The sequence below is a fragment of the Aquarana catesbeiana genome, linkage group LG02, assembly GCF_042186555.1.
Source record: "Aquarana catesbeiana isolate 2022-GZ linkage group LG02, ASM4218655v1, whole genome shotgun sequence".
Classification (NCBI taxonomy): Eukaryota; Metazoa; Chordata; class Amphibia; order Anura; family Ranidae; genus Aquarana; species Aquarana catesbeiana.
The window spans coordinates 50,658,969-50,803,147 of record NC_133325.1 but is presented as its reverse complement, the minus strand read 5'-3'; the positions used below and the strand labels follow the sequence as shown (position 1 = coordinate 50,803,147).

General features: G+C 44.2%; 1 long non-coding RNA gene across 1 annotated transcript; it reads right to left on the bottom strand.

Annotated features, from left to right (window-relative positions):
• Positions 1-67,063: 67,063 nt before the first annotated feature.
• Positions 67,064-121,269, bottom strand: LOC141129765 (uncharacterized). Its single transcript, XR_012241858.1, has 3 exons — positions 121,143-121,269; positions 73,227-73,458; positions 67,064-67,835 (listed from the first exon to the last, which is right to left on the bottom strand). It is a non-coding gene; the product is annotated as an uncharacterized lncRNA (long non-coding RNA).
• Between the last annotated feature and the right edge of the window lie 22,910 nt (positions 121,270-144,179).

The following is a 144,179-nucleotide window of genomic DNA, read 5'->3' as shown; positions in this document are numbered from 1 at the left end:
GTCCGATCGGACCCCCCGCCCGCGGGAAGGCAATCACGTACCAGGTACGTGATTTTGCCTGCCCGTGCCGCTCTGCTCACGTATATATGCGTGAGGCGGTCGGCAAGTGGTTAAAAAAGAAAAACTGAAATATCACATGGTCCTAAGTATTCAGACCCTTTGCTCAGTATTTAGTAGAAGCACCCTTTTGATCTAATACAACCATGAGTCTTTTTTGGGAAAGATGCAACAAGTTTTTCACACCTGGATTTGGGGATCCTCTGCCATTCCTCCTTGCAGATCCTCTCCAGTTCTGTCAGGTTGGATGGTAAACGTTGGTGGACAGCCATTTTTAGGTCTCTCCAGAGATGCTCAATTGGGTTTAAGTCAGGGCTCTGACTGGGCCATTCAAGAACAGTCACGGAGTTGTTGTGAAGCCACTCCTTCATTATTTTAGCTGTGTGCTTAGGGTCATTGTCTTGTCAGAAGGTAAACCTTCGGCCCAGTCTGAGGTCCTGAGCACTCTGGAGAAGGTTTACGTCCAGGATATCCCTGTACTTGGCCGCATTCATCTTTCCCCTATTTGCAACCAGTCGTCCTGTCCCTGCAGCTGAAAAACACCCCCACAGCATGATGCTGCTACCACCATGCCTCACTGTTGGGACTGTATTGGACAGGTGATGAGCAGTGCCTGGTTTTCTCCACACATACCGCTTCGAATTAAGGCCAAAAAGTTCTATCTTGGTCTCATCAGACCAGAGAATCTTATTTCTCACCATCTTGGAGTCCTTCAGGTGTTTTTTAGCAAACTCCATGTGGGCTTTCATGTGTCTTGCACTGAGGAGAGGCTTCCGTCGGGCCACTCTGCCATAAAGCCCCGACTGGTGGAGGGCTGCAGTGATGGTTGACTTTCTACAACTTTCTCCCATCTCCCAACTGCATCTCTGGAGCTCAGCAACAGTGATCTTTGGGTTCTTCTTTACCTCTCTCACCAAGGCTCTTCTCCCCCAATAGCTCAGGTTGTCCAAACGGCCAGCTCTAGGAAGGATTCTGGGCGTCCCAAACGTCTTCCATTTAAGGATTATGGAGGCCACTGTGCTCTTAGGAACCTTAAGTGCAGCAGAATATTTTTTGTAACCTTGGCCAGATCTGTGCCTTGCCACAATTCTGTCTCTGAGCTCTTCAGGCAGTTCCTTTGACCTCATGATTCTCATTTGCTCTGACGTGCACTGTGAGCTGTTAAGGTCTTATATAGACAGGTGTGTGGCTTTACTAATCAAGTCCAATCAGTATAATCAAACACAGCTGGACTCAAATGAAGGTGTAGAACCATCTCAAGGATGATCAGAAGAAATGGACAGCACCTGAGGTAAATGTATGAGTATCACAGCAAAGGGTCTGAATACTTAGGACCATGTGATATTTCAGTTTTTCTTTTTTAATAAATCTGCAAAAATGTTAACAATTCTGTGTTCTTCTGTCAATATGGGGTGCTGTGTGTACATTAAGGAGGAAAAACATGAACTTAAATGATTTTAGCAAATGGCTGCAATATAACAAAGAGTGAAAACTTTAAGGGGGTCTGAATACTTTCTGTCCCCACTGTACAAGTACACATAAAATGAATAAAAAAAATATATTTTATAATAAAAAAATAACTCCTGTACCAAAAATGTCCATATTTTAATAAAGCCTTACCAGTAAACGTTAATTTTTAAATTATTTTAAGTGGAACTAGAGAAGGATTTCTGAGGTGAAGTGACTCACGTTGACTTCTGATTTAGACTTGCAGTGGAATGTGAATAATATATCAGGAGTGAGTGTCAGACGGAGCCTCCAGTGTGGGGGTCATGACACAGTAAGGAGCAGGGGAAAACAATTAGTTCACTTCCATAGAATGCTGCCAACTTTTAAACATTAACTGAGCAGGGCGCTTCCCCTCCTCTGCTGAAGATGAATTAGTTTGCAGATAAAAGGCCCGGATATCAGAATGTGTCCTACCATCAAGTAACAAACAGACTTAGTGGATAGTTATAGCCTAATCCATTTTAAAAGAATCTATAGTTAAATATATATATTTTTTAGATATGGACGGTATGTGAATGTGGTCATTATAAAGTAACTAATCTTACCGTCTGTACAGTATAAAACCAAAAAGGTGCAGGTGGTCTGCTCCAACATAGTAATGGGCGGGCAGCAATATAGACACAAGAGGCCGGCAATACAGAAATTGATCTCAATCCGTTTTTGTTTTATTAAGTGTTCCTTTTTGTTAAAGTGGTATTATGCACAAATAAAAACAAAAAAAAAAACCTAAATATATATATAGATATATGTATATCTACGTAGATATATAGCTAGATATATATCTATCTATATATCTATATAGATAGATATATATCTATATATATCAGATATCGCTGATAATAACCTTCTTAATCCCCTTCAGTCTGGATTTCGTCCTCAACACTCCACAGAAACTGCTCTCCTAAAACTAACAAACGATCTACTAACGGCCAAAACCAAACTACACTATTCTGTACTCCTACTCCTGGACCTGCTGCCTTTGATATGGTTGACCACCCCCTCCTCCTCAAAGAACTCCATGCCTTTGGTCTCCGTGACTGTACTCTTCGTTGGTTCTCTTCCTACTTATCCAACCACACCTTTAGCGTTTCTTACAACTCTACTTCCTCCTCTCCTCTTCCTTTCACTGTTGGGGTTCCCCAGGGTTCTGTTTTTGGACCTCTCCTATTTTCAATCTACACCGCCTCCCTGGGTCAACTAATAGCCTCCCATGGCTTCCAATACCACCTCTACGCTGACGACACCCAAATTTATTTCTCTACCCCTCAGCTCACTCCCTCTGTCTCCTCACATATCACTAATTTACTATCAGATATATCAGTCTGGATATCACACCACTTCCTCAAACTCAATCTATCCAAAACCGAACTTATAATTTTTCCTCCCCCATATGCCTCTTCCCCTGATCTCTCTGTCAAAATCACATGCCAACATGCCAAGGTTCTAGGTGTAGTCCTGGACCCTGAACTCTCCTTCAAGCAACACATCCAATCACTGTCCAAATCCTGCCGCCTCAACCTCCGTAACATCTCCAAAATACGCCCCTTTCTAACCAATGATGCAACAAAGCTCTTAATTCACTCGCTGGTCATCTCTCGCCTCGACTACTGCACCTCCCTTCTCATTGGCTTGCCTCTACATATTCTATCACCTCTTCAATCCATCATGAATGCTGCTGCCAGACTCATCCACCTTACCAATCACTCTGTGTCTGCCACTCCTCTCTGTCAATCACTCCACTGGCTTCCGCTTGGCCAAAGAATTAAATTCAAAATTCTAAAAACTACGTACAAAGCCATCCACAATTTCGTCCCCAGCTACATCACTAGCTTAGTCTCTAAATACCAACCTACTCGTTCTCTTCGTTCCTCTCAAGACCTCCTGCTCGCTAGCTCCCTTGTCACCTCCTCCCATGCTCGCCTCCAGGACTTTTCCAAAGCCTCTCTAATCCTATGGAATGCCCTACCCCAATCTGTCCACTTATCTCCTACTATATTAGCTGTTAGACGATCCCTGAAAACCCTTCTCTTCAGAGAAGCCTACCCTACCCACACCTAACAACTGTATTTTCATTTTTTCCATCAGCTCATCCCCCACAGTTATTACCTTTTTGTTTCTACTTGACCCTCCCTTCTAGATTGTAAGCTCTAATGAGCAGGGCCCTCTGATCCCTCCTGTATTGATTTGTATTGTAAGTGTACTGTCTGCCCTCATGTTGTAAAGCACTGTGCAACTGTTGGCGCTATATAAATCCTGTATAATAATAATAATATATATTGCAGTAGTATATATATATATATATATATATATACAGGGCTTTTTTTCAGCAGGAACTAGGGGGAACTCAGTTCCACCACCTCTGGCTCCCTGCTCAACACTATCACTTGGTAACACTGAAGTCCAGCGTCTGCGTTTACAAGTGGTAGCTTATCTCAGGTGCCCAGGGTTCAGTGCAGTCATGGGCAGGAGAGGGTGCGTGATTTGGAGGGTGCGTGGTAGGCTGCACCCTCTGTGGTCTCCATTTTTTCCCTGGTGACCAGTTGTTGATGCTTCTACTGCATGATCTGCCTTGCAAGTGACTGTAGTATAGTATAGCATGCTGGGAGGTACTACAGCCGAATAGGTGTTTCAGCTTATTATTGCAACAAAGGTAAGACATATGACAGATGGTGGAGCTTTTAATGAGGGGGGAGAAAATTAGGGCAGTGGAGGGAGGAGGTTGTATGCAGAGGGAAGAGCTACTATTTGATGCCATTGTGTGTGTGGCGGGCATGGTTGAGTTCCTGCACCTATTCTCTGAGAAAAAAAGCCCTGTATATATATATATATATATATATATATATATATACATATACATATAAATCAGTCCTGATGTACTGACAGCCTATGTCATTTCTCAAGGCCCAAAAACGCCTGTACAAATATCCCCCAAATTACCCATTTTTGGAAAGTAGACAGTGCAAGCTATTTATTTAGGCCTGGCAATTTTTTAGACGTTGTAATTTGTTGTCACAATTTTTTGCGAAATGAAGAAAATAGAGAAACGTGTTTTTTGCAATTGTTTTTTTTTTACCTATTGTCACCCGTGCGGTACTTTTTCCTTTTTTATGATTTCAAACTGTGATCAGAGAAATACAGTGTTACTCAGGGCTTTTTTTCTCAAACAATAGGTGCTGGAACTCAACCACGACCCCCCCAAAACCCCTCCCCCCACACACACCCTCCAAATCACATCAAATAGTGGGTGTGGTCAGATTTCACAAACAGTAGGAGGGTCTTAAAGGGGCATTAAATATCAGGATTGCATTACATACAGAGTGCAGAGTTCATGGGGGTTACACACAGAGTGCAGAGCTGTCACTTGTAAACACAGAAACCAGACTTCTGTGTTTACAAGTGATTGTGGTGAGCAGGCACCAAAGGGTCTGAGCCAGAGGTGGTGGAACTGAGTTCTACCAAGTTCCCCCTAAAAAAAAGCCCTGGTGTTACTATAGTAACAATGTACTATTCTGGGGAAGTGATCAGGATTTTTTTTTACACATTATGATTGCTTATACCAGTGAATGTCACTGTTATAAGCAACCATTTTTACTGAATAAAAGGGATTGATTCAGTGTTTATTATTGTGGTTAGCTATAACTGGCCACAGCTAATCATATGCTATAGATGGGCTGTGATTGGCCCTGCCTGTAACATATAATCACTGTGATCAATCACAGAGATCAACACAATAGTACACAATTAATGGCATGAATCATAGTTATTCATTGTGCACAATTGCAATGTGATCTGCTGTGATTGGTCACAGTGATCACATGGTATGGGAGTGGCTGACAGATCGCTTCGCAGTGCGGCCTATGGGGCACGCGTGAGACACGTTCCAGAAGGATGTCATATGATGTCCACCTGGAAGAATGAATATCCCACCTGGCTGTCATTTGACTATAGGCCAGGCAGGAACTGGTTAATTACACTAGCAGTCCCACATTTGTGATGCAAGTGACATGGCATGCATTAGATGCTGTGTAACCTGGAACTAGAAATTGCCTGTCCCTCTGGTGGATAGGGACAGGCTAGCTGCAATAATATATGGACATAGGGGAATCGATTAGTTATGCCCCTACAAACTGCAACCACAACATGTGAGACCATCATTACAATGTAAGGCAAACTCATGACACAGGAATATAACTACACTAATACTATAACCATGGAAGCATTTGAAAATGTAGAATGCCTTTAAATGTGGTAGCTGCATTTGTTTTTTTAAGGCATTTTTTCCTTTATTTTCACCTGGTCATCCTGCCAGTAACTGTAGCATTTGAGGGGCACAGTGGCAGCATTTGATGAGGCACAGTGGCAGCATTTGATGGGCATAGTGGCAGCATTTGATGGGCACAGTGGCAGCATTTGATGGGGCACAGTGGCGGCATTTTATGGCACAGTGGCAGCATTTGATGGGCACAGTGGCAATATTTGAAGGGCACAGTGGCTGCTTTTATTGGCACAGTGGCTGCATTTGATGGGCACAGTGGCTGCGTTTGATGGTACAGTGGCTGCTTTTATTGGTACAGTGGCTGCGTTTGATGGGCACAGTGGCTGCGTTTGATGGCACAGTGACTGTATTTAATGTGTGCAGTGGCTGCGTTTGATGGCACAGTGGCTGCAATTGATGGGCTCAGTGAAGCTGCAATTGATGTTTTTTTTTCAGAATTTTTCAGTTTGTTTGCGCCCCCCCAAAAATTTTGAGCACCAGCCGCCACTGCCCCTGACTAACACTTTTGCTGAGCAGCTTGGTCTAAAAAATAACAAACTTAATGGCTGCATTTGATGGGCACAGTGGCTGCTTTTAATGGCACAGTGGCTGCATTTGATGGCACAGTGGCTGTGTTTGATGGCACAGTGGCTGCTTTTAATGGCACAGTGGCTGCGTTTGATGGCACAGTGGCTGTGTTTGATGGCACAGTGGCTGCAATTGATGAGCTCAGTGAAGCTGCAATTGATGGGGTTTTTTTCCAGAATTTTTCCGTTTGTTTGCGCCCCCCAAAAATTTTTGAGCACCAGCCGTCGGTGCACTTGCAGGGCGGTCTAAAAAGTCCTGCAAGCTGCATCTTTGGAGCGCTGTAGGAGCGGTGTATTTACTGCTCCTAAAGAGCCCCTTCCCATTGAAAACAATGGGGGAGCGCTCCAAACCTTTTTTCGAATAGCGCCGCTAAAACTACAGTAAAGCACCGCTAAATATAGTGCCGCTTTACCGCCAGCGCCCGCAATGCCTCAGTGTGAAAGTAGCCTTAGCTTTGTTCCCACAATATTGCTTCAATCAGAAAAATCTTTCCTGTTAAAATACAAGCCTCTTCTCAGCCCTAAATGGGGCGCCAACATGGAACAATGTACTCATTATGCCAAATGTGTATACAATGTATAGACAAATTATAGGCACTATACATATTTGGGAATGTTATTAATAGCTTCTTTACATGTTGTGTTATAGATTTTGCTTTTCAACATGTCTACAGAGCGGTTGCCAAGATGTTGCAGCACTGCGAGGGTGAACTAATGTGCCACAGTGAGGAGTTCTAGGAGTAGGAGAGGAATAGGTCATGGATGCAGTAGAATGAGCTTCATTGAAGCTCCAGGCTGTAGGAGCCAGTATAGAGATTTATGTGGTGGTTTGGCAGGTGGAGAACAACCAGTGAGGTCATTGAGTCTGGCAGGAGAATGCGGCATGGATACAAGTTAGTAAAAGCAGGGTTGGTGGGGTGCCAACGATAAGGTGGTTACTGTATTAAAGGTGGGACATGATGAAAGAAGGGATTATGAGTTTATTGAGTAAGGGCTGGGTTCTAGAATGCTGTAGCAGATGGAATGGGCTGTCCTACCTCCATAATTGCCAACATTTTCAGGGGCTCTTGATTGCTGAAGTAGCGTACTTAAAGTAAACGTGTCCAAATGTTAAATGGAAATGCACTTTTATCATTTTAACACCCCACACAATGATGCTTTATAATATTTATCATTTAGAAAATATTTTAATTATGTTATATGTTATTTCAATTATTTTATAAATTAATGTAATTATTCTATGCATTATTTTAAAAGTAAGCTAGGTTTTCCAAGACGTTCCCCGCACTGCCAGCATGCTTTTTGACTGCCTCTCTGGACTGGACTAATTGAGACATCCCTTCTAGGACAGAGTGCTATTCAGATTCATGTTTAGCACAATAGTTGCAGGTAGTAAAACCTGAAAAGTCATACGTATTATTTGCTGATTGAAAAGAAAGATTGTTTATGCTCAACAAAATTGAAACTACACTACACATTAGAGGTTATGTATTAGTCTATTTTTTGAGGGTTAAAATAAAGAATTAATATTCAAACAGAACTAAAGTCTGCATATACTCATCTCTCCACCAACAGATTAACTCCACTGACTGGGGAGCTTGGGGGGGGGGGGAGATGAGGACAGCAATGGGGCGCCATGAGGGGGGGGCTGAGGATGGTAATGGGGTGCTGTGAGGGGAGAGCTGAGGACAGTAATAGGGTGCAGGGGGTGAGGGGAGCTGAGGACAGCAATGGGGCACCGGGGGAAGCTGTGGGCAGCAATGGAGCACTGGGGGGGACCCGAGGACAGTAATGTGGTCACTGAGGACATTAATGGGGGGGACTGAGGACAATGATGGGGTCACTGAGGACAGTAATGGGGGGGACTGAGGACATTATTGGGGGGGACTGAGGACAGTAATGGGGCCTGAGGACAAGAATTAGGGGCATGAGGACAGTATTTGGGTCACTGAGGATATTAATGGGGGGGGGGGGGGGGGGCTGAGAACAGTAATAGGGGCCTGAGGACAGTAATTTGGTCATTGAGGATATTAATAAGTGTGATAGACTCACCCGGGACAGAGGCTTTTGGAGGGGACTGAATGCTAGCCTCTTGCCTACCGACTATGGGCCCTGGCATTAAGGGAACACTACTCTTTGGAAGGTGTATGCCTGGGGGGAGCATTGGAGTAATGTTATTTTGGATTCAAGTCCATGTCTCCCCAAGACAAACAGACTCTGGGACTCTAGGCCCTGTGTCCCTGTTTAAGTCCTAATTACCTCATTAAAAATAGTGACTGCTTCACCATGTGAGACTAGCAGATGTTCATGTCATTAGCAAGCTACCTGTCGGAGGTCCCCTGCCATACAGGGTCATCTTTAAGGCAGGGCAAAAGGGGCAGCTGCCCTGGGCCCTGTCATTGTTGTGGGGCCCAAAGCAGCTACCTCATACTTGCCAACTTTCCCAGTTTAAATTCCCTCATCTCTTGAGGTTTTAGTCCCGTGCTGTGTCCTGATATCTCAGTGTGAAGTTCTGTTAGGCCCCTTTACACTGGGGCGGTTTGCAGGCGTTATTGCGCTAAAAATAGCGCCTGCAAATCGCCCCTAAACAGCCTCCGCTGTTTGTTCAGTGTGAAAGCCCGAGGGCTTTCACACTGAAGCGGTGCGCTGGCAGGAGAAGAAAAAATCTCCTGTCAGCTGCATCTTTGGAGCGGTGAAGGAGCGGTGTATTCACCGCTCCTAAACCGCTCCTGCCCATTGAAATCAATGGGACAGCGCGGCTATACCGCGGTAATACCGCAGCTATAGCCGCGCTATACGAGGGGTTTTAACCCTTTTTCGGCTGCCAGCGGGGGGTTAAAACCGCACCGCTAGCGGCCGAATACTGCGGTAAAACAGCGCTAAAAATAGCGCTGTTTTACTGCCAACGCCCCCTACCGCCCCAGTGTGAAAGGGGCCTTACTAATGCTGCCCAGCTCTGCCTTGTTGTTGTGTACAGATGACTCCCCTGCAGACCCTTTGTTTACATGTAAATACCGGCATTGATATGTAAATAGCAGCAACATTCTATGTAAACAGAGCTGGTATTCATATGTATAATGCCCCCCTGAGGTCATATCCACCATCACCTATACTGAATGCTGCCCACTGGGGAGATAAATGGGCATGCTTGAAAGACCTGCTTAAAACTGTGGTCATTAAGCCTACCATCAGCCTGTTCTGCAAAGGTAAGCAGATTAGTGTGTGTGGTGTGCAGAGTTAGGTAGAGAAGGAATTACAGTTTGGGGTGCACAGGTGAGCAAGGTCCAGTCCATCGTGTGCAGCCAGTGAGGAGATGATGTGCTGTAAAATCTAGCAACCAATCAGTAAGCAGTAATGATGTGCAGTAACCAATCAGTGAGCAGTATTGATGTACAGTAATCTCTAGCAACCAATCAACAAGCAGAAATCATGTGCTGTAACCTCTAGTAACTAATCAGTGAGCCGAAATGTTTGCTGTAACGTCTAGCAACCAGTTAGTGAGTGGTAATGATACACTGTAACCTCTGGAAACCAATCGCAATCACTGCTTGATCTGATTCAGTAAACTGATTTTGAGTCTAGCTGCTATTTATTGGATGTCTCAGAGCAGGTGGAGAGCAAAACTGCATGGGGGGGGCCAAGAAAAGTTTTGCCCAGGGTCCAATCATTATTAAAGACGGCCCTGCTGCCATAATGTGTTTATTGTAAGTAGATCTCCTGCTATTGTCTGGAAGTGTTCTGTCTTTATACTTATGATAATGTATATTGTACCTTGTGAGCTCGGTGACGGCAGTCTGACCTGTAGTGAGGTCCTGATTAATCAAAGCATTGTCTAGGCGTGAATTCCCATTCACCTTTTGTTTCTGTCTGGTGGGTAATTTGACTGAATTTTTAAGGATACTCTATGATGGGATTATCCATGAGTGTCAGGGATGGGCTCAGCCCTTCCTTCTCTGAGCTGGCCACTCAGCTGTCGGCTAATTGCCGCTCCTATCTCTGCACAGTTACTCAGCTGTTGAAGATATTCTGCTCGTCAGTCCTGCCTACTTAAGCCGTCCAGCTCAGAGGATCTCTGCCTTCGTGTTAATCAACATCACAGAGACGCTCTCCTGCATTCCTGTTAAAAGACTTGCTTGGCTGACATCCCTTCTGGCTCCAGATCCTGCTTGCTGTTTTACTACGCTCATCTCCGGCTCCCTGACGTTTGGCTTGTCTGACTATCCGTTCCAGTTCCTGAACTCTGGCTATGTTTTGACTACGTTTTGTTCTATTTAGTTTTATTATTAAACAAATGTGTCTTCACATTTGGTTGGCAGTGGTGGGATGCTTCCTGAAGTTTGGGACATCCAAACCTCCACCGAGATCCAAGATCGGGATAGCAGACTTCTGTCACCCCAGTGGAGATATGGACCTGGCATCAGAGTTCCCGGGGCTGCTGCGGATTGTCCTTTCAGCATACTCCAGGACTGTGTCTGTGGATGAATACCTGGAGCACAGGCAGCAGATTTGGGTAGGGCTCTGGATTGGAGCCCTCCAGGTCGCTAGTATACACCAGGGCAAGTGCTTTCCAACCCCAGAGCAATGGGCCAGTGACCAAGGGGATTTGCGGATGGCATTACTGGGAGAGCGACCCCCGGAGCAATGGGTGACTGAGTTAGACAGGCTGGTCCAGCAGGAAATAAAGCTGGTCAATCAATATCGGGCTCTGCAATGGAATGAAGAGCATAAATATTTAGGGTAGACAACAGAATGCTCTCTGAATGGATATGACTTTGGCAGCCCTGGATTGCTGCGGGAGAGCCTTGTTTTTGTGTTTGGCGATGAAGGGGATATTGAGGACCTGCAAGAATACAGAGAGGCTATGCTCTGTCTTGTAGGAGTCTTAGAGCTTAAACCTGATCTGGAATATTTGCTAAGGAAAAAACAACATCTGGAAAGGGAATACAGGGAACTGCTAGAACATGTTCAGCAGCATGCCCCAGAATCAGCAGTGGAAACTCCGGAGATTGCTGCCCCCAAAGCTGAAGCACTGACAACCGGACAGAGGGTCCAAGACCTCTGCCCCACAAAAATAAGGTAGTACTAAGTATTACCAAGAGGGCAGACTTTATAAGCCAGGAAACAATGAAGAAGAAACAAATTATAAACAATCAAATTTATTAAGGTTAACAATTACATAGAAAAAAATCAGATTTAAATAAAAAATTTAGCATATATGAATCTATATCTTGTGCAGAAAGCCCTTGTACGTCTACGCATTTCGCTGCTAGGCTTCTTCAGGACACGGCCAAGGTTCACAGACGGAACAGATAAGAGAATATGTTTCTCTATCTTGGTTTGGAGTACAATGTCATATATAGTCACGATAAGATGAATGATGCATTTAGAAGCTATAAATAGATTAAATACAGCTGAGTCTATGAGCAGGGGCAGATGAAAAATTAATTAATATTCCTGGTTTGGGAAAAAGGCGAAGAAAGGGGCCAGAAGGCGTCCAACAATAAGTCCTTAATTCAGTTTCAGCAGTGCTGGTGGCTGTATAGAGCCTGACAGCATATCGCTGTGTATTCAAGATTTAAGTAAAAGAATATGCCCCTGGGAGACAGCAATCCACTGCACCTCTGCCCCACACCCACAGCAGTTCCAAAGGCCCAGGGTGATAAGCTGGCGGTTCCTCCCCAGCAGCAGTTCAAAGAGAAGAGGTTGTCGTCTAAAACTCTAAATCTGGCGTTGCCTAGTTCTTGTGGTAACTATAGCCAGATTCACTGATCTCGTATTCCAGAGCTTGGGAAGCAGCTTCTTGGTGGAGATTCCCAACCAGGGTGTCTGGAGTTCATTACAATAAGGTCACTAAGGACATTATTGGGAGAGACTGAGCACATAATTGGTGGGACTAAGGACAGTAATAGAGGACTGAGGACAGTGATGGGGGCCTGAGGACAGTAATTGAGTCACTGAGGACAATATGGGGGGGGGGAGCCTCACTGATGCACTAGCCTGCTCAGCGCCCTACTGGGGGAGTGACACCATGTTTCACCGCATCGGGTGACACCAACCCTAGCCATGCCACTGAACACCAGTAGGCCTTTGGCCATCTTGATTGGTTGCCTGGCATGAGCATGATTTAATTAATCCCAGCACACAGGCACTGTGTAGGGAATGTAACCTTAGTTGTGCATCTGCAGCTCATTGCGCAGTCAAACGTAGGCTGTGAATGGGCAGGTCAGTTTGTTTTATTTCAGAAGAGACATATACTGCCTCTTCTTCAATAAAGTTTCTGCCTTTATGCTTTCTACCTTCAGTTCCGGTTACATTGAAACGGACTTTAAGTTTAGCTTCATACTTGTGTGGGTCATGAACGCTTGCAAAATTGCACATTTCCCAACTCACAGGCAAACAGCAATGCTCTTTGCAAACTCTGTGCACATCTCTATATGTTAATAATATGTTCTCATAACACTGATAGATTCTCTGGTCTTTAGTCTGTAGGCAAGTGCAGTTCATTTTCTCCACTACAGGTAGCGTCCAACCTCAGCGGCTCTGCAGTTGGAGAGGAAGTCAGGAGGAACCTGGTTCCTCTATGGCAGTGTTTCTCAACTCCAGACCTGAAGGCACCCCAACAGGTCATGTTTTCAGGATCTCCCTCAGATTAAACAGCTGTGGTAATTACTAAAGCAGTGAAACTGATCAAATCACATGTGCAAAATAATGGAAAGCCTGAAAACAAGACCTTCTCTGAGTGTTATGAGCACATATTATTAACATATAGTGATGTGCACAGATGGCAGGAGATTTATCAGATTTAGAGCTGGAAGACTTTCAATGCATACTATTTCCAGTGGATTTATTATTTGCAGAGAAGGAATATTTCACTATCACTTCATGCCCAACTTCGAGCAAAAAATAAAAAATAAAAAGTTTTCCCATGCAGTGGGGCTGTGCTACTGCTCGTTTTTGTCTAGGGGATTGGAGAACAGAGATATTCTTACCTAATCCTCTGATCCTTCCTGCACAAGGCTGGTCCCTATGGTTCCTGCCCCCTATGGTCTAGTGGTCTTGTCCAGTGGTGGACTGTTCCTGACGTCATAAGGACCATTAATCTGCTCTGGATGTGAGGACGTCAGGAACAGTCCACCACTGGTTTGTGGGGGAGAGCCGTTTGCTGTTGGAGCAGTGAATCAGGTGAGTATGAGCTTTCTCCAATCCCCTAGACCAGGGATCTCCAAACTACGGCCCTCCTGCGGAACTACACATCCCATGAGGCATTGTAAAACTCTGACATTCACAGACATGACTAGGCATGATGGGAATCGTAGTTCCTGAACAACTGGAGGGCCGTAGTTTGGAGACAAAAACGAGCAGTGTGGGCACAGACCCATTGCATGGGAAAACTTTTTTTTTTTTTTTGCCCAGAGTTGGGCATTTAGTTACTAAATGGCCCTTCTTTGCTGTATGTGGCTAATGTCATGTGAGCTATAGAAATAATCATTTGAGAAGATGTTCTTTGACACCTGAACATTATTTAAAGGGCTTGTCTGCAGTAAAAGTGTAGAGAAAGGCTAGTCTAATCACTGGGGAAGCGGAGACTAAGGAAATGTATCCTTCTGCCTGCAGGAGACTGATAACATCATCCGGCCTAGGTAAAGTCACTGGATTGGGGCTCAACAACAGCTTTTTTTTATGATAAAGGGTGGAGATGATGGAGTGAAAAATAATACTGTTGCTGTGTAATGTTACCTGTCAGGAATTTTTTTATGCATATTTGTAAAGTCCATTTTAACAATATAACTAAAAATTACCTTAGTATTGTAGATCTTTAAATAGGATCCTGATGTAGGATATAAATGTTTCTTTTAAATAAATACAAGTGTGCCACAACAGATCTCACCGACCCATCGTGATCCTTCCCCAGACACATCTGCTAATGAGATTCGTCGCTGGACCTGTCTTGCGTTTTATTGGCTACATTGAGAAGAGCTGGGAATTGATACCCCTAATGCACAAAGAATAGTTTTAAATCTGTCACATAATTGCTTCCTATGTCCTGCGTAATGCACGCTGCATATGGTATTGTTTAATCCTCTGCAATTATTCCCTATTTCAGGAAGAGAGATGACATTGTGAAAAGATCCATCACACATAAGGATAGACGCGAGGAGAAAGCACATCCAAGCGTCCTCATGTTTTATTAAACCCATATGTCCCCATATGGAGAGCCCAAATTTTCTTTTCAGAGTGTCTATAAAATTGAGGATTTGCAGGTAATTAAGGGCACATTGGCTATTATCTGCGGATAGTTTTTCAGCTGTTAAATAGCTTTATCTGGGCTGCAGTGTTTTCATTGTTCTACCCTCCAGGAATTCACCAAGCATAACCAAACTTTATATTTGTTACTGTAAGGAAAAGTCAATTTTTTTTAACAGTTATTTCAGTACACATGAACGTGACCAAATTTAAGTCTTTGGTGGAGAAAGAGGTCCTGTATGCCCTCAATAAGTGTTACTGGCATGTGAAGGGATCCTTCCATATGTGGGGTCCAGTGAAGTAGTTTGGCCTCCAGGCCATGAGGGAGGGCTGAACCCACATGTGTAACAGTGCAATACAATCAACATGCAGTTTTCCCATACTAACATGCAGGGCCGCCATTAGATATTACAGGACCCCATACAGCCTGCCAGACAGGGCTCACCCCCTCATAGAGACTGACTGATGGGACCAACCCCCCTTCTCTACCCCTCCACTTTACAACCCCACACAGAGAAATGACTTTATTTTGCATGCACTGTCATCCCCTCAGTCACAGCTCTCAGCAGTTAAATAAGTCCAGTTCAGCAATGGGCTTGGGGTCAGAGAGGGTACACTTTAAATATTATTGAGCGCATGCCCAGTAATCCCATGAGTCATGTCTCCCAGTGATTTAATAAAAGTTTGCCCCAGTAGAAGTCCTAATAGGACGAAACGCTTAGGGCTTTGTTTCATCGCTCCCCATATTGCTTTTTATCTGTGATCACATTTTATTTGTATGCCGGTTTTTATGATGAATAAAAAAATCACCTTTTTTGATCTGCACCGTTCTTAGTCCTCTTCTTTTTTGCATATCCTCCACATTGTGAGTTTGTTTGGGTCCTTCATCTGGTCATTCACGGCTCATGTCGGACTTACCCAGTTCGTAGTTTCCCTGATGCATTATCCGTTATTCTTCTCGATGAACCATCTGTGCTGACCTCCAATGTTGGCTATTGTCTTTTTTTTGTACCTGAATCCAGAGGACTACCCAATGTATCATGCATAGAATGCATGAAGGCAAAAAACCTTGTGCCTTGACAACCATTTTAAGTGCCACTGCACCAAATTAATAACACCCCAAACGCAGGGGTCCATTTTTTAAAGTAGCACATGCACTACTTTTGGTGCTGTCAGGTGCATTTTCAGCTCATTCAAATGAATGGGCTGAAATCGCACTGTACCCAAATTGCATGTGAATCCCACAGGAAAGTGCAGCACGGTCCTGTGCGATTCATGGTGTGAACCGGCCCTACAGAGAAATATTTATTTTTAGGTACCCGTTGAGTGCATGAAGAATAATACAGTGGCAGCTGCCTGTCACTGATATGGCTTTGTTTATCAACAAAGTTGCTGATCCCACATCACAATGTTTTTATTTATATATGAAAAGGGGGAAACCAGATAACAAATTCCCACGCAGGGGATATGGACATGAAACATAAGATAGAAGTTCACGTAAAAATACATAATAAAACATATTATGAGGGTATAGATTGTAAACTGACATCGACCTGCAAGCCGAGACCGGGGGTCACTGCATTATGCCCGAGCCTTGAGACCCAGGGGCTAAGGTAGACAAGGGGGAGTGGAGGTGTCCGCAGAATGGGGGAAGAAAAAAATAATAATAAAAAAAAAATATATAATGTAAAAAAATAAAAAGGGGGCACAAAAAAAACAAGACACGCACAACAGTGGAGGGGGGGGGTAGGCGTAGAACAGAGTGGCGGGCAAGAGGCCCAGAAGCGGGACGAGTAAGAAAGAAGGACAAAGAGGAGGTGGGACAGAGAAAGAAAGGTCCCCCAGGCTGGAGATGGGGTCAAATTAAATTTAGAGTCCTAGACTAGTCGGACGTAAAGTAGGGAATGCGTAGGACCACCATGGGGCCCACACCCTAAGAAATTTGGCATGGGAGTCGTGTAGGACACTGGACATTTTTTCATGAATCATAAGGGTCGTCAAGGTATTCTTTACCTCCGAAAATGAAACAGCCGGCTTTTTCCAGGCCCTTGCTATTGTTTGTTTGGCTGAGATAAATAGGTATGTGGCTAGTTTCTGCTTGTGAGAGAAAAGGCCGGGATCGGGCAACGGGATAATGCAAATTTGGAGTCCTTGTAGAAGGGTACGTGAAATAGGGAGGATAGTAGGCCAAAGACCCTTGACAAGAATCCTACAAGATGGGGGCAAAACCACCATGTGTGCAGTTCATCTCCTCGCTGGCCACAGCCCAGGAAGCATTCGTCATTGCATGTTGGGTTTGACTTGGCGATACGGGCTGGGACCCAGTACCAGCGCAGGAGAACCTTATAGGCTGCCTCCAAAGTGGCAGTGTTAAAAGAGCACTTTGCTATGCTGGATCAGGCCTTACTCCAGTCTGCAAGATCTATGGGGGACAGGTCACGTTCCCATTTAAGCACATAGGAAAGGGTAGTGGATGCGCCGCTGGCGGGTAGTAAGGATCATAGAATGATGCCGCAAGCGCCTGGGCAATGCTGGCAGGTTTGCTCAAAGGCAGTCATTTCATATGGAAAGAAGCCAAGACGCCAGAGGGAAGTTATCCAGTGTCGCAGCTGAATGTAACGGAAGAGTTCGACTGGAGGAGCTTCATGGGTCTCTTGGATTGAGGACCACGTGGGGAAAGCGCGGGTACCAAGAAAGTGACGAACCAGTGAAAACCCATAGGCAGGCAACCACGAGAAAATGTGGGCTTGTTCCGAGCCAGGTAGGAACATAGGGTTATTCAAGAGGGGAAGTAGAGGCAGGAGTGGGGACATGGTGTTTGCCTGAGTACCATATCGAGTCCCATAATTTCAGACTGTGTATCATGACTGTGTATCAACTGGCAGAAGGAGGTCGGATTTTAGGGGGTAGCCATAGTAAGGCAGAGATAGGGACCAGCGCGCAGTTGGGCAACTCCAGAAGAACCCATAGGGGGATGTCAGATGTCGCATGGAGCATAGCGAGTTGGGAAATTTGAACTGCCTGATAATATTTCACAATGTCCGGAACGCCCAGCCTGCCCCGTAACCTATGACCATAGAGAGTAGAGCGGAAACCCTGGGGCGCTTATGTGCCCAGATAAAAAGTTGAGAAGTGTGTTCTGGCGTAGCCGCAGATAGAAAGCAGGGAAAAAAGTAAAGAATCTTTGGGAAGATTGTCATCTTGACCGCGTGAATACGGCCGATCCAGGATAAGGTGGGGAATTACCAAGACGCCATGAGAGCACAGTGAGCAAAAGCGGGTAGTAGTTGGCGGAGAAAAGGGAAGCATAAGAGGAGGTCAACTTGATGCCCATGTAGTCCAGTGAGGAGCTTGCCCAGTGGTAGGGGAAGGAAGATTGGAGATGTGAGGCTAGGGAACCTGGGAGAGTAATGTTCAGGGCAGTTTTTTTGTGTGGGTTGATTTGGAGGCCTGAAATAGCAGCAAAGCGGGTTAGAAGGGCCTGGAGGTTTGGTAGGGTAACGATAGGATTGGTGAGGGTCAGGAGGGCATCATCTGCGAACATGTTAAGTTTATAGCAATCACCCGCATAGGGGATGCCCTTGATTTTAGGGTCTGCCATAAGAGCAATAGCCAGCGGTTCGAGGGCAAGAACAAAAAGGACCAGGGACAGAGGGCATCCTTGCCTCGTTCCCCTGAAGATGGGAAAGGAGGACGAAAGGCAACTAGCATAGCGGACTGAGGCAGAGGGGGTTGAGTAGAGGGCCATCAACCACTACAGAATCGAGTCTCCAAAACCCCAATGCTGTAGCACATATTGCAAATAGTCCCACGTGAGGGTATCAAAGGCTTTATATATATATCAAGCGAAAAGAGAAAACTGGGGATTTTGCATTGCTGCAGTAAGATGACAGTGTCCCCGCCTGATGGTCAGGTACGAAGCCAACCTGGTCTCTATGAACCAAGGAACGCAAGTACTTGTTAATGCGGAAGCACAGGATTTTCCCTAAAAGGGAATAGAAATAGGGAAATAGGGAGAAACGCCTGGGGTTCATAGGTCTCCTTGGTAGTCTTGGGAATCATAGAGACGTGAGCCCGTAATGAGTCTGGGGAGGGCAGCGAACCTTGTTTCATGTAGTTAAAGTAAGCTGTCAGGTGAGGAAGCAAGAGAGGAGAAAACTTGAGATAGTATAGTCTGGTGATGCCATCTGGGCCCGGAGCCTTCGAAACACAAATGCCCTTAATGGAGTGAGCCACCTCCAATTCGGTAATGTCACTATTGAGAGTCGCAGAGGCTGCCGAAGAAAGAGGAGGAAGATGAAGATCACGGAAGAAGTCATCCGCAAGATTAAGAGGGAAGGTGTAGGGTTTGCTATAAAACGAGGCCAGAAAGTCTGCCAGGGCCACAGAGACTTTGTTCGGATCCAAGGTGAGGTCCCCGTTGGCGGGAACGAAGGCGGATAGGTTTATGGCCACAAGATGCGGCATTGAGTTTCTTAGCAAGCATTGTTTATTTGCACAGGAATAAAATTTGTGCTTAGTTCACCGTAGGGCCCTCTCGGCTCGGACAGAGGCCAACAAGTCTAATTCAGCTGCAAAGGTGTCTCTAGCCTTCTTGTTCGCCGGCGAGGGGTGGGATTTCCACTCTGCATCGGCGGAAGCCAGAAGATCTGTAAGTTCCTGGGTCCGCTTTTCTATATGGCGTTTTTGGGAGGAAGTTAATTGTATAAAATGGCCTCGCATGGTAGCCTTATGGGCCTTCCAGAGAGAGATGGGCAATGACACATATGTTTTGTGACCCTCCAATGAATCCCTGAGCGCCTCCTGGTGCTCAGGGACTCGTTGGGGGCCATAAAAGATATTAATAAGCAAATTACCAGTGGGGCCATATGAAACCGTATCACGGGCCGCAATTGGCCCGCGGGTCGGACTTTGGACATGCCTGTTATAAAGGACTTATATAGTGCCAACAGTTTATAATGGCAGACAGTACGGTTACAATACAATTTAATACAGTAGAGCTTACAACCTAAGAGATTTTTCCCAGTCTGTGAAGGTATCGAAGTCAAAGACTGCCAGACATCCAGCATTTTAAGAAAGTCAGCAGTGGTCACTTAGAATTTCATCATACTAGCTGTTCACTTCATTAGTTCGGTATAGAAAAGTGCGTCAATAATTGACCTTATAGTGTGAAGTATCTACTGGAGGGTGTAGGGTTTGGTGTCAATCATTACAGATCTAATTATAAAATGCCTAATTATAAACCTGGCTCTGCATACACTCTTTAAAGCTGAATTCTGGCCAAACTGTTCAACTTCTTGCTCCCAACTCTTCTACCTTCTTCCTGCAGAGTAAAAAGGTCATTTTTCAAATCTCGATGACATGGACTTTTCCTAATGGCTGTTCAGTGGCAGGATCCTGTGAAGAATGCAGTGGCTCTTGACACCAGGAAAAGGTAACAGGTTCATTGCATTGGATCATTTAATTGTGAAGTGGCACTGGCAAGGGACATGGACGTTGCACTTAGTCACATTTTAGAAGCTTCTCAAGCTATTTATTTTACCAAATTTCTGTTGGATGAAAGGATGATAATTTTCATTCCTGGAGGTGGACTTTAAAAGGAATCATCAATAACCATTCATGGTATAGTGCAGTGTTTCTCAGCCTTTTTTTCAAGCAACCCCTGGCAAAAAGTCTGAGATTTAGGGAACCCCTTAAATAATTTTCATATCTACAGCAAATGGAACGTTGGTATGATCAGTGAGCTGTGGACATAACAACAATTTTTCTTAGAAATAGCATTAAACAATAGAATAAATATTAAAACGTAACTCCTTAATGTGAAACTTGTGCTTGCTTTTTTTGCACAGATGCTCAATTCTTGGTCAAGCCTGAGATAAGCAGTGTACAGGGGGTCAGCAGGGCACTTGGGATCCAGGAGGGAACAGCACAGGGAAGGGGGGGAGCATAGCACAGTACAGGGGGGCCAGGAGAGCACAGGACAGTACAGGGGGGCAGGAGAGCACAGCAAAGTACAGGAGGGTCAGTAGAGCACAGCAAAGTACAGGGGGCCAGCAGAACACAGCACAGTATAGAGGGCCCAGGAGGGAACAGTTCAGGGGGACCAGGAGGGAACAGTGCAGGATGGGGCAGGAGAGAACAGTACAGGAGGAGGGGTAGAGAACAGTACAGGGAGGCCAGGAGGGAACAGTATGGGGGGGGGGGGGCAGGAGAGAACAGTACAGGAGAGGGGGTAGAGAAAAGTACAGGGAGGCCAGGAGGGAACAGTAAAGGGGGGCCAGGAAGAAACTGTATAGGGGGTCGTGAGGGAACAGCACATAACAGGAGGGGCAGGAGGTAACAGTACAGGGGAGCCAGGAGAGAACAGTATAGGGGGGCCAGGAGGGAACAGTATAGTGGGCCAGGAGAAAACAGTATAGGGGAGCAAGGACGGAACAGTATAGTACAGGGGGGCCAGAAGGGAACAGTATAGTACAGGGGGGCAGAAGGGAAAAGTATAGTACATGGGGGCCAAGAGAGAAAAGTAAAGGGGGCAAGGAGAGAAATATATGGTACAAAGGGCCCATAAGAGAAGAGGATAGGTGGGGCCAGAAGGGAACAGTACAGGGGAGCCAGGAGAGAACAGTATAGGGGACCAGGAGAAAACAGTATAGGGGGCCAGCAAAATACAGTATAGGGGAGCCAGGAGGGAAAAGTATAGTACAGGGGGGCCAGGAGAGAAAAGTACAGGGAGGCCAGGAGAGAAAAGTATAGTACGGGGTGGGGGGGGGGGCAGTAGGAAACTCTATAGTACAGGGGGCCCAGAAGAGAAAACGAAAGGGGGTCAGAAGGGAACTATATAGTACTGGGGGGCAGAAGGAAACTGGAGGGAACAATACTGGGATCTGTAGTGGTTTACTACATGCAGAGTAGCTCAGGGAAGCTGCTGAATCACAATTGTGTCTTGCGCACTGATTACCGCCCTCCTCACCCGTCCTTCTCAAGTGATGTCTCAAACACAGGCTCCTGGCATGGACAGGAGAGGAAAGTCGTCCGGGATAGGAACAGGACAGTGATGTTAGTTGTTTTCCTCTGTGGTCTGCAGCCTGTCAGATCTTTGGGGAGGTGATCCACCGTTCACCTGCTTGTGATGAATGGTAGATTGTGTCCGAACCCCTGGGGACCCCTAGTCGAGAAACACTGGTATGGTGATTAGTTATCTTGAAGGCTCACACTCCCAACTTTCCCCACCACTTTGTTCCTATTTGTAAGCCATGGGTCTAATCACTGTGTAAGCTCCATGTCCTTCAGTGTCACAGCTTACATGCGGTCAATGTTCTGCTGTCCTACCCTTATGACAATGTTTGGGTCTGGCAGTTGGCAGCTCAGACCCGAAAACTGTATCCTAGGAGGAAGAGGAGGAGGTCACATGCTCCTTTATACTCAGAAGGACTGGGAATTTCCAAAGGCTCCAGTGAAGCATCACTGGTTGATACAGTTGATTATCAAGGTAACATGTCACTTTGCCTTGAATGCATTTTCTTTAAAGAACAGAGGCAACGTGCTAGCTCCAAAGGAAATTTCCGATAAACCTGACGCTAGGATTCAGGATTCAAAACCTGAGATCTTGGCTTTTCTAAAACACATTCTTTCTGTAGTTTGGAGACAGTTTCCAGTATGCAGAATCTGCCCTCATTAGCAGTTTTCTTGGTTTTATAAATAACTTGTCTTATGTTTCCTCAAGGCTCCTCCACCTTGTCCTCCACTCTTGATAGATACCAGACCAGACAATTACTTTGATAAATGGAAGCTCACTCAAACATCTTTAGCGTGCCTCTCTCAACATCCATTTTCCAGACTTTCTTTCTTCCCCCAGTGTTGCACCATGTATTTACATCGATGGCGTCGCTCCGTAAGATGGATTCCGCACTGGGGTGAACTTTGTACTTACAAAAGAATATCTACTCTGAAACTGAAAGGATAATGTATGGTTTATACTTTTTTTTTCTTTGACTCATCAGAAATGTTAATAGGGCCCTCAGAACATTTACGATTCTTGCTAGATTTTTCTTCTTTCAAGATAGAACACACTGGTATGTTCAAAGATAATGGTTAAAAAATTACAACAATGTTCTAGGAAGGGGTTGCAATTTTTTTTTATTTAACTTTGCTTGGCACCTTCTTATTTGCTGCATAAAATGTGGATAAACAGGAGATAAACCGGTACCAAAACACAAAAAGAGGAACATAATAGTATAGACCAGGGGTATCAAATTTAAATGAATCGTGAGCTACATCAGCATTATGGTTACCCTCAAAGGGACAGTTGTATCAGTAAGACTACCACAGCACCCCCCTAACTTGCATCAGTTGTCAAGAACCCCCCCACCATCAGAAGTCAAGAGTCCCGCAACCTCCCTTACATCACAGTGCACCCCCCCCCCCCCCCTTACACAGTGCAGCCCTGGGAAGTGGACTAGAGGAGGGCTGGAGTCAGCTGCAGGAGTCTGCTAAATGCTGAGACCAGGAGAGGCGGAGACAAGGGGGATTAAATGGGCAAAAAAAGAGATTGTGTGAGTGTGGCAGAGCTTTGGGATGCCATGAATTGAAGTTAGTTGCTGTTTTAATCAGATTTTTTTAAGGTCAATTTAAAAGACATGAAGGAGTCATGGCAGCCTTTTGGCATGTGGAAAGCAGTTCTAGAGAAAATGAGAAAAATAAGTCTTTTTTGGGTGTTTAATAAATAGTGAGTGAACAGTTGAGAAGTAAGAATTTTGTTAGAGGTTAAAAATTATGTATAGCATTTGGACCAATTAGCCTCCACCACCTGCTGTGTAGTTACACTGTAGCTGCCAACCAAGAGTGCTTAAATGGAATTCAGAACATTTAGTCAGTACCGGATTAATGATTAATTTCTTGCTACTTGTCATGCTACTTCATGCTTTCAGATTTCTCTACAGATTCTCTTTTTTTCCAACTGCCTGTCCCGACTCCCTTCAGCTTTCTCTTTCCCTGACCACACTTGTCTGCTCCCTAGCCTAACCTTCTGCCTGTGTGACTCCGTTCTGGCTTGAAGAATCTGTACTGTAGTTGGTTCTACCTGTAAATTCAATTTCACCCTCAAGTGACCCTCAAGCCTAGAAATGATGTCTAATGTTAGTAGTAGAACTTTAGATACCATCATGTGGACAATGAAGAGCAGATGCGGGAAACAAAAAACTTGAGCAAGAGAAGAGGTGCTTTAGCCAAGTAGAAACTTTGACAGATTAGAGAGAGTATGGTTTAAAGATCCCAAATTTTAAGGAGGGGGGGGGGGTTACTAAAACTGGTGCACACAGATTCTGGTGCAGTTGTACATGGTAACCAATCAGCTTCTAGGTTTAATTGTCAAATCTCAATTGAACAAGCTGAAGTTAGAATCTGATTGATTACTATGCACAGTTGTACCAGATTCTGTGTGCACCAATTTTAGTAAATCTCCCCCTAAGTGTAGCTAAAATTACAATAAACAAATCAGCACAAAATATATAAATTACAGTCAGTAGGATGTGTCCCTTGTGCTGATTCCTCTTCCTCCACTCCCAACCCATCTTCATCCCTCTTCCTTCCGGGGGCCGTGGACTCCGGCTCTGTGACTGTCAGAGACACCTGACGTCACTCCTGCGCATGACACCATCAGCGCACTACAAGGTAAATATCTCCTAAACGCCGCATGTTTAGGAGATATATACACTACCTATAGGTAAGCCTTATTATAGGCTTGCCTATAGGTACAACTTAGGCATTGGGGGTATACAACCACTTAAATATGTGCTCCTTGTAATCTCTCATATGGCTCTACATAAAGTGGGAGTGGGAGGAGCCAAAGCCATGAGCCAATTCAGCTCTACTACACTTCACAGTGCTGGTAATCTAAGGTTGGGAATTTGCTCACAGGTGGAAAGAATAGAGTAACTTCCCCAGTGCGGTATTGCTCCTTCACTGTCCAATCAGCAGGCTGGGGCTGGTTGGGGATCTAACTGCTCTGATAAACTTTAATGGGGGAAAAAAGAATAATTGACCTGACTGTACTGCCTATCAGAGTGTCTGATTCACAATATTAGCTGAACAGAATCACAAATCCTTTGAGATTCCTAAGAGATCCCACTCCATCTCAGACTTCCTGACACCAAGCTCACAACAAAGTACATTACACTTTATCATAAGTATAAACACAGAGATGAGCAGACAGACAGAAACAATAGGTGACTCAACACAATTACCAATGGGAATGCTCACCTAGGAGGCACAAAATGGGAGAGACACAAACTTGTGTATTTTGTCCGCTAAACAAGTCATCAGAAGACAAACAACCTTCCAGCAGTCTGATAAAGTGGAAATAATTTATCTTCATAGATTTCTTGAGGGATATTGTTGATAAATATTTATGTCCCAAGTGGAGGAGCCTCTCCAACCCAGTCTGCAGGAGGGCCACCATATTCCCTCTGACAATTAACCTGAACAAGATTAATATTACATCTTTCCATCCACTCCAGAAGGAAATCTTATCAGGAACCATGAATCAGACTGAGACAGAAGTATAGTTAAATCACACTTGTTTAATAATAATAAAAATAATAATAATAATAATAATAAGGTAAACAGAGTAAACATAGTCAAAACAAGCCAGAGTCCAGTAACCGGATCGGGTAGTCAGCCAAGCAAATGTCAGAGAGCCAGAGATAAACGTAGTAGTACAGCAAGCAGGATCAGGAGCCAGAAGGAACATCAGCCTAGCAAGTCTTCTACAGGAATGCAAGAGAAAGTCTCTGTGATGTTGATAAAGGCGAAGGCAGAGATCAAGTGAGCTGGACGGCTTTAAGTAGGCAAGACTGGCGAGCAGAATCAACAACAGCTGGGTAACTGTGGAGAGAGATGGGAGCTGGCAATTAGCCAACAGCTGAGCGGCCAGCTCAGAGAAAGAAGGGCTGAGTTTGAACAGATATAGTAAAGGGAAGAGGGCATATTTACTCACTGATTATGTAGGATGTATGGCTCATAGAAGCCTCATATAGTTCTCTCTATTTTTTTTTTGGGATATTAAGGTTGACGCTTAAGAGTGATTTGAATTGGCTTCGTAGCCTCCTAAACAGATTTTTTTTGTACAGGCTGTGGGTTTTTTTTTTCTCTATCACAAGGACGGAATGACTTTTCAATTTTGTGGATTTGGAAGGGAAGTGTGGAGCACAATGGAAACACTATATTTGGAGGAAGAGATGAGACGACTGTGGGAGGGAGCACTACTGGTGCAGGAGTGGGAGAAATAAGGAAGGGGGAAGGTCTTTAAACTTTATTGGGTTTTTTTTTGTGCTTGAAAGGGGGAAGAATTGTTAAGAATTGTTAATTGTTAGAATTGTTAATTGTTAAGATAAACGTGTCTATTTGGATAAACTTGAATATTGTAGATTCAAAGTATGAAGTAATGTATATAATGGAAAATAAATAAAAAATTTGATAATAAAAAAAAAAGGAAGGGCTGAGCCCAGCCCTGACAAATCTTTATTGTCCTTATTCACAGAATTAATCCAAACCTCACTTGCAGCATTCATCACATTGATGTCCACCATGGGAGAATGATCTGCTCTCTCCATGGGCCATAATTAGTGGGTAGGAGGCTTGCCCCTAGTCCTCTCCAAAAGCCCCTGTCCTGGTTGAGTCTGTCATTATAAAATAAATTATTAAAAACAAAAAAACACTGACACAATCCACTGACCTACTGACATTGTCCACTGCCCCCCCTCCCCCCCAAATCATTATCCCAAAAATAAATAAAAAAAAAAATGCAAAAAATAATGTAAAAATAAAATTGTAATAATAATAAAAATAAAGAACTACTGACTCCACCCACTGCCCCTGCTGACACCATCCTGCACATACTACCCACCACTGTACACTCCGCACTCCTCACCTGCACATATTACCCACTTCCATACACTCCACACTCCTCTCCTGCACATACTACCCACCATTGTAAATTCCACACTCCTCACCTCCACTTACTACCCACCGTCGTACACTTCGCACTGTACATTCCTTATTTAACATTACCACATTCTGCATTATGTAAGTAATCACATCCCCTTTGCCCAATATTTAGCACAATTTAAACCACACCCTTTAAGATCTTCTTTTACATTTCTTTTTTTAATATGTTGGTTTTCTTTGCCTATAAAGGTTATATTGACTTGGATAATTTAGCAGCAGACTTCTGCCCCCGTTTCCTGTAGCCTGTCTCCCCTCCCTCTTGCACAGCAGTAGGTGACTCGCTTGTATAGATTTCCGATATGTAGTGTAAAAAGTATGTTTAGAAAGTTCGGAACTTTGAAGGAGCAGCTTCTGTGCTGGACGCAGGCCAAATACGTTCCCCGCTGTTCTTTATTGACTGCAATGATGCAGTGCATTCCTGGTTCACTCTCGGAACTGTGAAAACACCAGTATGAATTATCAGTGTCTGCCAACTGGAAAACATGTGTGAGAACACTGCGACGGCCTTGTCTACGTGCGTCCGACTGAGGCCGAATCACTTTACAAGACAGGGTCAAATTCCCATCTCCTGAGCTGCCCCGGCTCTGCAAGTCTTTATAAGTCTTTTAGTGTATATAAAGCCGAATATTTTATTAATTTGGGATAGCGTATGGGATAATGGAATGAGCTATCAGGTTATTTAAGTCCCACTTTGGAGAGTCCCTATTACTTCCTTCCTAGAGTAATAGAAAATTAGAGAAAACCTTTCTAAAGGGAACTAAATCCCATATTAGAGAATTGTCATAGGAACCAACCTCCCAACTGGAGGAATTTTTTCCTTACTTCTTGATGACAACTCCAAAATCAGACATTTTGTGAATCTTGGTTTGTATGAATGAATTTTTGCAGCTTCCCCCAAGTTGCAACCATTCTTGTGACAGAATGTTGAGGTTGTAGTCACGTGTAGTGGGACGATCTAGAGCACCCTACCAGCTAGACATGTGCGCCGTCAATAAATTAGTTTCGTTTCATTCCGTTCCATATTGGAATTAATTCATATTTCGTAATTCGTGTCCGAAATTTCGTACGAAATACGAATTTTCGTTAGGTTTGTTAACTTTTCGTAACAATTATGAATGTTCGTTATGATGAATTTATCATTATGAGGGGCTCCCACCATCCCTGTACTGTGCTGACTTCCTGGTTTTTTAACTTTTAGGTTTGTTAAATTTTCGTAACAATTACGAACGTTCGTTATGATGAATTTATCATTATGAGGGGGCTCCCACCATCCCTGTACTGTGCTGACTTCCTGGGTTTTTAACTTTTAGATCCGTTAACTTTTCGTAACAATTACGAATGTTCATTAGGAATTTGGATACAAAATTTCGTATTTCGTATAAAATTCGGAAGCATAGCAATTTATATTTCAGATTCTCCCGAATGTACGAATTTACGGAAATTCGTATAAATTTTTAGATTCGTACAAAACTAATCTACTACCAGCCAGTCATCTTTCCTCTCTCTTCCTTGTATCCTCTATTTTATCCTTTTCTTTTATATTCCTCTTAATCCTTGCTTTTTGCTGCTTTGGCTTTGTTTTCCCACTTTTCCCTGTACCCACAGTGCAAGGTTGAAACACAGTTTAATGACAATATCATCACGGGGCTCATGCACCATTATCAGTATTGAAAATGATGCCATGTCCAACTGGCATAGAACTATGGGCACTGAAATGTACACTGTGCTTGGATTTCCCAACACCATACTGCTTCATGTAATAGGAGTGCAAATCTTGGATGGCTGTTTTCTTTACATACTGTAATCCTTTTTAGATGGTTTTGCACTGTGAATGGACTTGAATGATCTTTTGTGTATTGCTGAAAATTCAATAAACGTATATTCTACAAAAAATTGGATTTACCATGACAATGGCCACTAGGAGAAATAGAGGGGTGAATCTACCCAATGTTGACACGAAGAGCAGCTTCAAAAAGTTAAAAATGAAAACAAAATGAAAAATTGCATTTACTGTGTTTCCCCGAAAATAAGCCCGGGTCTTATAATAATTTTGGCAACCAAAAACACAGTAGGGCTTATTTTCGGGGTAGGGCTTGCCATTTAATGTGCTGTCTTATCGCCCCCTCTCCCTCCCTGCCTGGCACAAATCCCCAGTGTGAAGTAAAGTAAAAGTGGTTGAAAACTGCAAGAACCATCTCTATTATAGTAGTATATAATGAAAAAGGTGTGTGTTTCTGTAATCTATTGTGTCACATGCCTTCTTATAACGCTGCTCAAGGCTTCCATAGCCCGCCGGAGCTCTCTTCCATGATCAGAGCTTTGCAGATGGAAGGGGGCTAAGATCCCCCGCTGACAGGCAGGAGAAGAGGAAATAAGCTGAGTGCCCCTTGGCGCTTCCATAGCCCGCCGCGATCCAGCATTGCAGAGGGAGGGGCCTGAGATCCCCCACTGACAAGCAGGAGAAGAGAAACCTGCTGAGTGTTGCTTGGCGCTTCCATAGCCTGCCGCGATCAGAGCATTGCAGAGGGAGGGGGGGGGGGGGGCGAGATCCCCTGCTGACAGGCAGGAGAAGAGGAGGAGATTAGCCGAGTGGCGCTGTATACTGAAGGTATTTGGCTACAGATTCGATTACAGAAACGCACACACTAGGGCTTATTTTTGGGGTAGGGCTTATATTGTAGCCCTCTTGGAAATTCATGGTAGGTCTTATTTTCAGGGTAGGTCTTACTTTTGGGGAAACACGGTATATACATGCTAAAGCAACAAACTGCAAGGGATTGCACATATCTAAATGCACCCTTTAGGTTAGTTTACTTATTTGATTTAGGCCTTCTTCACACAGCCGATTACTGCAGGGCCGCAGTTGTGCACAGGTGTTGCTTACATCCCTGTGCTAGCAGTCCCATAGATGTTTATTGGACTTAGCTTCACATAACAGAAAGCCGAGGTAAGATATAAAAGCATATGTGAACAAATGGCCGACAATATTCACCCAAGAGTGGGACAGGCACTGCTCCCAACACACCCAAGAAGCGATACCACTGAGGGTAGCCAGATAGGGCCAGACCGACGAGACAAAACTCCTCAATAAGCTGCATAAAGAAAAATATATACAAAGGAAGTATGGTATGTGCTATAGGCTACGTAGAATCAGAGTAAAAAAGAAGGACATGTATTGGTAATCGTTGACAATGACTTACAGACAGGTGACGTTTATGCAGAGGGGTTTGAGCTTGTTAGGTATATCTGAGGGAGGGGGGCGCTGACTAATATAGCAGTCAGGCCACATATAATCAAATATGTCCAATCCCAAAAGCACTAGAAACAATAATATAGCAAAATGTGCATAGCACTCAAAATGCCAAAGACCAAAAAAAAACAAAAAAAAAACGATAGCTATTATAACTGCCAAAGTCAAAATAGTAGTAGAGATATTTACCAGGATCACTTCCAAAGTAACATGCAGCTCTAGCTGCTGGACAGCACTGAGGCGGAACAGGGCTTGTGTTTATTATAAGAGCAGTGAGGGCTCCAAAAGGAGGCAATCAAAAGGCAGGCTGGGAGGGCCACAGAGCAGTGGCAAATCGAGGCAGAGCTGAAAGGAGGGCCCAACCCCCCCCCCCCAATGGAGGGTGCGCCGCGCAGCCACTCCCAGAGGGGGTGGCGTTGCGCCGTGTCATCCGCCCACCGACTCACAAAGTGGCCGGGGGCAGCAACGAAAGCCCTGGCCCATGTGGGCGGCACAGTGGTGTAGTGGGTAGCACTCTTGCCTAGCAGTAAAAAGGGTCGCTGGTTCGACGACACTACCTGCCTGGAGTTTGCATGTTCTCCCTGTGCCTGCGTGGGTTTCCTCCGGGTACTCCGGTTTCCTCCCACACTCCAAGGACATGCTGGTAGGTAATTGGTTTCTTTCTAAATTGGCCCTAGTATATGAATGAATGTGAGTTAGGGACCTTAGATTGTAAGCTCCTTGAGGGTAGGGACCGATGTGAATGTACAATGTATATGTAAAGCGCTGCGTAAATTGACAGCGTTATATAAGTACCTTAAATAATAATAAATAATAATGACCAATCCCACAATGCGGGGAGACACGGCCAAGGAAGGAGAAAGGCCCGGAACCCGCACAGCCTAGGATGTCATCCATCCAATTAGAGCCAAAAAACAAGGCCGCCAACCATCCAAAGGGAAGGAGACACAGGCAACTTACGTGCACTGGGCGGCACCAAAAAAAGAGACCGAGGGAAACCAGCCAGTCCCATAGTTGGGGTGAACTGTATAGGGAAGGCAGTATACAAATATGTGAAACAAAAAACGATTATGCATAACCATTTATGTATATATTTTTTCATTAAAGGTGTGATTTTTACAAGACCCTTTTCCATGGTATGGGAATCTTTGCATGAACTCACCCCTGCTCACAAGCAAGTGGAGGTTGATATGGGCAGTCATCATGAGAAGTGATAATATTTTTTTGATAAATTGGTATGTATAATGTGATGAATATTTTGAATTTATGGGGTTTTTTTTGACACCATTGTATAGATACTATTTGTGTGTAGTGAAATATCTGCGCTGCCCCACAATTAGTAAAATGACAAAGAAAAATGAATTAATAAAGAAATTATTGTGATAAAAAAATGAAAAAAAATATGTATATAAAATATATGTAATATGGTGCTGCAACTAAAAAAGCCTGAATATCAGCTCATAGAGTATGGAAAAAATAATAAAATTGCGCTAGTAAACTCAGTGAAATGTGCAAATATTTAGTGTATAGCATAAACACAATATTAAATATTAAAGTTCACACAGTGCTCCTGATGATGAAACCGTGATATCGGACACTCTGGGTACTTCTGTTCGGAAGGTATAATAAACAGCGCCACTTACCAGATTGGGTGGATGTCAGATTATAGAGATCAAATTTCCCTCAAACAAGGATTACTCAGCAGGGAATACTCCTCCAAGGGCTCATCCAATGCAGGGATCCTCTCTATACAGCAGGCTCTTTGCCGGTATGATGTTCCTCACACTTACGGCAAAACTTCTCTCCCAGTAATCTCCAACAGTGGAACATATCACAGGATGAAAAGAAGAGGCTTCATGGTGCAGTACTCCAGTTTAAGAATGTATTAAAACTTCATAGGCACTGACATCCAGAGAATCGGGGAAACAAATTTTTTAAACCGCCGCGGCTCAAGACGTTTCCCCATACAAATCATCGACTGGGAACGGAGGCTAGATCTGGATGTCACACACCACGCTCTAAATACATGCAATACAGGGGAGACACCGGAAACATCTTTGCAGTCTCTTCCTGTTTGGTGTCATCTATAACAATGGATTCTACACTGATTTTCCATCTTAAAAACTATGTTAATTTTTTTATTTTTTTATTTTTTAATTTTTTTAAATTCTTTATTTATCATTTTATATGAATAACAATGCATTCCCCTACGGGGATAATTCTTTAAACATAACCACTTTAAAATCTATAACAAATGACATGATGTCCCCTCCTACCCCCCAACCCACCCTCTCCTTCCCCCACCCCTCAGGACCATGCTCATCGAGGAGAGAGTGCTTACACAGTTATGCAATTATGTTGGGCCGACAATCTCCTTCAGATATTCCCAGGTCCCTTTAAACTTAATCCAGGCAGCCCATTTCCCTGAGTGCTCCTCTTCTTCAGGTTCGACTCCTCCCTTGTCTAAACGCTCGACGTTATATAATTCGTTGAGGCTGAACAACCATTCTCGAGTACAGGACCTCGAGACGTTCATCCAGTTCAACGATATCTGTCTCTTAGCTACATCAAGCATAATAGGGATCAGGGAGGTTTTGTAGTTCTTTACCGAGTCCGAGGTCCCATGGAAAAGGCAAACCCATGGGTCCTCTACTATTACTTTCCCTGTGATGACTTGTATCAAGCTTAATATTTTTTTCCAGAAGATTTTTATGATAGGACACTCCCACCAAATGTGGGCCATTGTTCCTAAGGTTGGACAGCCCCTCCAGCAAGTGTTTGATTTAGTCCTATCCGTTTTGCTAACCCTGTCTGGGGTGGCATACCATCTCGCAAGGCATTTAAAGTGGCTTTCTGATCTTCTGGTGTCCACTGCTACGTAGTGGACCATCCTCAAGATCTTTTCTATCACAGTTTCACTACATTGAGACCCCAGTTCCTGTTCCCACTTTTTAATGTAAGAAGGTACCTTCAGTTCCTCCTCGGATCCCAGGATCTTATATATTTGCGTTATTACCCTTCCTGCCTGTTCCTTTACGCAGAGCTGCTCAAACGGTCTGAGCTCCTCCATACTCCTGAGAGGTTTGGGAAGTCTCTCGATAAAGTGGGAGAGCTGAAGGTACCTCCATCTATTCATTACCCATAGATTGGTTTCTATACTTAATTCTGAGAAAGTGCGAATTTGCCCCTTGTTTAAAAAGTGTTTCAATTGTACCGAGTCACCCTTCAACCAGTTCCCTCCCACCTCCCTCCTCCCAGGCTCAAAAAAAGCATTATCTTTCATGTGTATCAGTGGTGAATTGTATGACCATTTGTTCTTATTGTGTATCCTATCCCAATGTTTAAATGTGTTAAGCGTTAATAAAGATGTGTGAGTGCTCAGTGCTCTAAATTTTGGGGGATTCCAGAGTGCCTGTCCTAGATTTGTGTCACTCAAGAAGTGCTCAATGTTGATCCAACGTTTATCCGTGTCTTTTTTGTTCCATTCCGTGATCCTAGACAGCACTACTGCGCTGTAATATCTATTGAAGTCCGGTAAAGCGATTCCACCTTTTTTCTTCCCCCTACTTAATACTATAAAGGCAATGCGTGGTTTTTTGCCCCCCCCAAACAGCCTCGCTTATTAGCCTCCTAAGGGCTTTTAAATAGTATCCAGGTAAAGGGATGGGCAGCATCTGGAATTTGAACAGGATCTTGGGCGTTAGACTCATTTTTATCGCATTGACTCGCCCAAACCAAGAAAGGGGTCTGGCCTGAAGTCTTCTCACTTCTCGCCTGATGTCATCTAACATAGGAATAAAGTTTTTTACAAATAATCTTTTAAAGGTATTGGCTAATTTAATCCCCAGATATTCCATCTCCTCTTTCCAAGGGAAAGGGAAGACAGCAGCCAAGTGATTTTTTTCTTGCTTGCTTATGTTGATATTCAAGCATTCAGATTTGCTGAAGTTTATTTTAAAATTTGAAACTTCTCCATATTTTCTAATAATCTGAAGTAAATTGGGGAGGGTTATTCTAGGATTAGTAATAAAGAACACAATATCGTCGGCAAAAGCCGCTAGTTTATGCTCCTCTGCTCCGACCCTTACGGCGCCGCAGTCCGCGTTGTTACGAATGGCAGACAGCAGCGGCTCAAGGGTCAGAACAAACAGAAGAGGGGAGAGGGGACAACCCTGCCTTGTTCCGTTGAACATCCTGAAGGGCTTTGATATCGTCCCATTTACTCTCACCATCCCTGCCGGGCTACTATATAGGACCTTGACCCAGGAGACAAACCTCTGACCGAACCCCAGGGCCTCCAAAGTGTTCATCATGAACCCCCAGTCTACTCTGTCAAAAGCTTTTTCAGCATCAATTGATAGAAATAGAGCTGGGGGCCCACCTTGTTTACATACTTCTGATAGTAACACTGCCCGAACCCCGTTGTCCCTACACTGTCTCCCATTAACAAAACCTGCCTGATCCGGGTGCACTAAATTTGTCATTTTCTCTTTAAGCCTGTTCCCTAAAACTTTTGCGTATAGCTTGACGTCTGCATTCAGAAGGGAGATTGGTCTATAACTAGAGCACAGCCTAGCGTCTATCCCTTCCTTCTGAATTAGGGTAATTGTGGTGGTTAAAGCTTCCATTGACATTTCGCATCCTGTACCAAGACCATTCCAAAATCGGCATAGCCTCGGGACCAGGATATGTTTCATTTTTTCTAAGTAGAGAGAGGTGAAGCCGTCCGGGCCTGGACTTTTCCCCTTCGGAGAATCCCTTAACGCTGCCAAAATTTCCTCTTCTTCCAAGGGTTTGTCCAGTAGGTCACTATCCTCAGCTGACAGGCCCCCTAGTCCTGCCTCCTTCAGGAATTCCTTGCTCCTATCTGATCGAGAAGTGTCTCCTGGCCCCCGTTGCCCTATCGAGTATAGATCCCCGTAATACATGTTGAATTCTTCTGCTATGGCGTTGCTGGTCACTCTCACTGCCCCTCCTTTACTAAGTATTTTCTCTACATAATTTCTACTTCTCTTTTTCCTAATAATCCTGGCCAGATGTTTACTGGGCTTATTAGCCCAGAAGTAGTTGTTCCTAGTTATAGCATTTATAGCTCTCTTGGCCTCTAGATCCATCATATCTCTTAGCGCCTCCCTCTTGGCGACCAATGAATGGTAACCATCTAGGTCCTGGCCCTTTGTTTTTTTGTGTGCTTGTTCCAAGGAATGGATTTCCTCTAACAACTTTCCTCTTTCTTCTCTTTTCTTTTTTTTCAAACCTGCACCTATTGATATCAGAATGCCCCGATATAGGCTTTATGTGTGTCCCATAATATGGCTGGTGATACATCCCCCGTGTCGTTTGTTTTAAAGAAAAATTCTACCTCGTCCTGTAATCTCTCCACAATTTCGGGATCCCTCAGTAGTTCCTCGTTTAATTTCCATGAGCAGAGTCGCCCTTGCGCCTCTGGTATTTTAATCCGCATCACGATCGGGGAATGATCGGACAGGGTCATTACTTCTATTTTTATTTCTTTAATCCAATCCAACAAACTATGGTCTACAAAAAAATAATCCAGTCTGGAGTAGGTCCCGTGCACAGGGGAGAAGAAGGTGTAATCTCTCTCATTGGGGTGCTGGAGCCTCCAGACATCCGTTAAATGACTATGATGTAACTTACGCCTGATAGCCCTGAGTGACACCTTCCCTGTCCCCTGGGCACGGGACGTACCATCCAGCTCCGGGTCCAGGCAAAAGTTTAAGTCCCCTCCCAAGATCACTTCCCCCTCTCCGAACTCAGACAATTTTTTCAATATCTGACCCAAAAAAAACGTGGGCTTCTTATTAGGACAATATACGTTTGCTAAAGTGACCAATTTAGGTCCCAGTTTGCCTTAAAATAAAAAGACCGTCTGGGTCTATCATTCTTTCTCTTAGGGAGAAGTTCGTGACCTTTGAAAGTCCAATGGCGACTCCCCTCGACCCCCTGTCGGGAGAGTCTCCATAGATCCACTGGGGGAACCTCGCGGAGAAGAGCCTTATTCTAGTGTCGAGAGTCAGATGTGTCTCTTGTAGAAAAATTAAGTCTCCCCTCAGCTGTTCCAGCTCTTTTAATATTTTATGTCTTTTACAAGGCGAGTTTAGCCCTTTCACGTTGTATGAAATGAGTCTAAGCTCCAGCATAACTGAAGGTCTGATCTTCTATCATATCCCCACCTCCTCCGAGCACGTCCTGCAGTACCTCCCCCACCCCCCTTCCCACCCTCCCCTCCCAGTTCCCTCCCACCCCCCTATCCCACCCCCTCCCCCCCCCCCACCAGTGGTGAAATTGACACCCTGAGTCCCCCAGCTTGGAACTTCTCCCATTCCAATCTACGGAACTCCCTCCCCAGAGTGAAGCTCCAGCGAAAGCTCTAACGTCTACCCTCCCCCCCAGAGGGAGAGAGTGTATGAGGTGTAACTTATCTCCAAAATCCGGTGGATCCGCCCCTAGTTTTCCACCCCCACCCCATCCCCCCCCACCCCCCACCCCCCCAGCAGAGACAACAATCAGCGACCCCCCCCGGCGCCACCACCAGCCCATACATTTGGCTCAAGACTCAAGGCCGCCCTCTTCCACCAAAACCAACCCCCCAACCCCAAACCCCCCCCCCCCCAGAGGAGAGAGGGAGGGGGGGGGCGGGCCAATAAGGAGAAGACAAGGGGAGGGGGACAAAAGGAAAAAAAAAAAAAAGGGAAGTTCCTCTCCACTAGCCGCCCCGCCCCCACCCCCCCGACAGATCAAAACATTTTAATATTTTAGCCCTTAAGGTCTCTCAATCATTTTAGCCTGCGACAGATCCGGGATGGGGATACCCAGACTGTCGCAGAAGTCCTGTGCCTCTTCCAAATATCTCATCCTGCTTGATCTACCGTCCTTTAAGACTATCAGGGATGTTGGAAACCCCCAACTATATTTGAGATTAGATTTCCTTAGCTGCTCCAGAATTGGTCTCATCTGTCTTCTACGAGCGAGGGTTCCTGCAGATAAGTCGGAGAATATCTGTAGCTCTTTGTCTTCAAACGTTATGGGGGGGGCCCCCTTTAATTTCTTCCAAATTCTCTCCTTGTCTTCGTATTGGTGAAATTTAACTATCACGTCTCTTGGGGTGTCTTGCTTTACATGGGGAGGCCTTCTTACTCTGTGCACCCTGTCTATCAAAATGGGCTCTTCTTCTCTCTTTCCCATAATAGGATTAAAGATTTTCTTCATCTTTTCCCCTAGGTCCTCGTTTTGTTGCTCCGGGATGGACCTAATGCGCAGATTTTGTCGCCGACTTTGGTTTTCCTGTTCTTCCATCCGAAATACAATGATGCGGTTTTCATTCCGTAGTTTACTGACTTGATCCTTTAATTCGGAGATTTCTTTGGTTTGAAGCACTGACACTTCCTCTACCTCCTCCACCCGACGAAGGAGATACCCCATATCTGCTCGGACATTAGATATTTCAGTTTTTATCACATTTTCTAGCTTAGTAAACATTTCAATAAGTTCTGTTTTACTTGGTACTAGCGCCATTATCCTTTGTTCTTCCGCAGAACTCCAGGCAGACGCCCCCTCAAAGTCCAGTTCTTCACGGGTTTTGTCCCCCTGACCCCCTTTTTGCTTCTGTTGATCTTTCTTTCTGTCCTTTGTCCCTGGTTGTTTCGTCTCCATACCCGGACTTTTGGCGCTTACTTCTTTTAAATATTTTTGGATGGTACTGGTGTTAAGACTCTCTCTGGCACTCTGGGGTTCAGTTGTTCGCGTTGAGGGGCCTCTCATGCTTTCGCCTTTGCCTGCCGTTTTCAACTACCACTTATTTGGAACTATTTGCCTCGGACCTGGTCTCCACCCAAGGGACTAGGTTTGTCCTACCGTTGTAACTTCCCTGTGGGGCCAGGTGGCAGGGCAGTCTAGAGGTGGGGGGGGGAGAGTATCTCACCCCCCTAGTCCACCTATGTAGCTCAAATCTCTGGTAGCCCGACCGGCTTAATGCTGAGAAAGGATTGGTCACCCTCTTAACCGGCTTCGATATATTTACGGGAGGGTTGTGCTAGGGAAGGTTCATACGGTCCTCCGGACCTGATACTGCCCTTACCCGGAGCTCCCGGGGTAAACGGTTCTAGGACCAGCACAAAAAAAAAAAAAAACAGAAAAAAATGCTAATGAAACTGTGCATTTATTTTTCCTTTTCCCTTCCTTTCTTCCTCTCTCCTCCTCCTCCTTCCTTGCCCCCTCTTCCCCTTTCCCCCTCCAATAAGTATAGCTCGATGGGACTTTATTCACAGAAAAATGTCGAGGGGGGAAGATATTAGTGGAAAGCTTGGTTTTGGCCAACTTTTTACTGCCCTGGGAGAGAATATATCAGTACACAGCTATATTGAGAAAGTCATATATCTTCCTGCTTTCCTCTCTTCCCATCAGATAGCCCCACTCTTTTGATCACAGCAAAACACAGTTCAGAGCTCAATCAACTTTCAAAATTCGTGCTGTTAGTGTAAGACATGGGTAACCGAGGTTATATTATATAACATTACGTCTTCTCATACCTTTCCTCTTTTGTCGGTAAGTTATCGGTCTGCAGCGGGTGCAGCGTAGGATTAGGCAGAAAGATTGTTCCGTACCATACCGGTGAGAAAGCACGCTACTGCCGCCGGGTTGGAGCCCCCTGCCTCTGGTCCCTTCACAGTGACCAGCTTCCAGGTATATCACGCGCCGGCAATGTGGTTTAGTAGCTCCGAGCCCGGCCGCTGCTCCTCCGCTCAGGGTGAAGCCTCCTTCTGCCACGTCCACGGTGAGGGGGGGGGAACGGGAGGCGAGGCGGTCTAATCCAGAGGACGGCTGTACCACCGGGCCCGATCCGCGTCTCTGTGGTCTCTCACCCCACGAGACATCCGGACGCTCTGTCACTGCACCTCCGCCAGAGCTGACGCTGGGCTCCTCCCCCGTGCAGACGTCACACGCCCATCACTCGACTGAAAAGATGAGGGTGAAAAAAAAAAAAAAAAAAATGATGTTAATTTTTTTAAACACATTCAAATATATATACTGACATGTCAGCAATAAAAATAATAATAAATCTCTAGCAGCTACATCAAACATGTAATTAATTAATAACCTTTTTGACATCAATTCATTTTTACATATACTGTATTTGATATCATTAAATCATATATGTTATTACTAACCATGTATCATAAATTAATACAAATGAATGACAATACATTTTTTATATATATATATATATATATATATATATATATATATATATATATATAATATATATTAATATATAAAATAATACAAAATTAATAATAAAAAAAGGGATTCTACCGATTCTAATACATTAGTCAAGGAATACTTTGCAGTGAGCTATTAGGGAAGGACATACATTCCCTCTCACACACTGCAAAGGTCTACACTTCTATCTACAACAATCTAAAAAAAAAAGGAGAACTTCCAGCCATAGGTTAGGTATGTATTCAGAGTTTATATAGCCTGGAAAAAACACACAGGGTCCTAAATACACTATATTTACTTATATCTTACCCAGCCATATACCTAATTACCTCCATAGGGAGGGGACACAAAAAAGACTGCTGGAATGGAATACTCCAAAAAAAGGGGGGCCCAGCTACCGGTTGTCTATGTAGCAATTAATATCCCATTCAAAATTGAGCCCCAAGGGACTGTAAGATTGAATATCAAATATCCATCTGGTTTCTCTACGTGAAATATGTCTTTTAAGATTATTCCCTCTCCAGTGGGGGATGTACCTCCCAATGGCAATGACTTAAGTGAATGAGGGATCCCTATTGTGGTGAAGACGCAAATGTTTGGAAACACTGTGTCCTAAAAAACCCTTGCGAATGTTGGCAAGGTGTTCCCCTATTCGTACATTAAGTGCCCTTGTGGTCCTCCCCACAACAAGTACACTTTAAACAGGAACATCAAAAAAATATACATGAGGGTATAGAGTCATTATGTGCCAGAAAAAATCTAATTATACGGCCAGCTGACAAGGGAGGGGGAACTGTTCTTTTCAGAAAACAAGACTATTTAGATCAGAGAGATAATCTTCTATCTGATAGGGATACATATACCATTCTCAAAAAGGACCCTACAAATGCATATAAAAGGTTATTAAATAATATTATTCAGGATGGACATAGAAAGGGAATTATAAATAAAAAAGAGCTAGAATATTTAATACCACTTGCCCCTAGGATACCTATAATTTATTACATACCAAAAGTGCATAAAAATCCACCAGGTCGCCCTGTTAGTGGCATAGATTCCCTTACTTCAAAAATAGGGAAATTTTTTTCTCCAACCTTTGGTAACCAAGACCCCAGCTTTTTTGAAAGACTCCATGCAAATCAATAATGAAATTTCGCAATGCAGTATTGAGGAAGATGTCATGCTGGTAATGGTGGACGTCTCCTCCTGTCCTTATACACCATTATTTGGAGTTTATTTTGAGCCTTTTACAATTTGCTATAGAACACAATTATTTCTATTATGGAGGACAGTATTATTTACAAAGCACTGGGGTGGCGATGGGGGCAAAGTTTGCACCCAGCCTCGCCAATCTTTTGATGGCTTAATGGGAGAATGATGTTCTTTTTTCATTAAATGATTCCCGCCTCTTTTTCTGGCATTGCTACATTGATGATGCCTTCTTTCTTTAGAAAGAGGATGAGGAATCACTACAGTCATTTATGCTAAGTCTTAATAATAATGAGTGGGGAATCAGATTCACATATGAATACAGTAGAACATCAGTTCATATTTTGGATTTGGTTATTTTAAAGAACAAAGCTAATTATTAACAAAAACTTTTGTTAAATCGACAGATTGCAATGGGTATATCCCAGTAGACAGTTGCCATCACCCCAATTGGCTTAAAGCCATACCCAAAGGACAATTCCAAAGCATTAGGAGGAATTGTTCTTGTTTAGAGGATTTTGAGTCTCAAGCGAATATACTAAAAGATCGGTTTAGAGAAAAAGGATATGATCCTGAAAAGTTAAGTAAAGAGCTTCAAGAGGTGTCACTCTTAAAAAGAGAGAGCTTACTGGCTCATAAGAAGGAAGGGGGAATCAGAACAAATTTGAATGGTCTTTTTTAACAACTTTTTCGTCCAAATATTGGTGGGTGAATAAAACAATTAAAAAACATTGGCAGTTTCTAAGAAGTGACAACATTTTAGGACCTAAACTTCTGAATAAACCCAATGTTATATACAGAAAAAAATCAAACACTGAAAGATGTATTGACACTGAGTGCAATAGATCCACCTCAAAAAATCAGTATGTTTGGGAACTTAAAAGGCTTTTTTCTTGTAAGAAATGTACTGTATGCAAAACATCCAAAACCATTAAGACCTCCACTTTTTCCTCACAGGTTACTTCCAAGGTATATGACATCACTAATTTTATTACCTGTGGAACTATAGGGGTAACCTATCTTCTTAGGTGTCCATGTGGCCTCCAATATGTGGGGAGGACTACAAAGGCACTTAACGTACGAATAGGGGAACACCTTGCCAACATTCGCAAGGGGTTTATAGGACACATTGTTTCCAAACATTTTTGACTTCACCACAACAGGGTCCCTCCTTCAAGTCATTACCATTGAGAGGTACATCCCCCGCTTGAGAGGCAATAATCTTAAAAGACAGATTTCACATAGAGAAACCAGATGGATATTTGATATTCAATCTTACAGTCCCTTGGGGCTCAATGTTGAATGGGACATTAATTGCTACATAGACAACCGGTAGCTGTGTGCCTCCCTTTTTTTGGAGTATTCCATTCCATCAGTCTTTTTTGTGTTCCTCCCTATGGAGGTAATCAGGTATATGGCTGGGTAAAATATAAGTAAATATAGTGTATTTAGTGTGTTTTTTTCCAGGCGATATAAACTCTGGATACATACCTAACCTATGGCTAGAAGTGTTTTGTTGTTGTTATTTTTAGATGTTGTAGATAGAAGTGTAGACCTTTGCAGTGTGTGAGAGGGGGGCTATGTCCTTCCCTAATGCAAAGTATATCTTGTCCTTCCCTTGTCCTTCCCTGACTGCAAAGTATATCTTGAGTAATGTATTAGAATAGGTATGTCATGGTTATGCAGTAATCTTTGTCTGTCAGCTTACCTCTCCTCCTTGTGTTCACCTTTAGAGGCCAGCCACCCTCACCTGACTGCTTATATAATCTTCCCTCAGCATATAGCTCCAGCTCAGCCTCTAATTAGGAACATTATATTAACCTGTGCATTACAGGCCAACCTGGCTGATCAACCATTGTGTGTTTAGCTTTCATGTGCAACTTGCTGTGTCTCCTACGTCTGATTCTTAGCCTGTTCTTGACTATCCCTGTCTGCTTGTGACCCTGACCTTTGGCGTATTCTATGTTTATCCTTGTCTGCTAGTCGCCCCAACCTTTGTCTTATTCATTTACTATCCTTGTTGTTCCAGCTTGCTGCTTCCTTCCTCTTTCTCCTGTAGTCTACCGTGAGCTGTGAGACCCTGGGGGCCGCGACCTGGAGCCAGACTGCAGCGCAGTCCATCCTCACCACTAGAGGCTCTGGTGAACACCTGCTGGCTCTTAGACTCTGCGCCCTGGGGAATCTATGCTCTAGCTCCCAGTGGGATCTGTGTTGGTGCTCCAGTAGACCTGCTTCCTAAACCTCCCAGAGTTCAATCTGCAGCAGCCAGTCCTAGGGTCCAGTACCTTAGCCGTGCACTCCTGACTGCTACGGAGTGCATCTGTCACCTGGACTCAGATGACCTGACAAGGTGGAAGCCCTTTTTTTATTTTTTATTATTTTATATATTATATATACAAAAAATGTTTATTGTCATTCATTTGTATTAATTTATGATACATGATTAGTAATAACATATATGATTTAATGATATCAAATATATGTAAAAATGAATTGATGTCAAAAAGATTTTTGATTAATTACATGTGTGATATTGCTGCTGGATATTTATTATTATTTGTATTGCCTACATGTCAGTATATATATTTGAATATGTTTATAAATTTAACATGGCTTTTAAGATGGAAAATCAGTGTAGAATCCATTGTTATAGATGACACCAAACAGAAAGAGACTGCAAAGATGTTTCCGGTGTCTCTCCTGCATTGCATGTATTTAGAGCGTGGTGTATGCCGTCCAGACCTAGCCACCGTTCCCAGTCGATGCCTTGTATGGGGAAACGCGTCGGGTGGAGCACCAGTTCTTGCTGTCACCATGCACCAGCTGGCTGGCTTGAGGCCGCGGCTGTTTAAAAAAATTGTTTCCCCGATTCTCTGGATGTCAGTGCCTATGAAGTTTTAATACTTTTTTAAACTGGAGTACTGCACCATGAAGCCTCTTCTTTTCATCCTGTGATATGTTCCACTGTTGGAGATTACTGGGAGAGAAGTTTTGCCGTAAGTGTGAGGAACATCATACCGACGAAGAGCCCGCTGTATAGCTAAGATCCCTGCATTGGATGAGCCCTTGGAGGAGTATTCCCTTGTTTGAGTGAAATTTGTTCTCTATAATCTGAGATCCACACAATCTGGTAAGTGGCGCTGTTTATTATACCTTCCGAACAGAAGTACCCAGTTTTATCAGAGTGTCCGATATCACGGTTTCATCATCAGGAGCACTGTGTGGACTTTAATATCTCATATTGTGTTTATGCTATACACTAAATATTTGCACATATCACTGTGTTTGGTAGCGCAATTTTATTATTTTTTCCATATAGATACTATTGCAAATTTTTTTTATATTTCAGAAAGGCATCTAATCATCCCTGAAGAAGTGATTAATAAATCTAGAAATGTGTTGGCTGCATGATGCTCAAGCAAACTATCTGCTGAATATTAAACCCTCCAAAGAGATATGTAACATTGCCAAAGTATCAACTGCATATTGATGTATACAATGGATCTTGGCCAAAATATGGCCATGTGTGTTTTTAAAAAGGCTATGTCTTTTTAGAGTTTTTTAATAAAAAGTTTTTCAATAAAAAGTGAATCCAATGCGAGTTCAGCCATACAACTGTATGGCTGAACTCGCACTGCACAGACATCGCATGTGATCGGCACCGCAGTGCGGGTGTGAATCACATGCAATATCTGACATCGCACAAGTGTAAACTCGGGGTTCAAAACAAATCCATTATATAGTGAGATGGATGGAGAAAATAATTAAAAGAACATCTAGAAAAACACAATAAACACATCTTGCAAAAAAAAGGAGAAAAAATTTGGAGAGATAAAGCAGCATTTACAGAAGGGAGAGCATATAAATGGCATAACATTAGAAAAACAAAACATAGGGGTCAAAGAGATTTCAAGGACAAGGAAACTAATTCCAACAAAATATTTAATTCCCCCTCTATTTCCTCTTCAGTCTCCTCACAGATGTCAATTGATCCCAAGAAAAGAAAAGGCCCTTTTCACAGAAAAGGGGACACTTATGTCGCGTACACACGACCGTTTTTTCCGTCAGAATAAACTCGGTTTTTCCAACGGAGTTTCGACGGAGTTCCGCTGAAATGGACTTGCCTACACGCGATCACACCAAAGTCCAATAGTTTAGAACGCGATGATGTACGACGGGACTAAAAAAAGGAAGTTCAATAGCCAGTAGCCAATAGCTGCCCTTGCATCATTTTTGGTCCTTCGGAATAGCATACAGACGAGCGGTTTTCCCGATAGGAATTTATTCAGTCGGAAAGATTTAAAACATGTTCTATTTCTAGGTCCGTCAGAATTTTCAAAAGAAGAAGTCAGATGAAGCCCACACACAATCGGAATACCTAATGGAATGATTCCGTCTGACTTTTTCTGCCGGAAAGTCCGGTCGTGTGTACGCAGCATAAGTCCCCCATTCCAGTCAACTCACCGCTCTGATGCCTAAAGTGTAGGTCCTTCGCCGCAGATATACCGCAGAATCCGGGCCCCTCAGTGCTGGACAGGAAAAACTAACTCCCCCTAGTGGAGAAGAGGATAACAGCTTCATTCAGAAAACTGGCTTACAATACAATAACATCATTACGTTATATACAAAAATTATATTAACACTACCCATACTAACTTATTCTATTCTCCTATTTTTAAACCATGGTTTTCTTTCTTTACTGGATTATTAATTTTATTAGAAAAAATTGATTTGGTAAATAAACTAGGGATTTTTGTGAAATGGGGGCATTGTCATTACACATCCCCATATTAACCTCAGCAGTGTTGTATTTTAAACTGGATTTTTAGTTATTTTATTATTCAACTAACCTACATTTTTAGTCTGTTTTACCAGAGGCAAAACCCTCCAAAAAGGGCCTGTAGCTCTCAGTTTCATTTAGGTCTGGGGGTATTGTAGCTTTAAGCCTATTAAACCAATGCATTTCTCGTTGGGGAAGGTCCTGGTTACAAACTCCCCCTCTAAAGGGGATATGAATTCTATTCAATGCCACATGTCTTCTAGGCCACATGTCTTCCTACTGGCAAGTATAGATTTCCTATCCTCATACTTTGTAGATGTTTAGACATTCTTTTCCAAAATTCCTGGCGAGTTTCCCCCACATAAAAGGCGCCACATTCACATTGAAGTTAATATGCAACTCCTCTAGTGCGGCAATTAACAAAATGCCTCGGTTTGTATTTTTCCCTATTTGGGGAAAGTAACAGCTAGAGGTTTGCAATGGAAGATCAAACAGGTATGGGTATAGCAGGGTCAAGGCAAGCCGGGTCAGGATAGGCAACAATAGTCAAACAGAGCTGGGTCAGTATAAATCACGGGCAGGTACAGGATCAGGGCTCAGGTAAAGCTGCAGATCAGACAGCACTGCACTAGCGCAGCTGTTGTCCTTTTAAAGGGACATTGGCGACAAGCAGAGTTAGCATGCGCCTGCCACGTGTTCCCGCGCACACACACGCGCCGCTGCCCCGGCGGGCACTCATAGGAACACGTGTGCGCATGTGCGAACGCCCAAGCATCTGCCTTGCTACAGGGTGTCCCTGACAAGTATGCTGCTATTCCTAACAGTCCACCTGTTGCCCATATATACATGATTGATTTTCTTTTCACATATTTGTATACTGCCTTCCCTATACAGTTCACCCCAACTGTTGGACTGGCCGGTCTCCCCCGGTCCCTTTTTCTGGTGCCGCCCAGCAAACATAGGTTGCCTGTGTCTTCTTCCCCTTAGATGGTTGGCGCGGCAACCTTGTTTTTTGGCCCTAATTGGGCAGATGACATCCTCGGCTGTGCGGGTTCTGGGCCTTCCTCCTTCCTTGGCCATTTCTCTCTGCGGCATGGGATTGGTCGTGGGCCAGGGCCCGCCCCCTTTCGTTGCCGCCCCCGGCCACTTTGTGCGTCGTGAGCAGATGATGCGGCACAGCGCCACCCTCTCTGGGAGTGGCTGCATGGCATGCTATATTAGTCAGCGCCCCCCCTCCCTCAGATATACCTAATCAGCTCAAACCCCTCTGCATAGACTTCACCTGTCTGTAAGTCATTGTCAATGATCACCAATACAAGTCCTTCTTTTTTACTCTCAAGTAAGTAGCCTATAGCACATACCATACTTCCTTTGTACATATTTTTCTTTATGCAGCTTATTGAGGAGTTTCATCTGGTCAGCCTGGCCCTATCTGGCTACCCTCAGTGGTATCGCTTCTTGGGTGTGTTGGGAGCAGCACTGGTCCCACTCTCGGGTTAATATAGGGGGTTATTTGTTTACATATGCTTTTATATCTTCCCTGGGCTTTCTGTTATGTGACGCAGCTTCTATAGACCTGGTTAGTACTCACCTTAATGTGCATGCTAAATGTACTCATTCATTACACTTATATATGCATATTGTAGATGTACTTCCATTTTTGTATTATAGAATATCTATATACATATAATGTGAGCATCCCTGAAGAAGAGTGAAAATTTGAAGTCTTGAAACGTGTTGCTTGTCTCAATCTTCAATTGCTGTATATAGAGGTCCCTTTCTGAACTGCATGCTGCTATTGCTTATAAACATTCAAGCTACATTTTCTTTGTTTCCCCACTTTGATGTTTTTACTCTGTTTTCTAATAAAATGTATACTTTTATTAATTGTGACTTTATGGTCACTTGTCCGTACTGCCTACAATAGTCCCGCACCCTTGGAGGGTTTTCTTTGTTTAAGGTCCATGGGTTGGGAACCAGGAAGTTAGAGCCTTTTTCTAGTTCAATATTTTTATAGAATTTTTGCAAAGTAGATGTAACAATGACAATATATAGATAACATACAACAAAATACTCCTCAATGACCAAGGCAGCCAATGGGATGAAAAAGGTTCGATAAACAAAATAATTCTTACAAGGGTGATATAATAATGCGGCCCTGGTAAATTTAAAAATGAAACGTTATAGTGCAAACTATGCACCTTCCTCTTATGTAATTGGAAGATCCCGCTAGGTATAAGAGGAGGTAGGAGTATCAGGGGCCCTAGACAAGATACAGAAAATGATTCACATTGTGTAGAATCTTTAAACTCAGGATATAATGTGATTCTCAGAACATGCATTATAACTTATACTGTGTGTTAATCCTTTCTAAGAGGGTTCCTCCAGAATAATAAGTGAGTCGCCAGGCGGGGGGGGGGGGCGAAACGTTCCGACCCCCCGTGCCTGTAGTTCAGTTTGGTTGGGAACCTAAGTATTTTACCCCATAGGATGGACAGCCTGGGAGGAATTTTAACAGGGATGCTCCCCCCGTGCAGGCCCCCAAGATCATCACCCCACCCCAATGGGAACACACTGTGGGGTATGAGAGCTGCAGGAGCCCTCCGGGTGAGGCAACCCCTTACCACCTATCGGATCCCCCGGGGAGCTGCTCCCGCCAGGCAGAACCCTAGGTGTCGCAACCCGCAGGATGGAGCCGCCGGTCTCATTGCCCGGGTTAGAGAAATAAAAGTGACTGGCTGTCCACTATGCTAGGGTTAGAGCCCTTTTCATATTTTTATAACACCTTTGTCCCAATTTAGGAAGTTTTCCTTGAAAACAGGACGTGATGTCTCCAAACACAAAACAAAAACCCTTTAAATCAAGAGACTTCCTCTGCTCCAAGATCACAAGGACACAAGTTCAGTCCCACCAACACCTAAACAGGACATCCTTGCATGACAACAGGTAAACCAGCTACACGTGCCAGAGAAACAAGGAAATAAAGTAGCCTTTAGATCATGTGTCTTCTTCTTCTCCAGGCTCACAAGAACAAAAGTTCAGTCCCGCCAACGCCTAAAGAGGACTTCCTTGCACGGCAGCAAGTACCCTCTAAATCAAGAGACTTCCTCTGCTCCAGGCTGACAAGAACACAAGTTCAGTCCGACCAACACCCAAAGAGGACATTCCTGCACAGCAACAAGATGATGTTTGTTAAATATCGGCTGAGACTGTTGTGACGGTGTTACGTCCAGGCTGACGGTGTCGTTGACATATCTGAAGCCCTGAAAGACCACTTAATTTAGAGAGAAAAATTGATTGCTATGCCCTGGGGTGGCAATCAAACCCCGTAGTCAATGTATGTGAACGAATACAATTTGCTATATTTTTCTATACGTACCGTTAAAGTCCATTTTTCCTTATCCATCAATTCACTTAATTTAGAGGTCTTAACATCTGCTAACCGGTTGGTGTGTTTATAGGAGGTGGAGCACTAAAGTAGTCACATTGAGGATACTACTGCACAATTGGATGACGCATGTATTTCCACAGACATTGAGATATTATTGTGTGGATTTGCCAATTATATACTGTACATTTTGTTCACTTGTGGAATATATATACTGTTATGTATTCCCTTAATTAATGCTATTGTATTTATTTTTTATGATTTAATACTCATATTGTGTTTTGGGTTATGTGTTATGCATAAGCACAAGGGATTTAAATGTAATTTAAATGGGACAGTGCAACACTTTTACTTCTGCACCCAGAAGGTTTTTTTTTTTTACCCTAATGCATAGAACACATTAAGCTAAAACACCTTCTGCCTTTGGAAGCACTTTCAAGAGGAACTGCAGTCTGCCCACATAATTTGTAATAAAAACATCTTAGCCACTCTGAAGCTTCCCTCCAACCACTTTGCATATTTTTATATTATTGTATATATACTGTGATTCTTTACTTGCCAAATATGCTGCAGAAATCTCCCTCCACTGAGTCTGGGTGAAACCATTTTAACTGTGGGCAGCTGAAGCTGCCTGTTCACTTCCTGGATTTACACAGACACACCTCCAGCTCTGCAGCTCTCATTGGCCCTCCTATGACTCACCTCCTCCCTTTCTGGCAAACGCTCCTGAGAGTGAGAGAGAGAGTTGTGTATGATGTCATAATCCTAGGCTTTTTACCAGACAAGAAAGCGGAAATGGGCTGTATAAGGTATTTACTGGCAGAAAAAAAATACCTATCCAAAGCTAAAACAACAACGGCAGAAGATTTAATAGACGGAAAGATGAAAAAATGACTGAAGGTCTACTTGTATGTGTTATCTACTGTATCTCAAAGAGGCTATTAGCCCTCCTAGTTTTTAACTCGGTCTGCAGAATGATTAGCCTTTATGATGTAGAGATCTAAAGGTGGGATTGGTTGAGTAGTTTAGGAAAAGACAATTGGGAGCACTGACACCGCTCAGTCCACAAGAATACTAAGAGGTGGATTTACTAAAGGCAAATAGTCTGTGCACTTTGCAAAGTGCAGTTGCTCCAGAGCTTAGTAAATGAGGTAAAGCTTCACTTAGCAAAGAATACCCAATCACGTGCAAAGAAAATAGAAAAAAAACGCATTTTTGCTTGCACATGATTGGATGATGGAAATCAGCAGAGCTTCTGCTCATTTACTAAGCTCTGGAGAAGCTGCACTTGTAGAGTGCACAGCCTATTTGCCTGTAGTAAATGAACCCCTTATGTGTTGTCAGCCCACAATAAGACTTAGGGGTTGAAGGCATTTCTGGCAGATCAACAGGCATTTTCCCATACTTGTAGGGTCTTTAAAGTCTTTAAGTCTTTAAAGTAACACTAAAGATTTTTTTTTTTTTAAAATAGCAAACAGTGGCAGCTGGTGCTCCATTTTTTTTTTTGGGGGGGGGGGGGGCGGCAAACAAACCACCCCACCCCCCCACAAGTGCAGTCGGTCAGTTGATCAATCGATCAACCCCCCTCGTCGCTCGGTTGATCAACCCCGAGCCCCCCCCCCAATCGCTCTCCCATCTGCCCACCAGCCATGCACTTACCCCCCATCCAGGTCACGGGCAGTTTGCCCCCTGCTTATGCTCCCGGCCAATACGATCGCTTCTCCTCTTGGCCAATCGGGTCTTAAGACCCGCTCCCTTATGGGCGGGAGAAGAAGCAGGAAGACAATAGCAAATATTCATTTGCTATTGTCACAAAACTGGGTGGGCTCAGGGCGCAGTGCTCTGCCCCCGAGCACCACCCTTTTTGAAGCCTATTAGAGCCTCAAAAGAAAGCTCTATTTGTGGGGGGGGGGAAATACTTACTTTTTATTTGGGTACAGTGTCGCACGACCGCGCAATTGTCAGTTAAATTAACACAGTGCCGTATCGCAAAAAAATGGCCTGGTCAGGAAGGGGGGTAAATCTTCCAGAGGTGAAGCGGCTATAGTAACTGTATGTACTTTGAAGGAGTTGTAAAGGCAGTTTTTTTTTATCTTAATGCATTCTATGCATTAGGATAAAAATCTTTCTTTGTGTAGCAGCCCCCCCCCCAGCACCCCCTACTAGTTACCTGAGCCCCATCTCTGTTCAGCCATGTCCACGGGACTCTCCAACCTGATTGGCTGAGACACAGCAGTGGCTCCATTGGCTCCCATGACTGTCAATCAAAGTCAGTTAGCCAATCAGGGGAGAGAGGGGATGGGGCAGAAGGGCAGCTCCATGTCTGAATGGACACAGGGAGCTGCAGCTCGGCTTGGGTGCCCCCCATAGCAAGCTGCTTGTTGTGGGGGCACTCGACGGGAGGAGGGGGCCAGGAGCAGCGAAGAGGGACCTGAGAAGAGGAGGATCCGGGCTGCTCTGTGCAAATCCACTGCAACAGAGGAGGTAAGTATAACATGTTTGTTATTTTTTACTTATTTTTTTTAAACAAGACTTTAAAAACACTTTAAAAATAACACTAGTCAAAATAGAAAAAACTTTTTTTTTCTTTTTGTTTGTGTTCTTCATTATGTTTATAGAGCGCATAGAACAGAAAATAATTTTTGCAAGACAATATTAAAAAAAGAAAAAAAAAAAAAAGCCAAGTTTGCACCCTCCCTCCACCTCATATAATACTTTGTAATCTGACTTTGTGACAAAGTTATTGCTGTTGTGATTCAGGGACGAGAACTAAAGTGGTTGGGGAGTTGGACAGCTCTCAGAATGTACAAAAACATTTTACTACAATATATTTACATCCTGGCCACACAAATTAATATTTTTGGTTTTAATCCACAGCAATTGCAGGTTTTTTTTTTTTTTTTTGCAGCATCTACTCGTATTAACCACTTGCTGACCACCGCATGTACATATACGTCGGCAGAATGGCACGGCTGGGCAAATGGGCGTACAGGTATGTCCCTTTGAATTTGCCGCCGTGTGTTTGCGTGCGCGACCCTGCCGGGAGCTCCGTGGGGTCGCGGGACTCGGTGTCCGCGGGGATGCCCGCGATCGTCTCACGGAGCTGAAGAACGGGGAGATGCTGATGTAAACAAGCATCTCCCCATTCTGCCTAGTGACAGCGTCACTGATCTCTGCTCCCTGTGATCGGGACCTATGATCAGTGAAGTGTCATTCGTAGCCCCTCCCCCTAACAGTTAGAATCACTCCCTAGGACACACTTAACCCCTCCCTAGCCCCCTAGTGGTTAACCCCTTCACTGCCAGTGTCATTTTTACAGTAAGTCCTCATGCACACGGACGTTTTTACAGCTGCTTTTTTGAGCTTTTTTTTGCAGCTTAAAAAGGCCTGTCTATGTTAGTCTATGGCTTCATGCCCACCTAGGCGTTTTTGAGCTGCAAGTGGCATAGGCGTTTTTAAGCTGTAAAAAAAACCCAGGACCAGTGGGTTCTGAAAGACGTTTTTCAGCTGTAAAAACGCTCTAACGCTGAAAAACGCTCAAAAACGCTCAAAAACGTCATTCACCAACGTTTTTTAGCGTTTTTGATCCATTGAAAAAAAAAAAAATTTGAAAAAAAAATAAAACGCTCAAAAACGCTAACGCGGAAAAACGCTCAAAAACGCTCAAAAACGCTAAAAAACGCTATTGCAAAAACGCTGAAAAAAGCTGAAAAAAGTTTAAAAAAGTCACTGCAAAGATACTGGCGTTTTCATAACGTTTTTTTAACAGCCTGTGTGCATGAGGGCTAATCATTGCAATTTTATAGCACTGATCGCTGTAAAAATGACAATGGTCCCAAAAATGTGTCAAAATTGTCCGCCATAATGTTGCAGTCACAATAAAAATCGCAGATCGCCGCCATTACTAGTAATAAAAAAAATCATTAATAATAAAAATGCCATAAAACTATCCCCTATTTTGTAGACGCTATAACTTTTGCGCAAACCAATCAATAAATGCTTATTGCGATTTTTTTTTTTACCAAAAATATGTAGAAGAATACGTATCGGCCTAAACTGAGGAAAAAAATAGTTTTTTTTTATATATTTTTGGGGGATATTTATTATAGCAAAAAGTAATGCGTTTTTTTCAAAATGGTCGCTCTTTTTTTAGTTTATAGCGCAAAAAATAAAAACCCGCAGAGGTGATCAAATACCACCAAAAGAAAGCTCTATTTGTGGGGAAAAAAAAGGACGTAAATTTTGTTTGGGAGCCACGTCGCACGGCCGCGCAATTGTCAGTTAAAGCGGCGCAGATCCGAATCGCAAAAAGCGCTCTGGTCTTTGGCCAGCAAAATGGTCCGGGGCTTAAGTGGTTAATAGAAACTTTGCAGAACATAGCGGGGTAACTTGGAAGTCACCGATGATTCCATATTGACTGCCTTCCACCAGCAGTCAGATAAAGTTCTAATGAGGAGGCGGCTTCTTCATACAAGCTAATGTCAGCGATTACGTTGGTATTTTCATGGCTCGGGTTGGGTGGCACTTCTCCACATGGAACTGTTTTCCCATGCCTTATGCCTGTTTATTATTTGCTCCTGGCTGGCTTATATGTCTCGTCAGCTACAGCACATTTGTAGCCGCTGTCCTCAATCCTCACTTTCAGGGAGATCAGATAACAGCAAGCCAGATAAATGGGCCGGGCATTACCAATAAATCCAGCTGCATTCTTGCAAATGATTTAGGTCTACAGTCAACACCGCATGGGTCATACGAGAGAAAAATGCCATTTATTTTCCTGTTATTCCTGGGAAGCTCAACTGATGTTTTTTTTTTTTTTTTTTTTAACACTCAGGAAATTAGACATAACAATTAATTATTTTATTTATTTATTTAGACAACAATTTTAGGAAATAGGCCTAAGCAGAGTTACAACTGGATATTTTTTGTGCCTGATCTCAGAGCTTGAAGTAACAACGCCGGCCCCATTAACCACTTGAGCTCCGGAAAGGACATTTTCTGCGATACGGCATTGCGTTACTTTAACTGATAATTGCGCGGTCGTGCAACGCTGTATCCAAGTAAAATTTATGTCTTTTTTTCCCCCACAAATAGAATAGAACCTCTGCGGTTTTTATTTTTTGCGCTATAAACAAAAAAAGACCAACAATTTTGAAAAAAAACACATTTTTTTTAACTTTTTGCTATAATAAAAATCCCCCAAAAATATATAAAAAAACCCATTTTTTTTCCTCAGTTTAGGCCGATACGTATTCTTCTACAGATTTTTGGTTAAAAAAAATCGCAATAAGCGTATATTGATTGGTTTGCACAAAAGTTATAGCGTCTACAAAATACGGGATAGATTTATGGCATTTTTATTATTTTTTTTTTTTTTACTAGTAATGGCGGCGATCTGTGATTTTTATCGGGACTGCGACATTATGGCGGATACATCGGACACTTTTGACACATTTTTGGGACCATTGGCATTTATACAGCGATCAGTGCTATAAAAATGCACTGATTACTGTAAAAATGTCACTGCTAGGGAAGGGGTTAACAAGAAAAGTCCGACAATTTTGAAAAAAAAAAAAAAAAAATTCTTACTTTCTAAAAAAAAAAACCAACGCAATTGCTATGGATTAAGCCTGAAAATATTAATTTGTGTGGCCTGGATGCAAATATATTGTAGTAAATTGTTTTTTTGTACATTCTGAGGGCAGTCCAAGTCGCTAACTACTTTAGTTCTCGTCTCTGTATCACAGCAGCAATAACTTGGTCATAAAGTCAGATTACAAAGTATTATTTGAGATTGGGGGGGGGGGGGGGGCAAACTTGTTTGTTTTTTTGTTTTTTTAATTGTCTTGCAAAAATTATTTTTTGTTCTATGAAGAACAAAAACAAAAAGGAAAAAGAAAAAAATAAATTTTGACTGGTTTTATTTTTAAAGTACATACAGTTACTATAGCCGGAAAGATTTACCCCCCCCCCCCCTATTCCTGACTGGGCCTCTTGTTGCGATACAGTGCTGCGTTACTTTAACTGACAATTGCGCGGTCATGCGACGCTGTATCCAAGTAAAATTTATGTCTTTTTTTTTTTTTTTTTCCACAAATAGAGCTTTCTTTCGGTGGTATTTCATCACCTCTGCGTTTTTTTATTTTTTGTGCTATAAACAAAAAAAAAAACGACATTTTTGAAAAAAAACTATCATTTTTACTTTCTGCTATAAAACACATTAAAAAAAAAGATGTAAAAAATCTAATTTCTTCATCAGTTTAGGCCAAAATGTATTCTACCACATATTTTTGGTAAAAAAAAAATCCCAATAAGCATATATTGATTGGTTTGCGCAAAAGTTATAGCATCTACAAACTGTGGGATAGATATACAGATTTAAAAAAAAAGATAACATTTTTTTACTAGTAATTGCGGCGACCAGCGACTTATAGAGGGACTAAGACATTCCGGTGGACAAATTGGACACTAATGCCACGTACACACGGGCGGACTTTTCGAGCGGACTGGTCCGACGGTCTTTCCGATGGACTTTCCGATGGACTACCGACGGACTTTCGAACTAACGGACTTGCCTACACACGATCACACCAAAGTCCGACGGATTCGTACGTGATGACGTACGACCGGACTAAAATAAGGAAGTTCATAGCCAGTAGCCAATAGCTGCCCTAGCGTCGGTTTTTGTCCGTCGGACTAGCATACAGACGAGCGGATTTTTCGACCGGACTCGAGTCCGTCGGAAAGATTTGAAACATGTTTTATTTCTAGGTCCGTCTGACTTTTTGGAAAAAAAAGTCAGCTGGAGCCCACACACGATCGTATTGTCCGACGGAGTCCGGTCCGCCGGACCAAGTCTGCCGGAAAGTCCGCTCGTGTGTACGCAGCATAAGTGACACTTTTTTGGGGACCAGTGACACCAATACAGTGATCAGTGATAAAAAAAATATGCACTGTCACTGTACTAATGTGTTTCAATTATTTTTATGAAATTATTATAGACATACAAAATCTTCCACATCATTCCAAACGCATAAATACAGAACTTTCAGAAAAAATACATGAACACATAAACAAATACAAAAAGAATGGATCTATCCTTTATCATCATCTCTCAGATGGCCATATTTCTAAAAATTCATAATCAATTTTTTTAAAATAAAAGTAGAGATACTACACCCTTAGCTCCACCCCCCAAAAAAAAAATTAAAAAAGAAGGACAATAAAAATGCACTGTCACAAATCAGGGGTGATCAAAGGGTTAACTGCGTGCCTAGGGAGTGCTTGCTAACTGTGGGGGATGTGTTTTTACTGTGCTTAGCAGAAACACAGGATCTCTACCTCCCCCTACTAGCAGAATGGCGACCTGCCTTGTTTACATCGGCAGGCCTCTGTTCTGTCTCCCTTGGAAAACGATCAGTGGGTCCTGGCGGACATCGGGTCCGCTGGACCAGCTGATTGGCTCCCACTGTGTCCAAGCAGCACGCGTGTGCGCCCCAGACCCGGAAGTGCAGAATCACGCACAGGTACGTGATTCTGCACAGGGGAGCCGGCTTGCCGCTGTATATGTACTGTGTATGGTCAGCAAGCAGTTAATGTAATGTAAACCCTAAATAAATTGTAAGCTCCCACAAGCAAGGTCCTCCTATCCCTTTTGTATTGAGTAATATTATATATATATATATGTAGGAAGGCCAGTATGGTGGCCTGAATTTATGGGAGGAGCCCGGGGGGTATTTAAGCAGCCCGCTCACCTGTGGTGCTTGTCGGTTTCCTGTGCGCGATATACGTCACTAGGCCGACTATTCCGATTTCAGCGTTCGCAAATACTTGGCTCACAAGTTCCCGCATTTCGTGATCTCCGTGCCCGAGAGTTTTTGAAGTCCGTGTTTACCGATTCGTTCGCACCACGCGTCTGGCTGGGCTGTCGCAGGTAGGGTCCCCTCGGATTTTTGTTTTTACGTACTTTTATGTCATGTCACTAAACCGTGATATTAGAATTACGAATCACTCGCAAATTTCACGAACATAACCGCATGTGTATCACTCGCACTGTCGTCATGTTACCATTTCGCGTTATCTGAGGAAACCACAGCGACGCAAGTGTCGCTTCATTTCAGACAGGTCTAAGTTGTTAAACATGTGTCAGTAGACAGCCATAGCGATTCGTAAATGCATAAATCTTTTCGAACCACGTCAGTTCGACACCAATCATTTCTCATTTCTGAAACATTTCTAAAGACATTTCTAACATTTCAAACCATTTCAAATCATTTCTCATTTCAGTCACGTACCGCGCTCCGATCCGAATCCAGTCGCACCTAAAAGATGCACCGATTCGCTCCGGTGTGCCCCAGTAGTTACGGCCTCATTTCAGTACATGCTCCAGAGTCACGTCATTATCAATCGCTTCGTACCTCTGTCATGGTTATCATTTCATTGCCACGTATCACGCTCCGATACGAATTCAGTCGCATGGAAATGCACCGATTCGTCTCGGCGTGCCCCAGGTATTAGCCACATTTCAGTACATGCTCCAGAGTCCGATTCGTAGTCAGTCGCTACAGCAGCACGACCGATTCGCGCCTCTGTCATGTCAAACAATATGTTACACCTGCACTTACCACGCTCCGCTTCGAATCCAGTCGCATCCTCCATGCACCGATTCGTTACGGCGTGCCCCAGGGCTCGGCCTCATTTCTGAAACATGCTCCGGAGTCTGGATCATAGCTAGTCGCAGATATCGGGCGACCGATCCGCATCTCTGTCATGGAATTACTACCATTTCACTCCCACAGCGCATCACCGTTTCAAAACCAGTCGCATCCGAGATGCACCGATTCATCACGGAATGCCTCAGTTGTTTCGGCCGTATCCATACCTATACCAGAGCTCGGTGCGTTGCCAGTCGCAAAATGCGGCACAACCAATTCGAGCCTCGGTCAAGGTAAACATTTCTCTCATTTCGTTTCATACTGCGCTCCGGTTCGAATCCAGATGCATCAAACATGCACCGATTCGTCCCGGTGTGCACCAATGTTTTTCAGTTGCCTCACTTCAGTACATGCTCCAGAGCCCGGTTCACGGTCGGATCAGTCACGACACGACCGAGCCGGACCTCTGTCATGGAGTTCACTCATTTCATAATCAAGGCAAACATTTCAAATCATTTCATTGTCACAAAATTGTAAGCACCATACAAGTCATTGCTTCAAGTTAGTCAGCAAACCCTTCACGAATTATCACCTTTCATTTTCCTCCAGGTCAGTCAAAGTTCAGTAGGTCCACCCTGCACCAGGTTGGACGATATCCCCTCAGGTAAAGAAAAAAAAAAAAAAGTGGGAGAAAATAAGTCGGGTAAGTATGACTCAGGGAATCAAAGAAAAAACTTGAAATTCATGTCACCCCCAATAGGTTACAGTCAACCAAAAATAAGAGCTCAAAGACAGGACATTCTCACCAGATCAACCATGTCTCAGGCCGGTAGCGAAGACTTCACGGCCCCTCTGTCACCTTCCCCGGTCTCAGAGAGTGGCAGCGTGCAGTCCCTCAGGGGATGGACTATCCCCAAACTGACGGCAGAGCTAAGACGCAGAGGTGTGCCCTTCCCCGCCACAGCGAGGAAAGGCGAGTTGTTCAAACTCCTCTTTCCCCCACCAGCAGCAGGACCCAGTACCCAACAGGCATCCCTCCAGTCAATATCTTCAGCCATCTCACAACTTCACACGATGGTGTCGTCCCTGTCTACCTCGGTCACAGACGTACAAACCAGGGTGGCACTCCTGGAGGCACGACCGGCCGCGGCTATCCCCGACCCAACCGCAACCCAAACCTTAACACCCCTTCCTGCAGATACCTCAGGCTGGAGCCCCATTGTCTACCCCTCCCATTTGGTTCCAACCAGCATCAGGAAGGACATTTTGGACGGCAGGGACGTCAACCTGGCCTCTCTCCTTATTTCTGTGCACGATCTGGCAGAAAATAAGGCCTACTCCTGGGGTGACATATCGGTGGTCCTTAAAGCCAAAGACCCCAGACTGAACCGCAAGTTATCCGTCCCAGAATTCACCCTGGCCTTTGGCATGCTGAGAGACGTCCTATGTTTTGCCGCCCCCAGCAGAAGGGAAGAGCTGGACTTGTACCTCCATACGGTAGTAGACTTGGGCTACAAGTATGGAGGATTTTCCTTTTACGACTACCACCGTTCCTTTTCCGCAAAGGCTGCTGCCAGACTCACACAGTTCCAAACAACAACAAATTGGAGTCTCATGGACACAGAGCTGTTGTGCCGCCATTTTGCCGGCTTACGCTCACCCCTGTGCGCGATTTGCCAGTCCTCCACCCACACTGCCACCTGGTGCGCCAATGCGACAACCAGACATCCCTTCGAATTTCCCTCTACCTCCGGTGCTCTTCAGGGTCAGTCGGCCCCTGAACAAACGCCTCAGGTGGACAAATTCGGACGCCCAGTCCGAACCGCGGGAGGGGCAGCCATCTGCAATAATTACAATTACGGGTCCTGCAACTTCAGTCAGTACCGCCTACTCCACATCTGCACCTTATGCCAAAGAGCGCACCCAAGAAACTTGTGCGAAGTCAAACAACAGAAGAGGGCATGACTAAGCCGGATCAACGTCTTATGGCTAGGACTCTACCTCACCTCACATCCCACCCCCTCCCTGGCCACCTACCTTATCCAGGGCTTCACAGTAGGCTTTCACACCGGCCTCATTTCACTACCCCACAGTACTTACGAATGTGGGAATCTTCGTTCAGCAGCCATTGACGAACAAGCCATAGATCGGCTCCTACAAGCAGAAGTAGACCGAGAGTACGTTATAGGCCCTTTCACTCAGCCCCCTTTCAGCACTTGGAGAGTCAGCCCTATTGGGCTTGTCAAGGGCAAATTCACAAATAAATTACGTTTGGTGTACGACCTGTCTGCGCCTCATTCTTCCCACATCCCCAGTCTCAATTCCCTGATCCCCTCCGAAGAATTCTCCCTAAAATATTCCTCCGTGGACATGGCGATACAAGCAATCATCAAAGCAGGTACAGGTGCCTGGCTTTCCAAAGCTGACATCTCGGATGCCTTCAAGCTCCTGCCTATCCACCCATCCCTTTGGTGCTGGCATGGCATCAAGTGGAAGGAGGCATATTATTTTGCCACAAAACTGACGTTCGGTTCGAAGAGTAGTCCTTGGCTCTTCGACACATTCGCTCAGGCCCTTGCTTGGATACTGTTACACAAGGCTCAGTGCCAAGAAGTCATCCATTACCTGGACGACTTCCTACTAATAGAACCTCCCAGCAAGCCCCCAGAAGACCTCGACAAACTCAGAGTGATATTCTGAAATCTCAATGTTCCCATCGCCGAGCACAAAGTCGACGGCCCAGCACACAACATCACCTTTCTCGGGGTCAACTTAGACACCTGCGCTATGCAAGCCAGTCTCCCCCTCGACAAACTAACCCGCATTAGGGCGGTCCTTCACAAATTCACCCACACCAAGGGGTGCACCAAAAAGCAGTTGCAATCTCTCCTGGGAATGCTTAATTTCGCCATGCAAATTATTCCACAAGGCCGCACCTTCGTGTCACGCCTGCTGAGATTCCTGTCAGAAACACAAGACCCCGACCAGATCCTAAATCTAGACTCCGCAGCAATAGCGGACCTATCTATGTGGGAGGAATTCCTGTCCGCCTGGAATGGCATATCCCTATTTATACCCATGGTTTCGGCTCAGTCACCCCAGGTGGTGACAGACGCTGCAGCCTCCACAGGTTTCGCGGCAATTTTTGGCCACCAATAGTTTTCAGGACCCTGGCCTCAACAGATACTGTTGATACCCGGCTTTATTCGAACATCTTCCCTCTTCGAACTCTATCCCATAGTGGCAGCTGCACAACTCTGGGGTCACCATTGGACAGGGCAAACCGTAGTCTTCACCACCGATAATCAGGCCACGGCAGACATCATTAACAAAGGCAGGTCCAAGTCCCTAGCAGTCATGTCCTTCCTGCGCAGATTGGTACAACTGTCTTTACAACATCAGTTTAACATACACTGTGCATTTATTCCCGGCAGATACAATTTAGCTGCTGACACACTGTCACGTTTTAACTACACCTCCTTTTTCAAACAGGTTCCCGGAGCCGAACCAGTGTCGGCCCCTATCCCTGTCTGGTCACAACTGACCTTGGACTAGTTCAACATTTACAAGGAGCAACGCAGCTCATCAATCACTCACTCTCTCATAATACACTCAAAGCCTACCAGACAGCTTGGAAGGCGTTCAATAAATTTCTCACATCCTGCCGTAAAGGACCAACAGATATCAAACAGGTACTGGCCTTCACTTCATACTGCCACACTCAGCTGGCCTTATCTTACAATACCATTCGGCTATACCTAGCCGGCATACAACATTTCTTGACGCTTCAAGACCCCACAAAACCTTCACTGTTCTCATCACACGCCATACGAGCCATCCTAAGGGGCATTCAGAAACAACAACCAGTGACCAGCTCCAAGCGCTTACCCATTACGGGGCCCATCTTCAGGGATATGTCGACTATTCTGGCTACTTCGCCATTCGGTCTGCTCCCCAGCACGGTCCTACAAGCAGCCATATATTTGGCTTACTACGGGTTCTTGCGACCTGGCGAATTCACCTATAACAACCCCACAGACCAAGTACTATGCAGACGGCACTTGCTTCGCTACCAAGACCATTTCATCCTTCACCTCGAGGTCTCTAAAACCCAGCAAACAGGCTCTGGAGTGGACATTCACCTGTACAAAACCAATAACAGCTGGTGTCCAGTCACCGTACTCAACCGTCTCCTGTCACTCCTGCCTGAACAACCGGACACCAGTCCTCTTCTACCATTCCCAGTTAAACCCTTAAGCGCCTGTCAGTTTGTAAAACACATAAGGATACTTCTCCGCAATCTTCACCTTAACCCCAGTCAGTACTCCGGACACTCCTTTCGCATCGGAGCAGCCTCTGCAGCATCCCGCCATGGGGTTCCAGACCACGTCATCAAAAGACTAGGCAGGTGGAAATCAGCCTGCTTCGCCCGGTATATCCCCAATCCCAATCCCCAAGTAGAGATGGCACAGGCATTCTCCAAATTGGCTCAATGAATAACTGAAAACCAATAAAATATTATACCCCTACCTGAATGTTTTTGCCCCCTTATTTTGGCATACCGGCCATTAGACCAAGGCACACTTTCAGGTCCATTTCATATGGTAAGTCCACACTTCCAGGTCTATTTCTGATGGTAAGTCTTATCTTAATTATAAATGTTATCTATGTCCATATCGGACATAGGGCTCCAACCATAAGTAGGAAGGCCAATATGGTGGCCTGAATTTATGGGAGGAGCCCGGGGGGTATTTAAGCAGCCCGCTCACCTGTGGTGCTTGTCGGTTTCCTGTGCGCGATACCCACCCTCCCATCCCCATTTCACAGCATTTCTCAACTATTAATTTCTCTTTACAGAATAATCATTTCTTAAACCAGGGTATGCCCCCTTATTTTGGCATACCGGCCATTAGACCAAGGCACACTTTCAGGTCCATTTCATATGGTAAGTCCACACTTCCAGGTCTATTTCCGATGGTAAGTCTTATCTTAATTATAAATGTTATCTATGTCCATATCGGACATAGGGCTCCAACCATAAATATATATATATATATATATATATATATATATATATATATATATATATATATATATATATATAGTATTATATAGTACTATCTTCCTTTATTTTGTAAAGTGTTACACAGAATCTTGGCGCTATATAGATCCTATATAATATAATTCTAATATACAGTATATTTATATGGCAATGTAACACAGTTTATTGATATTAATTATTTTTTTACTCTAAATTGCAAAAGGCTGTTTTTTATTTTTTATTTTTTTTTATTATTTTGAACATGTGACCAGCAGCAGAGGACTAGAAGCTCCTCCTACTTATGTTTCCCTGCACACAGGCTGGAAAAGATCTGGGTCATGTGACAGCTGTATATCAATTTAGAAAAAAGGTATTTAGGTGTTTTTTTTTTTTTTTTTTAATTAAAATAATTACAGTGTCATCATCCATATACAGAAATAGAAGGGATAACGTAAATGAAAACAGTGTGAGTTTAGTATCCCTTTAATTGCTGCAGATGAATGGACTGTCAGAATGATAAAATGACAGCTGCAATCAGTTTGTTACCTGCAAGGGAGGTCCGCAATGGAAACCTCTTCAATCATATCTGATTTATGCCATAACAACACTTAATCCTTCTAGTTATCAAGATTTATGTATCATTTTAGCCTCCCTTATCTCAGGAGAAACTGATCGTTTTGAACTGAGGTTTTCAATGTAACCTCCACTTATGTGTTTTTCATTATATGTTAATGTTGAATTGCTCAGGCTTGTGGCAAGTTTAATTCAATCTTTGGTTTAACACTTGACCCTGTTACCAATTTTTTTTTTAAAAATGTAGTTAAATACAGAAAAATCAAGTGTTTTAAATGCCTACTTGTATATATTTTTTTTCTTTCCACATCAACGTTTTTTTATTCATATGAAAAAAGTGCTTTTAACTTGGTAGCGATTTTGACTTCTTCAGAGTGTTTAAATTCCCTAGCACAGTCCCCCCTCCCTCTTTGCACATCATAACCTTCTCCTCTTCTTGAAGTGTCGGTAGCGCTTGGTTGCTACTAGTTACTAACATCCACCATGTCGCCCCGCTGCCAGACCTCCATCTATCACTTCTGAGACAATGAACAGTCATTTGCGTTGTTTTTGTTTTATTTATTGGGGGATATAACTTGGTTGGGGGGAAAGGGAATATGGGATGCCCATAGAGCAATTGTTTTGCTGTCATATTTATGAATTAGAATAAAAGGTTAAAGGGGTTGTAAAGGTAAAAATTTTTTCACCTTAATGCATTCTATGCATTAAGGTGAAAAAACTTTTGACAGTACCGCCGCCCCCAGCCCCCCCGTTTTACTTACCTGACGCCTCGAATCTTCGCTCCTCGTCCTCGTCAGCTTCATTGCAGCTCAGCCTGGTCGCTGATTGGCTGCAGTGGATGGAGTGAAAGCAGCGCAGCCATTGGCTCGCGCTGCTGTCAATCACATCCGATGACGCGGCGCGCCGGGGGCGGGGCCGAGTGACACAGCGAGCGGCTATAGCCGCCAGCTGTATCACGGGAGCGCGCCCGCAAGCACTCACCACCGTGCGAGGGAGCTCGCATGAAGGTGGTAAATGCTTGCGGGGAGGAGCTGAAACAGCCGCCGAGGGACCCCAGAAGACCAGGTTCGGGGCCACTCTGTGCAGAACGAGCTGCACAGTGAAGGTAAGTATAACATGTTTGTTATTTAAAAAAAAAAAAAAAACAACTTTACAACCCCTTTGAGCCATGAGGTACTGATGCACACATAATATCCACAGTCACTTCCCCTGCATAACACCATGCAGACTATTTCTCCTCCTCTGTGTATCTCCTTTGCAGACTGTTGATCCCGGGACTTTCACCCTCCTGCACAAACTTCCATTGTAGATCATTATTCTTCCTATCACATCATCCTGAAGTGTTAAGAAGAAGTCCTGGACAGCCGCACTCAAAATAATGTTTTACCTTTATTGAATAATGATCATAAAAGATACATGCCACAGCAGAAAAATGCAGGAAAGCTGACGCGTTTCACACTGTAGTCAGTGCTTAATCATAGCTATGATTAAGCACTGACTACAGTGTGAAACGCGTCAGTTTCCTGCATTTTTCTGCTGTGGCATGTACTTTTTATGATCATTATTCAATAAAGGTAAAACATTATTTTGAGTGCTGCTGTCCAGGACTTCTTCTTACCACTTCATTATAAGCATTGCCGGCACCTGCTACTTCCAGCTTGGAGGAGATGTCTGTTTCCGATTGACCTTCCTAGAGCAGTGATGTTTTTCTTTCTCTGCCTTATCACATCATCCTCCTTTGACAAAACAGACCACTCTGAACAGTCTCAGTTGCCGGCTAGAATTTGTTGCACTGTTATTAGGCCAGAGGTCTGCAGTACCTCTCCCCGGCGGCCTAGTCATTTAGTAACATGCGCTGATTGGTGGACTACTGCTCCCAGATAGTCCAACCTGCAAATCCTGTGCCCTCAGGCCACAGCAATTTGACTCTCTCCCCACAGTCTCTCCTCTGGCCTCGCACCCAGCTCCCCTGGCATGCCTCATCCAGAACTCCACTGTGGTCCACTCACTGACCTTCTCCTGCCCCGAGTCCATGGTGAAGAACTTTAACTGGACATACATTCCGGCAGCTTCTCCAGCCTTTCTATTTCAGGAACACTTCATTCATGACCGTGTATGGATGAAGATCCTTCATCTATGACCGTGTAAAGATGAAGCTCCTTCCCAGCTCTCCCGGGCTCCTCCGCTAGACCTCGCACCCCCCCCAGATGGGGATGGGGCCCCTGCTGCTGCCTAGTACTCCATTCTCCACGTCTCCTGGCCGACAACTCCCCCCAGTGGCCTGTTACCTCAGCTTATATGGGAGGCCTGCCCCCTGCCAGTTGGGGATTGGTCAGGGCTCCTCACAAGAGCTGCCTGCCACACCAGTACTAGGCCCTGCCCCTCTTCCAGAACAATCTCCCTGGAAGCAGGGGAGGCGCCTCAGAACTAAAGCACAGGTGGTCACACCCACTGCTGCACTAACCACTCCCTGCCCCCCAGATCAAAACAAGCAAGCCTAGCCTAAAGCAGAGGCCTGCCTAAATTTACCTGCCTGACAGTTTCCCTTACAAAAATCCTCACTCTAGCACCTACCTATGGTAGAGGGTTCTACATGTCTATTAATAGTCTGTGCTGGCCCAGCTCCTTTGTCCCTTCCCCTCACCTCCCTACATAACCCTTTATATAGTTTTCGGGGAGGAACAAAGGGGAATACTATAGAGTGTCACTTGAGTGACAACTCTGAGTCTGCTAGAGTTGCTGACATCACATCTATGAGTAGTCTTATGCCCTGTACACACGATCGGACATTGATCGGACATTCTGACAACAAAATCCATGGATTTTTTCTGACGGATGTTGGCTCAAACTTGTTTTGCATACACACGGTCACACAAAGTTGTTGGAATATCCGAACGTTCTGAACGCGGTGACGTAAAACACGTACGTCGGGACTATAAACAGGCAGTAGCCAATAGCTTTCGTCTCTTAATTTATTCTGAGCATGCGTGGCACTTTGTGCGTCGGAATTGTCCACACACGGTCAGAATTTACACAAACGGATTTTGTTGTCGGAAAATTTTATAGCCTGCTCTCAAACTTTGTGTGTCGGAAATTCCGATGGAAAAAGTCTGATGGAGCCCACACACGGTCGGAATTTCCGACAACAAGCTCCGATCGCACATATTCCGTCGGAAAGTCCGACCGTGTGTACAGGGCAATAGAGCTATTGGATGTCTTCAAAAGGGAGGCTTTTACAATTAAATAACCTGCAAAAAACACAATAAATGTATATTAATTCTTACATTATATATTATATGTGAAGACTTTTGTTGAAATTAAAAGTCTGGCAACAGGTTCTATTTAATACTCACCCTATGGACACTGGCTGTCAGAAGAGGTCATGTCAGAGGGCTGTCAGAAGAGGGCATCACTGAGTCCTTACAAGGACCCTACAGGGTCATGAAGCCTTGCAGCACAACATCATAATGAGGAATGAACAAGACCAGTTGGCCTAGCAGCAGAGTGTACAGAGGTATCTCCCCAGTTGCTTCTACTGGCAAAGGCACTGCAGTGGCAACCCCTGGAGGAACCACTGGATTATTTGGAACCTCCTGCCCTGCTCCAGTACTAACCTGTCCTGTACCTGAACCTAAAAGATTCAACACACCTGGAACTTTTAAAATGGGCTTTATTAACAGTTAAAGCCCTGAAAAGGAAAGGTGGGTTAGACAGTTGTATAACAGCAGTACAGATACGAGATAACACATGACCCAGATTACCAAACTAAGCAAAAAGAAGGCGCCTCTAAGTGCAGTAAAAACTAGACTTTAATTGCCCAAACAAGACTGAAAACACTTACAAAATATATAAAGTATACAGGCTCATCAATATGTGTATGACGTCCAGCGGGAGGGTTTTCTTCAGGATGTGATAGCTGCAGATGGTAACCCAACCAGCCAACAGTGGAGAGCTGTGTGTGGAGATCTAGGAAGGGCAGCCACGCTGTCAGGGACCAGTGTGGAATGCAGGTACCCGGAAGTAACGTCAAAGGGGGAGGTGTCGCGTTTTGGAGAAAACGCCTTAGCTACTTCTTCTTAACCATAGATGCAGAGCCAGAGAAGGAAGCTTATATGCTATTAGTGCTGTTCGGAGCACACGCTCCAAAATGCGCCACTGCCCTCTTCGACGGCTGGTCCCGACAGTGCGGCTTCCCTTCCTGGATCTACACACACAGCTTTCCACCGCTGGCCAGTCGGGTTATCATCTGTGGCTGTCACATTTTGAAGGAAACCCTCCATGGCATGCACTAACACCAACAAATGGACACAATTCCTCCCACTGACACCAGTGATGGGACACTATTCCTCCCACTGACACCAACAATAGGGGTTCAATTTTTCACATTGACACCAAAGAAGGGGCACTATTCCTCCCACTGACACCAGTGATGGGACACTATTCCTCCCAATGACACCAACAATAGGGGCACAATTTCTCCCACTGACACCAATGATGGGACACTATTCCTCCCAGTGACCCAAAGGATGAGGCACTCTTCCTCCCACTGACACCAAAGATGAGGCATTGTTTACTCTGACACCAGGACATTTTCTACTCCCATTGGGCACAGTCCAACCCTCCTATCTGAGGAACAGTAAAATTATACTTTGGTTAGAATGTTTGGAGATCCTTGAATTAGGGTTTGCATTGTCTTTAACACAGCTCTTCCAAAATACTGTAATCCATCATTTAAAAAAAGAAGGGGTGCCCTATATACTCAAACCTCTTAAATTTATCATTTGCTGCATGCTGCTTGCTACAAAATAACAGGTGCCCTCTGGCCTGGCAGTGATTCTCGGAGGTCTACAGATGAGAACTGCGTGCTCTGCTAGGGCTATTATGTATCATTTTGGACTGATTTGGGGTCTGCTTTTGCTCTCTCATTATTACTCGGTGAAGCAGGCTGGATTCAGGTGATGGGGGTCCGTCTTCCCTCCAGCCTTGTTTTGTGTCTGTTCCATGTTCTGCATCTGTTTGTCTCATTTGCTGTTTCATTAAAGCTGCTGGAGAAAAACACCAGAATATCAATTGTTTAGCTGAATGTTGAGGGGGAAGGGGGTGGGGGGGTTCTTCTTTTCCTTTTAATAAATCGTTCAATTATTGGCGGAGCTAGGGCCAAAATTAGGGCCAAAACACATTATTATCTTATTTTACATTGTAATACTTCATTTTATTTATTAATGTTGTGAAGTTGTCTTTTTTCTACTTATGCTGCACAGTTTAACGTGAAGCTCCAGGGAAAATAAAAATTTGTTCGTTAAAGGGCCAGTCTACCAATAAACAAATTTTTCATCCATTGAGAAACACAGGATGACTTTGCTTTCCTTTTTTGCCAGTGCCCAATCTTCCTGTAGGTGGTGATATAACCCAAAGGCGAAGACCTCTTGTGTCCATCAATGAACTCCAAGAAAAGGATCTCATGGTAAGTATAAACATTTTTTTGCTTTTCACATCTATTGAGGGACTCAGAAAGTCTTCACCTTCAAGTTATTCTGTCACTTACAAGTGGATTGGACATTAGCAAAAAGCAAATGTAAGAACTTCACTTGTCTCCTAAATGACCACAAGGATATTATGGCGACTCCAAAAATCCTATTTCAGCATCTGGTAGGTGCTGGAGAGTTAACCACTTTAAGACCAGGCCTTTTTCTGACATTTGTTGTTTACAAGTAAAAACCGGTATTTTTTGCTCGAAAATTATCTAGAACCCCCAAACATTGTATATTTCATTTTTAGCAGAGACCCTAGAGATTAAAACGGCGTTCATTGCAATATTTTATGTCACACTGTATTTGTGCAGCAGTTTTTTAAACGCAATTTAAAAAAAAACAAAAAAAACCTTAATACATAAAATAAAAAAAATAAAAAAAACAGTAAAATTAGCCCAATTTTTTTAATGTGAAAGATGATGTTACGCCAAGTAAATAGATACCTATCATGTCATGCTTTAAAATGCGGCGATACCTCACATGTGTGGTTTGAACATCGTTTACATATGTGGCCGTGACTTACGCATGCGTTCACTTCTGCAGCTCGAAGGGATGGGGCGCGTAAAAAAAAATCTTTTTCTTATTTATCTTACTTTTTATTTGTTATTTTTACACTGTTCTCTTCATTTTTTTTGGATCATTTTTATTCCTAATACAAGGGTAGTATTGGGGGAATCAGTGGTAGGTTGACTAAAGCACCTAAACCCAAGGTAAGTATAGTAACAAGTCCTATTTGCAACCTCAGAACACCCAATAAGGAGATAGTATGCTTCCGGACAAAACTACTAATGCCAGAAGTCTGGCGGAAAAGATGGGAGAACTAGAGCTGCTATTGTACGAGGAGGATTTAGGTTTTGTTGGAATTTCAGAGACTTGGTTCAATAGTTCTCATGATTGGCTGGCAACCATTCAAGGGTATTCCCTATATCTAGTAAAAAGTGGAAGTGGTTTACCCCGCTAATAAATCAAATATAATGCAAATAACAGCGACACATAAACATGAGATATAATCATGCAAAACAGAAATTAATAAAGACAAAGGTCGCGCTTAATGAATAAAAACCAAAATGTGAATATATATAAGTATAAAAAAGTGACAATGTAAATATATATGAGAATAATAAATTACACATGTGTAGAATAAAGCTGATGCAAATATAAAGATGAATGTAAAAATGAATATAAACGTCTCTTGAGAGATGAATATAATAAAGTGCAATGTGAACGTCTCTGAAGGATGAAGAAAATACAGTGCAAAAATGTTCACAAATATGAAAGATCCAGCAAGATGAGATATTCCAGGACTTTCACCACCACCAAGAAAGGTTAAGATCTTCGTGTGATACTAATTTAATAAGTGGGGACTCCTACTGGAAGGAGTGGACCTCCTGTAGTAACAAGGCCAAAAACGCCTGCAAAAATAGCCCTCTGCGGGGTCTAAAGATGCGTCCTGTCCCTTATCCTTGATAACTGGCTCGCATCCAAACTCTCCTCCTCCAAGTCCAAGTCCTCCAAGTGGCACGGAGCATATATAAAAAAATGAAGGCTTCAATAGTGTATTACCATAAATAATTTTTTTTATATTGCTAAAAATCCAAAGAGGAGTACAAGTATAAAACACATATGCCGACAAAAAGGAAAAATTTGAACACCCGCACTCCCGGGGTCACGCGGGGTGTGATGACATCAGCGCGTAGCTCCACCCATAGCTTTGGAGCTACGCGCTGACGTAATGATGCCCCATGTGACCTCGGAGGGCTATTTCTGCAGGAGTTTTTGACCTTGCTACTACAGGAGGTGCACTCCTTCCGGTAGGAGTCCCCACTTATTGAGTTAGCATCAAACAGAGATCTCAACCTTTCTTGGTGGTGGTGAAAGTCCTGGAAAGAGGTTTATATTCATTTTTATATTCTTTTTAAATTCATCTTAATATTTGCATCAACTTTATTCTACACATGTGTAATTGATGTTTCACATATATATATATATATATATATATATATATATATATATATATATATATATATATATATATATATATATATATATATATATATATATATATATATATTTACATTGTCACTTTTTGAGATTATATATATATATATATATATATATATATATATATATATATATATATATATATATATATATATATATATATATATATATATATATATTCACATTTTTGTTATTATTCATTAAGCGCGACCTTTGTCTTTATTAATTTATTCCCTATATTGCAGAGATAGACAGGGTAAAAAAGGAGGAGGGGTATGCCTGTACATCAAAAATGATGTACAGGTGAATGTGAGGGACGACATCACTAATGGAGCAAGGGAGGAGGTGGAATCCTTATGGGTAGAGCTACAAAGGGAGGAATGTAATACTCGGAGTACGCTATAGCCCCCCTAACCAGAGGGAGGATGGGGAGACAAACCTCCTATCACAGTTTGGAATGGCGGCAAGGATGGGAAGTGTTATTATAATGGGGGATTTTAATTATCCAGACATAGACTGGGCGGAAGGAACCGCGCATTCGTCTAAAGCTTACCATTTCCTAAATGTCTTACAGGGCAATTTCATGGGTCAGATGGTAAATGCACCAACAAGAAACAATGTGCTACTAGACCTACTAAGCAGGGCAATAACTTCTCCGCAGGATGTGGAAACCTTGCAAGAAGATCTGAACAAATGAATGGGGTGGACAATTACATGGCAAATGAGGTGTAATGTAGAAAAATGTAAAATAATGCATTTGGGTGGCAAAAAATATGAATGCAATCTACTCACTAGGGGAAGAACCTCTGGGGGAATCTAGGATGGAAAAGGACCTGGGGTCCTAGTAGATGATAGGCTCAGCAATGGCATGCAATGCTAAGCTGCTACAAGCAAAGCCAACAGAGTATTGGCATTAAAAAGGGATTAACTCCAGAGATAAAACAATAATTTTCCCACTCTACAAGACTCTGGTCCGTCCGCACCTGGAGTATGCTGTCCAGTTCTGGGCACCAGTCCTTAGGAAGGATGTGCCGGAACTGGAGAGGGTCCAGAGAAGGGCAACAAAGCTAAAAAGGGTCTGGAGGATGTTAGTTATGAGGAAAGGTTATGAGCACTGAACTTATTCTCTCTGGAGAAGAGACGCTTGAGAGGGGATATGATTTCAATGTACAAATACCGTACTGGTGACCCCACAATAGGGATAAGACTTTTTCGCGAAAGGGAATTTAAAAAGACATGTGGACATTCACTAAAATTAGAAGAGAAGCGGTTTAACCTTAAACTGCGTAGAGGGTTCTTTACTGTAGGAGCAGTAAGAATGTGGAATTCTCTTCCACAAGCAGTGGTTTCAGCGTGGAGCATAGATAATTTAAAAAAACTATTAGATAGGCACCTAAATGACCATAACATACAGGGATATACAATGTAACATTGACATAAAAGTCCATACACACACAGGTTGGACTTAATGGACTTGTGCTTCTTTTTTTTTTCACCTCACCAACTATGTAACTATGTAAACATCCATTGTAATAGAAATAAGCATGACAGGTCCTCTTTATTGAGAGATGACCTCAGATCTCTCATTCTCATTTACTTTTAAAAGCAAAAAAAAAGAAATCTTGCCTTAAAAAAAAAATCATTTCTGTCAGCCCGAGAACAGGAAGTGATGTCAGACGTCGCTCCGGTCCTCCAAGGGCATAGAACCAAATGGGGGCTACCTTGCCCTCAATGGACTTCCTGCCTAGCCATGAGCCACAACTGTTCTGGGATTACCGATGGCTCGGAATTGACCGGGAAGGAGGGGGGGCACCTCTCCCTCCGCCTATAAAAGTGATCCTGTGGCGAATCCACTGCTGGGATCACTTCTATCTTAAAGTCGACCGCCTGAATGCCCAAAGGCTCTGTACTGTACAACTTTTTCAGAAAACCAATAGAGAGTATTTGAAAAAAAAAAGCCGACTGCCTGTAGAAAATAAAGATACCAGGATTATGGCAGATAGCTGCAGCCATAACCCCGATATTTAATTGTAAAGTAATGACATACATTTACAGTTAGGCGGTCGGCAAGTGCATAAAGCCTAACATCGAACTTCTTTTATTTGCTCCTTTTTTGTCCAGTTAAATATACCATTCTATCCAAGTGTTTTGTTACTTCTGTTTAATAAAAAAACTTGACAGGGGTTTTAATCCCCCTCCACTCTATCCAAAACTAAAATTAAGATTTGCCTTTACTTATACTTTAAATACACTTTCAGCCCCCTGCCAGTTTTTTTTCTATTTCTCAGGGACTTTGTTGTTGATATCTCTGCACACCTGCTGCACCCATTAAGAGGGGCTCAAACCAACACTGCTAGAAAATGTATTTAATTTATTTTATGTTGGGTGGGGATACACCAAACCCCCAGGTGGACATGATTTGGTATGGGAGTAATAACATGACACAGTCATAGCATTAAAGACAAATAGGCCAACTTAGACCACATCTATAACTAAAGTGCCACTTTTGGGCAACTAACCCTTTCAAATCCATTATCTGTTACCAGGCTATAGCATAAGCTAGACAAGTAGCATTTAATATGGCGCACGCAGGCATGTACTGGCCATCGGGACTACCGGGAGTTTCCCGGTGGGCCAATGGCTCAGTGGCCTGGTTTCAGTGACAGAAATGCCTTCTTTTTTTTTGTGTAGTGGGTGTCTGCGGCCCTGCATCTTCCCACCACGTAGCTGACACAGGCACAAATTGGATTTCCAAACTGGTTGCTAGCCGCCTGCCGCCTAGCGTGTAGCAACCAGTGATGTCAGGCATACAGACACAGAAGGAGGCTGAGACGGTCCCAGCATTCACATCGGAGCAGGATTTAACTTTCTCTTTCTCTGCGCCGAGTGCTTAGCTCCACCCACCTCCTCCTCTGCTCCGGTGACATGCTCTCAGAGAGGAAGTGCTGTGTGTGATCATCTTCTTCTGCTGCCCGTGCCCGACTTTTCTGCACTGCCTGAGTGTTGTCTGAGGGACCCGAGAGGGAGAGCAGACCTTCCTATGGCCGCTGTGTCCCCACTGCTCATTTCCCTGCTATCTGTTGCTGTTTGGGATCTGCAGGCAGCTGGCACTATGTCAGGTGACATCAGTAATTACCTGTGGAGAGATAACATTATTTTATCACTATAGTAGAGCCACAGTACCTTATGCCATTGATATGAAACACATCGGGACTCTAGTCAAGTGACAAACAGCATTGCATGTGTATCTATGGATGTGCTATATGTTTAAACCATTTATTTTTCCAATGATCTATTAGGGCCGGTTCACACTGCTGCGATGCGGGAACCCTGCAAATCCATTGCAGGTACCCGCATCGCATGTTTCCATGTGGCAGTTCACACTGCCCTATGCCAACTGCTGGGAGTGTCAATTAAAGTTAATGACACCCCCAAATCAGTACGCAAATCACAGTGCGATCTGCAAACTCAGACAGGAATCAGATCGCATGGGTGTGAACACCCATGCGATCCGATTCTGCTGCGGACAAAAAAGGGTCCTGTGCGAGTTCAATGCAAATTCAGCCATACAATCTTTTTGGCTGAAATCACATCGCACAGAGTTTGCATGTGATTTTCACTTCAGCGCGTTGTGAATCACATCCGATCTCTGACATTGCAGCAGTGTGAACCGGATGAACAGGAATAAAGTATCTGGTTTCTACTGACAAGTCTAATAAGAGCATTATTAGGATGCACTAATTTTCTTTTCCTCAGACCATGTACACTGACTTGACAGCACCTCCATATATGCCCAGTGCTGGGTGATATGTACATTGTATTGATGGATTGCTGCTAAACTGATTCTTGGTGGATGCAGAAGGATATTTCTGTGGAGCTTTTCAGGGTGACTTCTATTCATGATATTTATTGTATCATTATTTTAGGTATAGACATTGAGATTTATAGCAGCTGAATGAGGTCCACACATTATAGGGAGTGCAGTTTGACAATGCTGCCAATTTGTAATGGTGAAGGGTGAAGGCCTTATTCATTTAACTTAGATCTAGAATGGCTTGCTATAGTTACATAGTTACAGTTTAGCCCCATTTTGTCCTTGTGTGTGGCCACATTTTTATCCAAGGTTTTTTCTTTTCTACATTCCTGCACTATATACATTATATTTTTAGGTAGGTCATTGGACCTCAAGTAGTTATACCATGAAAAATAATCATTGACCCCCCCCCCCCCCCAGTTTTGACTGTGGTATCTTATGTGCCACCCAGATATATTGTTCCTAGAGTCACCACTGTGTACTGCCTATAATAGAAATAAAGTAGAACGGCTAATAGACAGTAAAGGGGAGGGGGCTTGGGTGGCCATCAGGGTTGGCCATGTCCGGCCGGCATGAGAGAGACCTGTCATCTGCACTGCCCATCACCTCACTTCACAGTGCGCAACCTGGTTCAGCCTCAGCACCGCTGCATTGCTAAAGGCAGCCAATGGCTGTGCAGCAATGCCGGTTTCTAAAATTCCAGCCAATGAGGATGTAGCAATATTCCTGAATGATGTTAGCCCTCCCACTTCACTTGTTCACTTGTTTTTGTGCGTGTTTGCAAAATTAAAGTGGGCCGGTCAGGATGAAGTCCAGTGCCAAATTTTTGTCCCAGTCCAGCCCTGGGCGCACGTATAGCGCAGACACATTTTGCCCTTACAATGTCTCTAAAAAACTAGATCACAAGTCTTGAACTGTGGTGCTACAAGAGGATCTGGACAGACATGGTCACGAATGAAGAGATACTGCAAAGGGTTGATTAAGCAAAATCTGTTGGAAGGAATATTGAAGAGAAGACAATTTTTTGATCATATTGCAAAACTCAGCTGGTGAGCTGCAATGCAAGCCTGTGGAGGAAAGCTACGTAAAGAAAGGGTAAAGAAGAAGAACATGGTGGATGGATGACATCCAGTAGATTAACGCAGCCGTAACGTAAAGCAGAACATTAACCTGGCAACAGATGAGGCCAAAAAGAAAGTGATGGTGGAAGCAAGGTTCCAAGTTTGAAGTAAATTTACCAAAGATGGAAAGTATTTGCTAATCCATACTATTTGTGTAGCTTTCTCCATAGAGAACCATTTATTCCATCCGTTTACCTATTAATTGCTACTCCCAGCAAATATTGCTGGCAATTTTAGTTGAATAAATGAGCTTCTAGAATTCTCCTGGGTAGCTCTAGCCTAATAAACTGACTGCAAAGAAATTGGTTAAAGTACGTTCAATCACAAAAACAAAAATTTAATGCCATGCAGACTTGATCAGATGTCATAGATCCATTAGTTTTCGTTATTCTGGCCTTTCTTCTTACATGTCTACTCTTTTGTTCTCCACTGTATGTATGGAGGGAGCTATGGTTGTCATCCAGGCTGAACTGTTGGAACATGTCTGCCTTCATCTCTATTACATGGTGGACTGATGGGATTAGAAATTTACACAACAAAGATAACAAAGATCTTTGCGCTTTCTTTTGAGCTCGCAAGAAGTGACAAGGACACTGCATGTCTGGGAGGATCAACAGGTATATTCTTAACTTGCTGAAGATGTTCTTATCCCAAAAGTGAAAAATAATGCAGCCACCACATCTAAGAACTGGAAAGCTGCAACATTATGCATTTTTGTTTTTGAGTTTAGATCTGCTTTAAGTTTTTTTCCCAGGTTTTATTTGTTTAAAGCTGAAGCCCGGGGCGAAAAAAACACTTTTGCAGTGGGGCCTGCTAGGGTTAAATGCTTACTTTTGTCTAGGGTACCACTAAATAGTGGTTTTACTTACCTTATCACTCACTCCCCCAGCAGCTGGCATTTTTCTCTGCCCTCTGATGCCCTGGGTTGTCATTGAACCTATAGTGTTCTCACTTACATTGCAGGAATGCCAGTCCTACATGATGAAGTAAGGGTGTGACCAACAGAGAGAAGAGGCCTTGGGAATACATGGAAAGGAGGAAGCCAGTAGAAGTGAGGGATAAGGTAATTCAAAATGCTTTTCAATGATCCTCTAGACAAAAACAAGCATTCAACCCCTGCACTGCAGGGAAAGCCCACAGCAAAGGTAGCTTTTTTTATCCCCTGAAGTTCAGCTTTAAGGGTGTGGAATGTCCAAAGTACTTTGTGGAGGAGATGATGGGGGGGGGGGGGTAGAATCCAACTGGCTGTAGATCCCCAATCCTCTCAGGACAGCTAGGGTTGCAGTAACCACCACAAATAAACCCCCCAGTGTAACATTGAATTATTGAAATGTATTATTAACACACCGTTTTATTCCATGAGGTCTGCAGCATCACAAAAAATACATTTATATATAAATACATTTTTTCCATATTTAGGTACTAGTGATAATAGTAAACAAAGAATGCTTTCATCAAGTTTTCTGAGTCACTCTATACATTATCTACCCCTGTGCAGTACAAGCGATTGGAATACCGGGATAACTGCGCCTGTTAGTATGATTGCTCCACTAGGTAACACTTAATTGTGGGTCTCTGCTTACAGGAATGTTAAAGACATGGACCCTAATGAGCTAACATTCTGGGATGAACACCAACAGGAACCGCTATGTACATCCAGACACGCAATACATCATCTAAATAACAAGACCAGAGGGCTTCAAGTCAAATGGTATTGTTTTTCTAGCAATCCTGACATGTTAAAAAAATTAATTCAAATAAAAATTTGCTAATTTTTATACAACCCTGCAACATTACATTTTATATCCTAAGCAGCACCTAGTAGGCTTAATTATCAAAGCTCTGAAATTTTCCAGGTAATTTAAAGGTGGACAGATTAAAGCGGACCTTCACCCTTTTTTAATGTTCCTCACTCCTGCCTCACCCCCCCCCCCCCTTCCTATAACACAAATGCAAAAAAAAATGCAAATTTTTTGAAATGTATTCCATATTCAGCAAGCATTCTCCTAACATGTAAAAATACTTCTGATGCTAGGTTTATTTTTAGCACTTAGGCTATTATTCTCCAAAAAAAATATTCTCATGCAGGAAAAACATACAACCAACTTTACAGAAGAGTTGGTACCTCTGGCATGGAACCTCTGTTTAGCCTCTGGCCAGACTAATTTGATGAAAGTTAAACCTTTGTGGACCATCACACCTACCTACAGGTATATGGCCAAAGTATGTGTACAACCACTCCAAATTATTGGTTTCAGGTGTTTCCAGTGAAGAGGGGCTTCTACTAATGCTACATCATACGAATACACTGTAGACACTTGGGCACTTCCAACCTTGTGGTAACACTAATGCCCCATACACACGAGTGGATTTTCCGTCGGAAAAAACTTGGATGATTTTTCAGATGGAATTCTGCTCAAGCTTGGCTTGCATACACACGGTCACACAAAAGTTCTCTGAACTTTCGACCATCAAGAACGCGGTGACGTACAACACTATGACGAGCTGAGAAAATGAAGTTCAATGCTTCCGAGCATGTGTCGAATTGTTTCTGAGCATGCGTAGGAATTTTGCGTTTTGGAATTCGTACAGACGATTGGAATTTCCGATCGGAACTTTTTCCGACCGGAAAATAGAGAACCTGCTCTCAATCTTTTGCTGGCTGGAATTCTGCCAGCAAAAGTCTGATGGAGCATACACACGGTCGGAATTTCTGACCAAAAGTCACATCCGACTTTTGCTGGCAGAATTTCTGATCGTGTGTATGGGGCTTTACAGGTTGGGGAAGTCCCTTTTCTGTTCCGGCATGACTGTACTCCTATGTACAAAGCCAGCTCCATAAAGACATGGTTTGAGAAGTCTGGTGTGGAGGAACTTGGATGTTCTGCACAGAGCCCTGACCTCTACCCTACTGAATGGGTTCAGAATGAAAGGAACTCTGGTTGTGAGCCAAGTCTTCTAATCCAACATCAGTACCTGACCTCACAAATGTTTTTTTGGCTGAATGGGCACAAATTCCCCCAGACACACCCCGCAATCTTGCATAAAGTCTTCTCGGAAAAGTGGAGGCTGTTATGGCCACAAAGGGAGCCAACTCCATATGAATGTTCATGGTTTTGGAATGGGATGTCGAAAAAGCTTATTCATAGGTGTGATGGTTAGGTGTCCAACTTTTGACCATATAGTGTCCAAATGACTTGAACATTTACACGTAATAAAGAAGAACTTTAACCAAAGTCCATTTTACAGAATTAGTACATTCAAGTGCAGCAGCAGCCACTGGGTGTTTGTAAGCGTATTTATCCTTTACATTTTTCTTCTAGTCTTTACTGAACATTTTTGTCAAATATACGTAGTGGAATATAACAAAACAAAAAAAGTACAAAAGTAATTACAAGTATTCTCACAATGTATCATATAAGAGATACAGATCAGTACCCTTTGAAAGAGGTATTCTCACTAGCCTACTATATAATCAAGTCACAGTCAACAGGCAAGTCAATCATACAACTCGTAACAATATATTTATTATGCCCTTGGCTGATGTAGGCATCAAGCAAGAATACTTTTTCAAACATTGGCAATTAGACTGGGGTTTGTATCTATTTTTTAAATGGAAAAAGTAGTTGTCTCTTTCACAGATGAAACTTCTACTTTGTGTATTGTCCTCCTATCATTCATTATCTGGTTGTTATATACTTGGTAGAGTTATAAAGCTGGCCATACACTGCACCAATTTCAGTTGGTTCCTGAGTAACTGGCCGAAACTCACTCAGTGGGTAAACCTGTCATCTGCCTCCCGCCCGACTCCTTCAATTTTCTGAACCAGGGATACAGGGTGGGAGGTGGCCAACAAGGTCATCCACTGAGCTAATTTTGTCTGCTTGTTTAGAAACCATCTGAAATTCAAAAATTTGGGGACGTAAAGTTGCTGCATCCAACTTTCTGGGAGGGAGGCGGGGGAGGAATAGGACGGGGAAGTGTTCACTACATGGTCTGTGCTGTTTTTAAATGTACTATTTTTGTAAATGATTAGGATATATGATACAGGGTAAACAGAAAACCTGTTATGCCCTGTACACACGATAGGATTTTCTGATGGAAAATGTGTGATAGGACCTTGTTGTCGGAAATTCTGACCTTGTGTGGGCTCCATCACACATTTTCCATAGGAATTTCCAACGCACAAAGTTTGAGAGCTTGCTATAAAATTTTCCGACAACAAAATCCGTTGTCGAAAATTCTGATCGTGTGTACACAAATCCGACGCACAAAGTGCCACGCATGCTGAGAATAAATTAAGAGACGAAAGCTATTGGCTACTGCCCCGTTTATAGTTCCGACGTTTTACGTCACCGCGTTCAGTACGATCAGATTTTCCGACAACTTTGTGCGACCGTGTGTATCCAAGACAAGTTTGAGCCAACATCCGTCGGGAAAAATCCATGGATTTTGTTGTCGGAATGTCCGATCAATGTCCGACCATGTATATAGGGCATAAGAGTCTGCAAAAGACTTGAGACTGGAGTGGAAGTTCACCTTCCAGCAGAACAACGACCCTAAACATACAGCCAGATCTACAATAGAATGGTTTGGATCAAAGCATATTCATGTGTTAGAATGGCCCAGTCAAAGTCCAGACCTAAATCCAATTGAGAATCTGTGGCAAGACTTGAAAATTGCTGTTCACAGACGCTCTACAATCCCATCTGACAGAGCTTGACCGATTTTGCAAAGAAAAATGGGCAAAAATGTCCCTCTCTAGATGTGCAAAGCTGGTAGAGGCATCCTCAAACAGACCTGCAGCTGTAATTGCAGCAAAAGTTGGTTCTATAAAGTATTGACTCGGGGGCACAAATGCACGCCAAACTTTTCACATATTTATTTGTAAAAAATGTTAAATACCATTTATCATTTACCTTCCACTTCACAATTATGTGCCACTTTGTGTTGGTCTATCACATAAAATCCCAATAAAATACATTTACGTTTTTGGTTGTAACATGACAAAATGTGGAAAATTTCAAGGGGTGTGAATACTTTTTCAAGACTGTACATGGAGGGCACCGGACGCATGGATTCCAATGTTTTTTGTTTTTTTTTGAAGCACGTGATTAGAGGCTTCAAAAAAGGGTGGGACCGGGATGCAGAGCAACCATGATGCAGGGGTAGAGGAGATGCAGGGGAAGCCGCCGCCCGTTGCCAGGAGCAAGTGCTGCTCGATAAATGAGGTAAGTGTGGGGCTGGTGACCGACCGACTAGGGAGGTGGCTGTGGGTGCATTGTTTGCTGCTCCCCCCAAAAAAGTATACCACCAGCCACCACTGCTGTACACTGTCAGCTTGCAAACAGAGCCTGCCTAATTTCCTGGCTGGAGGACAGTCATTTAGCATCATCTATCTTTTTCCTCCCCGGTCTGACTGTCCTTGGCCGTCATGACTAATTATCAATACAGTCTGCCTAGGCTTCCAAGGATAGGATTGGGAAAGAAGGTACAAAAAGAAGGATAGGTAAGGGCAAAGCATCATCCCTTTTACATGAAGGGGGGAGGGTTTCCAGGAGCCCGAAACCAGAAAAAGCATAAAAGTGACACTAAACGATATCCTTATTCTCCATAAGTTATCCAAAAACACCTACTACTCAATTGCCCTTAAAAAGAGCCATGCTGCCACATTGTCATGGACTTCATTACTGACCTACCAACTCCTGAGGGTTACACCATGATCTGGATGGTCATAGTCTAACTTTCTAAGATGACACATTTTGAACTCCTCTCCTTGCTGCATTTAGCTGCCTTGGTACCAATCTTTATTCAAGAGATCTTCAGACTCCATGGTATGCCCAGTTCTTTTGTGTCCAATCGCGCGGTCCAATCCATCTTTGTGATTCTAGAGGAGCTTTTGCAAATCCCGGGAAGTCTCCATCCAGTTCTCCTCTGCCTACCACCCATAATCCAATGGGCAAACTGAGAGAGCAAACCAGTCTGTAGAGCAATTTTGTGTCAGTCCACCAGGACATCTGTGTCGCTCTTCTACCGTAGGTGGAGTTCACCCATAACAATCACCAGACTTTGGTGGAAGCTGAGAGCAATAGGAGGATCTTTTTTGAGTAACAAATACATACTGAATAGAATTTTACTACACCATGTTTAGTGTCACCTAAATATTATATTCTTTGTGGAGAGGCCACGGACACAAAAATCCATAAATAGGGAACTCATGCTACCGTTAAATACCCTTTTTTTTTTATTAAATGATCTTCAGATTTCACTAAGGAATACATGTAGTCCATTGCATTTATCAGAGTGTCTTCTCCAATTAGTAGACACCCCAAAATTCCTCATTCGTTCAGAGGCATGTGGTATTAATGAAGAACTGGATACTTCTCGGTGAACAAAACATATTAATAGTGATGTCATGCATGGGAGCGCCTGATAGTGAAACAGGAATAGGGGCAAGAAAATAGATTGCTACACAAAAAAAAAAGTCTATTGTGATTTATTTCGGCAATATGTAAAGAATTATTGGCTCTCACTTTCAGACTGCAAAGTGCAAGCCATTAAAATAATCACCTTCCTCATGTCATTCCAGATCTGGGGATTTTTGTTCTACCATACGCAGACTGAGGCTTTCTAACATTGCGCCGTCTCCTGGGGTCCCTTCCTGATAGTGCGGCTGTTATTTATTAGGATCTTGTACGGGTCTACCTTCCCCAATTACAGTCACGTGACCGTCTTGCAGGAGACGTGTGAGCTCACAAGAGCGCAGGATAAGAGCATTACTCACATTTCATCCTGACAAAGTGAGGGCCATTACCATAATCTTTTCCATCCCAGCATTTGTCATCAATAGTCACCAATTTGTGTCTGGGTCTAGAATTTTTTCAATTTTTTTTTTGTAATTTTTATCTTTTATTAGCGTGGCAGATTTGAATAAAAGGCATAGACTCCGGAATTATATGCAGGGACAGATGATGGTGTTCATAGACCTTGGATAGCAAGTCTTACGTAGGCACACCAGTGTGACCATTAGTACTTTAACCTCCTGAAAGTGTACTTAACCACTTCAGCTCTGTAAGGTTTGCCCCCCTTCATGACCAGGCCATGTTTTGCGATACGGCACTGCATTACTTTAACTGACAATCGTGTGACACTATACCCAGATAAATAAATTATCAATTGTATGTAATTTTTTTTCCTACAAATAGAGCTTTCTTTTGGTGGAATTTGAGCACTTTTTTTTCATTTTTTGTGCTATAAACAAAAAAAGACCGACAATTTTGAAAAAAGGACAATATTTTTTACTTTTCGCTATAAAACATACCCAATAAAAAAATGTAAAAAAAAAAAATCGAATTTCTTCATCAGTTTTGGCCAATATGTATTCTGCTACATGTTTTTGGTAAAGAAAATCCCAATAAGCGTATATTGATTGATTTGCGCAAAAGTTATAGCGCCTGGGATGTTTTTTTGGAATTTTAATTTTTTATTTTTATTTACTAATAATGGCGGCGATCAGCGACTTATAGAGGGACTGCGATATTGCGAAGGACAAATCGAACACTAACTGACACTTTTGACACTTTTTGGAGACCAGTGACACTAATACAGTGATCAGTGCTACAAAATATACACTGTCACTGTACTAATAACACTGACAGGGTGGGGGTTAACATCAGGGGCAATCAAAGAGTTAAATTTGTTCCTAGGGAGTGCTTACTAACTGGGTGGGCGGTGCTTTCACTGTAGTAAGGCAGAGATCCGTGTTCCTGTTTAGCAGAAACACAGGATCATAGACTTCACTTGTCACAGAACGGCGATCTGCCTTGTTTACATAGACAGACCATCGTTCTGCCTGTCTCCCGAATGATCAGCGGACGCCGGCAGACATCGCGTCCCCTGGACCCGCTGATTGGCTTCCGCTGTGTCCAATCACAGCGGGAGCAAGTCGCCAGTGTTACTAAACCCAGGACCCTGCATTCACAAGCAAGCTTTACTGCATATACAGACTGATTTTACTATTGTGGGTTTAGAAACACTTTAAGTCATGCTACTGTAAGTGACCCCCAACCCAGTCGGCAAAGTTCTATGACATTTTTGAATGTCATAAAGTGCTACTGCTAATAAACCCTGGTGTAAAAAGTAAAATTATTCCATTCAAGTATGTATTCTAAATTTAACCACTTGCCCCCCGCCATATAGCAAAATGACGGCAGCAAAGTGGTTGTGATATCCTGACCGGACGTCATATGACGTGATCAGGATAACACAACCGGCGCGCGTCCGATCGGAGGTTCTGTGTGTCAGTCTGACACACCGCAACTCCGATTGTGGTATGAAGCCTCTAACAGAGGCTTCTTACCAAGTGATCAGCTGTGACCAATCACAGCTGATCACCTCGTGAGCCAGGAAGTGCCGGCTTTCCTCTGTTCACACTGACAGGGAGAGGCGATCGACGCCTCTCCCTGTCAGGGGGGGGTCTGTGCTGATAATCAGCATATTGATTATCAGCACAGCCCCCATCAAAAGGTGCCCATCAACTGCCAATCGGTGCCCATCACCTGCCAGCCTGTCCCCATAATAAACGCCTGTCAGTGCCCACAACAGTGCTGATCAGTTCCCACAACAGTGCTAATCAGTGCCCAAAAAAGTGCCAATCAGTGCCCCATCAGTAATGCCTGTCAGTGCCCCATCAAAGTGCCAATCAGTGCCACTCAGTAATGCCTGTCAGTAGCTCCTCATCAGTGCTGCCTATCCAGTGCCACCTATCAGTGCCCATCAGTGCTGCCTATCAGTGTCCATCAGTGCCGTCAGTGCCGCTTATCAGTGCAGCCTATCAGTGACCATCAGTTTTTTGAATTGTCAGTCTTTTTTTGTTAATAGCACAAACATTAAAAACTGCAGAGATGATCAAATACCACCAAAAGAAAGCTCTATTTGTGGGAAGAAAATGATAACATCTTAGTTTGTGTACAGTGTTGGATGACTGCGCAATTGTCATTCAAAGTGCGTCAGCGCTGAAAGCTAAAAATTGTCCTGGGCAGGAAGGGGGGAAAGTGCCCAGAATGGATATGGTTAATAATCTACAATACCTGTAGTTAAGCAATACATTTTTAGGCTAGGTTTAGACATGCTTTCTGATTGCCTTTCAGAATTGATTGGCAGGCAATAGAAAGGTGATGTGAATGCCTCCTCACCACCTGTTTTTAAAAGTCAGCAGCTACAAACACTGTAGCTGCTGACTTTTAATATGGACACTTACCTGTCCAGGAAGCCCACAATGTCGGCCCCCTGAGGCCGATCCCTTCATCGGATCTGGTGCAGGTGCCACCAATCTAACTAGGGGAAACCAGCAGTGGAGCCTTCAGGCTTCACCGCCGGTTTCCTACTGCGCATGCACGAGTCGCACGGCGCTAGCTGAATGGCCCTGTCATCTTCTGAGACACACACAGGTCCCAGAAAGCAGCGGGGGAGCAGGTGGAAATGACGTCCTGGGCCACGGGCGAGCTAGGACAGACGTACATTATGTACTTCATTTAAGGTAAGAAAAAAAAAAAAAATTAGTTATCCAATAACGAGTGGTGGAGGAGTGGTCATTCCTTTAAGATCAAAGATCTAAAGGAGAGCCAGGAACGTACACGGCAGGTGCCGGCAGGAGCCAGCACAGAGGCGGGTGGAGACAAAGAGGTGCAGGCACTAGCAAAGAGTAGATAGGTGACAGTCAGGAGGGGTAGAGGGGGAAGTGCCAGGGAGGTCGATCCTGGGCTGGAGCATCCCAATAAGTACGCTACTTTGAGTGACATTGGTGAAACCAGTCAGGGGCCAGCACTGCTGGAGCTGAGGGACTCTCCTAGCTGCCGGGGGAAGAACTCCTCCAGTGAGAGTGGGGGGGCAGCAAAGGGAAAGGAAAGACAGATTCTGGTGGTAGGGGACTCAATTCTTAGAAGGACAGAGAAAGCAATCTGTAACCAAGACCTGAAGCGCTGAACAGTATGTTGTCTACCGGGCGCTCGGGTTCGGTACATCACGGATCTTGTGGACAGATTACTGGGAGGGGCTGGGGAAGACCCGGCTGTCATGGTGCACGTTGGCACCAATGACAAAGTCAGAGGCAGATGGAGTGTCCTAAAGAACGATTTTAGGGACTTAGGAGCTAAATTGAGGAAAAGGACCTCCAAGGTAGTATTCTCAGGAATATTACCGGTACATCGAGCCACACCAGAAAGGAAGAGGGAGATTAGGGAAGTAAACAAGTGGCTGAAGAGCTGGTGTAGTAAGGAGGGGTTTGGGTTCCTGGAGGACTGGGCCGACTTCTCAGTCGGTAACCGGTACTATAGAAGGGACGGACTGCACCTAAATGAGGAGGGTGCAGATCTGCTGGGAATGAAGATGGCCAAAAAGTTAGAGGGGTTTTTAAACTAGGTGATTGGGGGGAGGGTCCAGAGGCAGAGATAGCCAGCGCGGAAGATATTCCAGAGGGTAGTATTGGGGGCAGTAGTGGTAGGTTAACCAAAGCACAAAAACACAAGGTGAGTATAGTAGCAAGTCCTAGTTGCAATCTCGAAACACCCAATACGAGGACATTATGCGACAGGTCTAAACTATGTGGCATGTTCACCAATGCCAGGAGCATGGCGGACAAGATGAGTGAACTAGAGATACTGTTGTACAAGGAGGATTTGGATTTTGTGGGAATTTCAGAGACCTGGTTCAACAGCTCTCATGATTGGCTGGCAAACATTCAAGGGTATACCCTATACCGCAAGGATAGAGAGGGTAAAAAAGGGGGAGGGGTATGCCTATATATCAAGAATAATGTACAAGTGAATGTGAGAGATGACATCACTAAGGGAGCTAGAGAGGAGGTGGAATCCTTATGGGTAGAGCTCCAAAGGGATGAAGCTAAGGGGAAAATAATACTGGGAGTATGCTATAGGCCCCTAACCTGAGGGAGGAAGTGGAGACGGATCTCCTATCACAAATTGGATTAGCAGCAAGGATGGGAAGTGTTATCATAATGGGAGATTTTAATTATCCAGACATAGACTGGACGGAGGGAACCGCGCATTCATTTAAGGCTCGCCAGTTCCTTAATGTCTTGCAGGACAATTTTATGGGTCAGATGGTAGACGCACCAACTAGAAATAAAACATTACTGGATCTACTGATTACCAACAATACAGACCTGATCACGGATGTGGAAATACGGGGCAATTTAGGTAACAGCGATCACAGGTCAATTAGTTTCAGTATAAATCACACAAATAGGAAACATAAAGGGAATACAAAGACACTGAATTTCAAAAGAGCCAACTTCCCTAAACTACAAACCTTGCTAAAAGGCATAAATTGGGACAAAATATTAGGAACAAAGAATACGGAGGAGAGATGGGTTTGCTTTAAGAACATATTAAATAAGGGCATTACCCAATGTATCCCATTGGGTAATAAATTTAAAAGAGCGAACAAAAGTCCTGGATGGCTTAACTCCAATGTAAAAATGCACATAAAAGCAAAGGAGAAGGCCTTCAAAAAATACAAGGTTGAGGGATCATCCTTAGCATTCAGACTTTATAAAGAATGCAACAGGAAATGTAAGGGTGCAATTAGGACAGCTAAGATAGAACATGAAAGACACATAGCGGAGGAGAGCAAAAAAAATCCCAAGAAATTCTTTAAGTATGTAAACAGTAAAAAAGGGAGGACAGACCTTATTGGCCCCATAAAGAATGAGGAAGGACATCTGGTTACAAAGGATGGGGAGATGGTGAAGGTATTGAATTTATTCTTCTCCTCAGTCTTCACGTGTGAATCAGAGGGCTTCAGTAACCAAAACTGCAGTGTTTATCCTCATGACACAACACAGGAAGCACCTCCATGGTTAACAGAGGACGGAATTAAAATTAGACTTGAGAAACTTAACATTAATAAATCACCGGGACCAGATGGCTTGCATCCGAGGGTACTTAGGGAACTCAGTCAAGTGACTGCCAGACCGTTGTTCCTAATTTTTACAGATAGTCTACTGACTGGAATGGTACCAGCTGATTAAAAAAAAGCCAATGTAGCACCAATATTTAAAAAGGGCCCAAAATACATCCCTGGGAATTACAGACCAGTTAGCCTAACATCAATAGTATGTAAACTCTTGGAGGGGATGATAAGGGACTATATACAAGATTTTAGTAATACGAACGGTATCATTAGCAGTAGGGATGAGCTTCGTGTTCGAGTCGAACCCATGTTCGACTCGAACATCGGCTGTTCGTTCGTTCTCCGAATTGCGAACGATATGGGCCGTTCGCGCCAAATTCGTGTGGCGCGTCACGGCCCATAATTCACTGCGGCATCGCAGTGCATTGCTTGCTGATGATTGGCCAAGCATGCACTATGACCCACATGCTTGGCCAATCACAGCGCCGCCTTAACAGAGAGCTGTAATTGGCCAAAGCCAAGGAGGCTTTGGCCAATTATGGCTCAGGGGATTTAGTACACGCCCCACACTATATAAGGCCGCCTGCACAGCGGCCCTGTGCAGTGTGTTCCGGTGTGCTGAGAAATAGAGAGAGAGAGAGACAGTGTCATTTCATTTGAGTTAGCTAGATTAGGCAGGACAGTCAGTCAGTTAGCTGCACTTAAAGTGTATTGTGTATATATATGCATCCCAGGTGTTGCATATATATATATATATATATATATATATACACCGTATTCAGTTTAGCTAGATCTGTTCCTGTTATCTTCTAGACTATTTACATTTAGTGCAGTGCGTCCTGCTCACAGTGTTCAGCTAGATCCGTTCCTGTTATCTTCCTGACAGGCAGGCTTGTCTTGTTACAGTATTTTGAAGAAAATTACTGGTGTTCTTTTGATCCTATTAGTACCACAGTCAGGCAGCTAGACTATTTACATTTAGTGCAGTGCGTCCTGCTCACAGTGTTCAGCTAGATACGTTTCTGTTATCTTCTTACTGACAGGCAGGCTTGTCTTGTTACAGTAAATACAGCTACCTGAAGAAAATTGCTGGTGTTCTTTTGATCCTATTAGTACCACAGTCAGGCAGCTAGACTATTTACAGTTAGTGCAGTGCGTCCTGCTCACAGTGTTCTGCTAAACCTACAAGTTAGTGGGGTGCGTCCTGCTCACAGTGTTCAGCTAAACCTACAAGCTAGTGGGGTGCGTCCTGCTCACAGTGTTCAGCTAGATCCGTTTCTGTTATCTTCTTACTGACAGGCAGGCTTGTCTTGTTACAGTAAATACAGCTACCTGAAGAAAATTGCTGGTGTTCTTTTGATCCTATTAGTACCACAGTCAGGCAGCTAGACTATTTACAGTTAGTGCAGTGCGTCCTACTCACAGTGTTCTGCTAAACCTACAAGTTAGTAGGGTGCGTCCTGCTCACAGTGTTCAGCTAAACCTACAAGCTAGTGGGGTGCGTCCTGCTCACAGTGTTCAGCTAGATCCGTTTCTGCAGGGGCAGGTTCAGAGGTGGTTGACGCCACGCCAACTTAAGGCAGGAATGGTGGTTTGCGACAATGGCACCAACCTCCTCTCTGCCCTCCGACAGGGACAAATGACCCATGTGCCCTGTTTGGCTCACGTCCTTAACTTGGTGGTGCAGTGGTTCTTGGGCAGGTACCCGGGCTTACAGGATGTCCTGAGGCAGGCCAGGAAAGTCTGTGTGCATTTCCGCCGGTCATATAATGCCAGTGCTCGGCTGACGGACCACCAAAAGGAGTTTAACCTGCCCAAGAACCGCCTAATCTGTGACATGCCCACCAGGTGGAGCTCAACGTTGGCCATGCTGCAGCGGCTGCACACACAGCAGAGGGCCATCAATGAGTACCTGTGCGACTATGGCACCAGGACAGGGTCAGGGGAGCTTGGTTTTTTTTTCCCCACACCAGTGGGCCATGATCAGGGATGCATGCACTGTCCTGTCACCATTTGAGGAGGCCACGAGGATGGTGAGCAGTGACAGTGCATGCATCAGTGACACTGTCCCCCTTGTCCACCTGTTGGAGCACACTAGGGATGAGCCGAACACCCCCCTGTTCGGTTCGCACCAGAACATGCGAACAGGAAAAAAATTCGTTCGAACACGCGAACACCGTTAAAGTCTATGGGACACGAACATGAATAATCAAAAGTGCTAATTTTAAAGGCTAATATGCAAGTTATTGTCAATAAAAGTGTTTGGGGACCTGGGTCCTGCCCCAGGGGACATGAATCAATGCAAAAAAAAGTTTTAAAAACGGCCGTTTTTTCAGGAGCAGTGATTTTAATAATGCTTAAAGTCAAACAATAAAAGTGTAATATCCCTTTAAATTTCATACCTGGGGGGTGTCTATAGTATGCCTGTAAAGGGGCGCATGTTTCCCGTGTTTAGAACCGTCTGACAGCAAAATGACATTTTGAAGGAAAAAACACATTTAAAACTACCGCGGCTATTGCATTGCCGACAATACACATAGAAGTTCATTGATAAAAACGGCATGGGAATTCCCCACAGGGGAACCCCGAACCAAAATAAAAAAAAAAAAAAATTGATGTGGGGGTCCCCCTAAATTCCATACAAGGCCCTTCAGGTCTGGTATGGATATTAAGGGGAACCCCAGCCAAAATTTTAAAAAAAAATTGACGTGGGGTTCCCCCTAAATTCCATACCAGACCCTTCAGGTCTGGTATGGATTTTAAGGGGAACCCCGCGCCAAAAAAAAAAAAAAAAAACGGCGTGGGGTCCCCCTAAAAATCCATACCAGACCCTTATCCGAGCACGCAACCTGGCAGGCCGCAGGAAAAGAGGGGGGGACGAGAGTGCGGCCCCCCCCCCTCCTGAACCGTACCAGGCCACATGCCCTCAACATTGGGAGGGTGCTTTGGGGTAGCCCCCCAAAACACCTTGTCCCCATGTTGATGAGGACAAGGGCCTCATCCTCACAACCGTGGCCGGTGGTTGTGGGGGTCTGCGGGCGGGGGGCTTATCGGAATCTGGAAGCCCCCTTTAACAAGGGGACCCCCAGATCCCGGCCCCCCCCCTGTGAAATGGTAAGGGGGTACTTACCCCTACCATTTCACTAAAAAACTGTCAAAAATGTTAAAAATGACAAGAGACAGTTTTTGACAATTCCTTTATTTAAATGCTTCTTCTTTCTTCCTTCATCTTCTTCTTCTTCTGGTTCTTCTGGCTCTTCTGGTTCTTCCTCCGGCGTTCTCGTCCAGCATCTTCTCCGCGGCGTCTTCTATCTTCTTCTCCTCGGGCCGCTCCGCACCCATGGCATGGGGGGGAGGCTCCCGCTCTTCTCTTCATCTTCTTCTCTTCTTCATCTTCTTCTTCATCTCTTCTTCCTTCTTCTCTTCTTCATGTCTTCTGCGGGCCGCTCCGCAGCCATGCTGGCATGGTGGGAGGCTCCCGCTGTGTGACGGCGTCTCTTCGTCTGACGGTTCTTAAATAACGGGGGGCGGGGCCACCCGGTGACCCCGCCCCCCTCTGACGCACGGTGACATGACGGGACTTCCCTGTGGCATTCCCCGTGACGTCACAGGGAAGTCCCGTCATGTCACCGTGCGTCAGAGGGGGGCGGGGTCACCGGGTGGCCCCGCCCCCCGTTATTTAAGAACCGTCAGACGAAGAGACGCCGTCACACAGCGGGAGCCTCCCTCCATGCCACAGCATGGCTGCGGAGCGGCCCGCAGAAGACATGAAGAAGAGAAGAAGGAAGAAAAGATGAAGATGAAGAAGAAGATGAAGAAGAGAAGAAGATGAAGAGAAGAGCGGGAGCCTCCCCCCTCATGCCATGGGTGCGGAGCGGCCCGAGGAGAAGAAGATAGAAGACGCCGCGGAGAAGATGCTGGACGAGAACGCCGGAGGAAGAACCAGAAGAGCCAGAAGAACCAGAAGAAGAAGAAGATGAAGGAAGAAAGAAGAAGCATTTAAATAAAGGAATTGTCAAAAACTGTCTCTTGTCATTTTTAACATTTTTGACAGTTTTTTAGTGAAATGGTAGGGGTAAGTACCCCCTTACCATTTCACACAGGGGGGGGGCCGGGATCTGGGGGTCCCCTTGTTAAAGGGGGCTTCCAGATTCCGATAAGCCCCCCGCCCGCAGACCCCCACAACCACCGGCCACGGTTGTGAGGATGAGGCCCTTGTCCTCATCAACATGGGGACAAGGTGTTTTGGGGGGCTACCCCAAAGCACCCTCCCAATGTTGAGGGCATGTGGCCTGGTACGGTTCAGGAGGGGGGGGGGGCCGCACTCTCGTCCCCCCTCTTTTCCTGCGGCCTGCCAGGTTGCGTGCTCGGATAAGGGTCTGGTATGGATTTTTAGGGGGACCCCACGCCGTTTTTTTTTTTTTTTTTGGCGCGGGGTTCCCCTTAAAATCCATACCAGACCTGAAGGGTCTGGTATGGAATTTAGGGGGAACCCCACGTCAATTTTTTTTTAAAATTTTGGCTGGGGTTCCCCTTAATATCCATACCAGACCTGAAGGGCCTTGTATGGGATTTAGGGGGACCCCCACATCATTTTTTTTTTTTTATTTTGGTTCGGGGTTCCCCTGTGGGGAATTCCCATGCCGTTTTTATCAATGAACTTCTATGTGTATTGTCGGCAATGCAATAGCCGAGGGTAGTTTTAAATGAGTTTTTTCCTTCCAAATGTCATTTTGTTGTCAGACTGTTCTAAACACAGGAAACATGCGCCCCTTTACAGGCATACTATAGACACCCCCCAGGTACGAAATTTAAAGGGATATTACACTTTTATTGTTTGACTTTAAGCATTAATAAAATCACTGCTCCTGAAAAAACGTCCGTTTTTAAAACTTTTTTTTGCATTGATCCATGTCCCCTGGGGCAGGACCCGGGTCCCCAAACACTTTTTATGACAATAACTTGCATATAAGCCTTTAAAATTAGCACTTTTGATTTCTCCCATAGACTTTTAAAGGGTGTTCCACGGCATTCGAATTTGCCGCGAACACCCCAAATTGTTCGCTGTTCGGCGAACTTGCGAACAGCCAATGTTCGAGTAGAACATGAGTTCGACTCGAACTCGAAGCTCATCCCTAGAGCACACGCTGCGTGGAATAATGGACAGGGCACTTGAGGCAGAACAGAGGCAGGAAGAGGAGGACTTCCTTAGCTCTCAAGGCCCCCTTTATCCAGACAGTGTTCCTGCGTGCCCGCCGATCACACAGGAAGAGGACGAGGAGGAGGAGGAGGAGGAGGAGGAGGAGGAAGATTGTGTCAGTATGGAGGTGGAGCCTGGCACTCAGCATCAGCAGCAGTCTTTAAGGGATCAGTCCCAAGAAACACATGGACTTGTACGTGGCTGGGAGGAGGTGGCTGAGGACCATGTCGTCCTTAGTGACCCAGAGGACTCCGGACCGAATGCCTCAGCAAACCTACGCTGCATGGCCTCCCTGATCCTGCAAAGCCTGCGTAAGGATCCTCGTATTCGTGGTATCAAGGAGAAGGACCAATACTGGCTGGCAACCCTCCTTGATCCACGTTACAAGGGTAAGGTTGCGGACCTTATCTTGCCATCGCAGAGGGAGCAGAGGATGAAACATCTTCGGGAGGCCTTGCAGAAAGGTCTGTGCAACGCGTTCCCAGAGACTGGGAGGTTACAAACTCCTGTTTCTGGACAACGTGTTGCTGAGGCTTCGGTCAGTCAAAGAAGGAGCGGTGGAGAAGGTGGCCGTCTGACCGATGTGTTCAGACAATTTTTTGGTCCGCAGCCCCAAGGTATGATCGGTTCCAGCAACCATCGCCAGCGCCTGTTTTACATGGTGCAGGAATACCTAGGGGCAAGATCAGACTTGGACACCTTTCCCACCGAAAATCCTCTGGGTTACTGGGTCTTGAGGATGGATCACTGGCCAGAGCTTGCACAGTATGCAATTGAGCTACTGGCCTGTCCTGCATCCAGCGTTCTTTCGGAACGCACATTCAGTGCTGCTGGAGGCGTGGTAACCGATCACAGGGTGCGTCTGTCCACTGACTCAGTCGATCGACTGACCTTCATAAAAATGAATCAGTCTTGGATCACCACCAGCTACCAAGCACCTGATGCTGATGTAACCGAATAATTTTTTTTGAAATCTCAGATCCCTTCAAAGACTGCCTATGCTGATGCTGAGTGACTATCCCTGAGTAATTATCCTCTTCCTCCTCAATCATCACGCTGCTAGCTTGTAAGAACATTTTTGGTTCTGGGCGCCATCACCAGTGCCTAAGGCACAATTTTTCAGCCCCTGTTTAACAGGGGCGTGTAATTACAATTTTTGATGTAATACTTTGCAGCAGGGCTCGTTCCTGCATTCCAACTAGAGTGTCTGTGAGGGGTTGCAGTGTTGTGGCACCAGCACCAGTGCCTAAGGCCCATTTTTTCTGCCCCTGTTTAACAGGGGCGTGTAATTACAATTTTTGATGCAATACTTTGCAGCAGGGCTCTTCCTGCGTTCCAACTAAAGTGTCTGTGAGGGGTTGCAGTGTTGTGGCACCAGCACCAGTGCCTAAGGCCCATTTTTTCTGCCCCTGTTTAACAGGGGCGTGTAATTACAATTTTTGATGCAATACTTTGCAGCAGGGCTCGTTCCTGCGTTCCAACTAGAGTGTCTGTGAGGGGTTGCAGTGTTGTGGCACCAGCACCAGTGCCTAAGGCCTAATTTTTCAGCTCCTGTTCAACAGGGGCATGTAATTACAATTCTTGATCTAATATTTCACAGCAGGGCCCTGTGAGGGCTTACAGTGTTGTGGCCACAGCAATACCTAAGGCCCAAATTTCTGCTGAGTATATAGGGCAGGACCCTACTTTCAAACAACTAACTTACAAACGACTCCTACTTGCAAACGGAAGCAGACAACAGGAAGTGAGATGAAATCTACCCCTAGGAAGGGAAATTCTCTCCTGTAAGAGTTAATATAGGAAAAACATTTCTCCTTTCCACTGATGCTTTCCAATCCATTGGGACAAAAAGTGAGGTGAAATCTTCTGAAGAGGAGGAAAGACAGCAAAACAAATGTCACAGGGGTGATAACCCTTCCCTATGTTTTCCAAAAAGCTTAAAAAAAATTTTTTGGCTGGAGCTAAACACGTTAAAAATGTACCCGTTCAAAATTACAAAGAGATTCTACTTAACAACAAACCTACAGTCCCTGTCTTGTTTGCACCGCCTGTATACTGCTGTTCAGAGTATATAGGGCCTGGTGGCCCCACACCTTTCCTTATTTTAATTTGGGTGCGGGGTTCCCCTTAATATCCATACAAGACCCAAAGGGCCTGGTAATGGACTGGGGGGTACCCATGCCGTTTGTCTCACTGATTTTCATCCATATTGCCAGGACCCGACATTACATTAAACCCGCAAGCAGTTTTAAATGAGATTTTTTCCTTTAAAAATGACATTTGGTGCAGGGACTGTTCTAAACACGGGAAACACGCGTCACTTTACAGGCATACTATAGACACCCCTCAGGTACGATATTTAAAGGAATATTTCACTTTTTTTTTTTTAACTTTAAGCATCATTAAAATCACTGCTCCCAAAAAAACGGCCGTTTTTAAAAGTTTTTTTTGCATTGATACATGTCCCCTGGGGTAGGACCCGGGTCCCCAAACCCTTTTTAGGACAATACCATGCAAATTAGTTTTTAAAATGAGCACTTTTGATTTTGAACGTTCGAGTCCCATAGACGTCAATGGGGTTCTAACGTTCGTGCGAACTTTCGGTCCGTTCGCAGGTTCTGGTGCGAACCGAACCGGGGGGTGTTCGGCTCATCCCTAATTAGCAGTAATCAGCATGGATTCATGAAGAATCGTTCTTGCCAAACCAATCTATTAACCTTCTATGAGGAGGTGAGTTGCCATCTAGATAAAGGAAGGCCCGTAGACGTGGTGTATCTGGATTTTGCAAAAGCATTTGACACAGTTCCCCATAAACGTTTACTGTACAAGATAAGGTCCGTTGGCATGGACCATAGGGTGAGTACATGGATTGAAAACTGGCTACAAGGGCGAGTTCAGAGGGTGGTGATAAATGGGGAGTACTCGGAATGGTCAGGGGTGGGTAGTGGGGTTCCCCAGGGTTCTGTGCTGGGACCAATCCTATTTAATTTGTTCATAAACGACCTGGAGGATGGGATAAACAGTTCAATCTCTGTATTTGCAGACGATACTAAGCTAAGCAGGGCAATAACGTCTCCACAGGACGTGGAAACCTTGCAAAAAGACCTGAACAAATTAATGGGGTGGGCGACTACATGGCAAATGAGGTTCAATGTAGAAAAATGTAAAATAATGCATTTGGGTGGCAAAAATATGAATGCAATCTATACACTGGGGGGAGAACCTCTGGGGGAATCTATCTAGGATGGAAAAGGACCTGGGGGTCCTAGTGGATGATAGGCTCAGCAATGGCATGCAATGCCAAGCTGCTGCTAACAAAGCAAACAGAATATTGGCATTAAAAGGGGGATCAACTCCAGAGATAAAACGATAATTCTCCCGCTCTACAAGACTCTGGTCCGGCCGCACCTGGAGTATGCGGTCCAGTTCTGGGCACCAGTCCTCAGGAAGGATGTACTGGAAATGGAGCGAGTACAAAGAAGGGCAACAAAGCTAATAAAGGGTCTGGAGGATCTTCGTTATGAGGAAAGGTTGCGAGCACTGAACTTATTCTCTCTGGAGAAGAGACGCTTGAGAGGGGATATGATTTCAATTTACAAATACTGTACTAGTGACCCCACAATAGGGATAAAACTGTTTCGCAGAAGAGAGTTTAACAAGACTCGTGGCCACTCATTAAAATTAGAAGAAAAGAGGTTTAACCTTAAACTACGTAGAGGGTTCTTTACTGTAAGAGCAGCAAGGATGTGGAATTCCCTTCCACAGGCGGTGGTCTCAGCGGGGAGCATTGATAGCTTCAAGAAACTATTAGATAAGCACCTGAATGACCACAACATACAGGGATATACAATGCAATACTGACACATAATCACACACATAGGTTGGACTTGATGGACTTTTTTCAACCTCACCTACTATGTAACTATGTAACTATGTAAGTTGTAAAAGTGGGCAAAACTCCACTTTAAGGTGGTCAGATAGCGTGGAGGTGGTAATATCCTGTTATGGGGGTGTTTCTCTACAGCAGGGACTGGAGCACTTGTCAGGATAGAAGGAAAAATGGATGGGGCAAAATACCATCAAATTCTGCTACCAGGAAAATCTGCTGCCCTCAGCCAAAAAGTGGTCAATGTGAAGAAGGTTTACCTTCCAACATGACAATGACCCAAAGCACACAGCAAAAATAACCACAAAGGGGTTGAAGGCGAAAAAGGTGAATGTCCTTGCATGGCCTAGTCAGAGCCTAGACTTAAACACCCTTGAAAATCTGTGGAATGAAGATTGCAGTCCACAAACAGTCACCATAAAATGTACCTGAACGTGAGCAGTTCTGCAAAGAAGAGTGGGCAAATATTGCAAAGTCTAGATGTGCAAAGTTAGCAGAGACAAATCCCAAAAGATTAAAGGCTGTAATTAAAGCAAAGGGTGGTTCAACAAAATACTGACACAAGGGGGTGATCCCTTTTCCAACTCAGTGATTCTGATTTTCTTTTTCTTTTTTTTTCTGACATGTTGGTGTTATATCTTTCACTTGGATGTTATAAGTTGCACTAGTAAATACAACTGAATAAAACAAAAACTGTGTCTGTCTTCATTTCAAGCTGCAAATCAACAAAATGTGATTATTTTAAAGGGGGTGATTCTTTCCTAAACCTACTCTAAAAGGGAACTTACAGTATATTCTTAGCAGTGTTTCTTAGATATTCATGTAAAAGAAGTTAGCATTAGGGATGGGCCCGCGGTTCATCGGGTATTGGCCCGATCGCCGAATACGAACATTATGGGGCGTTTGCGTGAAATTCGAGCGCCCACGGAACGCGCCATAATGAACGGCAAGACCGTCAATGCACTGTGAGATCGCAGTGAATTGACGGCTGCTGATTGGCCAGAGCATGCACCCGACCAATCACAGCGTGCTCTGCTGTGAGAGCCATGATTGGCCAAAGGCAGAGTGCCTTTGGCCAATCATGGCTCAGGAGGCCCCGCCCACACATTATTTAAGGCTGCTTACATGACAGCTGCACATAGTTTTATGAATGAGAGCAGCAAAATGACATTTGTAAAGGAAAAAATTTAAAACTGCTCGCGGCTGTAATGTATTGCTGGATCCCGGCAATATAGATAAAAGTAATTGAAAAAAATGCCATGGGTCCCCCCCCAGTCCATTACCAGGCCGTTTGGGTCTGGTATGGATATTAAGGGGAACTCCGCACCAAAATGAAAAAAAATATATTGCGTGGGGGTCCCTCCAAAATCCATACCAGGCCCTTGGGGTTCTGTGGGTGGGGGGCTTGTTGGAATCTGGAAGCCTCCTTTAACAAGGGGACCCCCAGATCCCGCCCCCCCCATGTGAATGGGTATCGGGTACATTGTACCCCTACTCATTCACCAAAAAAAGTGTCAAAATGGTAAAAATGACAGCAGACAGTTTGGGACAAGTTCTTTCATTAAAAAAAAAAAAGTCTCCTGTGACATCACAGCGTCCGATGGACCGAGAAAAAAACAATAAAAACCGGAAAAAACTCTGCCTCCATGGGAGGCGTCCCACTGACTGCAGGCTTTCTGCATTAACAGCTGTTATATAGCTGAGGGCGGGCCCACCTGGTGATGTAAATAGGTGACCCTGCCCCCTTCTGACTTCATGTGACGTAACGTAACATCGGGCAAGGGTTGTGGGGATGAGACCCTTGTCCCCATCAATTTGGGGACAAGGTGTTTTGGGGGGACCCCAAAGCATCCTCCCCATGTTGAGGGTATGTGGCGTGGTACGGTTCGATGTGAGGGGCGTTCTCTTTCCTGCGGGCTGCCAGGTTGTGTGCTCGGATAAGGCTCTGGTATGGATTTGGAGGGGACTCCTACACCATTTTTTTAAAAATGTTGGCTCGGGGTTCTCCTTAATATCCACACCAGACCTGAAGGGCCTGGTATGGATTTTGGGGGGACCCCCACGCAATTACCAAAGGGCCTGGTTATGGACTGGGGGGACGGGGGGACGGGGACCCATGCTGTTTTAATCAATGATTTTTATATATGTTGCCGGGATCCGACAATACATTATAGCCGCGAGCAGTTTGTAAATGACATTTTTTTCCTTTAGAAATGTCATTTTGCTGTGGTATTGTTCTAAACATGGGAAAAATGCACCACTTTACAGGCATACTATAGACACCCCCAGGCACGATATTTAAAGGAATATTTCATTTTTATTGTTTCACTTTAAGCATTATTAAAATCACTGCTCCTGAAAAAACTGCCATTTTTAAAACATTTTTTTGCAATGATACATGTCCCCTGGGGCAGGACTTGGGTCCACAAATACTTTTAACGGTGTTTGCGTGTTTGTCCAAATTTTTTGCCTGTCCGCAAGTTCTGGTGCGACCGGGGGGGGTGTTCGGCTCATCCCTAGTTAGTGTGATGTAAATGATCTGATCTTATTATCAATATGTGTTAATGTTTTAAAATTCAGCTATGTATAGTTAGTAAATACCGTACATATGTGTATGCATACAAAGGGCTCTTTTTACAAGTCACAGGATTTTATAATTGGATTAAACATGTGAAAACAAGAACAAATAGACTATATATGTGTATACAGTTTATATATATATATATATATATATATATATATATATATATATATATATATATATATATATATATATATATATATACACACAAACACTATGTTGTCAAAAGTATTAGGATGCCTGCCTTTACATGCACATGAACTTTAATGGCATGCCAGTCTTAGTCCGTAGGGTTTAGGAGTATGTCTATGGGAATGTTTGACCATTCTTCCAGAAGCGCATTTGTGAGGTCAGGCACTGATGTTGGACGAGAAGGCCTGGCTCGTAGTCTCCACTCTAATTCATCCCAGAGGTGTTCTATCGGGTCGAGGTGAGGACTCTGTGCAGGCCAGTCAAGTTCCTCCACTCCAAACTCGCTCATCCATGTCTTTATGGACCTTGCTTTGTGCACTGGTGTGCAGTCATGTTGGAACAGGAAGGGGCCATCCCCAAACTGTTCCCACAAAGTTGGGAGCATGAAATTATCCAAAATGTCTTGGTATGCTGACGCCTTAAGAGTTCTCTTCACTGGAACTAAGGAGCCAAGCCAAACCCCTGAAAAACAACCCCACACCATAATCCCCCCTTAACCAAATGATTTGGACCAGTGCACAAAGCAAGGTCCATAAAGACATGAACGAGCAAGTTTGGAGTGGAGGAACTTGGCTGGCCTGCACAGATTCCTGACCTCAACCGGATAGAACACCTTTGGGGTGAATTAGAGCGGAGAATGCGAGACAGGCCTTCTCATCCAACATCAGTGTCTGACCTCACAAATGCTCTTCTGGAAGAATGGTCAAACATTCCCATAGACACACTCCTAAACCTTGTGGACAGCCTTCCCAGAAGAATTGAAGCTGTTATGGCTGCAAAGGGTGGTCCAACTTAATACAGAGTTCTGCTTAAAAAAAAAAAGTCAGCAGCTACAAATACTGCAGCTGCTGACTTTTAATAATCGGACACTTACCTGTCCCAGGGTCCAGCGATGCGAGGGAAAGAAGCCCTGCTCGTCTCCCCCTCCTCTCTGCAGCTCCGGCATTGTAACTGTGGGCCCCCGGCTGTGGCTTCACAGCCGGGCACCCACTGCCCATACGCAAGCCACGCAGCGTGCTGTGAACGCCCGGGCAATCATCTGGGACCTGTGACGTGTCCCAGATGATTGCCGTGAGGGAGGGGGGAGAGATGATCTCTCTTTCGGTGCCGCGGTGCACCGGGAGGAAGTGGGAGCTGGGACTCTCTGAAAAGAGGGTACCGGCTCCCCCCCCCAAAAAAAAAAACATGCCAAAATTGGCATGTCAGGGGGTCACCTCCCTTAAAGCGGAAGTTCCATTTTTGGGTGGAACTCTGCTTTAATGTCTAAACCACTGGCAACAAAAGTGAGTGCACTCCTAAGGGAAAATGTCCAAATTGGGCCCAAGATGTCAACATTTGTGTGGCCACCATTATTTTCCAACACTGTCCTAACCCTCTTGGGCATGGAGTTCACCAGAGCTTCACAGGTTGCCACTGGAGTCCTCTTCCACTCCTCCATGATGACATCACAGAGCTGGGGGATGTTAGAGACCTTGAACTCCTCCACCTTCCGTTTGAGGATGCCCCACAGATGCTCAATAGGGTTTAGGTCTGGAGACATGCTTGGTCAGTCCATCACCTTTACCCTCAGCTTCTTTAGCAAGGCAGTGGTCGTCTTGGAGGTGTGTTTGGGGTCCTTATCATGTTGGAATACTGCCCTGCGGCCCAGTCTCTGAAGGGAGGGAATCATGCTATGCTTCAGTATGTCACAATACATGTTGGCATTCATGGTTCCCTTAATGAACTGTAGCTCCCCAGTGTCGGCAGCACTCATGCAGCCCCAGACCATGACACTCCCACCACCATGCTTGACTGTAGGTAAGACACACTTGTCTTTGTACTCCTCACCTGGTTGCCACCACACATGCTTGGCACCATCTGAACCAAATAAGTTTATCTTGGTCTCATCAGACCACAGGACATGGTTCCAGTAATTCATGTCTTTAGTCTGCTTGTCTTTAGCAAACTGTTTGCAGGCTTTCTTGTGCATCATCTTTAGAAGAGGCTTCCTTCTGGGATGACAGCCATGCAGACCAATTTGATGCAGGGTGAGGCGTATGGTCTTAGCACTGACAGGCTGACCCCCCCACCCCTTCAACCTCTGCAGCAATGCTGGCAGCACTCATACGTCTATTTCCCAAAGACAACCTCTGGATATGACGCTGAGCATGTGCACTCAACTTCATTGGTCGACCATGGCGAGGCCTGTTCTGAGTGGAACCTGTCCTGTTAAACCTCTGTATGGTCTTGGCCACCGTGCTGCAGCTCAGTTTCAGGGTCTTGGCAATCTTCTTATAGCCTAGACCATCTTTATGTAGAGCAAAAATTCTTTTTTTTTTCATATCCTCAGAGAGTTCTTTGCCATGAGGTGCCATATTGAACAGTATGAGAGAGTGAGAGCGATAACACCAAATTCAACACACCTGCTCCCCATTCACACCTGAGAACTTGTAACACTAACGAGTCACATGACACCGGGGAAGGAAAATTGCTAATTGGGCCCAATTTGGACATTTTCACCTAGGGGTGTACTCACTTTTGTTGCCAGCTGTTTAGACATTAATGGCTGTGTGTTGAGTTATTTTGAGGGGACAGCAAATTTACACTGTTATACAAGCTGTACACTCACTACTTTACATTGTAGCAAAGTGTCATTACTTCAGTGTTGTCACATGAAAAGATAGAATAAAATATTTACAAAAATGTGAGGGGTGTACTCACTTTTGTGAGATACTGTCTATCTATCTATCTATCTATCTATCTATCTATCTATCTATCTATCTATCTATCTATCTATCTATCTATCTATCTATCTATCTATCTATCTATCTACATTTATTTTTCCTATTATTATTATTTACATTTATTTCTATTATATGTATATTATAATATTTAATTATAATTATATTACATACTCAGGTTCTGCTCCCTTTACAGTGGGTGTGCTTTGCTGCCCTTTCTTAACCAGTGGACCCACTGAAAACATTGCAATCACTGTGTAGCTGATAGCTAATGTGAAAGTTCTATAAGAAATACTTAAAAACTGAACTGAACAGATATTAAAGAATCACCAATTATTCAGATTAGGTGTTTATTATAGGACCTTTAATTGTACTTCAAAATGCAGCATGTAATAAATATCAGTATTATTATTATTAGTATATATCGACTTCCACCAAAAGTGGAAGCTCGGCTTATTTGCTTCCTCCCCCCCTCCAGTGACACATTTGACACCTTTCGGGGGGGGGGGGGGGGTACCTGGTTTTGACAGGTACCCTTCCCCACTTCTGTGAGACCAGGCTGTGGCGAGATGTGACAAAGTCACCCAGAAGTTCGGCCTCCCTCCTCCTTCCCCCACCGCCGGGCCATTCACAAAGTACAGCGCAGTAGGGAACCGGCTGTGAAGCCACAAGGTTTCACTTCCGGTTTCCCTTACAGGCAATGGAGGGCAGCACCTGAGAGCTGATGTAAACATGCCGAGTGCCGACATTACTGGACTCCAGGACAGGTAAGTCTCCTAATATTAACAGTCAGCAGCTACAGTATTTGTAGCTGCTGACTTTGAATTTTTCTAAGGGGGGCTGGACCCTGTAATCTATTTTTCATTGTAAAAAAATTGACAGTTTCTTTTTCTCTGCCTCCTTACAACATCTTACGTAAACTCTAAAAAACGTCTCCTTTTCCCTATCACTTCCGTTTGTCTGGACTGAGCAGTGCACGTTGGTTGCAGTCATGTGCACTGCTCTAAGCACACTACATAATGTGTGGTGTACATTTGTATTCAGCCCCCCCGGAGTCAATACTTTGTAGAACCTCCTTTCGCTGCAATTACAGCTGCAAGTCTTTTTGGGGATGTCTCTACCAGCTTTGCACATCTAGAGAGTGACATTTTTTCCCATTCTTCTTTGCAAAATAGCACAAGCTCTGTCAGATTGGATGGAGAGCGTCTGTGAACAGCAATTTTCAAGTCTTGCCACAAATTCTCAATTGGATTTAGGTCTGGGCTTTGACCGGGCCATTCTAACACATGAATATGCTTTGATGTAAACCATTCCATTGTAGCTCTGGCTGTATGTTTAGGGTCGTTGTCCTGCTGGAAAGTAAACCTCTGCCCCAGTCTCAAGTCTTTTGCAGACTCTTATGCCGCATACACACGAGCGGAATTTCCGTCTGAAAAATCTTGGATGGTTTTTCTGACAGAATTCCGCTCAAGCTTGCCTTGCATACACACGGTCACACAAAAGTTCTCTGAACTTTCAACCGTCAAGAACGCGTTGACGTACAACACTACAACAAGCCGAGAAAATGAAGTTCAATGCTTCCGATCATGCGTCGAATTGTTTCCGAGCATGCGTAGGAATTTTGCGCATCGGAATTGGTACATCTGAACTTTTTCCAACCGAAAAATTGAGAACATGCTCTCAATCTTTTGCTGGAATTCCGCCAGCAAAAGTCCGATGGAGCATACATACAGTCGCATTTTCGGACCAAAAGCTCTCATCGGACTTTTACTGGCAGAATTTCCGCTCGTGTGTACGGGGCATAACGGATTTTCTTCTACGATTGCCCTGTATATTGGTCTATTAATATTTCCATCAACTCTGACCAGATTCCCTGTCCCTGCTGAAGAAAAGCATCCCCACAACATGATGCTGCCACCACCATGTTTTATGGTGGGGATGGTATGTTCAAGTGATGTGCAGTGTTAGTTTTCTGCCCACGCATTCTGCTTTTAGGTCAAAAAGTTCAATTTTGGTCTCATCTGACCAGAGCACCTTCTTCCACATGTTTGTTGTGTCCCCCACATGGCTTCTCACAAACTGCAAACAGGACTTCTTATGGCTTTCTTTGAACAATGGCTTTCTTCTTGCCACTCCTCCATAAAGGCCAGATTTGTGGAGAGCACGACTAATGGACAGATTGTGGACAGATTCTATCACCTGAGCTGTGGATCTCTGCAGCTCCTCCAGAGTTACCATGGGCCTCTTGGCTGCTTCTCTGATGAATGCTCTCCTTGACCGGCCTGTCAGTTTAGGTGGACGGCCATGTCTTGGTAGGTTTGCAGTTGTGCCATACTATTTCCATTTTCAGATGATGGATTGAACAGTGCTCTGTGAGATGTTCAAAGCTTGGGATATTTTTTTTATAACCTAACCCTGCTTTAAACCTCTCCACAACTTTATCCCTGACCTGTCTGGTGTGTTCCTTGGCCTTCATGAAGCTATTTGTTCACTAACACTGGTTCTCTATCAAACCTCTGAGGGCTTCACAGAGGGCTGTATTTATACTGAGATTAAATTACACACAGGGGGATTCTATTTAATAATTAGGTGACTTCTGAAGGCAATTGGTTCCACTAGATTTTAGTTAGGGGTATCAGAGTAAAGGGGGCTGACTACAAATGCATGTCACACTTTTCAGATATTTATTTGTAAAAAATTATAAACCATTTACCATTTTCCTGCCACTTCACAATTATGTGCCACTGTGTGTTGGTCTATCACAAAAAATCCCAATAAAATACATTTCTGTTTTTGGTTGTAACATGACAAAATGTGGAAAATTTCAAGGGGTATGAATACTTTTTCAAGGCACTGTATTTGCATTTAATCGGATTGCGCGTTTATCCTTTTACCCAAAATCCAGCTTTGCGATAAACAGTGCAATGATAACTCAAAATCTGAGGAACGGGGAAATTGCATAGGCTTGGACTAGGTCATCGCTACCTTTGTCGGTGACACACAACCCGGTAGCACAGGCGGTGTAGAAAACGGTGTGGGGTCTCTAGCTGGTACAGCTCAGACCTTTAACATCTAATGGAAGTTATGTAACCCGCAGACTTGCATGTAACACTGACCTCATTAATCATTGGAGAAATTATCTCCTAATCTCATAGTCATTTCCTGTTCTTTAACTGGCAAGTTTTTGGAAGAAAGAAAAAAAACCACAAAGACCAGTAGTTCTAAAAATCCCAAAAATTCCATCTGATCAGATACTGCCAGGGAAATTGTTTTGTTTCTCTGCTTGAGAAATGTACTCAGAAAAGTATCTGAGATCTGCAGTCATTAACAGAGGTATTGATTTCCATGTCATGAAGCCAACGCCGTCCTATCTGTCTATATCGCTTTCCTCCGGGGGGCATCAGGGAATAGCCTTGGAGCAACACCACTTTTACACATTTACTGAGCCTTCTCTGTGTTACTTAAAGCTGAACTCCAGGCAGCTAAATATGCATAGGGGTGCGGTTTTACTTGGCAAAGGATTTGTATTTCTGTCCACCCAGTCCTGAAATTTACACAGCCCTGCCACACACATCACAGCCATTTCTGGAGGGGTAGGAGACCTCAGCTGCAGTTCAGAAACACTTACAGGTCTTGTCCCTCCCCTAGCCTGTGATTGGACAGTGAAAGGAAAGGCAACAGACTGATGAGCTCATCTCTCTGTCACTCTGTTTTCTCTATTCTATCAGCGTTTGTCCATAGTCTGTGCAAAGAAGGAGTGGATTTGTACTTATTTCCTTTCTTTGTTTATTATGGTCAGGGTTAAAAAAATAAAAATAAACAATTTAGATGAAATGTAAAAATAAAACATGTATTTATAACTTAATAAACAAACAATGTACCACTTGACCGCTGGAAGATTTGCACCCCTTCATGACCAGGCCACTTTTTGCGATACGGCACTATGTCACTTTAACTGACAATTGCGCTGTTGTGCGACGCTGTACCTAAATAAAACGTTTGTCCTTTTTTCCCCCACAAATAGAGCTTTCTTTTGGTGGTATTTGATCACCTCTTTATTTTATTTCAACAAAAAAAGACTGACAAGTTTGAAAAAAAATATTTTATACTTTCTGCTATAAAACATATCTAATAATTTTTATTTATTTTTTTAATCTAATTTCTTCATTAATTTAGACTTATATTGATTGTGCAAAAATTATCGTGTCTACAAACCATGAGATATATTTATGGAATTTTTTTTTTTTACTAGTAATTGTGGCGATCAGTGGCTTAAAGCGGGACTGCAACAATGCGGCAGACAAATCGGACACCTAAAGCCTCATACACACGATCGGACTTTCTGACGGGAAATGTGTGATGACAGGCGGTAAATCCGACTGTTTGTACGCTCCGTCAGACAATTGTTGTCGGATTTTCCGCAGACAAATGTTGGATGGCAGGTTTTGAAATTTTCCGCGGACAAATGTCTGTGGTCGGATTTTCCGAGCGTGTGTACACAAGTCCGTTGGACAAAAGTCCAAAGTACAAACACGCATGCTCAGAAGCAAGGACGAGCCAGAAGCGGTCGGTCTTGTAAACTAGCGTTCGTAATGGAGATTACATTTGTGACGCGGCAAATTATGAAATCTCAAAATGCAGCGCACAATTCTCTTCTTCTTTAATGGGATAATAATGAAGCTGCTTTGCTTGTGATACTGATGAAGTTATTGCAAACAAATCTTCAAAGGCTTTTTTTTTTTCTAGTGATATCAAGAATAATATTATTATGCTTGTAATTTTTTTTTTTTTTGGTGCAAGTTACCACAACACCATTATCCCGTAGTTTTTAGGATCAAAGATAGAACTATGTTGGTGTCCCTTGTTAATTTTACATTGTATTTTTTAAAATGTAACTGTTTAATCCCAAACTGTCATTTGAAGTAAAACACATAGCCAAGTATTATTCTACACAATTTTTTTATTGTGCATTAAAAAAGAAAACAAATAAAATTAGACATACTATCTGCCAATAGAACTTAACCAAAAAGTGTATTCTATGCATCCAAAAATATAGAAAATATACCAAATCAAATCATTATTATTCACCTGAAAAAATAATGTCAAAGCAATAACTCCAAGGCCAATAATAAATAACACGTTATCTCCTCCGATTCCGCAACATGTCTGGTTGATGTACGGCCGTTCAGAAACGAACTGAAAAGCGCAAATTGAAAAGCGCCAAATGAAAAACGTGAAAAGAAAAGTGTGCATCAACACTCACCAAACTTCTACTAACATTAAATTAGCAGAAGGAGCCCAAAGGGTGGCGCTAAAGAGCTGAAAAACAACGTATTACGTCACTACATTAGTAATTATTGGCCAACAATTGTGTGACCGTGTGTGGCTCCTTCAAGTTTGGACCAAAGCCCTTCGGACAAAATTCCACGGTTTTGCTGGCCAACAATCCGATCCTGTGTACGAGGCTTAACTTTTGACACTTTGTGAGAACCAGTGACACTAATACAGTGATCAGAATTGAAAAAGAAGATTGGCTGCACACCATGAAGGGAAAACTTCTGTAGAACGTATTCTTTATTGTCACCATGCCATAGGATGTTACAGGAACATATGTTGGTGCGTTTCACACGGGTAACTCGTGCTTGTTCACAACACAAATGTAGCCCTAAAGCTGAGCTATTTAAATGCTCCACCCAAAGGCAATGCAACAGAAACAACCCGGTTTAATTGGCTGACCAACATTTATAACAATTAAACACACCAGATAAAATCATTAAATCACAGAGTGTGCAAATAACTAAACTTTAAAGAGACTGACATAATAAAAAAATAAAAATAGACCAAAGAGTGAGCCATAGGGAGAAATATATATAAACACATATAGCATGAAACCAGATATAACAAAAAAAAAAAAAAAAAACAGAAAATGCCAGGAGAAAATCAAAAAATGAAAAATATAAAAATGAATAAAGAAATGGAACAGAATGAATGTAAAATAATATATAATGTGTTAAGAAAAAGATAAACAGAAAATGAGACATGAGAAGTAACCAGCAAACCAAAATATGTGAACATATGTCAATTGTTGGAAAACGATCAAAAAAAAGATCGTAAATCGGACAAAAAAGGTCCTCCCTTAAATTCTTTAAAAATATATATATATAAAAAAACTATATAAAAATGTTTGGAAGATATGGAGCCAATCAACCACACTATAACAGTTACAAACAATGGAGATATAGGAGAGTATATAATAGGGAAACAGTGTAGCAATGGATATCAGATATTCACAAAAGCTACATAGAAGCAATAAACCTCCCAAAGAAAACAAGGAAGATATAAAACTATCCAAGTATCAATATTAATATAATGTTGTAACAACCTTATGGAATACAATAATAAATAAATACTTAAAGATAGTGATAGATAACATGACAATCATCTTCAGAAACCTGTCCAGCACAAAGGTAAATACCTGTGCAAAAACTCAAGATGGCAAAAAATACCAAAAATGATAAATAACTGGTTGATGAATGGGAACATGAGGAAAGTCTAATTATATGCACTGTCACTGTACTAATGACACTAGCAGGGAAGGGGTTAAGAGGTGCCTAGCCAGTGTTTTTGTTCAGTGGGGGAGGTGCTTTTACTAGGGGAAGACATGAATCCTTGTCCCTGCTCTGCAGGAACACAGGATCCATGCCTTCCCTACTCAGAGAACGGCAATCTGCCTTGTTTACTCACTCTGTACCGAATGATCGGCAGGTGCATTTGCGCCCACTACCCGGAATTGCACTATCATGTACATATGTAGGAAGGCCAGTATGGTGGCCTAAATTTATGGGAGGAGCCCGGGGGGTATTTAAGCAGCCCGCTCACCTGTGGTGCTTGTCGGTTTCCTGTGCGCGATATACGTCACTAGGCCGACGATTCGAATGCCAGCGTCCGCTAGTTCTTGTCTTACAAGTTCCCGTTTTCGCAAATTTCCGTGCTCGAGAGTTTCGAAGTCCGTGTTACCGATTCGTAGTTTGTACCGCGCGTCTGACTTGGCTGTCGCAGGTAGGGTCCCGTCGGACTTTGTTTTTTACGCATTGTTAGATATCATGTCACTAAACCGTGATATCAAACTTATGAGTCACTCGCAATATTCGAACGTAACCGCATGCATACCACTCGCACTTTCGTTATGTTACCATTTCTCGTTATCTGAAAAAACCACCGCGACATAGACGTCGCTTCATTTCAGGCATGTCTAATTATTACCAGGCGTCAGCAAACAGCCGTAGCGATTCGCAATTCCTTATCGAACCACGTCAGTTCGATACCAATCATTTCTCATTTTTTGAACATTTCTAAATACATTTCTAACATTTCAAACCATTTCAATCATTTCTCATTTCAGTCACGTACCGCGCTCCGGTTCGAATCCAGACGCATCTAAAGATGCACCGATTCGCTCCGGTGTGCCCCAGTAGTTACTGGCCTCATTTCAGTATATGCTCCAGAGTCACGTCATTGTCAGTCGCTTTCGACTCACCGATTCGTACCTCTGTCATGGTTTTTCATGCCACGTATCACGCTCCGTTACGAATTCAGTCGCATGGAAATGCACCGATTCGTCCCGGCGTGCCCCAGGTATTGGCCACATTTCAGTACATGCTCCAGAGTCCGATTCGCAGTCAGTCGCTATAGCGGCATGATCGATTCGCGCCTCTGTCATGGCAACAAATGTTACACCTGCACTTACCGCGCTCCGGTTCGAATCCAGTCGCATCTTCGATGCACCGATTCGTTACCGCGTGCCCCAGGGCCCGGCCTCATTTCTGGACATGCTCCAGAGTCCGGTTCGTTGTCAGACGTAGTTTGCGGCTCACCGATTCGTGCCTCTGTCATGGGAATCATTTCAACTGTCACGAATCACGCTTCGATTCGAATCCAGTCGCATCCATGATGCAACGATTCGTCCCGGCGTGCCCCAGGTATTTTCAGCCACATTTCAGTACATGCTCCGGAGTCCGGTCGTTGTCAGTTGCAATCGCGACATGATCGACTCGTGCCTCTGTCATGGCACGTGCCTCTACCATGACAAATCATTTCATTCATTTCATCATTTCACTCATCTCACTGTCACGCCCCGATTCGAATGCAGTAGCATCTGAGATGCACCGATTCGTCCCGGCGTGCCCCAGTTGTCTTGGCCTCATTTCATTCGTACTCCATAGTCCGACTCGTCATTTGTCGCAGTCGAAAAAAAAAAAAAAAACATGTGTATGTGTATGTATATATACATATATATATACAAAAAAAAAAAAAATCATGTGTGTATGTATGTACGTATATATATGTATGTATATATAAATAAAGTAGTATAAATAAAACGTTTGGGCCTCAGCCAACACCTGCATCAGAACTTGGTTAACTATCAGTTGCGGCATAACCAATTTGTGCCTTTGCCAGGGCAAACATTTCACGGTTACATACCACACTCCAATTCAAATCCAGTCGCATCCGTGATGCACCAATGTATTCCGGCATGCACCAGCGTTTCTTTTGCCTCATTTCAGTACATGCTCCAGAGTCCGGGTCGCTGTCAGTTGCAGCTGCGGCACGACCGATTCGTGCCTCTGTCATGGCGAAACATTTTTCATTCATTTAACTCTAAGGCAAACATTTCATTTATTTCGTTGCCGCACCCCGATTCAAGTTCAGGGCATCCGTCAGACATCGATTCATCCTGGCAAACCCCAGTTGGCGTGGCCTCATTGGCGCAGTCATGGCACACCGATTCGTGCCTCGGTCAGGGAACAAACAGTTCACTCATTTATTTAATGCCAGGCACCTGTCGCTTAAACATGTTACAATTTACCTTTCAACCAGGTAGTCAAACCCTCCACCGGTTCTCTTCTGTCATTTCCTCCAGGTCAGTCAAAAAAAAAAAAAAAAAAAAGGGGGGGGGGGGGCCACACCATGTCTTCCTTCGAAGCTCAGTCATGGTCCCGATTCATTCGTTGAAACCTTCGCCTCGCTACTATACCCCCTCATAGTCACAGCACATCCAAGTATAACTTTTTGCAATCGTCGCAAATACGCATCCAAACACAACTTCTTGCATTTCATTGCAAGTAGGGATGAGCCGAACACCCCCCTGTTCGGTTCGCACCAGAACATGCGAACAGGAAAAAAGTTCGTTCGAACACGCGAACACCGTTAAAGTCTATGGGACACGAACATGAATAAACAAAAGTGCTAATTTTAAAGGCTAATATGCAAGTTATTGTCATAAAAAGTGTCTGGGGACCTGGGTCCTGCCCCAGGGGACATGGATCAATGCAAAAAAAAGTTTTAAAAACGGCCGTTTTTTCAGGAGCAGTGATTTTAATAATGCTTAAAGTCAATCAATAAAAGTGTAATATCCCTTTAAATTTCGTACCTGGGGGGTGTCTATAGTATGCCTGTAAAGGGGCGCATGTTTCCTGTGTTTAGAACAGTCTGACAGCAAAATGACATTTTGAAGGAAAAAACTCATTTAAAACTACCCGCGGCTATTGCATTGCCGACAATACACATAGAAGTTCATTGATAAAAACGGCATGGGAATTCCCCAAAGGGGAACCCCGAACCAAAATTAAAAAAAAAAAATGACGTGGGAGTCCCCCTAAATTCCATACCAGGCCCTTCAGGTCTGATATGGATATTAAGGGGAACCCCGGTCAAAATTTAAAAAAAAAATGACGTGGGGTTCCCCCTAAATTCCATACCAGACCCTTCAGGTCTGGTATGGATTTTAAGGGGAACCCCACGCCAAAAAAAAAAAAAAAACGGCGTGGGGTCCCCCCAAAAATCCATACCAGACCCTTATCCGAGCACGCAACCTGGCAGGCCGCAGGAAAAGAGGGGGGGACGAGAGTGCGGCCCCCCCTCCCTCCTGAACCGTACCAGGCCACATGCCCTCAACATTGGGAGGGTGCTTTGGGGTAGCCCCCCAAAACACCTTGTCCCCATGTTGATGAGGACAAGGGCCTCATCCCCACAACCCTGGCCGGTGGTTGTGGAGGTCTGCGGGCGGGGGGCTTATCGGAATCTGGAAGCCCCCTTTAACAAGGTGACCCCCAGATCCCGGCCCCCCCCTGTGTGAAATGGTAAGGGGGTACTTATACCCCTAACATTTCACGAAAAAAGTGTCAAAAATGTTAAAAATGACAAGAGACAGTTTTTGACAATTCCTTTATTTAAATGCTTCTTCTTTCTTCTATCTTCCTTCATCTTCTGGTTCTTCTGGTTCTTCTGGCTCTTCTGGTTCTTCCTCCGGCGTTCTCGTCCAGCATCTCCTCCGCGGCGTCTTCTATCTTCTTCTCCTCGGGCCGCTCCGCACCCATGGCATGGGGGGGGAGGCTCCCGCTCTTCTCTTCTTCTTTTCTTCTCTTCTTCTCTTCTTCATTTTCTTCTCCGGGCCGCTCCGCAATCCATGCTGGCATGGAGGGAGGCTCCCGCTGTGTGACGGCGCTCCTCGTCTGACAGTTCTTAAATAACGGGGGGCAGGGCCACCCTGTGACCCCGCCCCACTCTGACGCACGGTGACTTGACGGGACTTCCCTGTGACGTCACGGGGAATGCCACAGGGAAGTCCCGTCATGTCCCGTGCGTCAGAGGGGGGCGGGGTCACCGGGTGGCCCCGCCCCCCGTTATTTAAGAACTGTCAGACGAGGAGCGCCGTCACACAGCGGGAGCCTCCCTCCATGCCAGCATGGATTGCGGAGCGGCCCGGAGAAGAAAATGAAGAAGAGAAGAAGAGAAGAAAAGAAGAAGAGAAGAGCGGGAGCTTCCCCCCCATGCCATGGGTGCGGAGCGGCCCGAGGAGAAGAAGATAGAAGACGCCGCGGAGGAGATGCTGGACGAGAATGCCGGAGGAAGAACCAGAAGAGCCAGAAGAACCAGAAGAACCAGAAGATGAAGGAAGATAGAAGAAAGAAGAAGCATTTAAATAAAGGAATTGTCAAAGACTGTCTCTTGTCATTTTTAACATTTTTGACACTTTTTTCGTGAAATGGTAGGGGTATAAGTACCCCCTTACCATTTCACACAGGGGGGGGCCGGGATCTGGGGGTCACCTTGTTAAAGGGGGCTTCCAGATTCCGATAAGCCCCCCGCCCGCAGACCCCCACAACCACCGGCCAGGGTTGTGGGGATGAGGCCCTTGTCCTCATCAACATGGGGACAAGGTGTTTTGGGGGGCTACCCCAAAGCACCCTCCCAATGTTGAGGGCATGTGGCCTGGTACGGTTTAGGAGGGAGGGGGGGCCGCACTCTCGTCCCCCCTCTTTTCCTGCGGCCTGCCAGGTTGCGTGCTCGGATAAGGGTCTGGTATGGATTTTTGGGGGGACCCCACGCCGTTTTTTTTTTTTTTTTTTTTGGCGCGGGGTTCCCCTTAATATCCATACCAGACCTGAAGGGCCTGGTATGGAATTTAGGGGGACTCCCACGTCATTTTTTTTTTTAAATTTTGGTTCGGGGTTCCCCTTTGGGGAATTCCCATGCCGTTTTTATCAATGAACTGTGTATTGTCGGCAATGCAATAGCCGCGGGTAGTTTTAAATGAGTTTTTTCCTTCAAAATGTCATTTTGCTGTCAGACTGTTCTAAACACAGGAAACATGCGCCCCTTTACAGGCATACTATAGACACCCCCCAGGTACGAAATTTAAAGGGATATTACACTTTTATTGATTGACTTTAAGCATTATTAAAATCACTGCTCCTGAAAAAACGGCCGTTTTTAAAACTTTTTTTTGCATTGATCCATGTCCCCTGGGGCAGGACCCAGGTCCCCAAACACTTTTTATGACAATAACTTGCATATTAGCCTTTAAAATTAGCACTTTTGATTTCTCCCATAGACTTTTAAAGGGTGTTCCGCGGCATTCGAATTTGCCGCGAACACCCCAAATTGTTCGCTGTTCGGCGAACTTGCGAACAGCCAATGTTCGAGTCGAACATGAGTTCGACTCGAACTCGAAGCTCATCCCTAATTGCAAGCACACATCGAAACATAACTTCTTGCAATTGTTGCAAGCACACATTCCATCATGACTTCTTGCAATCGTTGCAAGTACGCATCCAAACAGAACGTCTTGCAATCGTTGCAAGCACACATCCAAGCACAGTTTCTTGCAATCATTTCAAACACGCATCCAATCATAAAACTTCTTGCAAACGTTGCAGGCATGCATTCAAGCATAAACTTCTTGCAATCGTTGCGAGTACGCATCCAAGCTTAAACTCTTGCAGTCTTGCAAGCACATGCAACAATACGAACTTTTCACAGTCACTACAAACACATCTCCACCGACAGGAACTCCCTTGCAATCGCTGCAAGCACACATTCAAGCACAAATCTTACAATCTGTCATGGACAGGTGTGACCAGATTGTGTGGACTGCAAAGAGGAAACCAAAACGCATGTAAAGTGAAATAAGAATAATGTTTATTTAAGATAAGTGATATAAATAAACAAACACCCCAAATACAAATAGTGCTCAACCAACCAACAGAAACCCACAGACAACAGATAATATATACAGCAAAAGGGAAGTACCAAAATCAAACACGTAAGCCAGGCCAGGGTCATACACAGGGAGTCAGCAACTGAACAAGGGCAGGATAGGAGAGGGAGATAATGGATGGGATATGGATACAAGGGAATAGGAACACAGGAGGGACGGAATCAGGATGGGATCGGATACAGGCTCAGAAGCAGGCTCAGGTTCAGGTTCAGATACAGGTTTACAGGATACGGGATAACAGGTCAGGGCACAAGGAAGAAAGATACCAAGGCAAGCCTATGAGGGCTTGCCGGGTATTTATAAGGCTGTGGTAAATGACCTCATGTCACAGCTGATCGCAGAGTGTGCTGTTTGCTCCACACTGCCGGAGTGCACCCGCTGGTGGACACCGGTACTACAGCCCAAGGATGCAACAGTGCCACCAGCAGGAGAGACCTCTTACTGCAGGTCCCAGGTGTTGGAAGACACCCGCTGGTGGACACTGGTACTGCGATCCAAGAGGCCGATAGCGCCACCAACGGGTAAACCCTCTCATGACAGTACCCCCCCCTAAAGGAGCGGCCTCCGGACGCTCTAACAAGGTGCAATTGTCCAAAGTCCATGGCCTCTAACCGAATAGATGAAGGCACATCAGGCTGGGCATCGGGTACATCAAACTGAACAGTGGGTACGTCTGAGAAGACAGCGGGCACATCCGAGATGACAGCGGGCAGGAACATACCAAGCTGGGCAGCGGGCACTTCGAGCTGGGCAGCAGACAGGAACAACTTGAGCTGGGCAGCAGACAGGAACAACTTGAGCTGGGCAGCAGACAGGAACAACTTGAGCTGAGCAGCAGACGACAGGGACAACTTGAGCTGGGCAGCAGACGACAGGAACAACTTGAGCTGGGCAGCAGACAGGAACAACTTGAGCTGGGCAGCAGACAGGAACAACTTGAGCTGGGCAGCAGACAGGAACAACTTGAGCTGGGCAGCAGACAGGAACAACTTGAGCTGGGCAGCAGACAGGAACAACTTGAGCTGGGCAGCAGACAGGAACAACTTGAGCTGGGCAGCAGACAGGAACAACTTGAGCTGGGCAGCAGACAGGAACAACTTGAGCTGGGCAGCAGACAGGAACAACTTGAGCTGGGCAGCAGACAGGAACAACTTGAGCTGGGCAGCAGACAGGAACAACTTGAGCTGAGCAGCAGACGACAGGGACAACTTGAGCTGGGCAGCAGACGACAGGAACAACTTGAGCTGGGCAGCAGACAGGAACAACTTGAGCTGGGCAGCAGACAGGAACAACTTGAGCTGGGCAGCAGACAGGAACAACTTGAGCTGGGCAGCAGACAGGAACAACTTGAGCTGGGCAGCAGACAGGAACAACTTGAGCTGGGCAGCAGACAGGAACAACTTGAGCTGGGCAGCAGACAGGAACAACTTGAGCTGGGCAGCAGACAGGAACAACTTGAGCTGGGCAGCAGACAGGAACAACTTGAGCTGGGCAGCAGACAGGAACAACTTGAGCTGGGCAGCAGACAGGGACAAGCCGAGCTGGGCAGCAGGCTCCGGGTCATCGAGTTGGGCAGGAGGCTCCGGGTCATCGAGCTGGGCAGCAGGCTCCGGGTCATCGAGCTGGGCAGCAGGCTCCGGGTCATCGAGCTGGGCAGCAGGCTCCGGGTCATCGAGCTGGGCAGCAGGCTCCGGGTCATCGAGCTGGGCAGCAGGCTCCGGGTCATCGAGCTGGGCAGCAGGCTCCGGGTCATCGAGCTGGGCAGCAGGCTCCGGGTCATCGAGCTGGGCAGCAAGCTCCGGGTCATCGAGCTGGGCAGCAGGCTCCGGGTCATCGAGCTGGGCAGCAGGCTCTGGAACATCGGGCCGAACAGCGAGCACCGTAAGGGCAGGCCAGATTACAGGCACCGGCTCAGCAAGCTGGGTAACGGACCCCGGCCCAGTGGGCTGGGTAACAGGCCCCGACTCAGCGAGCTGGACACCGGGCACTGGTTTGGCAAGCCGGATAACGGATACTGGCTTGACAGGCCAAGTGACGGACTTCGGTATAGCAGACTGGGTAACGGGCACCAGTTCAGCGGACCGGGTAACGGGCACCGATTCAACAGACTGGGTAACGGGCACCGATTCAGCAAGCTGAGACACGGGCACCAAAACTCCAGGCTGAAACACGGGCACCGAAACTTCAGGCGGAGACACGGGCACCGAAACCTCAGGCTGGGATACCAACATCACGACATCAGGCTGGAAGACAGGTACCAGGATATCAGGCTGGAGGATGGACACATGAAACCGGGAAGCAGGCTCATCAGGCTGAACAGTGGGCACATCAGGCAGAACAACAGGTACTGGCACAACAGGCGGAACAGGTACATCGGACTGGTCAGTAGTCGCTGGAGCGTCAGACTGGAACATGGACACTGGGATTTTGGGCTGAGCAGCAGGCACTGGGACCTCAAACTGGGCAGCGGACACAGGCATTGGCACAACTGGCTGAGTCGTAAACACTGGCACATCAGGCTGGAAAGCGGACTGGAAAGCCGGCACCGAGACATCAGACCAGGCAGCGGGTGCTGGAACTTTAGACTGGGCAGCAGACACAGGCGCTGGCACATCGGGCAGAACAGCAGGTACATCAGACTGGTCGATAGTCGCTGGGGCGTCAGACTGGAACATGGACACTGGGATTTCGGGCTGGAAGGCAAGCTTCAAGACTTCCGACTGGAAGGCAGGCATATCAGACTGGATAGCAGGTGCCTTAGACTGGAGAGCGGGTGCGTCAGACTGGAAGGTGGGCACACCAGACTGGAAGGTGGGCACACCAGACTGGAAGGCAGGGACATCAAGTTGGAAGGCAGGGACATCAAGCTGGAAGGCAGGGACCAAGACATCAGGCTGGAGGGCAGACACCCGGACATCAGGCTGGGGGGCAGACACCCGGACATCAGGCTGGAGGGCAGACACCCGGACATCAGGCTGGAGGGCAGACACCCGGACATCAGGCTGGAGGGCAGACACCCGGACGTCAGGCTGGAGGGCAGACACCCGGACATCAGGCTGGAGGGCAGACACCCGGACATCAGGCTGGGAAGCTGGAACATCAGGCTGGGAAGCTGGAACAGCAAACTGGGAAGCTGGCACATCAAACTGGGAAGCGGGAACAGGTTGGGTTACTGGCAGAATTGTGTGAGTGGGGAAGAACTTCCGTTTCTTCTTTGGCTTAACTGCTGGAGATCTGTAGGTGGCTGTAGGACTGTAGACAGGAGGTGAGGCATACTGAAAGGAAGGGCTGGGATCAGGCAAGGAAGGGGGAACAGCAGCCAGAGGGAGTTCTTGTGGGGAAGTTGCAGGTATTAGAGAAGAGGCAGGTGGGTTAAAGGCAGGATAGGTGCAGGAAGTAGAAACAGGGCATTGATACTTGGTGGGGAGCAGGGTATATTGGACTGCAGCTGAGGTTGCCAGGGGTGATGGGAGCAAGGACATCTGAGCAGGCAGGTATTTAGTAGCAGGTCTGGTTTGTGGAGAGCTGACAGAAGCTGGGCATAACAGGTCTAACCATGCCTGAAGTACAGGTAGCACAAAAGTGGCCTCACATTTCCCCTGTCTGACCAGCGACTGCACTTCATTTATACAATCCTTCAACAACTGTTTGGGACAAACCGAATAATGCTCAAAAAAGGATGCCGAGTCATCCTCCAACAGCCATACTAAGGACGCAATCTGGTTAACGCTGAAGGGGGGAGAAAAGTCATCATGGCCCTCTGGAATACAAGGCAGAGCCAGCTCTGTACACATTCCAATCAAAGCACAGGCGTGCGCAGCCTATTGCATTAGGGTGTGCACCCCAAAGCTCAAACAGACAAAAGTAATGGGACGCCTGCCTTTACACACACAGGAACTTTAATGACATCCCAGTCTTAGTCCACAAGGTTCAATATTGAGTTGGCCCACCCTTTGCAACTATAACAGCTTCAACTCTTCTGGGAAGGCTGTCCACAAGGTTTAGGAGTGTGTCTATGGGAATGTTTGACCATTCTTCCAGAAGAGCATTTGTGAGGTCAGGCACTGATGTTGTCTGAGAAGGTCTGGCTCGCAGTCTCCGCTCTAATTAATCCCAAAGGTGTTCTATCGGGTTGAAGTCAGGACTCTGTGCAGGCCAGTCAAGTTCCTCCACCCCAAAGTCACTCATCCATGTCTTTATGTAACTTGTTTTGTACACTGGTCCAAATTATTTGGTGGAGGGGGGATTATGGTGCGGGGGGGAGGGGGGATTATGGTGGAGGGTTGTTTTTTAGGGGTTGGGCTTGGCCCCTTAGTTCCAGTGAAGGGAACTCTTAAGGTGTCAGTAACTTTGTGGGAACAGTTTGGGGACGGCCCCTTCCTGTTCCAACATGACTGCGCACCAGTGCACAAAGCAAGGTCCATAAAGACGTGGATGGTGGAAAATTACCTTTAAGTGCAAAAATTCACATTATAATAGTAACTAAAACATCTAAAATTAAGTGTAACAATCTAAAAAAATAAAAATTCCAAAGTGCTATAATGGTGGGAACCTCCCAACTAAAAGGTTGTTTCACTTGAGATTAATCTGTATGGTAAATATCTATAGGAGAGGTTTCCACCATCCCTGCTAAGCTTATATTTATACAGTATGTCTTGTTTTCAGCTTGATGTGTATTATGTGAAGTTGCGTATCACAGAGATCGGTATTGTGATAATATTGAAGTTTATTGAGATTTCCATACATTAGAGAATTCCACCATTATTGTTAAGTTATTGATCAGTAAGTTAGCGCTGCACTTTTTTTTTTTTTTTATTGTGTGGTGTGGGAACACATAACAGTGCTTAGTGGCAGGCCTTTCAATTACACTTTTTTTTGTTACCTCCAGTAGTTTATTGTAAATAGTGGTGTGGTGATTACCTGTTATACTAAAATCAGCATGTGGCATTAATAAACAACAGATTTCAGTTGTGCCCCACCAGGCCGGCACCCCCCGGGACAATGTGCCTGGCAGCTGAGTTCATCACCCCGATCCCTGCACTCAGTGCACTGATTAACAGCACTGATAAGCGGCACTGATTGGCACTGACAGGTGGAACTCATTTGCACTGGTGTGGAACTGACTGGCACTGACAGGTGGCACTGATTGGAAGCACTGATTGGCACTGATAGACGGCATTGGCACTGACAGGTGGCACTGGCACTGGTTGGCACTGACAGGTAACACTGATTGGAAGTACTGATTGGCACTGCCAGATGGCACTGATTGGAAGCACTGGCACTGACAGGTGGCACTGATTGGCACTCGGTGGCACTGATTGGAAGCACTGATTGGCATTGATAATTGGCAACTGACAGGTGGCACTGGCATTGATTGGCACTGACAGGTGGCACTGATTGGAAGCACTGATATGTGGCACTCATTGGCACTGACAGGTGGCACTGACAGGTGGCACTGATTGGAAGCACTTGGCACTCATTAGCACTAACAGGTGGCACTGACTGGAAGCACTATTTGGCACTGACAGGCGGCACTGGCACTGATTGGCACTGACAGGTGGCACTGATTGGAAGCACTGATTGTCCCCGATTGGGACTCATTGGCACTGACAGGTGGCACTGATAGGAAGCACTAATTGGCACTGACAGGTGGCACTGGCACTGATTGGCACTGACAGGTGGCACTGATTGGAAGCACTGATAGGTGGCACTGACTGGAAGCACTAATTGGCACTGACAAACTGACAGGCGGCACTGATTGGCACAGACAGGTGGCAGTTGGAGGCACTGACAGAGGAGAGGGGAGGAGAGGGGGGGTTCCAGGAGCGTACCTAGAGCATTTGGCACCCGGGACGGATCCTATATCTGGAACCCCCCACCCCACGTTAAAATGTAAAAACACCCCACTGTGCCTCCTGCATACCTCTGCATCTTTCAATATCTCTTTGTCACTACTGTGTACCTCCTCTCCACAACTGCACCTCTGGACCCCTTTACATTACACAGCACCCTGCACCACTGGACCCCTTTACATTACACAGCACCCTGCACAACTGGACCCCTTTACATTACACAGTACCCTGCACCACTGGACCCCTTTACATCACACAGCACCCTACACCTCTGGACCCCTTTACATTACACAGCACCCTGCACTACTGGACCCCTTTACATTACACAGCACCCTGCACCACTGGACCCCTTTACATCAGACAGCACCCTACACCTCTAGACCCCTTTACATTACACAGCACCCTGCACCACTGGACCCCTTTAAATTACACAGCACCCTGCACCACTGGACCCCTTTTCATTACACAGCACCCTGCACCACTGTACCCCTTTACATTAGACAGCACCCTACACCTCTGGACCCCTTTACATTACACAGCCCCCCTCAGCACAGACCCCTCATTCAGCACAGATGGACCCCCCTCTTCAGCACAGACCCCCCTTCATCACTTACCCCCCTTCAGCACATACCCCCCCTTTCAGCACAGACGGACCCCCCCCGTTCAGCACAGATCCCCCCCTTCAGCACAGATCCTCCCCTTCAGCACAGACCCCCCCTTCAGCACAGACCCTCCCCTTCGGCACAGATTCCCCCCCCTTCGGCACAGATTCCCCCCCCTTCGGCACAGATTCCCCCCCCCTTCGACACAGATTCCCCCCCCTTCGGCACAGATTCCCCCCCCCCTTCGGCACAGATTCCCCCCCCCTTCGGCACAGATCTCCCCCTTCAGCGCAGATGGACCCCACCCCTTCAGCACAGACCCTCCCCTTCAGCACAGACAGATCCCCCATCCCATTCAGTACCTCAGATCAGCGTGGCACAGGCACAGCAGGTCCCCTCCCCCTGTGTACACATAAACACTGGAGGGGGAGGCAGCTTCACTCTGCTCGCTGTGCCTGTGTGACATCCGAGCAGGACCAAGCATCTATTGAACATCAGCCAATAATCGAGCAGCTTAAGAAAGGGGCGGGGCTACATACACATAGCGGCCCCATCCCATTGGCTTGTGTTCAGATACCTGCTTGATCCCGCCCACCCCGACATCATACATGAAATCTGACAGCTCCTCTCTCTCTCTGCATACAGGACAGTGTCACACTGAGCGGATCTTTCAAGCCCCAATATCGGCACAATGTTATACTGACTCACAGGCAGTGCAGGGTACACATTGCACATCGGATACAGACAGCATGGGGCTAAACAGTGCTGGGGGGATTAGGGTGTGCCCAGGCACACCCGGCACACCCCGTGGGCACGCCTATGAATCAAAGGCTGAACATCCTCAAACCGTATACTGCCCTGATCGACCACAGAGTGAGCTAAACGGATAATCTCCAGCAGCTGATCACTGGACCACCCTTTCAATGTCTGGCGGAGATATTCAGAACTCTCTGCTGCCAGCAGAGCATAATAAGCAATTATATCTGAATTCATCCCAGTAATGTGCAACAGAACCGAGATGGTTCCCTTGTGCAGCCACTTCTGGTCAGAGATGGCCTTGGTATACTGTCATGGACAGGTGTGACCAGATTGTGTGGACTGCAAAGAGGAAACCAAAACGCATGTAAAGTGAAATAAGAATAATGTTTATTTAAGATAAGTGATATAAATAAACAAACACCCCAAATACAAATAGTGCTCAACCAACCAACAGAAACCCACAGACAACAGATAATATATACAGCAAAAGGGAAGTACCAAAATCAAACACGTAAGCCAGGCCAGGGTCATACACAGGGAGTCAGCAACTGAACAAGGGCAGGATAGGAGAGGGAGATAATGGATGGGATATGGATACAAGGGAATAGGAACACAGGAGGGACGGAATCAGGATGGGATCGGATACAGGCTCAGAAGCAGGCTCAGGTTCAGGTTCAGATACAGGTTTACAGGATACGGGATAACAGGTCAGGGCACAAGGAAGAAAGATACCAAGGCAAGCCTATGAGGGCTTGCCGGGTATTTATAAGGCTGTGGTAAATGACCTCATGTCACAGCTGATCGCAGAGTGTGCTGTTTGCTCCACACTGCCGGAGTGCACCCGCTGGTGGACACCGGTACTACAGCCCAAGGATGCAACAGTGCCACCAGCAGGAGAGACCTCTTACTGCAGGTCCCAGGTGTTGGAAGACACCCGCTGGTGGACACTGGTACTGCGATCCAAGAGGCCGATAGCGCCACCAACGGGTAAACCCTCTCATGACACAATCATTACAAGACACGCATCTTAGCATAACTTCTTGCAATCATTGCAAGCACGCATTCAGTCACAACTTCTTGGAAAATGTTGCAGGGACACACCCAAGCATAACTTCTTGCAATCATGGCAAGCACGCATCCAAACACAACTTATAATCGTTGCAAACACGCATCCAAGTATAACCCCTTGCAGCCCGTGTAAGCACATGCAGTAATACGGACTTCCCGCAGTCACGGCAAACACATCACCATTGACACAAACTCCCTGGCAATTGTTGCAAACACGTATTTAAGCACAACTCTTGCAATCATTGCAGGGCTCGCATCTTAGCATGACTTCTTGCAATCAGTACACATTTCCAGTGGCACACAATCAGTCACACATCATTCTTCAGTGGCGCTTAATCGGCCACTTGTCTCCAGTGGCATTTCATACGAGCCACTCATCAATTTCTGTGTCATTTCTCGCTTAGGTCAGTTGAGTTCAGGTTCCACCCCGCACCAGGTATCGTATTGCCACACACAGCTGGCTCCTCATAACATCATCAGGCTATACCTAGCCAACATCCAGCATTTCTTGCCCTCACAGGAACCCAGAGAGTCATCCGTGTTTACGGCGCATACAGTAGGATCCTTTCTACGTGGCGTCCAGTAGCATCAGCCCATAGCTAAACGGCAAACGCTTGCCCATCACAACTGCCGTCTTCAGGGACATGTCAAAACCTCAGACATTCCCCAGTCTAGTCATACAAGCAGCCATCTACCTGGCCCTCTGTGGTTTTCTACGGCCTAACAAATTCACTTTACTGGCACAGGCAGCCAGGTACTACGTAGACACAACTTGACTCGCTGGTAATACCATTATGTCCTTCAGCTTATAGTCTCAAAAAACTCAATAATCCGGAACCGAGGTCTACAATAACCTCCTCCGAATTAACGAACACCACACAGGCCAGCCTCCCCCTTGACAAATTGACCCGTATCAGGTTAGTTCCCCAAAACTTCACCCATACACGGGTGTGTACTAACAAGTAGCTGCAGTCTTTCCTAAGAATGTGGACCTATCAATGTCGGATGGTCCTGTACTACGTGGATCGATGTATCAATGATTATACCTTAACTCTAGGGTCTTATCACCTACGTCGCCCTTGTCACCCCAGGTAACGACAGATGCCACAGCCACCACAGGCATCACGGCAATTTTTGGCCATCATCGGTTTACAAGTACATGGCCCCCAGAGACACTCCTAAAACCCCGGGTTTACCCGGACTTCCTCCCTCTTCAAGTTACACCCGGTCATGGCAACCGCTTAACTCTAGGGTCCTATCTGGACAGGACAGGCCGTGGCTTTTCCACCGACATCCGGTCCAAGGCGAGCCTCTTAATGAAGCCAGGCCCGCATCGCTCTGTGATGTCCTTCCTGCGCACGCTGGTGTAATTATCTTGGCAACACCAGTTTAATGTCCACTGCATGTTCGTTCCAGGCTGCCACCTTCTGGGACATGTCTACTATATTAACCAGTACGCTATTGGGCCTTCTACCCAGTTTGGTTATACAAGCAGCCATTTACTTGGCCTATCACGGGTTCTGGCGGCCCAGCGAGTTTACCCGCAGCTATCCCGCAGGCCAAGTTCTGTGTACTTGGCTCGCTGCCAACACCATTTCATCCTCCACCCTGCAGTGTCCAAAACCCAGCAAACAAGCTCCAGGATAGACTTCCATCTCCATAAAGTAAACAACGTCCAGTGGCCAGTAACCATACTCGACCGCCTACTGTCACTCCTACCGTAACACTCAAACTCTAGTCCCCTATTATCTTTCGGGCAACCCTCGAGTGCCTGCCAGTTCATCAAACACCTGGGGGTTCTTCTACGCTGCCTACACCTCAACCCCAGTCAGTACTCCGGTCACTCTTTAATATTGGGGCAGCCTTGGCAGCATGTCGGCATGGGTCCCAGACCACGTCATCAAGAGACTTAGCAGGTGAAACTCCGCCTACCTCGCCCGGCACGGCCCCACTCCTTAGGTGGAAACGGCACAAGCATTCACCTAACTTTCTCAAATAAATAAAGCCAAAACTAATAAAACCACACCCCTACCTGAATGTTTTTGCCCCCTTATTCTGGCATACCGACCAGCAGACCAAGGCACACTTTCAGGTCCATTTCATATGGTAAGTGCACACTTCCAGGTCTATTTCCGATGGTAAGTTTTATGTTAACTACAAATGTTATCTATGTCCATATCGGACATAGGGCTCCACCCATAAGTAGGAAGGCCAGTATGGTGGCCTGAATTTATGGGAGGAGCCCGGGGGGTATTTAAGCAGCCCGCTCACCTGTGGTGCTTGTCGGTTTCCTGTGCGCGATACCCACCCTCCCATCCCCATTTCAAGGCATTCATTTCATTTCATTCATTTCATTCATTTCTCTCTACAGAATAATCATTTCTTAAACTAGGGTATGCCCCCTTATTCTGGCATACCGACCAGCAGACCAAGGGACACTTTCAGGTCCATTTCATATGGTAAGTCCACACTTCCAGGTCTATTTCCGATGGTAAGTTTTATGTTAACTACAAATGTTATCTATGTCCATATCGGACATAGGGCTCCACCCATAAATATATATATATATATATATATATATATATATATATATATATATATATATATATATATATATATATATATACGTGATCCTGCGCACAGCGCCACGCTGTAGCAGTAAATCTGCTATAGAGTGATCAGAAAGTGTTTAAAAGGATCGAATAGTGGATTTGTACTTATTTTCTTTCTTTGTTTATTATGGTCAGGGTTAAAAATAAATAAATATTTATTTATTTATTTTTTTAATATTGTATATTATTATGGTGCAGTCCTCTGCCTAGCCAACAGGTGGTGCTCTACTCTCCTTAGACACAATTAGCATGATTACTTTTCAGCTGTTCAGGAAGAAGCTCATTGTTTGCAGAACTCTTAGTCAGAGTTGACTTCTCCCTTATCATACAGCTGAGTACAAGGCTTCGGTTAGACAAAGGAAGCTGCAAAGCAAGGTCTTCTACTGTACTGGCTCATTAGCAAGCCTATAGTGCTCCAAGAAGCCTTTGTGTTGAATTGTATGTATCAAAATATTTATTTGCAGGGCAAAGATTTTTTTATACTGTAGATATACCTATGGGACGCTCGCATGGTTGAACCTTTGGTAAGATCTATTTCAAGGGGTCTCCACAGCAAATAAAATATACCTGTATTCTATATTCAATGTCTGATATTTATTGTCTGACTTGATATATATTTTGTATTTTGATTAATGTATGTTTTTCCTTTCTTTGATTCATAGTCACAAACTGATAATCTCTCTATAAAACCTTGTGTATACGTTCAATAAAACTCCTGAAGAAGCGGTAAACTTCATCCGCGAAACATGTAGAGCAATCAATACACAGATGGTATCATTGTCCTAATTGTCACACTTACACGACTATAGAGCTAATGTAGTTTGATTATCCTTGTTGTTTTTAAACAATATTTTGTATTTGATTCAATATATATTTTTGTAATAAAATTATTAATCTTATTTGAGACTATTATCTTCAGTTTTTCATACGGTACAATCAAAGTCCATTCTAGCCTCTTCCCTTTACACTTTTTTCTATATACTGTAGATAGTGGGAAAAACAGGAATAAAGCAATAAACCTAAAAAAAGGAAGCTGCAAAGTGAGGTGTTCTGCTGTGCTGGTTCTGTAGCTAGCCCATAGTGCTCCAGAAAGCATTTGAATTGTTTGCATTGAAATATTTACATGTAGAATGAACATTTTTATATAGATAGTGAAAAAAAAGGGAAAAAAGAAGCTGCAAAGCAAAGTGTTGTATTGTGTTGGTTCTTTAGCTAACCCACAGTGCTCCAGGAAGCCTTTGTATGAAGTTGTATGTTGTAAAATATTTATTTGTAGAACAATGTTTATATAGATAGTGGAAAAAGGGAATAATATTTATAAACTTTAAAAAAGGAAGCAGAAAAGCAGGTTGTTCTACTGTGCTTGTTCCTTAGCTAACATATAGTGCTCTGGGAAGTCTTTGCATTGTATTGTATGCATTAAAACACTGTTTTTTTTGGAAAACATATTTGTTTATACAGATAGTGGAAAAACAGGAATAAAGCTTTCAAACTTTAAAAAAAGCAAGCTTTAAAGCAAGTGTTTCTACTGTGCTGGTTCTTTAGCTAACCCATAGAGCTCCAGGAAAATCTTTGTGCTGTATACATTAAAATATTTATTTTAGAACAAAAACTTTCAGATAGATAGTAGTAAAAACAAATAATTAAATAAATCTAATAAAGCTTAAAAAAAAAAAGGAAGCCTTGAAGCAAGATGTTCTGCTGTGCTGGTTCTTTAGCCAACCCATCGTGCACTGGGAAGCCTTTATATTGTATCGTATACATTACAATAATTATTTGTAGAACAATATTTTTTTTAGCAATAGTGGAAAAAAAAAACATGAATAAAGTTTAAAATCTCAAAAAAGGAACCACAATGCAAGGTGTTCTACTGTGTTGGTTCTAACTTTAGTTATCACATAGTGCTCTGAGTCTGGGAGGCCTTTGCATTATATTGTATACATTAAAATATGTATTTGTAGAATAAGGATTATTAGTGCAAAAATAGGCATAAAGCTTATAAAATTAAAAAAGGAAGTGCAAAGCAAGGTGCTCTATTGTGCTGGTTCTTTAATTAACTCATAGTGCTCCAGGAGGCCTTTGCATTGTATTGCATACATTAAAATATTTATTTGCAGAATAATTTTTTTTTTTAGAATGTGGAAAAAAACAGGAATAACAATTATAACCCTAATCAAATAAATAAATGACCATAGGGTGAGTACATGGATTGAAAACTGGCTACAAGGGCGTGTTCAGAGGGTGGTGATAAATGGGGAGTACTCAGAATGGTCAGGGGTGGGTAGTGGGGTTCCCCATGGTTCTGTGCTGGGACCAATCCTATTTAATTTGTTCATAAACGACCTGGAGGATGGGATAAAGAGTTCAATCTCTGTATTTGCAGACGATACTAAGCTAAGCAGGGCAATAACTTCTCCGCAGGATGTGGAAACCTTGCAAGAAGACCTGAACAAATTAATGGGGTGGGCGACTACATGGCAAATGAGGTTCAATGTAGAAAAATGTAAAATAATGCATTTGGGTGGCAAAAATATGAATGCAATCTATACACTGGGGGGAGAACCTCTGGGGGAATCTAGGATGGAAAAGGACCTGGGGGTCCTAGTAGATGATAGGCTCAGCAATGGCATGCAATGCCAAGCTGCTGCTAATAAAGCAAACAGAATATTGGCATGCATTAAAAGGGGGATCAACTGCAGAGATAAAACGATAATTCTCCCGCTCTACAAGACTCTGGTCCGGCCGCACCTGGAGTATGCTGTCCAGTTCTGGGCACCAGTCCTCAGGAGGGATGTACTGGAAATGGAGCGAGTACAAAGAAGGGCAACAAAGCTAATAAAGGGTCTGGAGGATCTTAGTTATGAGGAAAGGTTGCAAGCACTGAACTTATTCTCTCTGGAGAAGAGACGCTTGAGAGGGGATATGATTTCAATTTACAAATACTGTACTGGTGACCCCACAATAGGGATAAAACTTTTTCGCAGAAGAGAGTTTAATAAGACTCGTGGCCACTCATTACAATTAGAAGAAAAGAGGTTTAACCTTAAACTACGTAGAGGATTCTTTACTGTAAGAGCGGTAAGGATGTGGAATTCCCTTCCACAGGCGGTGGTCTCAGCGGGGAGCATTGATAGCTTCAAGAAACTATTAGATAATCACCTGAATGACCGCAATATACAGGGATATGTAATGTAATACTGACACATAATCACACACATAGGTTGGACTTGATGGACTTGTGTCTTTTTTCAACCTCACCTACTATGTAACTATGTAACTATGTAAATAAATAAATAAAATTGGCCCAAACCATTGAAGACAAAAAGTTGTTAGGGGTTAGAGTATGTTAGAGGTGTTCAACGTTTTACTTAGCTCTTTGCCCTTTAAGCACCGATTTAAAACCAAAAGAGCTGGTAATACTTACCATAAACATTAACAAGCTGCGGTAAAGGAAAATGAGAGGCATGCTAACATTTGCTAAGCTTAAATGAGCAAGATTTTCAAACAGCGATGCCTTTGTGTTTAGTCCCTGACTCTATATTTATGCGTTTTTATTGAACCATGATGTGTCTGGAAGGAGTTCAAAACTTTGCTCAAAGTTCCATCTCTCTGCAAGTAAATAGTTTGAGGATGTACCATCGCAGACATAATATCACAACAGATAACGATGTTCCATGCATCTTAATTAAAAGCACGCCTTGGCATCCTGATGTAGCCAGGGAACTGGAGGAACTGATGTCTCGTTATAGGTGAGGCTAAGAGCCAACATAGTTTTGGGAGGATGGAAGTTGAACCTTTTCAAGATGGATTGTCTCATATTTTTCTTTAAAGGAGTTCAACTTTGACCCTAGAAAATTGCTGCAGCTATGTTACATCTTCATTCCATTAACCTCATGAAGGTAAGATTAAAGATGTTGCGGTGCAACAATGTTATCTGAAAAAGAAAAGAACTAATTTGTCTGGATTATGTTCATCATGTGATTCCTAATAGAGATGGGGGAACTGGAGAAGTTAATAAATCCCCAGTGACCTTACATGTGTTCTGTTAGATTATAGGAGATTTGAAGCTGTACATAGATGTAAATGGCTACCATCTACACCAGTTGTAAAATCAGGGTTTTTTTTCTCAGAGAATAGGTGCAGGTACTCCCCCCTTTCTTAATCACCCTTTTCTCCACCCCCTACCCACCTCTGAACACCATCCCTTAGTTCCACCCCCTACCCACCTCTGAGCAGCATCCCTTAGTTCCACCCCCTACCCACCTATGAGCAGCATCCCTTAGTTCCACCCCCTACCCACCTCTGAGCACCATCCCTTAGTTCCACCCCCTACCCACCTCCCATTATCACCCCTTTTGGAAAATTCAGAGTCAAGTATCATTTTGTGGTCGAAAACGGTGTAGCGCTACAAAAGTGACAATGAAACATATAAGGTACAATATGTCATACAAAACATGTCAATCATGTAAATATAAAGTGCTGAATGCAAAGTGCAAAATAGGAAAAACAAGACCAGTGATAAGTGAGTCACTGAAAAAAGTGAGTTCAAGTCAAAAAATAATAATAACAGTCCACCCTTGAAAGGGATTCAGGAGTGAAATGGAACAGCCACGATCATAGACAGAACACCAGGGATGGTGTGTCCTCCACCTGGGGTGAGGGGTAAATGCTCTTACCAGATGTAAGGGACTCACATGCCAGCGGCAGTGGGTCAGTCACGCTCAGAAAATCAAGACATGGAAGTCCGGTGTAAGACTCTGGAAATCTCATGGAGGAACATGGAACTGGAACTCGGACTGGATCAATCGTGGTGCAGGCAGTGAACGCAAGACACTCTTATCTAGAGGAGTATGGGGATAAGAAGAAAAAAGCCTCCATATGGTGTAGGTCAAAACGGACGGGTTTATTTTATATCAAATGATTTTTATTTGGTTTAACATAGTACAGGATAACAGAGTATAGTTTGGTAACGGTGTTACATATAATAGTACTTCCATATGTATGCGTTGATGCGTACATATCAATGAACGTAATATTATTCAGCCTGAATAAACATAGTATAAACAGAAGAGTTATAACAATCTATGGGTGTCAACTTGAAGAGTTACCACATATGCTTTTAACTCAAATATATATATGTTGAACCGTATATAAGAGAAGAAAAAACTTGGAGGAATGGGATGGGGGGAGGGGGGGAGGTAGATTACCCTATTGCCATATGTCACGTGTTTATAGCAGGTTTTCTGATATGTGTGATCTTCAACACGAGGTCTGTCAAGGGTTTAAACTATGTCTCGTTGTAGAGTTCACTCCAGGGAATCCATTGCTCATAGAATTTTGGTAGGCCACCTAGTTTGTAAGCCATTAATTGTTCTAGAGAGTATGTTTCGGAAGTGAGATTCACCACTTCACCAACATTCAGAGTTGTGGTAGAACTCCATTTCCTCATGAGAATTAGTCGTGCAGTGAAAAGTGTATGCATAACCACATGTTTAAGGCTCTTTGGGAATTTTTCTATGCCAATGCTCAGAATGACCAGTTTAAAGTTGGGTCTGGAAATGAAACCAGTCAGCTTTGTAATGAATTTAAACACTGAGTTCCAGTAGCTACCTATGTTGGGACAAAACCATAACATGTGAGAGAGAGTACCCATTAGGCCGCAGTCTCGCCAGCATTGGTTAGATTGTTCAGACTTAAATTTAGCTATCGTGTATGGTGTGTAGTACCATCTGAGATGGAGTTTCTGCGCCATTTACCAGTACGTAGCACATTTAAAAGTAGACATATTGTTTGCTATTGCTTTTTGCCACTGGTGTTCTGGGATCTCAACGTTCAATTCTGTGGCCCATTTGATCAGGGGTTTGGATAGTTTAAAGTTTGTCGTGCAAGCAGTTGTAGAATAGTGAAATTCCCTTCTTTTTGGGATTTGTAGATGTCCAGAAATTCCAGGCATCTTGGGAAATCTTTATTCCCAAGCTTAGATTGGGCGTTAGGGTGGATTTTAGTTGGGCGTATGTGAGGAACTCTCCTTTTGGGAGGGAGTGTTTAGAAGCTAGTTCCTCGTACGAAATAAGTTTACCTTCCTCAAGTATGGATGAGATTTCTCAAATTCCGCTCACTTCCCATTTAGGAGTTGCTATGCAGGGGTTGATGAATCTAAGTGTACCTATGCTAGGTAGGACCTTTGTTTGATTGGTTATTTGCTTACCATGTTGTAGAAAGCGTCTCCATGCTAGTATGGAGGCTGAAATAGTGGGATGGTTCAAGCCAGTACTGAGGTTGGGGGATATGGCGTTTGCTAGTAGAAGTGACTGCAGGTTTCCTAGTGTTACTACTGATTATTCTACGGTACACTATGATTTCAGGTTTGGTTGAGTACACCAGAACCTCAATTGGTCTAATAATGTGGCTGTGTAGTAATCCTGCAGATCCGGTACTCCCATACCTCCTGCTTTCGAAGGGTGTCATGACTACATCTGGTTTTGACTTTATTCCACAGAAATGTAGAAACAGTTTTCTGGATATTCTTCAAAAAGGTGGGTGGGATTTGGATTGGCAGTGTTCTAAATAAAAAAAAAATTTGGGGGAGAATGGACATTTTAAACGCTGCCAATCTACCAGCCCACGATAGATAGAGTTTGCACATTTTGACAGTGTTGGATGGGTTTATTTTAAAGGTACAAACATCAAAGCATAGATGTGTACAAAATGTGATCACAAAGTAAAAACAGTGTGGGGAGCTGAAAAAGCAGGGCCGACGCGTTTCATCTCAATGGACTTCAACTGGGGCATGTATCATTTTGGGGTGCTATGTAATTTGTATGGAATTTACCCCCAGCAACAATAGATCTCCCAGCAGCCAGTATCAATAGACCCATCCCTCAATAGTAGATCCCTCCCAGCAACAATAATCCACCTGCAATAATAGATCCCCTCCAGAGTTAATAGATACCCCAGCAGCCAGCAGCAATAGACCCTCCAGCACACCCCAGCACCTATTGCCATTGCATACATTCAATGCCAGAAGTGCCGGAACTGCATTCTCCGGCAATCTTGTTTAAAAAAAACCCTCTATATAATCAATTGCCGACCGCCCCATAGCACATATACTGCTACAGGGCGGCCGCGCTGCGCAGGATCACGTATACACTATATAGTCAAACGTTTTGGTACACACACACATGAAGTTTAATGGCATCCCAGTCTTCATCTGTAGGGTTCAATATTGAGCTGGCCCACCCTTTGCAGTTATAACAGCTTCAAATCTTCTGGGAGGGCTGTCCACAAGGTTTAGGAGTGTATCTATGATAATGTTTGGCCATTCTTCCAGAGTGCGCGCCGGAGGCGCTGTGTGATTCTACACAGCAGAGCTGATCAGCGGGTCCCACAGACCCGATGTCCGCCAGCATTCGCAAATCATTCTGTACACAGGCAGAACAGCAATCTGCCTATGTGAACAAGGCAGATTGCCATTCTGTCAGTAGGGAAGGCATGGATCCTGTTTTCCTGTAAAGCAGGAACACAGATCCATGCCTTACACTAGTAAAAGCACCTTCTACACAGTTAGAAAACACATTTAAGGCAAACAGCTAACTCTTTGATCGCCCCTGATGTTAACCCCTTCCCAGCCAGTGTCATTAGTACAGTGACAGTGCATACGTTTAGCACTGATCACTATATTAGTGTCACTGGTCCCCAAAAAAGTGTCAAAAGTGTCAGTTAGTGTCGGATTTGTCCACCGCTGATCGCCGCCATTACTAGTAAAAAAAAAAAATTAATAAAGATTCCACAAATATATCCCATAGTCTATTTCTTTACTCCCTCACACCTGTATAGTGTGTTGTGAGTTCATCCCTACACAGATGTTTATGGACTTGTCTTTTCTCATTTTTTTTGCTTTGGATCACCTAGTCCATTGTGGCTACTAGTGAATGTATTTTTTTAGCACTTATGCACTTTATTACTTCACACGATTTATTGTGTTGATGTATAATTTTTATGCACTTAATTGAGTTCATTTATTTATGTCATTATTTGCACATTTACACGTTAGTGTTTATTTACATAATATTGAATTTTTGACACAAATTTATTGCGTTTGTATTGTGTTTATATGCATAATTTTCCCAGCACTGCACTTTTCCACACATAAATATATCCTATAATTGTAGGCGCTATAACTTTTGCACGAACCAATCAATATACGCTTATTGAGGTTTTTGTTTTGTTTTTTTACCAAAAACATGTAGCAGAATACATATTGGCCAAAATTTTTGAAGAAATTAGATTTTTTAAAAAAATTTTATTGTATAAGAAAGTAAAAAATATTGGTTTTTTTTTTTCAAAATTGTTTTTTTTTTTGATAGCGCAAAAAAATAAAAAACACTGCGGTGATCAAATGCCACCAAAAGAAAGCTCTATTTCTGGGGAAAAAAGGACATAAATTTTGTTTGGGTAGAGTGCCGCATGAGTGCGCAATTGTCAGTTAAAGCCGTGCCGCATCACAAAAAATGGCCTTGTCATGAAGGGAGGTAAATCTTCTGGAGGTGAAGTGGATAATCAATAGAAAATTAGCAAAATGCATACAGCTAGTAGAAGTTCCTGATTTTTCTTTATTATTGCTTCCTATATTCTACGACACAGCAGCACCTGGAATGGGATAGAGGGAGTCTGTAAGCTGGTAGCGGTTAATGCTGCCCCAGCTTGGAAGCTTGGAGTTAATTGTGTTTCCTGGGTCTTTCTTGACAGGTTTTTCCTGGGTCCATCCTCCCAGTCCTGTGAGCTATGAAAGAGATGAAGGTCTGAGCTCTGGGGGTTCTTGTTGCTGTTCTGTTGGTTGGTTTCCAGCCAGTTTGTTTTGGTCTGACCCATTCCCTACCATTGTCAGAGTATGGATTCCCAGTGACATGCCGAGGTCAGAGTTCCCACTGCCTAGGAGTATTCCTGGAACTTGCAGTCTTTCTTGAAGATACCATGCATGGACTCTGCCAAGACTTGACTCTTTCCTAAACAGGTATGCTGGGGCAGCCACAAGCCTAAGTTAGGGACTAGGGATGTTAGGGAAATTATTGCACTTTATTTTGGACTGTAATCTGTATCTACTGTATCATCACACTCATTTTTGTAAAGTGTTTGAAACTTTGCCTTTGCCTAGTCTGAAGTTACTAAAGGGGTGTAATGCAAGTAACCGGCACATGTAGTCTACAGCTCAGGTCACTATACACATTGGAGTATAGACATGTGCACTGCTGAAAAATGTGTTTGTTTTCATTTCCGTTTCATTAGTTTTTGTTTTGGTTTTTTTTTTGTTTTTCAGGTCATTTGTTATGATTGCAATTCTTAAATTTTAAATTAGAAAATTCGTAAATTCGAAAATTTGTAAATTTGTAATTTCGGAAATTAGAAAATTCGTAAATTCAAAAATTTGTAATTTTGTAAATTCGGAAATTAGAAAATTCGGAAATTAGAAAATCTGAAAATAAGAAAACTAAATACAAAAATTCTAAATAATAACTAACTAACTTAATTGGAATTTCCTTTTAAAATTGGCTGTAATTGAACGTAAGGAATACAAATTTATCTGAAATAATAACTAACTATTAAATTATAGGTATTGGAATTTATCCAAAGTTACGAATGATCCGAAATAACGAATGCCGCATCTAAACAAATGGAATGGAACAAATTAATAATAATAATAATAATAATAAAACGCTTTTATTATTATTGTTATTTATTATTATTAATGTGTTACATTCCATTTGTTTAGATACAGCATTCGTTATTTAGGATAATTCGTAACTTCGGATAAATTCCAATACCTATAATTTAATAGTTAATATTTCAGATTTTCGAATTTTCAGGTTTTCAGATCTCTGAATTTAAGAATTTAAAAATTAAAAATTTTTTGAATATTCGGAAAAATTCATCAAACGGGTTTTCGTTAATTCGGATGTTTCCGAATTAACGAGTTTGTCGAAATTCGTTAAAGAAAGGAATTGCACATGTCTTTTGGGGTATGAAGATAACAGTGCAGAAATTCATATAGTCTAAAGATACAGTGGTTACCAAGGGTAACAAAACCTCTCCTCAAGCAGCCTGTCGCAAGTGTGTACATGTGGCAGGTGAGCCTATTGCAGCGAGGGAGATGTTGTTGGCACTTCTTCAGCAGCGATCTGTCTCCCATAGCAACGGGAGCAAATCTGCACCACCAGGGCCCTCATCCTGAACATAGGTACGGAAGAGGAAGAGATAAGTGAAGGGCACGCATGGAGTCCGTGCTAGGTGCATGGCGGGATCCCATGCCATTACTGGGAGTCAGGTAGCAGTGATACGCTGGACAGGTGGAGAGGGCAAGGGCTCTGCATGTCCCATGGTGATGTAAAGTACATTGAGAGAGTTTGTAAGAGATCAGTTGTCTGTTCAAGTAAAGCTATCCCCTGTGTAAGGCGGTGACCCTATTCAAAGCATAGCCCAGAAGAACCCACCCTGGGGTAGGCCTCACATGTGACCCTTGTTGGTGCCCAATGAGAAGGAAAACATGGCGGACGTGACGACCAGCCACACCCCACCTACCCTTGCAAGCCATTAATAGGAGCTCACTGACAGGATGTGAGAGCAGACTAATGCCGCGTACACACGACCGGTTTTGCCGTCGTAATAAACTCCGACGGTTTCTCCAACGGAACTCTGACGGAATTCCATACAAGCGGTCTTGCCTACACACGGTCAACACAAAGTCCGACCGTCCAGAACGCGGTGACGTACAGCACGTACGATGGGACTAGAAAAAGGAAGTTCAATAGCCAGTAGCCAATAGCTTCCGTCTCGTACTTGCTTCAGAGCATGCGTCTTTTTTGGTCCATCGGACCAGCATACAGATGATCGGTTTTCCCGATAGGAATTTGGTCCGTCGGAAATATTTAGAATATGTTCCATTTCTAGGTCCATCAGATTTTTCGAAAAAAAAAGTCCGATGAGGCCTACACACGATCGTTATAGATGATGAAAAGCTTCCGTCTGACTTTTTCTGTCGGACCTTCCACTTGTGTGTACGCGGCTTCAGTAGAGAAATGTCCATCAATGGCTGGTGGTGGGTCAGTGACCAAAGCTGTTTTGCCTAAGGCACCCAACTCCGGTAAAAGTAAAAAAAAACTCCCTTGCAGTGGGCCTATGCCTTCATTGCAAGGGTGAGCTGTTTGTTTGGGTAGAGTACTTTTAATTACTCGATCCACAGCTTCCCCAGCAGACTGCACTCCATCGTGCTTCAGCGGTGGACTTTTCCTTGGTGTCCTCACATCTAATGTAGGGCTATAAGCCCAGGGTTGGTCTTGATGATGTCAGAGGGTAACTGACCACCAGAGTGCAGGGGGGAGGAGACTGTGTCAACCTGCCTTACAGCCCGGAGGGAACCTGTGGGAGTGGAGGATTAGGTAAGTAAAATTGCTTTTTTTTTACATCCCCTAGACATAAACTATGATTTTAAGCTCAAGTATAGATAAGGCAAATTTTTCATAGTTGGGGATTTCCATGGAGGCTGGAAATGATTGTAGTATGAATTGATACTACAGTGATCTACACTAGCTTCTGGGTCCCATGGCAAGTGACTGCCCTGCTGCTTACTGAACACAGAAGGTTGCTTGCTCAGCACGGGTACCATTCAGGGAAAACTTTGCATTTTCTCAATGAATGCAAAACATTCTTTGATTGGATGAGGTGGAGAGACGGGACGGTGATGTCACAATCTCTATCTCAGCCAATCAAAAAACATTTAGCATTCATTAGATGCGTCTATGATAAAGCCCAGCTATGGGTGAAATGCATTAGAGGTGTGGCTTCAAGCAGAAGGTGCTTATTCAACTAAAGCCAACCGGTAGAGGTCATTGGTGTGCGGCCCATTTTCATTTTAGTATGAGTGCAGCATTAAGCTCCTGGGCTCTAGCACTCAACTAGTTCTCAAGATCAAGGAAGATAAAGGTAGCTTTGGACTTGCAAAGGCTATCCAACTGCTATCCAACTGCAGGACAGGAAGTGTTTGTAAATCTCTTCAACAAGAAGACACAATCATGTTTCTATTTTTTGCTTTTTTTTCTTCTGTCAATGCCTTTCTTTGATGTCCGTTCCTCACATTTTTCTATGGGTGTCATGGGAACAGGAAATTAGGCAAAATCCCCCCAATGGGGTCACAGACAGAGATAAACACCTGGTATGTTTTATTTCCTCTCCACTCTATACAACATAAAAAAAAATGGCCTGGAGTTTGCTTTCACATAATTATCATCATAAAATCCAATCTGTTATGTAGGTTTTCTTTTTGAAGACCAAAATTAGGCTTTCAGGATTTTATGCTCCACTGTCAAATTAAACCACATAAATACATCTCCAGCTACAAGCAGACAACCATTTTTATACCATCTACAAATCTCACCAGATATGTCACTCTTAAGATGCGTTCAATGGGTTTTTTTTTCAATCACAGCCCGTTCCAAACCCCTTAAAATCCCTCTGAATCTCCGGCAAAAAAAAAGAAAAAAGCCACAGATCTCTAGCCCAAATCCAATTTTCCTTTACAGCTTAAGAATGTTTTTCCTCATCTTTTATATGTCTTTTGTATTGTGATTTTATGACTTGCTTGAAAACCAAATTGGGAGCTGGCCTATGAGATGACAGAGACATGTACACAGAAAGGCATTGTGCTTCGTACGACTCGTGCCAAAGTGATACTTTATACATATAATTTTCCTATAACATAAACTCTGTGGAGAACGGCAAATGTGGGAAGAAGGAGACTGGAGAAGACATAATTTTAGTGTCAACTTTTCAGGTTTCGTTTGTCTCTAAACTTACATAGACTTTCCAAGAAGCCACAAGAAAGTTCAATTTATATATATATATATATATATATATATATATATATATATATATATATATATATATATATATATATTATTATACAGGATTTATATAGCACCAACAGTTTTTTGCAGTGCTTTACAACATAAAGGCAGACAGTACAGTTACAATACAATTCAATACAGGAGGAATCAGAGGGACCAGTGCTGGTTAGAGCTTACAATCTAAAAAGGAGGGTCAAGTGATACAAAAGGTAATATATATATGTGGAAGGGAATTCCACATCCTTGCCGCTCTTACAGTAAAGAACCCTCTACGTAGTTTAAGGTTAAACCTCTTTTCTTCTAATTGTAATGAGTGGCCACGAGTCTTATTAAACTCCCTTCTGCAAAAGTTTTATCCCTATTGTGGGGTCACCAGTACGGTATTTGTAAATTGAAATAATATCCCCTCTCAAGCGTCTCTTCTCCAGAGAGAATAAGTTCAGTGCTCGCAACCTTTCCTCATAACTAAGATCCTCCAGACCCTTTATTAGCTTTGTTGCCCTTCTCTGTACTCGCTCCATTTCCAGTACATCCTTCCTGAGGACTGGTGCCCAGAACTGGACAGCATACTCCAGGTGCGGCCGGACCAGAGTCTTGTAGAGCGGAAGAATTATCGTTTTATCTCTGGAGTTGATCCCCCTTTTAATGCATGCCAATATTCTGTTTTCTTTGTTAGCAGCAGCTTGGCATTGCATGCCATTGCTGAGCCTATCATCTACTAGGACCCCCAGGTCCTTTTCCATCCTAGATTCCCCCAGAGGTTCTCCCCCCAGTGTATAGATTGCATTCATATTTTTGCTCCCCAAATGCATTATTTTACATTTTTCTACATTGAACCTCATTTGCCATGTAGTTGCCCACCCCATTAATTTGTTCAGGTCTTTTTGCAAGGTTTCCACATCCTGCGGAGAAGTTATTGCCCTGCTTAGCTTAGTATCGTCTGCAAATACAGAGATTGAACTGTTTATCCCATCCTCCAGGTCGTTTATAAACAAATTAAATAGGATTGGTCCCTGCACAGAACCCTGTTATTATATATTATACTTATGTATATTATATTTATTGATATTATTATATATAAATCGGTTTTCTTGACAATAATCGCCCCCTTTTCATAACCACCAAGAGTAAAGGCACTACACAATAAAACATTGGACAACAATACACTGGGTTTAAATGGTACTTGCAAAGGTGTGCCTGCTCTAGAACGGGCAAAGTTGGGGATGCGGGTTAATGAAATGTGGGCAAGTGCAGTGGTGAGAGTAGAGTGTTGGGATGGTGGAACCTGCAGCGGAGAGAGCAGGAGATTTAGGTGTTTGCAGGTGCAGTGGTACATTTGAGAGTGGGATGGGTGTCAGGAGCACTTATGAAAGTGGGGGGCAGGAGGCTCCTCAGCCACTGGAGACAGTGCAGTAGTAAGTGGTGGTGGGGGGGTCAGTGTGCAGGTGTGGCGATGGAGAAAACAGGGGGAAAGAAATCGTGGTGATAAGGCACTAGGTACAGTGTGGTGGGGGGCATTCAAGGGTGTTTCCAGATGTACTAGACCCTTAGGGGATGATTTACTAAAACTGGAGTATGCAAAATCTGCTGCACCTCTGAATAGAAATCTATCAGTTTCCAGGTTTTAATATCAAAGCCTAACTGAACAAGCTGAAGTGTGCTCCAATTTTAGTAAATCTCCCACCCCCCCCACCCCCCCCACCAGTGTCTTTCCTGCGATCCATTGAAGCTAATCAAGGACAGAGCATTTAATTAGCTTCTTCCCTGGCCACAGCAACCAGAAATGAACCCGGAAGTGAAAATATGTTTAAAGCTTCCAGGTTCACTTACTGCAAGGAGGATAAGAGAGTACATGTTTGATAAGCTCTACTCACTGACACCCACCATGCTAGTTCCAGGTGCCCAGGAGGGACAGCGGATCCAGGGATACATAGCGGTGGTTTCATATTCCAGTGTGCGTGGAAGTGATCTGGAGGCTAGAAATCACTTTCAGCAGAAAGCTAAAAGTTGGCTGATGACGTGTAAAAAATCTCTGGGAATGTGTTTAAAGGCCAGTGCTGCCTTACGTTGGTGCCAGCAAAAGGATTTAAAAAAATGAATGTTGGTGACCCCAAAAGTTCTCATTCTCGATGATTTTTTTCCTAGCACAAGCGCATTACACGTTATATAATTTTTCCTGCCTGAGCATCACATTAATGCCCCGTACACACGGTCGGACTTTGTTCGGACATTCCGACAACAAAATCCTAGGATTTTTTTTCCGACGGATGTTGGCTCAAACTTGTCTTGCATACACACGGTCACACAAAGTTGTCGGAAAATCCGATCGTTTTAAACGCGGTGACGTAAAACATGTACGTCGGGACTATAAACGGGGCAGTGGCCAATAGCTTTCATCTCTTTATTTATTCTGAGCATGCGTGGCACTTTGTCCGTCGGATTTGTGTACACACGATCGGAATTTCCGACAACGGATTTTGTTGTCGGAAAATTTTATCTCCTGCTCTCCAACTTTGTGTGTCGGAAAATCCGATGGAAAATGTCCGATGGAGCCCACACACGGTCGGAATTTCCGACAACACGCTCCGATCGGACATTTTCCATCGGAAAATCCGACCGTGTGTACGGGGCATAACAGTTAGAATTTCCTTCATTCTGATTAGAAATGAAGCACAACAAAAAGTTCTCCATCCAACTCCTTCGAATCTACTCATCACTATGATCAAAGACGATCCTCAGTTTCTGCCCATTAACCATTAGATAATCGATTGAACGTTTAAAAAAACAAACATTTTGTGACAAAATTTTGTGTATAGCTAGCTTAAAATGACTGTAAACCTATTTTTTTTAATAACAAACATGTCATACTTACCTGCTCTGTGTAATGGTTTTGCACAGAGCAGCCTCAATCCTCCCCTTCTGGGGTCCCATGCTGGTGCTCCTGGCTCCTCCTTCTTACCAAGTGCTGTCATAGCAAGTTGCTTGTCATGGGGGCATTTGTGCGCGCTCGACCCCAAGGCACACTCTGTGTGTCCATTGACACACAGAGAGTGGCTCACCCCACCCCCCTCATGATTTTGAACTTGTTAAGGTTATTACGACAGCACCCTAGGCAGTGGCGGCTGGTGTTTTTTTGGGGGGGGTGGCAGCAAACAACCACCCCCCCCCCGGCAGCAGGTCGGTCCAGCACTTACCCCATCTAGGTGGCAGGTGGCGGGCATCGGGTCGTGGGCATCGGCTCCTGTGTCCTCTCCTTCTCCTCGGAACAAAATATTACATCGCTCACATGCAAAAAAGACATTTACCTCCAGCGAGGCTAATTTAAAACACATGGACATTTTCAAAAAACATTATCAAAAAATATGGGGATTTTGTCACACCATATTGCTAGGTGGTGCTAAGCCCACTTACTGCGACAAAGTACCCCATGATTAGTGGGTCCTACACTATCCATAGATTGGGAGATCCTGCTTCTCTGAACCATGAGAGCTACACTCTTCTATATGGGAGAACTTGAGGTCTCCACCCATGACACAAGTGGACACTAATGAGAGGTACTTAATGAGGGAGTGGGGTGCTCCTCAGTCCTCACTCCTTCTGCTGTATGGTCTTATGGCTGCACCATCTTTAATGCATCTTTTAGGGTGTGCCCCCCAAATATCTTGTTTGTACCTACCATATTTTTGAATATGTTCAGGTGTTTTTAACTAGCCTTGCAGGATAAATGTCATTTTTGTATGTGTGCGCTGTAATCTGTTTTGTATGTTGGGTATCAATTTACTCGGCGTAACATTATCTTTCACAATATAAAAAAAAAATGGGCAAACTTTACTGTGGTCTTATTTTTTAATTAAAAAAAGTGTATTTAAAAAAAAAAAAGTGCGCTTGTAAGACCGCTGCGCAAATACGGTTTGACAGAAAGTATTGCAATGACTGCCATTTTATTCTCTAGGGTGTTAGAAAAAAAAAATATGTATAATGTTTGGGGGTTCCAAGTAATTTTCTAGCAAAAAAAAAAAAATGTTTTTAACTTGTAAACAACACATCTAAAAAAGAGGCCCCGTTCTTAAGTGGTTAAGGTTATTACGACAGCACCATAGGGCCAGTAGATCTACTTCACGTCTGCATGCTGACTTGTTGCCATCTTGGATGAGACTGATGGCGGTTGTGTCATCTGCATTAACACTTTCACAGATGATTTCTCTAAGATGAAGCCATTTGGTATAGATCAGGGGTCTCCAAACTTTGAAAACAACGGGTCAGTTTACTTCCCTTCAAACTTTAAAGGGGGGGGCAGACTGTGGCCAGTGGGAGTAGAAAATGCCCTGGTATTGGTGGAAGTAAAGAATGCCATAGGCTTGGTGATGAGTCAGAGTAAAAAAAATGACATCATTGGTGTCGGTGGGAGGAATAGTGCCCTATCATTGTGTCAGTGAGAGGAATAGTGCCCCATAATTGGTGTCAGTGGGAGAATTTGTTTCCCATCTCATGTCCGTGGAAGGAATAGTGCCCGAAGGGCTGGATAAAGGCAAGCAAAGGGCCACATCTGGCCCTTGGAGACCCATGGTATAAGTGGACAAAGAGTAGCCAGAAGAGCAAACATCCTTAGAAAGCACCAGTGCTGACTGTACAGGTGTTGGATATGATTTACCCCAGCCACACCTGCTGCTTCTTGTCCTGTCTGTCCCGAAGTTGGTAGTACATCGGCAGATTACAATGAGCTGAGTGAGTTTGGAGGATTTCTGGAGTAATAATGTTGGTGGAATGCTGAGCTGAAATCCACAAACAGGATCAATGCATGCATCACTGTGGATTTAAGATATTGCAAGATGTAGTGCAACGCCATATTGAAAAGCATCCTTCACTCATGTATTCACTCTATAGTCAAACTGCAGATGATCCAGCAGGGGACCTTCTGTGATGTCCTTCAGGTGGGACAATGCTAGTTTCTGAAAGGTCTTCATCAGGGCTTTTTTTACTCATAAAATAGGTGCAGGAACTCGATCAAGGCCCCCCAAAAACCCTCTTCCCCCACATATACACACACCCTCCAAACCGCAATCAAATAGTGGGTGTGGGTAAATTTAAATGGTGGGAGGGTCTTAAAGGGGCATTGAATACCAGGAGTGCATAGTACTGATCAGTACAGTGCAGAGTTTGGGGGGGGGATTACACACAAAGTGCAGAGTTCAGAGCTGTCTGCAGAGTTCGGGGGTGTACTACGTACACAGTGCAGAGTTCACGGGTGTACTACACACAGACTGCAGAATTTAGTCTTCTTTTACAGCGGCATACCTCTGCTTCCCCCATCCACATCTCACTTTCAACCCTCTTGTTGTCTAGTATCTCCCAACACACTGTAGGTGGCTCCTCCTCTCTCACTTGCAGGGACATCATCCAGTGGGGCTGTCGGCATCCTCCCTTGTTCCTATCCTGCACTAAGCAGGTGCCTCTGGAGAGGTCAGATCTGTGGGAGCCAAGCTGTCACTTGTAAACACAGAAGATGGACTTCTGTGTTTACAAGTGATAGTGGTGAGAAGGGAGCAGAGGGCCTGAGCCAGAGGTGGTGGCACTGAGTTCCACCCCGTATGGAGAACACAGTATAACATGGGTTGTACAATATACTGTATGAATATGCTGCATTGGCAGAACCTCTTATTCGGTCACACTATTCTTCCTCTCTATTTCATGAATGATACACATGGAAATGCAGGCTGCACCTTTACACCTATCCAGACTTATTCCGCACAGACAACCAAATGAATAATACACACACCAGACATATTTATGGCAAAACATGGCCACTTTATTTTGGTTTGAAAACAGTATAATAACCATATTTAGATGCAATCAATAATGTAAATTAAAAATGTCACATTGCTTAGTTATAAAATCTCAAGCAAACAACACATTTTAACAGAAAAACAAGTCCCCGTCCCCCAATCTGAGGGTGGCATACCACAAATAAGTTCTCATGACGGGTGGGAGGGTGGGTAGCACCTTTTGATGGGATAGAGACAGTGCACAAAAATTAAAGCAGGTTACATTCATGCTATAATGCCAT